Source organism: Punica granatum, chromosome 5, assembly GCF_007655135.1.
Source record: "Punica granatum isolate Tunisia-2019 chromosome 5, ASM765513v2, whole genome shotgun sequence".
Taxonomy (NCBI): domain Eukaryota; kingdom Viridiplantae; phylum Streptophyta; class Magnoliopsida; order Myrtales; family Lythraceae; genus Punica; species Punica granatum.
In genome coordinates this window covers 152,300-271,840 of record NC_045131.1, presented here as the reverse complement: position 1 = coordinate 271,840, position 119,541 = coordinate 152,300, and the positions used below count along the sequence as shown (strand labels likewise).

At 38.8% G+C, this 119,541-nt stretch overlaps 12 protein-coding genes and 2 pseudogenes across 31 annotated transcripts; 6 read left to right on the top strand and 8 right to left on the bottom strand.

Moving 5' to 3' along the window:
* Positions 1-10,858: 10,858 nt before the first annotated feature.
* LOC116209543 (15.7 kDa heat shock protein, peroxisomal) lies at positions 10,859-12,153 on the bottom strand. The gene is made up of 2 exons (XM_031543201.1): positions 11,678-12,153; positions 10,859-11,522 (listed from the first exon to the last, which is right to left on the bottom strand). Exons 1-2 carry the CDS (start codon positions 11,823-11,825, stop codon positions 11,203-11,205), a joined length of 468 nt encoding a protein of 155 aa, XP_031399061.1. The 5' UTR covers positions 11,826-12,153; the 3' UTR covers positions 10,859-11,202.
* Positions 12,154-12,806: 653 nt separating this feature from the next.
* Positions 12,807-15,175, bottom strand: LOC116209542 (plasmodesmata-located protein 7). The gene is made up of 3 exons (XM_031543200.1): positions 13,952-15,175; positions 13,590-13,703; positions 12,807-13,215 (listed from the first exon to the last, which is right to left on the bottom strand). The coding sequence occupies exons 1-3, from the start codon at positions 14,673-14,675 to the stop codon at positions 13,208-13,210; spliced, it is 846 nt and encodes a 281-aa protein (XP_031399060.1). The 5' UTR covers positions 14,676-15,175; the 3' UTR covers positions 12,807-13,207.
* A 969-nt stretch (positions 15,176-16,144) lies between these two features.
* On the bottom strand, positions 16,145-17,293 carry LOC116207771 (nudix hydrolase 18, mitochondrial-like). The gene is made up of 4 exons (XM_031540863.1): positions 17,278-17,293; positions 17,019-17,092; positions 16,617-16,745; positions 16,145-16,516 (listed from the first exon to the last, which is right to left on the bottom strand). The coding sequence occupies exons 1-4, from the start codon at positions 17,291-17,293 to the stop codon at positions 16,409-16,411; spliced, it is 327 nt and encodes a 108-aa protein (XP_031396723.1). The 3' UTR covers positions 16,145-16,408.
* An 8,664-nt stretch (positions 17,294-25,957) lies between these two features.
* On the bottom strand, positions 25,958-32,386 carry LOC116209364 (condensin complex subunit 3). Of its 3 annotated transcripts, none has more exons than XM_031542978.1 (12): positions 31,868-32,386; positions 31,233-31,436; positions 30,678-30,823; positions 30,308-30,579; positions 29,808-29,908; positions 29,500-29,647; positions 28,987-29,426; positions 28,262-28,767; positions 28,097-28,157; positions 27,663-27,941; positions 26,946-27,207; positions 25,958-26,766 (listed from the first exon to the last, which is right to left on the bottom strand). In XM_031542978.1, the coding sequence occupies exons 1-12, from the start codon at positions 32,252-32,254 to the stop codon at positions 26,450-26,452; spliced, it is 3,123 nt and encodes a 1,040-aa protein (XP_031398838.1). In that variant the 5' UTR covers positions 32,255-32,386; the 3' UTR covers positions 25,958-26,449. The 3 variants fall into 3 exon arrangements, with proteins under 3 accessions (XP_031398838.1, XP_031398839.1, XP_031398841.1); XM_031542979.1 differs by having other exon boundaries at positions 29,808-29,899; XM_031542981.1 differs by lacking the exons at positions 25,958-26,766; positions 26,946-27,207 and adding an exon at positions 27,216-27,380.
* A 5,157-nt stretch (positions 32,387-37,543) lies between these two features.
* On the top strand, positions 37,544-44,839 carry LOC116207909. 11 transcript variants are annotated; one of them, XR_004156984.1, is made up of 19 exons: positions 37,544-37,956; positions 38,394-38,486; positions 38,894-39,090; positions 39,187-39,291; positions 39,657-39,757; positions 40,342-40,420; positions 40,530-40,541; positions 40,682-40,747; positions 40,848-40,916; positions 41,008-41,064; positions 41,398-41,475; positions 41,892-41,989; positions 42,068-42,113; positions 42,433-42,560; positions 43,110-43,215; positions 43,403-43,465; positions 43,661-43,785; positions 43,870-44,158; positions 44,389-44,833. XR_004156984.1 is itself a non-coding variant. In XM_031541024.1 (18 exons), exons 1-18 carry the CDS (start codon positions 37,797-37,799, stop codon positions 44,590-44,592), a joined length of 1,707 nt encoding a protein of 568 aa, XP_031396884.1. In that variant the 5' UTR covers positions 37,549-37,796; the 3' UTR covers positions 44,593-44,839. The 11 variants fall into 11 exon arrangements, 7 of the variants coding, with proteins under 7 accessions (XP_031396886.1, XP_031396884.1, XP_031396883.1 ...); XR_004156982.1 differs by lacking the exon at positions 43,661-43,785; XR_004156981.1 differs by having other exon boundaries at positions 43,403-43,785.
* Positions 44,840-46,051: 1,212 nt separating this feature from the next.
* On the top strand, positions 46,052-46,750 carry LOC116207767. Its single transcript, XM_031540856.1, has one exon. The coding sequence runs from the start codon at positions 46,052-46,054 to the stop codon at positions 46,748-46,750; it is 699 nt and encodes a 232-aa protein (XP_031396716.1).
* Positions 46,751-47,865: 1,115 nt separating this feature from the next.
* Positions 47,866-51,086, top strand: LOC116209513 (putative pentatricopeptide repeat-containing protein At1g09680). The gene has a single exon (XM_031543167.1). The coding sequence runs from the start codon at positions 48,004-48,006 to the stop codon at positions 49,894-49,896; it is 1,893 nt and encodes a 630-aa protein (XP_031399027.1). The 5' UTR covers positions 47,866-48,003; the 3' UTR covers positions 49,897-51,086.
* Positions 51,087-52,573: 1,487 nt separating this feature from the next.
* On the top strand, positions 52,574-53,945 carry LOC116206743 (centromere protein V). Of its 2 annotated transcripts, none has more exons than XM_031539547.1 (2): positions 52,574-52,842; positions 53,051-53,945. In XM_031539547.1, exon 2 carries the CDS (start codon positions 53,131-53,133, stop codon positions 53,557-53,559), a length of 429 nt encoding a protein of 142 aa, XP_031395407.1. In that variant the 5' UTR covers positions 52,574-52,842; positions 53,051-53,130; the 3' UTR covers positions 53,560-53,945. The 2 variants fall into 2 exon arrangements, with proteins under 2 accessions (XP_031395407.1, XP_031395408.1); XM_031539548.1 differs by having other exon boundaries at positions 52,576-52,834.
* Positions 53,946-54,659: 714 nt separating this feature from the next.
* On the bottom strand, positions 54,660-60,449 carry LOC116208360 (nicastrin). 2 transcript variants are annotated; one of them, XM_031541740.1, is made up of 16 exons: positions 60,057-60,449; positions 59,626-59,742; positions 59,346-59,460; positions 58,992-59,074; positions 58,807-58,883; positions 58,530-58,607; positions 58,263-58,334; positions 58,078-58,151; positions 57,664-57,796; positions 57,492-57,563; positions 57,002-57,121; positions 56,602-56,673; positions 56,375-56,515; positions 55,891-55,975; positions 55,357-55,798; positions 54,660-55,244 (listed from the first exon to the last, which is right to left on the bottom strand). In XM_031541740.1, exons 1-16 carry the CDS (start codon positions 60,127-60,129, stop codon positions 54,980-54,982), a joined length of 2,019 nt encoding a protein of 672 aa, XP_031397600.1. In that variant the 5' UTR covers positions 60,130-60,449; the 3' UTR covers positions 54,660-54,979. The 2 variants fall into 2 exon arrangements, with proteins under 2 accessions (XP_031397600.1, XP_031397601.1); XM_031541741.1 differs by lacking the exon at positions 59,346-59,460.
* A 2,514-nt stretch (positions 60,450-62,963) lies between these two features.
* On the bottom strand, positions 62,964-68,857 carry LOC116207417 (tRNA threonylcarbamoyladenosine dehydratase). Its single transcript, XM_031540341.1, has 11 exons — positions 68,438-68,857; positions 68,228-68,280; positions 67,944-68,058; positions 67,572-67,719; positions 67,161-67,373; positions 66,919-67,053; positions 66,387-66,521; positions 64,541-64,756; positions 63,884-64,008; positions 63,577-63,634; positions 62,964-63,417 (listed from the first exon to the last, which is right to left on the bottom strand). Exons 1-11 carry the CDS (start codon positions 68,536-68,538, stop codon positions 63,304-63,306), a joined length of 1,413 nt encoding a protein of 470 aa, XP_031396201.1. The 5' UTR covers positions 68,539-68,857; the 3' UTR covers positions 62,964-63,303.
* A 312-nt stretch (positions 68,858-69,169) lies between these two features.
* On the top strand, positions 69,170-72,669 carry LOC116207418 (zinc finger protein 830). Of its 3 annotated transcripts, none has more exons than XM_031540343.1 (8): positions 69,170-69,492; positions 69,889-69,988; positions 70,116-70,335; positions 70,988-71,231; positions 71,416-71,491; positions 71,614-71,660; positions 71,759-71,942; positions 72,351-72,669. In XM_031540343.1, the coding sequence occupies exons 1-7, from the start codon at positions 69,401-69,403 to the stop codon at positions 71,937-71,939; spliced, it is 960 nt and encodes a 319-aa protein (XP_031396203.1). In that variant the 5' UTR covers positions 69,170-69,400; the 3' UTR covers positions 71,940-71,942; positions 72,351-72,669. The 3 variants fall into 3 exon arrangements, with proteins under 3 accessions (XP_031396203.1, XP_031396202.1, XP_031396204.1); XM_031540342.1 differs by having other exon boundaries at positions 71,759-71,946; XM_031540344.1 differs by having other exon boundaries at positions 71,759-71,946; positions 72,326-72,669.
* Positions 72,670-89,155: 16,486 nt separating this feature from the next.
* Positions 89,156-98,603, top strand: LOC116207755 (potassium channel SKOR). Of its 4 annotated transcripts, none has more exons than XM_031540843.1 (15): positions 89,156-89,281; positions 89,447-89,557; positions 90,032-90,451; positions 93,595-93,819; positions 94,089-94,152; positions 94,656-94,995; positions 95,238-95,533; positions 95,627-95,707; positions 95,827-95,925; positions 96,289-96,510; positions 96,660-96,848; positions 96,967-97,042; positions 97,132-97,426; positions 97,808-97,929; positions 98,091-98,603. In XM_031540843.1, the coding sequence occupies exons 3-15, from the start codon at positions 90,117-90,119 to the stop codon at positions 98,339-98,341; spliced, it is 2,595 nt and encodes an 864-aa protein (XP_031396703.1). In that variant the 5' UTR covers positions 89,156-89,281; positions 89,447-89,557; positions 90,032-90,116; the 3' UTR covers positions 98,342-98,603. The 4 variants fall into 4 exon arrangements, with proteins under 4 accessions (XP_031396703.1, XP_031396704.1, XP_031396702.1 ...); XM_031540844.1 differs by having other exon boundaries at positions 89,190-89,305; XM_031540842.1 differs by having other exon boundaries at positions 89,190-89,364.
* A 2-nt stretch (positions 98,604-98,605) lies between these two features.
* Positions 98,606-104,717, bottom strand: LOC116207757 (annotated as a pseudogene).
* Positions 104,718-105,020: 303 nt separating this feature from the next.
* On the bottom strand, positions 105,021-106,215 carry LOC116207758 (annotated as a pseudogene).
* Between the last annotated feature and the right edge of the window lie 13,326 nt (positions 106,216-119,541).

The following is a 119,541-nucleotide window of genomic DNA, read 5'->3' as shown; positions in this document are numbered from 1 at the left end:
TTTTTTCGACGTCCGATCAAGAAGATGGAATTTTCAATTTATACGCGCGTCAAAAAAAAAAAAAAAAGGGTCAAACGGTCAAAGTCTGACAACTTTGACCGTTAACCAGGCCCCCCTCCCCCCATTTTCCTGTTCTTCTTCTTCATCGTTTCTTCTTCTTCCTGTCTTCTTCTTCTTTTCTTTTTCTTTTCTTTTCTTCTTCTTCTTCCTCCTGGCAGGGACGGACCGGTCTCGGGACCTCTGCTGCCGCTGCGCCCGAGCCTGCCTGCCGCACGCCAACCCCTATGCGCACGCGACTCCTCGAACACGCAAACGCACTCTCTCTCTCTCTCTCTCTCTCTCTCTCTTTTTCTTTTCGGACAAAAACCCGCAGCTCGTCCGGGGGAATGGGGGGGGGGAGCTCACAGACAAAAAAGATCCCGGAGCTCACAGACAAAGAAGACCCGGAAACCTCCAGCTCGCCTACGACCGAGAAATCCACAGCTCGACGATTTTTCGAAAAATCTCTCAGCCCCTCAGCCCAGAAACCAGGCCAAACAAGGCCAAACCAATCCCGTTTTCCGGCGACCGCCACCCAACCCGATCCAAACTTGACCAAACTTCATATCCCACATGCATTCGACCTCCTGAGTCCATTTCCGATGTTAGTTTTGTGATTTGAAGCTTCCAGCTTGCCAAAATCGCCCTGTCCAGAGGACATATTCACGGTTTTCCCGGGCTTCCTCGACATTTCCACCACCTCACGACTATGGCAAGTCGTGCCATCATTTCCTAAGGGTTCCTCATGACCCTCACTCTCCCCCGTGACGAGGTGGTCACGTGCCGAGAGCCGCTCAACCGCGCACCACCGCCATTTCTCTCTTTTCTCCTTTTACAGATTTTTCCAGTTTTTACCGGTTTTCTTTGCATCTCTCAGGCAAATAGACATGTCTAATCTTCATGAAACCACTGCAGGCACGATCCTCAGTCAGTTAGGATTCCAATGCCGCCGACCTTGCCTCAAAATTCCATCGGGAGCCTCCGTGGCGACGTCCGACCCGACTTGTGCCAGTCGGGCCTGTTCCTCTGGTCGTCTTTTCTGATCCGAACTTTGAAGGGACGCACGGGTCAGTTCGGGTTGAATCTCGCTACGAGCCACCTATCACTGTGCTCCTCAGTCAGTTAGGATTCCAATGCCGCCGACCTTGCCTCAAAATTCCATCGGGAGCCTCCGTGACGACGTCCGACCCGACTTGTGCCAGTCGGGCCTGTTCCTCTGGTCGTCTTTTCTGATCCGAACTTTGAAGGGACGCACAGGTCAGCTCGGGTTGAATCTCGCTACGGGCCATCTATCACTGTGCTCCTCAGTCAGTTAGGAGTCCAATGCCGCCGACTTTGCCTCAAAATTCCATCGGGAGCCTCCGTGGCGACGTCCGACCCGACTTGTGCCAGTCGGGCCTGTCCACCCTTCCAGTCGGGTCTGCTGCTACCATTCGGGTCTGTGCAAGCCAAAACAGCCCAAACCCGACTCGGCAACGGTCCAGCCCGACTCTTGAAGGCCCTATCCCGCATCTCGGGACTAGCCCATTATTTCTCTGTTGCAGGTCCGGCCCAGTCCGCCAACTTCGGCCCATCCATCCTTCCGAAGCCCAATCTTCCATTCGGCCCAGTCCATTCCATCGGAGTTCGGCCCAATCCAGCTCAGACCGGCCCGATACTGTTCAGACCGGCCCGGTCAAACTCGCCCAGCATATCTTTGACTTTTTTTTATTTACAGAATCACCCCTCAACTTTCCGAACTAGGTAAATTCTCAACTTAGTGGCATTGATTAGGGCTCATTCCCTGAATATTATTGCTTTCTTGATGGATATAATGTGCAGTGTATGTTTTTGAGTCGCGTGGGTGATCGTTTTGTCTCCGAACTCGATTTTACAAACTTTCTGTTTTGTCACATTTCAGTCCAGAAGAAGTATTTTTATTTTCTTAAGATTTGCCCCGAATTTCAAAATCATTTTCAATCAAGCCCCGGTCACTTTATCATTTTTCAATCAGTCCTTGAATTTTCCAGAATTGTTCTAGCATTCCAAGAAACTTTCCGAGTTGTTTCAGTTTAGTCCTCGGGCCTCTTTTTTTATCTTTCAGATCAGTCCTGATTTTCAATTTCATTTCAAATAAGTCCTACGACATTTTCAGTAAATTTTTGCACAGTCCCAATTTTTAGAATTTTCAAATCAGTCCTCATCTTTTAGAATTTGCAAATCAGTCCCTGAACTCTTCTGAATTTATAAACCAGTCCCTGTACTTTTCTGAATCTTCAAACCAATCCCTGAACTTTTCGAATTTTCAAATCCGTCCCTGTTCTTTAAAATTATCCAAATTCGTCTGCGGACATTTTTCCAAAGATATCCAATCGCTTTTCCTACTTGGATTCCCCACCGATAACGCATACGCCTCATTTAAATAATTTTGTTTATATAATTATATGTATGCAACATGATAATACGTGCTCTTTGCAACATGTACTTTTCTGTTATTTGCTGTATACATCGCGGTTCAAGCCTGAACTCATAGGAAACGATATCACGGGGTCCAACGCCCATGCACATTAAGAGCGCGCAACCCGAGTGCGGCATCGGGTCTTGCCTCGACTCAACGTCCCAATCTTAGTGATGTCTAAATGGAAAGACAACTCGGATAGGATGAATGAGTCGTGGTCAGGACATGACCCGGGAGCTCGACCTGTCCCACGGCTGTCTCAAGAGTCAAACGATTCTTCAGTTATTCGTCGGTCCGGTCGAACCCGACCACCGGCTCCATGAGCCCGCGTTGCATTATTTTTTATTTCGGTCCTTCAAGACTCACGGCATGCACGAGAGGAATATTTGGCTTGATGCAAATCATCCGGGTCCAAAACACAGTACAAGCGTATGTATCTTCATTTATGCAAGCATACCTGTATTTTCATTCGGTCAATGTAAGGATCCCGGTTGATAAGCAGAAAAGGCCTGAGAGTGCTTACGAATTTACGGTGTCAAAACGGGCGAGTCAAGTGCAACCTTAAATCACACGGTAAATAAACAAAACGGCAAGCCTAGCAAGCTAGAGTACCGAAAGGGCGTGCGGGATGTAGGCCCGCACGTAATAGAACCCCCGAATTCGGAATTTTCGGTTCCGCATGATCATTGCCTTAGCATTTAGGTGTACCCCGTACCCCTAGACCCGGGCGACTCAACGGCCCTCGACCTACGGGTCGTAAACAGTAAGTGGCGACTCCTTCTCACGTGCGTTCGTCGCGCGTCCCCGGGAAGGTGGACACTCCCAAGCCGCGTTGCAATGAGGCTTCGCGCATTGCGTGCCCCGACGAGACGAAATTCGGGTGCGCACAGTAAAAATGTTATCACAAATAATGATAACTGAGTTCAATTACTGATAACTTGTTAAAAATAACAATTATCACAAGCAGTGATAACTAATTGCTACATGAGATAACTTAACAAGTTATCTTTAAATATGCTAAGATTATCCCTCTCGATGATAATTAATTATGACAAAATGTAGACATTATCGCAAATCAAGATAACTAAGTTCAATTAGTGATAACTTGCTAAAAAATGGCAATATTAAAGTTATCAGAATGGGTGATAACTGATGAATAATTTATGACAATTTAACAAGTTATCACTAAATACACTGGAGTTATCACAATTGATTATAACTAGTTATCACAGAATGTATAGAGGTTATCACTTGATAAGTAAGTTTAACTAGTGATAAATTGCTAAAAAAGACAATTAACACATAACGTATCTAGGTTATTGCAAGGGGTGATAATTGAAGAGTAATTTTTGATAACTCAACAAGTTATCACTAAATACACTAAAGTTATCACAAAATGTATAGAGACTATCACTTGTCGCAATAACTAAGTTCAATTAGTGATAATTTGCTAAAAATGGCAGCTATCATAGAAAGTATTAAGGTTATTCCAATGAGTGATAACTGTGGAGTAATTTGTAATAATTTAACAAGTTATCAGTAAATACATTGAAGTTATCACAGTCGGTGATAACTACTTATCACAAAATGTATAGAGGTTATCACTTGTCATGTTAACCAAGTTCAATCAATGATAATGTGATAAGTTATCACTATATACACCAAAGTTATCACAACTAATAATAACTAATTATCACAAAATGTATGATGTTATCACTAGGAGTGATAACTAGGTTCGATTAGTGATAACTTGCTAGACAATTAATATAAAAAAATATTAAGGCTATCACAAGCAGTGATAATAGAGGAGTAATTTATGATAAGTGAGTTTAATTAGCGATAATTGGTCAAATTAGGAGTTAACAAAAAAATATATGAGGTGATCATTAGTGATAATTAATTATTAAAAATATATAAATTTATCAGAAGTCGAATTTCTAATTGTTCAAAATAAAGTCACCACAAATTATGTCGAGTTTAACACAATTTATGATAATTGAAAGGTAACTTGTCATAAATGAACAAGTTATTACTAAATATATTAAGGTTATCACACTTACTGATAACTAGTTATCAAAAAATGCATAGAGGTTATCGCAAATTCCGATGACTAAATTCAATTAGAGATAATTTATTGAGTTATCAGAAAATGTATTGAACTTATCACCACTAATGATAACTGAGAAATGATTTGTGATAATTTGACCAGTTAACACTAAATATATTAAGGTCATCACACTTAGTGATAACTGATTATCACAAAATATATATAAATGTTATCATAAGTTCTAAAAACACTAAGTTTTAGTCAGTCATATTATGTTAATATTTTTTCTTAATTACTTTTAATAATTGTGATATTATTTTTTGTAAATTAATTAAAAATAAATTAATATTAGTTAAGTTATTGAGTTAAGTAATATTGAAATTATCAATATATTTTCTATCAAGTTATTTTTTTTATATAAATTAAAATGAAATTATTTATACAATTAATATCATTAATGAATCCTCATTTTTAATTTATTTTCATAAAAAAATATTCATTTTTTTTTAAAAGAGAAGATTCGGACAAAGGGTCGGGAGGTCCACCTCTAAGGCAATATGTATGTTATTTTGATTCAATGAAAAGCAAGTTGATACATATTACAGTCAATTGCATATATTAATATAGTCTTTGTTTCAATTGATGATATATGGTTAATTTGTTTTAGCGAAGTCAGCTGATCCAAATCACAATAACTGCATATGTAACAATAGTTGTTTTAGCAAAAGTGAACTAATCCAAATTACATTCAGCTGCATATATGAATACGTCAACTGTTCCTAACTATTGCAAATAGAACCAATTATAATTAATTGTACAATCAGTTGCTTCATAAATTTTACAATTACTACGACAAATTACAATCAACTATACGATCAACTATACAATCAACTGTTCCTAATTATTGAAAATACAACTGAATTCTGAAGTTCATGAGATTGTCATATGTTGCTATTACAGAGGCCTTTCCAAAATATTTACTAGGTGTTCAAGATTGAATTGACACCTTCAACTAAATTGGAGCCATAACCTGAAAACTAAGAGTGCGTTTGGATTTAGAGTTGAGTTAAATTGAATTTTGGTTTTAATTGATTTGTAATGATTGTATTGTTGAATTATGAGAAAAAGTGTGAAAAAGTAATAAACAATTGAGAGAAAGTAATGATTAAGTAATGATTGTGTTGTTGAATTGTGAAAATGTAATGAATAGTTGAAATAATTTAATATTAAAAATTGAATTAAATGGTTAAAAAAAATTTTAAAAAAAATAATGATTGTGTGTTTAATCTAAGATAAGTAGAGTTGAGTTGAGTTAAAAAATTTTCAAAAAACAAACACACCCAGTAAGATAAATAAATATTTTGACCAACAATAATACCAAACAAATTGAACAATATATCAATTCTGCAAAATTTTCAAAACTATATATCAAACTCTTCATTTGCATGAATCTGCAAGGTCACTCCCACAAAATTTCAACGACACTTTCTTGTTCATTCCGCTTTCTTCCTTCTTTCTCTGTCTTCTTTATCTATTTTCAATGGTAAGAAAATTTAAAATGTAAAGTAGGACTTCAAACATACAGTGGAGGAAAAAAGATGAAAAATTGTTATCTAACGGTAATTTATAATTTTGCGAACTATAAAAAAAGAGCACAATCAACTCTATTAGTTGTCTAAAACAATATTAATTAGCAAATCATGTAGAAGAATCATTTTAAATTAAATGTGGGTGGATAAGAACAACATCTACGCTCAATTGCAAACCGAGTTTTTCACTTTCTAATAATTTAATGCTTCATTTGATTTCGCAGTTAAAATCACAAAAATTTTACTTTAACTTTAACTCAACACACTACACAATCATTTGTCCTTTTCCACAATCAAAATCAAAGTTACTTTTAACTTTGAAACCAAACGCACCATAAATATCTCAGACATTCTTCACTTCTTTGGCATAAGGATATTTGACCGTGACATATATTTAACTGAACTAACTCTGCTTAGGTATGAGTTACACCTAATATGCACCCTTGTTATCCTAGGACAAATCAGAGACCCAAACTAACAAATTATTTGGACATATATCACTCTATAGAAAATTTTATTTTTTACTAGACCCCTCTTCTAGTCATCAAATCCACTAATATAGAAAACAATCTAGCCTAACTTTTCCTTCGATTTGCTGCCCAAAAAAAAAAAACTAAAAACTAAAAACAACAACTAATCTCATCAAAAAATACAAGCATTACAAAACAAAAAAGTTAGAACGAAAATCTTTTCCTGCATCAATAATAAACATAACACAAAAGAATCCAAACCATATTACACCAATGAACAAATTAGTCACAACATCGGTTGATCAATCAACTAAATAATAATCACATAGTAAGGGTCAGTGAGCTCCATGAGCAGGCAAGCTCGTTCAAGGAAGAACCACGAATCACAAATATTAGCAGCAACTCGAGGGGAGGGAGCGTAAAACAACAATAACATGAGCTCGGTGAGAAGAAGGAAAAACCAAATAGCACGAAGGATCGACAATTCGAGTCCAGCGACGGCCCGTGGGGAGAAAGGGGCCACATAGCAGTTTTGCCTGCATGGTATGGGTGCAGAGTAGTTGCGACAATCCGCCAAGTGTCGGGGTGGCACTAGGGCTAGGGAATTGCACCAGCTCGTATTAGCCGTGTCGAGAAGACGATTCTTATCAGGACTCGTTGCCGACGGTGAAGGTCGGGCAATGACACTGGTGAGGTCACTTAGGGTTTTCGAACTGCAAAGTGGAGAAGAGGAAGCGACCGTGTCGAGAGGAGATTGTTGTAAAAACTCGTTGCTGATGGTGAAGGTCGGGCGATGACGCCTGTGAAGTCACCTAGGGTTTTCGAAGAAGAGAAGCAGGTGGAGAAGAGGAAGAGGTCAGCGACATTGTTCTTTTGGGGTGAAAGAGATCAACCTTTCTCAACAAAAAAAAAAAAGAGCAAATATTTTATTTTTATTTTTAAAGAAAAAAGAAAGAAAGAAAGAAAAGAGGGCAACTGATGAAATCAGATATTTCTTTGGATGGCTCAGATTAGAGGGCTTTATCTGACAGTGGAGTTAGCACCCGGGACGGTCTGCCCCTTGTCTAGAGAATTTTCCTTCACTGAGTAGTTAGTTTAGTACCTTCAGCCAAAACCATTAAAAAAAAAAAAACCCCAACAGCAAGTGGGTAAGTAGATATCTTCAACGAACACTTCTAATATATATGAATGAAAATGAAAATGACACCAAAGTGTTAGCGAGGAGTGATACTTCGAGAAGCAAGTAATATGGGGGCGAGGGGAGACAAACAAAATGCTGTAATACAGATTTGCAAAAATGGTGCCTAGACTAGACTTGCTCTAAAAACCACCATGCAATGCAATACAAGCAAGCAACAATGAGGAGTTGGATCCGCTGGTAAGCTGACAACAAACAGTATATCAAGTCATAGAATTCTATTCTCTCGGGGATCGATATCTGGAGTTTAATTGACGGGTTTCAGGCCGTACAATACACCGTCTGGTAGACTAGTCGATTGATACGGCGCCGGACACCATCGACAGCAAAAAAAAAAAAAAAAACTCAAAATATTATTGGATTTATATTCCATTCAGTAGGGTCGAATTTGGGCCCAATTCAGGCCCAGCTTCGTGACTACCCATGCAAAAGCTTATAGCATAGCTAAGGGCTCCCCGTCCCATCCATAACAAAACAGTCCCTATTCTTCAAGAAATGTTGCGACAGAGTCCGGGATCAGGCTACGTTGGCCGGGACGGGATCGATCCTTCCAGAAGGAACAAACGCTCACGTGTACACAATTTTCTCCTTAAACTCCACGATAAAATAGGAAGATCAAAACATAGAACTTTTAGATTGCAATACTTACCTATTTTTTTTAAAAAAAACTTATTTACTTAAGAGATTGCATTTTTTTTTTTGCCATAAGAAAATGAGAGAGAATTGCATGTTGAAATTCATTGTCGAAGAGCTATCCATAGATTTTGCGAGGTTATGGAGCCAAGTAAGTATGTAAATAAATAGGAAAGAAACTATATGTCATATAGATAAACTAGAGACGAGAGTGACTTTTGAAGAATGTAAGGAAATTGAAAGATACTTAATTATCTTATTAAATTAAATCATCGAATAATCTCTAATCAAGCATTGTTATAACATATTTTGTAACTCCGCCATTGTTTTTATTTGATGTAGTAGTATAGACAGTTTAATTGTAGACAAGTTCGTGATTTTATCTGATCATAACTCGATGTGATATATCAATGTAGATCCTTACGTACGAGAGTAAAGTAATTTTACCCCAAGTATCAGAAATTTCTCATTATGTTTTCTCTTATTTCAAAACAAGTAACTGATAATAATAGTCATTAGTTGTTGGGTCGATGGAATAAACAATATACGTTTGATTATTATTTTTGTTCAGAAAATAAGTCATTTTCATCCCATTGGAAATGCTAATATGCTTATATTTTATATTTTGTTCCATTGACAGTGAACTTGGGTGGATAGCAAGCAAACAATGAAAACTCATGCCTGATAAACCCATGCCTGGCAGCCTCAGCTCTGTAACTCGGTCCTTTAGCATATTACACCACTCCATGAACAAGGCGAGGCCGTGAGATTCCAAAGAAGGGGCCCGTCCATGTAAAGTTGAATGCAGTTTTATAAGAGCTGTCCTGTCTGAATTCAGATCAGCATTTCCTGATACCATGTAGACAATGTTCCGGAATAGGATCAATCCCAGGAAGATTGTCAGCTGCTGTTGGTTCATATCCAGAGTCTGATTGATTGCTGTTTGAAAAACGGCTGCTGCTGGGCAGAGTATCTGGGCGTTACCAACAGAAGAGCTTGAAGAAGCCTTGGGATTTCAGGGCGTGGTAAGGGTGTTGTATGCATTGACAGATAGGTAACTGAGTTGATGGCTTTCCATTCGCAGTTGAAACTATGTCAATGGAAACATGGGCAAGTTCCCCTGACATGAATGTGGTCAATCATGCAGTTGTGGAACTGCTTTGGATGTTCTGTTAAGGTTCACCGTTTGGTGAACTGTTTTGGAATTATTATTTTTTTCCTTATTTTTCTAATGGATTCGGTACTGTGGCTTTGAAACTTTCTTGTGTAGGAAACATGCAAATTTTTCTTTACAGCTAGAGGACAGTGGGGTTAATAATGATTTGATAAATCTAAACGTGGGAATTAAGCATTAATTATACGAGTCGTTGCTTGGTGTTTATATATGTATGTAATTGTTATTCTACTCTGGGCAAGGAGGGAGTGTTTTCATGATAATGTGTGTTAAAGGTGCCAATTATGAAGCAATTGACAGTACCAACGAGTTCCAGATCTAATTTTCATCCTGCTTCAACAGAAAATTGATAGAAATTTGTACATGGAAATGCAGAAAAGATAAAAAAAAAATAGCACAGTAAAACTCGGCCAAATATGCATTGGGAGTAGGGGCGTGACATCGATTGATCAGGAATAAAGGGATATGCCCTTTTGAAGATCACCAAAACAATCATAGCTGCCGCGCTTCAGACACCAATTACATACGACCATCACAGAACAACCGGCAGGAAAAAAGCAACCCAATAAAGTTGACTTGCACTGAATTATTACTATTATATATAACGAGATTCCTGAGAGGACTAAACTGAAACATCGAAATGGCAGAACCGGTGATGTATTACGGCCCAGGATCTTAGAATGGACTCATGCTGGCATGGACTCTCAACTATTCCATAAACATCAAAATGCCTCCAGGATTGGAGATCTATTAGGTTAGGTCTCACAGAAACATTGAAAGGAATATTTGCTTGAGACCATGATCACATCTTAGAATTGATATTCGATTGAGCAGCCCGAAACATTTCTAATAATCAGTTAATATGATTATATACATAAATGACATTTGCTGAGAGTTTTTTTTCTTTTTTCTTTTTCCCCCCCCACCAGTGGAAGGTCGGAGTATTCAATCAGATCCCAACTCAGCTAGGAGCCCCGCCCAAAGCAGGAGCAGGGCTTGATGGGCGACGCCCAGAACGATGAATGAAACAGTCTCTGGGACTGCCACTGGCAAGGCCTGGGCTACTGAAGCTTATTATCTGAATTAGATGAGAAGGGATCAGACCCTCCGCTGACTGATCAGACGTAAGCCAACTGGCTCCCTCCCCATAGATGTCTCTGTATCATTTAGAAATTCTTAAATCTTCTTCAACAATGCCAATGGAAGAATTATACCCATCTTCATTCACCTGCAATCGTAAGTTTTGAATACACAAACAGAGTCGTACGAGATGAAGGAAGGATTCTTATTGATTACTCCATAATACCAATACATATATAGTCTTTATATTATAGGTACATTATTTTTTGGATAAACATCGTTCTTCATTAATCAAGCAAATGTTCAGAGTAAATACAACACTCACACAGAGACTATGCAACAATAGGCACATTATTAGTATGGTTATTTGCAAACATATGATGATATGCTGGTCCCAGAAGACACGACACGACACCACACCACACCACACCACACTCCACCCATCAAGAGCCAACTACATCAAACACCATCTGAACTGAACTGGAACTGGAACTGATCAAAAGAGACTCATATGATATGATATGAAGAGCCTAGACTAGAGCTTGCTAGTGACGTTGATGCTGCGCACCCTAGAAGGCTTGGGGGAAGCATCCTTGGGGACAACAATGGTCAGGACCCCATTCTCCACCTGGGCCTTGATCTGGTCCACCTTCACGTTGTCCGGCAACTCAACCGCCCGAGAGAAGTCTCCCCTTCCTGTTCCTGTTCCTGTTCCTGGAGATCCTCTCTCGGCTACGTGCCAAATGGTGTCCTTGGCTGCTTCCCCATATTCTTCCTTGCTGCTGCTGCCTTCTCCTCGAATGTGCAGTATGTTCCCACCTTCAACCTGCACCTTTATTTGCTCTCTGCTAAGGCCTACAAAAATTTTATTTATTCCACACACACACATAATTAAAACTGCTCGCTGAATGAATGAATGAATGAAATCATTCTGGAAACTCAACAAATTAAAGGAACTATTTAACTTTTTAGCAAAACAAAGCTAAGCTAAGGTAAGGTAGCCTAGCTACCTGGGACGTTGACCTTGAAAATGTGGGTATTGGGGGATTCGAGCCAATCCATAAGAGCTGTTGCTGATCCTCCAGACCAGTCCCGGAACACCAACGGGGGGCTCCATAACAGCCGCCTGAATGGGCTCCCAAACATGCCTTCCGCCATATCCCCTTATGATCTCAATTCTATCACTGTCTGTCCACTTCACTAATTATCTTGATGGAATTGGATTCTTGGAAACGAGTGCTGGCTGGGAGATGTGTTACGGTTTGTGTATATATATTATATATGTATATATAGATATACAGAAGAGATGGGCTTAGGTGCTCCGCCAGCGGCTGGAATTTGGATGAGGAAGGGAGTTTTCTGCAGAGCTCTTGGAACGGTCTCGTCTTGTCTTGGTCTGACGGAGTTTGTTCTATTCTAGGACTTATAAAAAACTAGGATGGATCGACAAGACTCCAGAAGGTTCTCTCTACCTCTCTGTGTCTGTCTCCTGTAAACTAGTAAACTTTGTTATTGGGCTACCTCCTCCTCCTCCTCCTCATCATCATCATCATTATCAACTATCATACCAGGGAAGGGAAGGGAAGACACGGACAATAACAACATGGACCCCCACGCCCCGGTCCCGCACTCTATCATTCACTTCCAGAGCCCAGGCTAGAGAGAAAGAAGCATATATGCATGGTGTCGGCCCAGCCCGATTCTAATAAACCCTATGTACGTACTTATTAATTTTATTATTTCAGTTACAATTCTTTTATTATTATTATTATTATTATTTTACTTTTATGGAAAAATAAGAAAAATAAAAAAGGAAGGTAAAAAAACTCACTCTAAATTAACTGTTTAATAAATAATCATAATACCATATACACAAAATCATACACTTCAAAATGTTTCTGCTCTATATTAGTAATGTGATATGCTTCGCATATACGCCTTGCTATGCACATGTTAGTCTCTAGTATATTGTAAGAAAATATTAATTTGTGAGATGCGATGAGCTCTCAAATCCATTGAGATTTTCAGCGGTTTTTGCAGTGCAGCAGCCGACCCAGCCTCATTGCATGATAACAACCACATATAAATGGGAGGATGGCTAAGTTTCTACCGAAAGTACCATGTTAGATGGAGATTGGATGCAGTTCAATAATCTTCTTCAGAAGAAGAAGCAAAGCACTCTTATGTTTAGTACTTAGTACTGTAGGTGCAGGGGGATGAACATTCAAAGTTCAAAATAACAGTACAAACAATTGGCAAAAATCACAGGCCTTTAGAGGAACAAGGGGAAAAGACCACAAAAAAAAAAAAAAAAGAATGAATCTCTCTCTCTCTCTGTTTTTTTTTTTTTTTTTTTTGTACATGGACTGCATATGTGCAACTTTTTCTCTTTCCTTTCCTTTCCTTCTCATTTGGGAGGAGTGAGGGTTGTTTTGTTTATGGGTTGTGGGGTGGAGGGTGTTAAAAGTACGACATGAAGGATAATGGACTGAACTGCTGAAACCATCGGCATCTCAGTCCGCCGCCGGGAGACACTTTCTTCATTTCCCTGCAACATGAAAATTACCATCAGATTGGATGAGCAGACAAAGTGTCATTAATCAATCAAATTTAATACCTGTCAGCATAGCATAGCATAGCGGCATTTTGATCGGAAATTTAATTAAATGACTGAAAATGCTGTTGAATTCCACGCAACAATTAATTCTTTTCTAGTATATTTGCAGCAAAAAAACTAAGCGAACTTCATGCACCAAGCCAAATACTTGACAAATTCTACCAATTTTTAGGAGTTAATTATCTGTTAAGATTATGAAAACTAAATGTCGTAATTATTAATTAATTGATATATACCACAATAAACCAGATATAAAAATTAGAGCAAGCTAGTAGCAAGGTGAGTGAAGGGGACTATATATTTACCGCCTCCGCCGATGATTTTCCTTATGAAGATGAGGAAAATAATGAGCAGAGCAACTGCCCCGAGCAACCCCACAATGATTGCGAATGTCTTCACACCCTTATCGTTGGGTTTTCCTGAAACATCCAAACTCAAATATCAAGTTCCTTTAACAGATGAAATTAAAACATCAGGTAAAAAAACTCCCAGCCGCTGCCTGCAGCTTCGCCATGGCAGATTTCAATAACAATATTGTACTGATTCTGCAGAAGCACTAGCTGGATATACCCCTCTTTATATTTACAACAATATGATTGCGCTATTCAGAAGCTATAGTCCCCGTTCTATTGATCAGTTCAAGTTCCCAAGGGTCGGGTTGGCTTACCGCTGCTGCTGCTGCTAGAGTACGCCTGGGCCCCTATGGTTGTGTACCTCGCGTAGCATTTTGCCAGGAACATATCACCATAAACCGCCGTTCCACAGTCGCTCTTCAGCCTTCTAATCGCCTCGGACACACAGTCCTGGCACTGGCCCATGCTCAAATCCCCAACACACTGAGTGATGCCCTGAACTTTCCCAGACCCACCCACCCGGTAAGGCCCACCACCACTAGCCAGGCTCCCCAACACTGCATCCCTCAGTCCCATGGACTCGGTATCATACCCGACCGAAGGCCCACACTTCTTCAGCACCACTGTCTTGTCCTCAACTCCAAGAAAGCTAGCATTGTCATACTTCACGAAACAACCTTGTAGCTGCAATGAGCCGCCACATGTTTGGGAGCACAATGTGCCCAACTGCGTTACAGCACGTGCAACACACTGAGCACAGTCGGGCATGGATAGGTCTCCTTGACACTGGTACAGGCCATAGACTACGTACTGGGGGCTTGAGCCCATGACGGTGTACCTATTGTAGGACGAGTAGGTGGCTGAATTGACCAGGGAGGTGAGGAGGGAGTCGACATTCGACTCATAGGGCGAGTTGGGAGTGTATTTTTGCTGAGTGCAACCACCAAACACGAACGAGTCTGGGGAGCAATGTGAAGAAATGAAGGAACAGAGAAAGGATAGGATCAGGAATGAGAGATTTCTGCATCTTCTAGCCATTTCTTTTTTTTTCTCTTCCAGTGACACTGCTGGGCTGGGGAGAGCTTTGTGTGCAGGGCAAATGTTTGAGAGTGAGTTCTTCAGTCTGCTAGAGAACCAAATGCAGAGCCCAAACTGTCTATCATCACATTACCGGGAGACATATATATACACAATTATACACTTCTTGTGCCAAGTAACTGCTTTGAATTAAGGTAAATTAGGCCTTTCCGGGCTCCCCCCACTTTTCCTTGTGCCTTTTTTTTTTTTTTTTTGTTGAAAAAGTAGGTATCTGAGAAAGATGCATAATTGGATCCTTCTTTTTCCGCTACCTGCCTCGTATCAATTAAAGGGATAGCATTTTCTTTTACTTAATCACAAAGGAAGTTAGTTGTTAAAATGCTCTTATTTCTTTCGTGGAATGGGGGCAGAGGCTACAAACAAGAGGCCGGCCGGGATGATGAATTGTGGTAGACAAAGACCCTCCTCCCACTCAGCCCATTCCCAAGCCGCAAAGCCAAGCGGTTTGTTTGTCGGTCTTGGGATGCAAAAAAAATTGTCTTGTGATTGATCAATCATCAGTGCTCCAGCTGAAAGCTGCTTCATTTTCAGTGTTATTTCGATTTTGATTGGGAAACAAAGGGTCTTTTGTTCACATGTACAAAACCAAATCAGACTTAGAGTTGCAAAAGCAAGTTCATTCCAGAGCAATCTTAATAAGATGGATGTTTTACTGGGGAAACTTTTTTTTCCCATAAACATATATATAATGCACCTTCTTTATGGAGTGAAGACACACAATCCACTGTATCCATCGCACTACAGCAACATGGAGCTTCCTTTTCTGCCCCCTTTTTTTTTTAGTGCAGATCAGATTGGTATTATTTGATTTTATTATTCTCTCTCTCTTTTCAGTTGTAAAGCAGTCCTTGAATCATCCAGAGATGGCATGTCTCTACTATATTTTTCCCATTCTTACTGTTTTCTCCTAATAACACCGTTGTGGCTATTCCTATTGAATTAAGATAAGACGTGCAATGCTTCATTTTTTAATATCAAAAAGCATAACTATCCAGAAGGGTCCAACTCATACGATGACATACGGACACTCAAGACAAACAGACCGACGAACAAGCCAATACCAGAAATTAATGCTGGTACGTACCTCTCAAACTAGTAATCCCCCTGCCGCAGGAAATGCTGCTACAGGTGCTTAAAAAGGTGGAAGATCTCTTTAGCAAATGAAACGAAGCCTTTTCCCCCAGATAGATGAATTAGTGTTGCAATTCCCTTGATCATTTCTGCGTAACTCTGATAAAATCTTTCCTCCTTTTCTTTTCTCCCTACTATATATACATATATACATACATACATACATATATATATATATATTAGTCGACGAAACTTACGTCAGCTCATAGCTCAATCCAGCAGTGTGTAGAATTGGTCTTATTTTTTCAGATGTATTCTGGCTAGATTTCAACCAACATTAACTACTAACTAATGTTCGTACCAAGGATCATCGATATGTCACCGCTAATCAATAATGATTTCCAGGCATGAATGGAGACAGTATCTAGGAAACAATAACTTATAGAATGGAAAGCAACCAAGTTTTCTCTTCGTCATTTCTTTATCAGAAATCCCCGGATTGTACAATTATATATTTTCAACAAGTCGGTCTCCATCTGAATCTATAATTACTAAGTAGGCACCAACCAGCATTTAATTAGCAAGATCAAATTATTTACTGCTTATTCCTGGTTATTGTGCTTCTCGCATGTGAGGCGGCTCACTAATATGTCCAGGGCTTCTTTCATCCACCAGTACTGACACACTTCTCTAGCTTCCTCTGGAGTCATCTGCCCAAAATGTTAGCATTAGTAATAATAATAATAATGAAGAAGAAGAAGAAGGAGAAGCAGAAGGAGAAGGAGAAGGAGAAGGACAAAGCTGGCATACCCAAACTCTTTGGCGCAGGTTCTTCTCTGGCCATGTATCTAACTGCTCACTGACGAGCAATGGGAACATGTACCTTTCGTAGATTGCATCTTGGCTATTGCTTCTGAAACACCAATTGCCTAATTGCCTCTGCAAAGTTTCATATAGCTAGGTTGATCACTTATTTAATTTGTCAAATGAAAAGGAATCAATTACAGCTACGTACTACTCGAGCATAGGCATAGCACTGTACAAATTAAATGCTGATCAGAGACAGAAATAGAATCAAATTAGAATGGTTTACCCATCTGCTTGAAGCTTGAATTAATGCTTCTTGTTGTTGAACTAGCTAGTACACGCACTTTTATCTTCAGATACAAAGCTTTAATTTTAGAAGAAGAATATATTATACATGAAACCAACCTCAATGGTTCCTAAAACACCAGCTTCCCCGACTGTCTCCTGCTGAGCTGCCTGTTTGATTATTCCCAACCTCCCTAAGAATTTAAACACAACCGAAACTAAGCATACTAGACCATATACTATATATATATTTATATAAACAGACAGCCAAGAATAAGACGTGGGTATATATATATATATATATAAAATACCTTGGTAAACAACACCCTTTGCCTCAAGGCTAGATAAACCTCATGTAAAACTCCTTAAGCCTAGATACCTCCATCATCAACCATTCATGCATCACATTCCTAGTAGTCGTGCATCTTATTTTTGGCGAGGTCTTTGCATGGTTAAAGACATAATTCAGAAAGGGGCTTGTTGTCGTGTGGCGAACAGAGCCTCCATTGACATGTGGACTGATCCTTGGGTTTCTAATGGTGGCAACTTCAAGCCAACTCCTAAATCAGGAGCTGATACAAACTCATTTAGATGGGTGTGGGAGCTGTTAGACGAGGACACCCACTGGTGGAATATTCCAAGACTCTATGCCCTCTTTGATGACCAGACAGTGAGCCATATCCTGAGCATCCGGATAGCCAATAATTAGACCTTTGATCAGCTATATTGGGCTGTCCATGCTAATGGGGAATTCACCACCAAATCGGCATACTTGGTGGACCATAAAGGACGCGAGGATAGCTGCCCCTACTCTCCCTCAGATTGGAAACGACTTTGGAGAGCCTAGATACATGACTGTCATAAACTTCTCTTATGGAAGCTAGTGTGGAACTCTTTGCCCACTTCATTTGTTCTCAGCTCTCGTTTCAGTTGCAAGAAACCCTGTATTTCTTCTGTCAAGACAAAGAAGAATCTTTGGCTCACTTACTTTTGCATTGCCCTTTCTCATCTTTAGTTTGGGCAAACCTCGGATGGCCAATTTGAACTCATGGCATGTCGGATATCTTGATCTCGAATTGGGTTAAACTCATTCTTGGTATTGATCCTCTTTAAATACTCCACCAGATGTCCATCAGAGTTTCTTATTGCAGGCTGTCATTTGTATGGACTTCCTTTGGGAACTTCGTAACAAAACTTGACTTGCTCCTACGACTCTCGATCCCCTCCTGGCAGCTCAAACGATCAACAACAGGCTTCAAGCATATGAAAAGGCCTGGTATTCGACGCTGTCACACTCACAGGCTGCTTGCAAGCTTGAATGCTCCTCGGATCAGCTTCATTTCTATTTTGATGTTGCCATCAAATCCTGAAGCTCTTGGGCCGGTATTGCTGTAATCAACACTAAGGGCTCTCTTGTTCATGCTTGGGCCTTCAAAGGCTCTGCACGAGACTCCTTTCAAGGCGAAATTTTTGCTGCAAGAAAAGTCATTGAGAGTGCGCTAAGTCTCCACGTCTCCAACCTTAGCCTTTTTGGAGACGCAAAGGATCTGGTGGATGAACTAAACTCGGGTGTCGGGGTTGCCACTACTACCTCTTTACCGGTTACTCTACATGCTTTGGATCTTTTGTCTCTTTTTGATTCTTGGCATATTAGGTTCACTCCTAGAGCGAACAATTTTATTGCTCATAACATTGTTCATTGGGCTGCCTGTATGGAAATCACCGGGACTTTAAACATCTCCAAGCTCCCACAATCCCTTCTTTTATTTCCAACTTCAGTAATTGATGTCTTTATTCAGCAAAAGAAGGGGGAAAAAAAAATTCCCTTTGCCTTTCTAAGAAGTGATGACTAGCACTTCTAGTTTTAGCTCTTCCTCCTCCATCAACTGCGACTTACTTTTAAATCTGTAGGGTATACACCTGAGCATAAATAATAAACCATTAAAACAATTAAAAAAAATAAAAGAAACAGAGAGAAGGATTGTGATCATTCATTCACCTTAATTAGACAAATGGATCAAAAGATAAAAATTACAGCTAAAACTGGCAGCAAAAATTAAATATATGCAAAGCAGAAAGTTTGGGTTAAAAATTCGGACAACTCCCATAAAACTTGTCAGCACACTATCATGGAAACTTTTTACCTTCCAGTAAACTTACTTACTGTCCACACACACACACACACACACATACATATATCAGTTAAATATTTTGCGGAACATGAAGCTCCAATGTTTTTCCACTTATCTCCGAGAGAAAAGGCAAACAACTAATTAATTCCTCTCTCTCAGAGTCTGATCAGACGGGCAATAGAAGGGAAAGGAAGAAATGACAACTACCTAGCAAGAACAGCGAGTGATCAATTATTGACGTCTCTCTTATATAATTAATATTGGGGTTGCATGTATATTGTACTTATAGACTAGTCTGCGTTCCGGGGATTTTTTTTTTTTTATGTAGCATTGTACTTCCTCATCTATAATGTCAAAATATAATATGAGTTCTATATTTGTTAATTCATTCAATATTCTGACATGGTCATTAAGTTTATGTACAAAATATTGAAATATATCATTCTAATAAAATTGAAAGTCCAATACAATTTTATTCGTAACCTTTATCTTTCTATATTATATGCTGTCTTCTTAAAATTTTAAATTTTCACAACTTTAGTGGTCCATTTTTCACTTTTGATTAGAAGGATATTTCAATTTCCAGTTGGATTTATGTAGCATTGTACTTATTCATCTATGTCAAAATATAATATTAGTTTTATATTTGTTAATACATTTAATATTCTAACATGATCATTAAGTTTATGTATAAAATGAAATATATTATTTTAATTTGAAAGTCCAATACAGTTTTATTCATAAACTGTATTTTCTCTATATTACATTCTATCATCCTAAAATTTTAAATTATTCATAATTCTAGCAGTCGAATTTTTTGCCTTTTGATTAAAAGGATATTCCATTTTCCAATTCCTACTTCACATTTTCAATTTATATTATCTTTCATCATTTTGCACATTTATACTCTTGGAAGTCAATTTTATCATATATTTAAATATAGATCAATAATTTCTAATAATTTTAAATTATAAATTGCATTAATTAATTAATAATAAAATATATATTAAAATTATCATAGTTGCATTTATTTAAGACATTTATTGCAAAATGTAGTTAGTTTTACTTTACTATATATATACATAGATATTTATTGCAAAATGTATTTCAGTTCATCCGCATCGTACTCTAATCTTTTTCCCTTATATGACGCCTAGAGCCTTGTATACAACGTCTCGTCATATTTCAGTTTATCCGCGTCGTACTCATGCCTTTTTCCCTTGTACGATGCCCATAGTATCGTGTACGACATCTCGTCGTATTTCAGTTCATCAGCATTGTACTCTCATCTTTTCCCTTGTACGATGCTCCAAGTCTTCATGTACGACGCCTCGTTGTATTTCAGTTTATCAGCGTCATACTCTTATCTTATTTCTATGTACAAAGATCCAAGTCTCGTGTACGACGCCTCGTCGTATTCAATTCATCTGCATCGTACTCTTGTCTTTTTTTCAATATACGGTGCCTCGAGTCTTGTGTATGGCGCTTCGTCATATTTTAGTTCATCCGCGTCGTACTTTTGTCTTTTTCCCTTGTACGACGCCCCGAGTACGCCTCGTCGTATTTTAATTCATCAGTTTCTATGTACAATGACTCGAGTCTCGTGTATGATGCATCGTCATATTTTAGTTTATTCCCGTCGTACTCTGATTCAAAAATTTTTTGGCAGGCTTTTTTATTGGGGTGGGACCCACAACTTTGCATTTTTTTTTTCCTTCAATGGGACGTACCTTTTGTGAGAAGAGTGGGCTCCACCTACTTCATTTATAAAAAAAAAGTGAAAGGTTACTGGCCAAACCCAAAGCAGTAGGTAACCTAATAGTATAAAAGTTGATTGAAATTTCAATCACTAATCCTAAGAATCACCGAATATTACAAATCAAAAGAAACTACTTAAATTGGTGACAAATTATTATTTTTTTGTCAAAGTGGGTTGATTTTAGGTGAGCGGTGCTCATTATCTTTCTGACAAGCATTATGACTCTTGCAATTGAAAAGAATTTACAATTGGAGATATTTATCACTTAGTGTGTCAATCTCGCTCGAATCTAAATTAATTGGACCTAGTGGACTTTCGGTCATCAATTGCTACACATTGAAAAATCACAAATAAAAAGAAACTACTTAAATTGGATGAACTAAAATAAGTTATAGTCAACATGAGTTAGTTTTACGTGAGCTGACGCTTTATTATCTTTAAGTAAGATATCATATGCGAATTTTCTGATTGGAAAAAATTCATGATCGGAAGAGGAACATCCCTTAATTGGTCAACCTTATTTGAGCCGAGATCAGTAAAATTTAGTGAACTTCCAATATTAAGTTGTACAAACAAGAAAAAGAAAATATTTAAATCCAATAAAAATTAAGAACGTTAAATATTTCTTTTTAAAAAAAATAAAGGGGGATGGGTGGTGAGAGTGGGAAAACCTACCCTACTCTCCACCACCATATACCCCAAATAAGAGTTTTAATTTATTTGTATGATCTTCTTAATAAAAAATAATAAAAAATAATATCAGCCTTTCCCATCTCATATTCTCAATCCAAATGGCTCTTGCGATTGCTCGGGGATCGATTTCATTGCCTGGCCATGCATTTGCATGCGTCTCCATTAAAAAAAGAGAGTAGAAAATCGATGTAATAATAATAATAATAATAATTATTATTATTATTATTATTATTATTATTAAAGATGGTGCTATTAAGATATTTTAGGTTTGATATTCATGGTAGGATTATATGTGCATTTTATTAGCTATTAAGATTTGTATTTCATTATAAATGTAGTAGTAGTAATAATAATAATAATAATAATAATAATAATAATAATAATAATAATAATATATTTTCTTTACTTCATCATTAGAAAGAGAAAAAGTTGCACTTGAACCTTATGCAGTTGTATTCAATTTACAATGGATAAGCAAATTTTGTTTGTCTAAAGTAATTGTAAAATTTGATCCAAGGTTATTATAAGCAATTATGCTCACTCATTTCCAATCCAAAAACTCGAATTTATAGATAGTGGTACCAATCTCTTATAAAGTCACGGATTTTGTTTATTTTTTTAATGTAGGATTGGCAACTCTCAACAATAATGGTTTAGATAACTAGGCACACAAATGATATCTACATATATATATAAATATATATATATATATTAGGTTTTTTGGCCCATGTGGTTGCACAAAATTTTTTCTACAAATATAATTGTATTTATCTAATTCACACTTAATTATTTTTAGTGAAATTTGAAATTTTTCTTAAAGAAATTATCTTTTTTGTATAGTATATGATATCTAATAATTATATCCAAATATCTTAAGGAATTATGATTAATTCATATATTATTACTAAATTTTAGAAGGAAAATGCTGGTATAGCTTTTTCAAAATTATCATTCATCCAATTAAGTAAAAAATTAGTAATAGTAACTTAAAAATATTTTTGTAATTATATATCTCCATATTTCTTTTGCTCTATTTTTATATTCCATAACTTCTCCCTCACTCTACTTTCTCTTCCACTTTCATTCGTCCACTCCATCCCTTTCTTATTCTAATTTTATTTTCGTTTATTTAACAATTTTCATTTCAGCATTAAACTTTGTAAATTATCGTATAAAATAAACAATGAATTTCACACATAACTATTACCGTGTAAATTAATTTTCATTAATATTTAAGTATTTATTTATTTATTTATTTATTTGGTGAATATTTTACCTTTAACTCTATTTTGGACAATAGTATAATTGAAACTAATCATAAAATTACTTACTTATGTGTAAAATTTATTTGTTCTTGATTGATAATAAGTAGTTCAATTTTTTCTTCCTGTTAATCTTAATTTTAATTTTTAATATGTCTAATTAAAAAATCGTGATCGAAATATAATATATCTTAAGTGACCCTCTAATTTTCAGCGATGAATATAGGGGCTTGATGTAAAAAATCTCGTAGTCACAACCAAATCAATATCTAAGTGAACACTGTCTTAGCAAACATATTGGTTAAATTATTGGAGGAAAATTAGAAAACAAATAAAATGAGACTACTTAAATTGGTTAAATTAAAATGAGAAAAATGTTCCCAATGCCGGTTGGCTTTAGGTGATTTGGCATCCCTAAAGCAAGGTCTCATGTGAAAGTCTCATGGAAAAAATCTATGATCGGAGGAGTTTTATTTCTCAGTGGGTTGACATCAATTGAACCTAAATTAATCATATCATTGAATTTCCGAATACCAAATCATGCTCAATGGACTTAGTGGTCCGATTGCATTTGAACCTAGATTAACTAGATTGAACTTTCCAAATACGAAGTGATGCTCACCGGAAAAAAAGAGACTTAATATGGTTAAGTTATTGGAGGAAAATTAGAAAACAAATAGAAGGGTGAGCCCCCGACAAGGAGACCTACCAAATATTAAAAGGGTGGATGAGTTTTCCAAAACTATTTTACAAATATAAGTAGTTCAATCGTAATAATGGATCATGAGTGATGATTTTATTGTAGAAACATGTTTAATATAAAATTTTAAGCTGGTAGATGTGAAATGCATTTTTCGTAGAGGGAAAACTAATTTATGAAAAAAGTCGTTCGATCGTAATGACAAGATCATTTCGCCGGACATGTTGGCTGAATTACTTAAAATCTTATTTGTGTTGAATATCAAAATAGTGTTGACTGAATTAAAATCTTATTGGATTCAAATATAAATATACTTAAAAAAGGAGGGGAGTTTTGTAAAAAAAAAATAGAAAATTTTAAAAAAATTGGCGAGCGGGGAAAATCATCCTACTGGCCTGGTGGTGGCTATGGACGAGGATTAAGTTATTTATGAATTTATGAATTTGGTGGCTAAAAATTTATTTTTACAGAGTAAACAAATACTTAATTTATTTAAAATTCTTCATGTTACTATTAGATAGTATTCATTGATTATATTTACTTTCTACGTATGTGAAGATATTTACGTTCTCCAAGATATATCATATGAGTTCTTTTAAATCATATAATGATCATATGAATTATATTATAGGAGAAAAAATAATTAACTCTAAAAATGTACATTTTCTCGTATTTACTTATTTTCTAATTATAATAACAATAAATGTGTAGAATTATATAAAGGGAAAAAGTTGCATTACATTTCGAAAATATAAATATTAATTATTAAACTAACAAACATAGAATTTATATATATATCTAGATAAATATACGACCACTTGTTTACCGAATGTAAAATAATTAACAAAGTATATATATATATATATATATATATATATATATATTTTCTAGAACATATATATGTATATAAATGTGTATATATATATATATTGTATTTTATTAATGTGCATTAACATAAATATTTATTCTGCCACCGAAAAAACATGTATATATTTCTAGAATATATTTATTTATTTGATAATTTTTTTGCCAATATGAACTAATTGTATATATATTTATAATTATGCCTCCATTTAATGCACTTGTATTCAACTTTATATATATATATATGAAAGCATGAATATGGTGGACCTGACTAGATTGTTTGAGAAAGCACATGCTCAGGAATTGAATTTTCTCAATTTTTTAGTTTCTTTAATTTTATAAAAAAATTACTAAAAGGATTATTTTAAAAAAATCAAAGAGATTTTATGATGATGTCCGAATAAAATGGAATAATATTTAATCAATCACAAATTTTGAATTTTTAAAATTCAAAAATGATTTTTATTTTTTCTAATTTTTTATATTGAATTTAAAAAAATACCATGTTTGAATTTTTTGTATTTTTCTAATATTGATAACTAAATGGAATTTTCGTATTTTTTGAGTTTTCAAAATTTTACAATAACTTTTAGTATAAACTATTTTTAAATTTTAGAATATATTTAATGATAAAATCAATTAACACGGAATATTTTTGTAATTCAATATCAGTCATATATTAATTTATTGCATCATATTTTTGTTGATTGCAAATTATGATTTGTAACAATTTAAAATATGCATATCATATATAATAAAATTGCTAAAAAGGAGAAACATGTCATATTTAACTTTGTGTAATGTACGAGTTCCCCAACTAGTATAGAAATATTTTTGAAATTCGCAACCACTAGTTTTGAACTACTTAGGGCACGCGGAAATGTACATATGTATGTGTGTGTGTATATATATATATATATATATTATAGTCCGAAAACCGACCGGCCTTCGCATGTTATTCTAAAACTGCGGCTACCAAGAATCGGACATATTATATATTGTGAAAATTATTAATATTGAATTATTGGGGACGGGAGTCATTTCCCGGACCAACTCATCATGCCTTCGCTTATCTGACTACATGCATTCATGCTTGCTGTCCAATGAGAGACGTGTGGTAATTTGGCTTTCAAAAGTTACATTTACAGACACACACACATATATATATATATTGACTAATAAACAGCCACGCGAATTTTATCTGCCTCACTCTCGTCTCGTCTCCTCCCGTCTCAGTTCATAATCATGTCATCACATCTCATATACACGACTCGATAACAAACACATAGCAACCCCAACTGATATGGACTGGGCATGAATAACAAGAAGATCAATAAAAATAAGCCCAATGAGCCGGCAGAAGTGCAATGATGCCCATGCTTATTTTGCGCGCGCGCGCACACACATACATTAAATTTATATGCATATACATGGCGGCTTAAGGAAAGGGTAATTAATCCTCCACCTCGGCTTCAGCTCCGGTCTCCCTCTCAGATCAGTAATCCTCTGACAACTCAATCTGAAGTATGAAGTCTGAACCCTCCTTTTCCTTCCCCCTCACGGTCACCTCACCGGACGGAAATCACAAAACCACCATCTCCGCCGCCACACTTTGAGCCTCAGCCTCACCAGTCACCACCATCCATCCATTTTAATACAATACCATATAATGATAGGATAGAGTAGAACACAATAGAATAATATTAACTCCCATATCATCTTTGTTTTTTTGCTTAACTCGAGTATGGCTAGCTAGGCTCACCTCACCATTTTAACACACTACAATTACTAATAATAATAGCATATACAAATAAACGGATACCTACTACTATGACACGCCGTCGTTTTATATGCTTCGGGGACCACGACAACTCAAAAGACTGCTACTCGATGTGAGTTATATGATTCACTGACACAATCTGTCTTGCCCCTCCCCCATCTCAGGATAATAGCACATGCATGCATGCATGCCGATGCTCAAACATCCGAACCCACCCCGCCCTACAAATTCTATTCTATTCTATTCTTAAACATACATACATACTTCTGCGCAGCTACCTTAAATTCCCAACCCTGATGCCATCAATAACCCTCCCACAACTAACAACAAGACAACCCCACCTTGCGCACGTCGCCTGAAATTATTCAGATCCATCTGACTCCTCCTCAGAAGTCACATCGGAAACTTCACTCTCGTCCTCTTCATCAATGTTGGTCTCTCTCTTGGCCATCCTCGTAAGTGCTGCGGTCTTGCTTGCTCTCTGTGAGCGGGCACTCGCTGTGGCAGGGACACCAGTGGCTACAGAGGTGGGCGAGGCTGCCAGTTCCTCGTCAGAAGACCACTCTTCACGCCTCGCTTGTCTCCGCTTGCGGGTGGGCCTGGCCGATCCTGGAACTGGTGTTTGTGGCACAGCCATCGGACCCCCTGCATCCAATTCGAAGCTGATCTCTAACCTCCCTGCATACAAGAAATTTGCAAGGCTGCTGAGTTGTCAAAATCAATTAAAAGAAATTCATTCGGCCAAAACTCGCACTCTCCTAGTTAACATGATACACAGACCACAAAACCAAAACCATACCAATAAATAAAATTACTAAAACGTGAAATCAATGGATTGCTTCATTCATCCAACTCACTTAAGATTTGATTTGCTTCTTCTTGCGAGAATTCTTGATCATGATGTTCATCCAGTGCCTTGAGATGCTCCGCCAAGCGGTTTAACTCCTTCGAGAGATCTTTCTCTGATGACACGGCCTCATTTACATAGAACAAGAGCCTCCTCATTAGCTTTACTGCGTGCTGTTCTGTTGGTCGGAATTTAATCAGGACAAGGATTCTGGAAAGGGCTGAGATATATGACCTCTCAGCTGGAGTCTTCTTTGCCGGGAAACCAACCACCTTGAGAAACAAGGAATCTAGATGAGCTTCAGATGTTAAAAATAGGCTACACGAGGGGATTATCTTCAGCAAGTCCAATATTTCTGTTACAGGTTATTTGCCTTCACACGCCTGTTAATCAGTTAGGATCTGGCACCACCACATTGGCAATTCCTCAAGACATCCTACAGAAACTGGTGCATCACTACTGTCAACTTGCAGAAATTGAAGTACGATAAGTTCCATGAATTGGGGCACACTGATCTACCCACAGCACTATTGAAATCCACGATAAAATGTCCTTTTCACAGTTTTGCCACACTAACAGGAAAATTTATACCTTGTATCAATGGAGTGGATTCCACCTCCACCGACCACGAGACGATTTGCTTGACAACCTAAGCAACTTTTTCTTTTTTCTTTTTCATCTCATAGGAGTAGGATCTAATATACAGACACGTCTTTTAAAAAGTTACCTCTGTCGCTATGCGGATTCCGAGCCCTTCCTCCCCCCACTCAACTGAAGATTCATCAGAATTATCATAAGTTTCAGCAGAATCTCTAGTATTGTAGCCATTCCCTGCCTTGGTCTCCTTTGCATACAGAGGAGCCTGCATCATCTGCAGCATAAAACGTGACGCTTGGACAGCACGTTTCCGCTTAATAGACACCGTGTGTGCCGAACCTCCTGCATTGCCATTGATTCCAGGCCATATTGATTTCACAGCTGGAATAAATGCCTTTGATACAACCTCCTGCAATTATGAAATAAAATATTTTTTTCAAATGGTTGGAAGGTCCTCCACATTTATGCAACTATGTGCAGAACAAAACAAGGAGAGAGTTGGGGAGGGAGGGGGAGAGAGAGAGAGAGAGATGAGAGAGAAGAATAGGAGAGTATATGACCTGCCTTATGTTTGGGTGAAAGAGACGGATAATGCTCGAAAAACACTGACAGACATTGTCTTAGCCTGTTTAATACTATAGGTGAGTATACCAGTATGAAGGATTCAGAAATTTACAGAAAGCAGGAGGAAGGTGTAAAGATGATCACAATAGGAGCCAATAGGTGTACCTCTGCAGCTCCTTCGTGTGATCACTAAAATACAGGCAGATAAGTTTGACCATAACTAACTGATGCGTAGAAGCTGAAATGCTTGGATATTTGTTGCTTAAGAGAAGAATCTTTGCAAAGCCTTCCCCAAGAACAGCGTGAATCGATTCGCTCTCATCACTTGGCACAGATATAATCCAGTCATCTCTGTCAAATCCAGCATATAAAAGATGAAGTAATTCGACACTTGATGTTTCATCCACGTCGGAGAAATTCACAGATGTCTGGTTATCTTGCAGCTGCATATCAGGATTCTTTCCTGAAGCTCTTTCAATCTCCCATGGTCCATGCCACAGCAGTAGATCAATCAACGCTGTAGAAGCCATTCTGCTAGTCGGGGGAGGGCCATCAACAAAGGATTGCCTCAACTGATCAATTAGCTCTTTACTCAGCTTCCTGTCCAACAAGCCCAATAGACCAAGACATCTAATAGCAACTCGTTGCACATCCAAGTGTACATGTTTTGCCTGTATTCAAGTTATATTAACAAAGTCAGAAGTTCATTAATAGCTTTAGGAAAGGAAATATAGTTCGTGAATAGATGGAGCCATTAAGAAACAAATGTGGAATTTTATAGCAAGTCCCTAATCTGGTTATCGAGCATCTAAGCCAAAACTGACCAAATAAAAAAGAGCATCCAAGCAAATTATAATGATCAAGATTGTAGATTGTGGTTGCAAATATACCCCAGGAAGCAACAAGAATTGAAGAAGATCATCAAGTTTGATAGCCTTGCTTCGAACTGAACCGAATGACTTGGCACTTTCTAGAAGGAGGCCAGTCACAGAAAGGCAATGCATCCACTGGATAGAGTCGGCAGTTCTTTCCCTGCATGGCTGTGCGAGCTCCTCTACAACCTCAAGAACAGCTTCCTCAAACTCACCAGAAGCTGAATGAACTTTCCTCGCAAGGGCAGATACTGCATCAGCCCATTCTCTGTCTCCCCCAAGGTTTATGCAATCACCTAAGGCAACTTTGTTCCCTTCATCATCAATCTCATGCTCAAGAGGTTTCAGCAATAACTCCCGCACAAAAGCACTGGCCATCTTCCTATTTGTGGCATCAGAAAAATCAAGCATTGCACCAAGCAGCAGCAACTGGCGAGAAGCGAATCGATAGTTCGGTCCTGCAGATAGCATAAAATTTAAATAGAAACTGCAAAATTTCAACCCTTCTTGAAAAGATTGAGCTTTGCCTACCAGCATTAATATGAGCTCTGACCAAGTCTATGTAGTCAGAGATTGTCACGGGAAGAATTCTCTCTAGCAAATCATTGCTGTCTGAAGCTTCTGCTGCATATAATGCCGCTTCAGTGCCCACTGCATTTGCAGCATCAGAGCCTTTTTCCTGACGTGCACATCTAATATTTTCAGTTATTGGCTCAGCAGAAGTTTAAAAAAAGATGAGTTGGAATCTGTCAGGATATGAGTTATAACCATAGCCTCCTAAAGAAATAGATGTTACGAGACAATGAGGTTATATGCGTTAAAAGATACACAAAGCTTACTTGTGCTTCCATCAGCAAGTGCCTGCAAATGACCCTCCAATAAAGAGCAACTTCTGCGCCGACAAGCTGGATATTATGTTGGGCAAACTCACCTGATTCCTCTAGCAAGATACGAAAACTGTGAGGAAATTATCTCATCAGGGGTCGGAGTGAGACATAATGTCTAGCAATCTTGAAAAAAGTATGTCAGAGGCAGGTGCAAAATACAAAAAGATGAAGTTATGGGGATCTGTCCTATGCACATGCTTTACTTCTTGTGCTATGTTTTCAAGTCTGCAATCTTTACAGTTCGAAATAAACTTCCTGCTAGACAGAACTCTACATTGTTGATTCTTCATGATCCTAATAAATAATATGCAAAATGTTACGATAAAAAATACAGTTTCCCTAGCAGCGAATCATAAAATTGGCAAATATTAAACTCGAGAATTGATTGAATTCATAAGTAGGTATAGCAACATAGACTGAAGAAGATCGCGAGAAAAAATATCTGAGCTCACCAACTCCAGCATTGTCACTGCTTGAAAACGTGTACTTCTGAATGCCATCAACATCATGCAATCTCACAACTCCAGCTTTCAACAGGGCTAGCATCACAGACTCCCCCACCAACTCATAAGTTTCAACATCAAGATACTTGAGAAGCTCCACAGTGTCTCCCTTGCAGCAATTGACAAGCCACTCATCCTTCAATAACTTGAGGCATTCCTTTACTACAGCATCGGAGCGGTCAGCGAGGCCCCTCTGGAGAATTAATGTTCTAAGCTTGATGCTGCAAGGATTTATTATATAACAGGAATGGGCATATTAGCACATCACACCTGTGATGCTAAGGTGGTGCTTAAGGGTTTCAAATAGGGGAATGGTTACCTGAGGCTCTGTAGAGGAAATTTATTAGCTAGGACACAGTAGGTTGCTTTGCGTACTGACTCGCTCTCATCCAAAGTGCAATCAATTATGACTCGTGAAGTTGCACTTGACGGAGGCAAAGATAACAGAAGTGTCTTACGAACCTCCTGCATATTGACCATGAAAGCTTGTTCAGAGATTGATGGACAAAGCGATGAGAATGGGCAAAACTATGTGCCAGATAATATCAAGCACCAAGGCAAGACATATGCCTATTGAAAACTGTCAACCATGCAACATTATGGGTATGTATTATATATGATTGACAATTCGACAAGCATTGAAGCGAGGTTGTACAACGCCCTTCTTTTGAAAATAAGTATCTATGAAGTCTTTACTGCATTTGGCAGTCATTCCATTGCTCTTCTGATTGAGAGGAAGCAATTACTTAGTCAGAGTATTTCAAACCCTAAGAATTGCCGAAGTTTTTAATATGTTGCCACCTACCACTGACATGATAAAGAAGATCAGGTTGGAAATCTAGAATTCCACAATAAAATAAGAATGCACCCTCACCACATTTTGCTCCAGAGAAAGTGCTTCAAGGAATAGATCGAGGATGTCACTGTTTTCAGATCCATTTACAAAGCGTGAAAGAGCCCTGATTGCATATATCCTTATTACAGGGACCTTGTCCTTCACTCTATGCATCAGAGTCTCTATGACTTCGTCCCACTGCTCATTACCAACGTCGGCATCATCTGGCAGCCTCAGTATGATCTGCAAAAAGTCAGAACAGTACAGATGATGTCGACAATCCATGTGTAAAGTTCTGTAGTTGGATGATGATTCAGAGCTAAAAGACCCCTGATCAATTCGGTGATTCGTTAAGCCATATATATGCTATGGGCCTTTGAAAATATATTCTGATAGCAGAATGAATTGGAAAAAATTTAAACTATAAGCTTTCAACACATCCCCTCTTACAGCTGATATATATCAACGTTGATCTGAATAGTAGCTCGCCGTATTCCACTTGGGTGACAAATTCCAAAGAAACCACCGCCCAATCCAAAAGCAAAATCAATAAAAAAGAGAAAATAACTGAAAATAAGACGGGCGGCCATGCCAGAGGATAAATTGGGGAGAGATAGGGGAAATGAGCTCAAGCTCACTGGATCTATATTGTAGAGTAGGATGTAGGGCGGTACCTCAGATATGATCTGACAGGCGCGGAACCTGGCAGTCTTGCTAGCAGCTGCAGCGGCAGCAAGAAGGAAGTGGAGGAAGTTAATTAAGAAGGAAGTGCCATGAGAGGGAGCTCCGGAGGCGCAGGAGCGGCAGAAGGCGGCAAGGAAGTGGACCACGCGCTCGGAAGCAGGGGCACGGCGCTGGAAGTCGAAGAGAGGAGCCAGGGTTTTGGTGAAGGCGGAAAAGAAATGGGGTTGAGACTGAGAGAGGAGGGAGGAGAGGTCCTTGAGTTTGCGGTTGTGGGTGGCAGAGGAGGTTCGAGTCTCGTCGAGGATCTTGCCGATTTTCTGGGCCAATTGGTTATGCTTCCGAGCTTCTCTGTCGTCCATGCTTCTTCTTCCTGCCATACTTCGGGATGGATGGATGGACGGACGCCGGATTTGATTCTGGTGGGCGGCCGGCCGGGGAGTGGAAGGGAAGGGAATAGCAAGCAGCAGCCACGGGCGAGGCGAGCGGAGCGGAGAGTCTGGCTATGGCTATCCAATAATAATAAGGGACGATATATAAGAATTACTTCTTCTTTTTAAATTTTAATAATTAATAATAATTTTTTTTATTCGTAATATTTCGTTTGCTTTTGCTTCGCTAAAATGAAATGCTTTGAAATTGAATTCGGGCGGGAAGAAGTTGAACCAAGGCCAACGGATGTGAATGGGCCTGGAGCCTTGAGCGTTGGGCTTGTCAATTATTGAAGAAGTCGGCCCACCCTCACGCTGTCGTCTTCGCGCTCAGTGCTACAGTTTGTTGTTTTTCGTTTTTCACTTTTCAATTTTTTTTCTCTGGTGGGTTCTTTCCCCGGCCCACTGGAGTCCTTCATGGATGCCGTACTTTAACTGGAGTTAAAAGTAAACCGTACTATGATATAACAAACAGCCACAGGCAGCGGGAAGAAAATAAGCATTTATTTATTTATAGCTAAACCTAAAAGGGTGGAAGTGGAATGAGAATGCAACTTAAGATTAACCCCCGCTGGGGCGTATCCGAAATGAGAGACAATTCCCCCCCCCTCCCCCAATCATTTTATGGAAGAGTCAAGGAAAATGAGCCGTTACCTTTTTTTATTTTTTATTTAATATGTATGTGAGTCCATGAAGAGATTAAAAAATAGAGACAGTGATTGAAATGATGAGTTTCTCCTTTTATTGTGAGTCTTTCTAAATGGTGTGGTGATTATATGATAGTGACGGATTCACTTTAGAAACTCAAATAGTGACCGTGGCTGGAGATAGCGTGGAGTTCATGTCATAGTGCACTGCATGCTCCAATCAATGTAATAGCATCCGCATCGGTTGCAGCCCAAAGAAGGAAAGGAAAAACAAAACTCATCATTAATAATAGAATAGAAAAGGAGAAAGAGTTGGCCACTGTTTTACAAAGCTGGGCAAGCAAAACAAAGCTGTCGTCATTGCACACATATATATATATATATATATATATATTCGCTAAATAAAATAATGTATTAAGAAAGATTTGAGAGTTTAGTTTTGGAGAGTTATATATGGTGTTTGGTAATGGAGTTTAGATTTGAGAGTTATAATGAGAGTTTCACTCCATTACCATTCCAAATATATATATATATATATATTTGTTTATTTATTTAAGTGTGGTTATAATGATGGTGATGAAAAAGTATGCGTAAAAATTTATTATTAAATAAGAGATGAGAAAAAAAATGACTGTTGAATTGATGGAGAATGGAATGAAGTAGAGAAATTTATGATTTTTTTTTGTAATTATGGTTAGTAATAGTGGAAGGAAAGAAGCGAGCCAAAGCATTGCTCAGCTCGCTTGCTTTCTTGCTTCATTCACAGTTCTTTGCGGCACTGTTGCCTGCCATCTAGACCCAGGTTGCGCTTCGCTTCGGTAAATAAATAAAAAAACAAACAGAGAAAGAGAGAGAGACAAATGATTAGGAAAAGAAATAAGATAACAAAGGAGAAGGATGAGAAAAATAGAGAGTGGAAGGTGGAGTTACGGGAAAATGAACTTAAAAATTGTTTAAAATATAATAATATATATATCTACATATAATATATAAAAGCGGATAAGTAGAGTCTATAGAGTAGTGTATATTTGGTTTTAGAGTTAAGTAGAGTTGAGTTTTGATTTTAATTGGATTGTAATGATTATGTTATTGAATTATGATAAAAATGTAAAAAAATAATGAATAGTTGAGAGAATTTAGTATTAAAAATTGAATTGAATAATTAAAAAAATTAAAGAAAATGGGAAAGAGTAATAATTGTGGTGTTGTTGTGTAATGAGTATGGTTAAAGTTATAGTTAAAATTTTAAAAACCGACCGTAAAACCAAACATGAAGCTTTCGTTTGGTTTTACAATTAATTTTTAAGTCAATTCCACTTAACTCCAATTCAACAACATAATTATTATTTTTTTCATTTTCTTTTCAATTTTTTTAACTATTTAATTTAATTTTTAATATTAAATTATCTCGACTACTCATCACTGTTTCTACAATTCAACAATACAATCATTACAAATTAATTAAAATTAAAATTCAACTCTACTTAACTCTAAAATCAAACACACATATTACTCTATATAAAATTTTGGAAATTCTCAGCTTGTGGTAAAACAATTTATAGCTGATCTCGTCATTAACCCACGGTCATACGGACTTCTCATTTTCTTCTATGGATCTATCCCAAAAGATAAATACTCTCTCTTACAATTTCCAGGACGAAGAAAAAGGAAGAATCGGGACTTCTCTCAGTCTCAAATCCAATAGAAACCCATCACATTCCGTTCCTCTTTCGAATATAATACATACATTAACATGTCAGACTCTCTGTCTTCTTCCTCTCCGCTCCATCTTCTTCACACCTTCCTTTCTTTCTACGCCCGCGTCGCCGTCCCCCCCAGCGGTGCCGCCGCTCCTCGGCCTCCAGGAACACGCCTGCTCCCTCTCTCTCTGGCCATGAGACCCTGGTCCTCGACAATCTCCATTTTCAGAGACAACTCCGTTGGCTTGGATCGCTTCGAGATCCTAGATGTTCGCTCGCTTGGGCTGAGCAAGGATTCAGGAGCGTCCAGAGACCTCGCTCATTCCCATAAGCTCCAGGTGGCATGCTTGAGTTGCCGCCATTGACGTCGGTCTGCTCCCCGCCTACGTTTCCCTTTTACTCTGTCCTAGACTCTGTTATATGGAGAACCTGATATAGGAGGGGAATAGGAAAAGGTTGGGATTGATCTTAGGACTGTGTTGAGGAGGTCAATTACGACGACTTGAATTTAAACCACGTGCCTGAGCTCGAACTTCGTGTCTGTCTGTGCTCAATTAACATTAAGATGAGTTTTTCGAGATTGATCGGTTGATTGCTGTTGGGTTTGTGTGTCCTTTAGAAGCATGAGTTCCAGCACGAGAGTGTATGCTCTATTGCTTTGTAGAAATGTATCTCTTCTATATGCTTTGCCGCACCTATAGTTGGTTGTAATGACTGATTATTGAACATGTGCGGTTTCCTTCTGCAGTCGAAAACAGGTCTTTTGCATTGCCAGGTAGTCCTTATAGTCGGTAATTTGGAACAAATATTTCAAAGGGAATGAATGTATCACGGACTCTCTCCCCCCCACTATAATATATGCTTGACTTTACTCCCTAACTGGAGGAGGGTGGGGTGAGTCCATCTCTCCTTATTACGTCTTTCTTATGCATTTGGCGCCTCAATCACGAGCATTGTGCTATTATTGCTCCTGGACTATCGAGACAGGTTATTTAGACAAGTCCAATAGAAACCACAGTGTACGTTTGATTTATTCTTTCTTGATTGAACTGTGATCTCCTTATCACGAGGTACTCCCATGGTGTCCATCCATCACATTATCCTCCAATTGGCAATGATAAAGACGTTTGCTGTGGTGAACAAAATAGCATCACTTCGTGGTTTGATCGTCATGGGTCCCCCTTTGGCTTTTAAGAACAAGATTATCTATGAGGATGGTTCCGTTCAGGAAATTCGTGAGCCTGGAGGCAAAGCGGATATTAGTAGAGCGAGTTGAGATCGTGATAGCGTCGAGATTTTCTCCTGCAAGGCGCTCCCTCCCCGTGGCTTGTAGACTTCATAGACGTGGCCTTTTGTATTTTTATTTTTATTTTGTCTGTTTTGATTCTTCTTTGGTTTTTCCTTTTCTTGATAAGTAAGTATTCCGAAAGATATATAGAAAGCATTTCCCTTAATTAATGATACATTGCATATATTGTTAGGTACATAATTACCATAAAACAAAAAAAAAATAAATTTGTTATTGTTATTGTGTTGTCCGAGGAATTTTATTTTTTCGGTGAATTCTCCGAGGAATTTTACTCGATGAAGATAGTGACATTAACAATTTTCATGGGTAATTACCCCATTTTTATCTTTGAACTAAGATCTGTAAAAATTACTTTTTAAAATATCTTTGTGTGTTTTTCCATCAAATGAGGAATTTCTTTTTGGTGAAGATACTAACCAAATACAATAAAACATTTCGAATGAAAAATAAGAACACGTAATATTTTTGGAAAAATTGAAATAAGAAAATATTTAAAAAATACTGACTACAACTACAATACGTAAACTCCCGCGCAAAGCTAATTGTAACTAATTAGAGAGAATGTATCATGGACATTTTGAAAAATAAAAAAAAAGTGACACGAAAGGGGCTTTATATAATATTATAGATACAAGCAGCTGGCTTGGTTAGCTACTATTTGTATTTTCCTCACCTCGTCGCATCATAAAATGGTTTAGCCAGATTGGAATGGTACGATCGATCAGCATGTCTCTCTCTATGTCCCCCGAGTACATTTCTATTCAATTCATTGACTGCTGCTCGCCCGCTCGCAAATTGTAGGGGACCAGGGTAGTGGGTCAAGTTGCAATGCATCCCTCCGAAAACTTTCTGCTCCGTTTAGTTTCGCAGTTAAAATCACAAAAATTTTGACTTTAATTTTAATTCAACACACTATACAATCATTTGTCATTTTTCACAATCAAAATCAAAGTTACTTTAACTCTGAAACCAAACGCATAATTCATGTTTGTAGTTGTAAAATCAAAGTGAACATGTCTTCTGGAGAAGTTTTTCATTTCTTGGACAACCAGTCACATAACAGGTGTTATGAAACATCCAAAGTTCACGTTATTAATCAACTGACAAATCCGGGGACGAGAAAAAAAAAGAGAAACAGAGGGGGGATGGGATTGTTGAATGGTATATTGTGTTTGATTTTAGAGTTGAGTTGAGTTGAGTTTTGGTTTTAATTGGTTTGTAATGATTGTATCGTTGAATTATGAGAAAAAATGTGAAAAAATAATAAATAGTTGAGAGAAAATAATAACTATGTCGTTGAATTGTGAGAAAAATAATAAATAATTGAGAGAATTTAATATTAAAAATTAAATGAATGGTTAAAAAAATAGAAAAAAGTAATAATTGTGTCGTTGAATTGAAAATAAGTGAAATTAAATGGAGTGGAGTAAAAAAAAATTATAAAACTAAACGGCATACAATGTGACTTATAAGAGAACAGAAGAGAAAAGAAGGGGCCCAAAATCAAGATGGTATTGGATTGGATTGGGCTACAATGTGAAAATTGGTCCGGGCCCAAAGGAAAGGAAGTCACATCACATCAGATCAGATCGGAGACGGCGGGAGTGAGTGGGAAACGAACGACGACCGATCACAATTCACAGAACGGACCGACGAACTCAGCCCACGCGTAGAGGCAGAGGCAGCGCCGCCGTGCTCCGATTGAGCGACGGAGTGAGCTTGACCTTGACCTTGACCCTGAGCTTAGCTCACTCCTCTAGCCACTTGCCACGAGCGCGCGCGCGCGCGCACACACGCAGCTGAGCTGCTCTTCACCGCCCCCGATTGGCCCGGAAATGTATCTGCGGGCATCCGTTTCTGATGTTCTTCGAAGAAGAATTCGTTTTCCTCCTGGAACTGCAACTGGAACCATCACTGCCACTGCCACTGCCACCTCGTCCTCGGTCACGGCAGCAGCATCCACCAACTTGGCGCCTCTCCCTCCTCCCCTTCCCCGTATGTTATGTACCATTCTTTTCCCTACTACTAGTACTATTGTATGTACTCCTAGCAGACAGCAGCTAAATAATGGTACTCTGAAAGCAAAGCAAAGCATGTGGATCCTTCTCTGACTCAGTATTCCAATCTTTTTTACTGATGCTGCCTCGTGCGGCTTTGGGCTTTATTCAGTGTGTTAAGCAATTGGTGTGGATGGATACATCTGCTCATTGATAAAATTGCCAACTTCATATTCCACTCTTTTGATGATTCTTCACAACACCGTGGAAGGAACTACCCAGCTGGCTGCTTCTTCCGTACATATTATTGATCTGTATGAGATTGAGAGAGAACAAATATATATATTACACAGCCGGTGCTCTGTTTCCTTTTGATATCTGCTCTCACTGTTTACTGTCCTCATCAGCCCTTCTGTGACATCACATTCCTTGCAGCCAATGTGAGGAACTCATGTAGCGGTCGAGGTTTCACTTGGAGAAAGAGTAGTGGCGATGTCTCTCTCTGGTTCATGTTGTACGCACAGGCTGGTAAAGTCTCCTCTCGTTTCCTCTGATGGCTGCTTCTCTAATTCCACCGTCCGATCCTTTTCTGTTCCCCATGGCGGGAGTTTCAGATTACTCTTGCTAGTCGGTCTCTCTGGGCCCATTTACTTCCCAGGATTCCTATATCACGGATATTGCATGCTCTACAGATTTTTGGGTGTATTAATTGGGAAGTCACAAGTAATAGGCATGTAATTCAGTAATGGCGCCTACTGCTCCTGAGTTACCCATCCGTGGATCATCAACTGAATGTAGGTATTGCCTATCCTCCGATGTAGGCATCATCAGGCATTTTCACAGGGGATTTGTTAGATGCGCAGTTACTTGGCAGCATTTTAACGGCTCATTTCTTTGTCTATGTAACTTGAAATTGACACGGGGAAAATTCACAGTGGCAGCAATGTTACTAGGGACGTGTTCAGACCCGGTCTTTGCGGAAGGAAATTCCGTAGAGTCGAGTTCTTTGACTGATCCAGAAGATGCTGAGGTTGCCGGACTACGCAGGGTTGATGATGATGCGGTCATATCAAATGAACACACAATGAAGTGGAGGATATTCACGGATAATGGGAGAGATTCATTTCAAAAGGCAAGCTCCATTTTTTCCTTTTAATAAACTCTCTCTGCTCATTCTCTTAATTTTCCAGTCTGTGATTTAGATTATTTCTCATTCTTCTTCTTTTAGGGAAAGCTTTCAGATGCTGAAAAATTCTTCCTCTCTGCATTACGAGAAGCTAAAGAAGGTTTTGGAGAAAGAGATGCGCATGTTGCATCAGCATGCAACAATCTCGTGGGTCCACCAATCATTCCTATTAAATCATGACCTTTTTTGCGTCTTCATCTCCATATGCTGTGAAGTTGTAGAATAAAGCTTCCTGGAATGCTGCTTCAATATCATCCATTTTACACCATTGATGTTTCCTTTTGTGTGTGTAGATAACGAAAATTCCATAAGCGTGGGCACCTAATTTCATTTGTTTTTCGAGGTTTATCCATGATAAATAGTTCCAGAGTCTTATTTGCCTTTGTGTCTTTTTTTTTTTGGGGGAAGATTTAGTGAAAGGTCTAACTTACTTTTGAATCTATCTTGTCTGTAGTTTCCTGTGTGGGAATTCTGAGGTGCAGTTCTTTGTGTTTCAAATGTTCTTTTGTCAGGCTGAGCTGTACAGAGTTATGAAAGCATTTGACAAAGCAGAACCACTTCAATTGGAGGCTATTAACATATTAGAGGATTCATTTGGTCCCGAGGATATACGGTATTCACTTGATGCATATTTTTCTCTTTTCATTCTCTCACTGGTTAGGTGCACACAGTTATATCTAGGAGTGAGCTAAACTCTAAATCTTGATTTATATGTAAGTGAAAGATGAGAATAGTGAATTGTCTCAGCCCTTAGTTTTTGATTAAGGGCTAGAGCAGGTACTTTGCATAATTAAGATCACATGAGCTGGCAGAAGAATTTGAGAATATACATGCAATGAGAATGATAAGCTGTAGATTTTACTTGTAAAAGATTCTTATTTCCTATTCTATGACTTATTAGATATCTAAGTGGTTGGTGAAGTATATTAGAATTTCCTACTTGGACCCTTCTTTTTTTAAGGATAGGTGGAGCCTGTGACCCTGCCAAATTTTTCACGTTGACCGTTATTATACCAAATGAGTGTAAGCTACGGATAGGTCCATTAAAAATGACCGGGCATTGGAGGAGGATGATCCTATAATGAAAGCCTTATTTTCTTATAGACTTATGGCTTCCGCTTCCCCTTCTCATCCATCAGCTATCGAGATTGTACAGTTTCTGAGTGAACTAATTTTCTAACTTTGGGTCTTTTTCAGAGTTGGAGTTGCCTTCCACAATCTCGGTCAGCTTTATCTTGTGCAAAGGAAATTGGAAGATGCTTGTTCCTGCTATCAGGTATACTTCTCTCACTCCTCAGGTTTTATCTATGGTATGCTTCTAATCTACTAATTCTTACATTCTTGTAATTTTTCTTTTCTTGTTTTCTGGGGGGATTTGCCGGCAGCGAGCTTTAAAGGTACATATTTGTCTCTAATCCCTAAGCTGAATATCCTCCACCAAAAATTTTGTACCCTCTCAGTTGTCAATACTCTTTACTCAGTATACACATTGTATGCCTCGCGAATCTTAACTCATAATTGCCTTTCTGTTGTTCAGATAAAAGGGCGTGTTTTGGGACATAGTCATCCAGACTATGCGGATACCATGTACCATCTTGGCAAGGTAGAGTTTAAATTTGCTTGAATGCTTTGCATATACACTGAGATCAGTCATACGGGTGTTGTGTGCTGAATGACATATATGAGCCATCTCATCGTAGCAGGTACTACATCTACAAGGCAAAGAAAAGGAGTCTGAAGCACTTATTGTTGATTCTATCAGGATATTAGAGGTAAGAGATGTATGCTATTAAGGAGTAAGGACTGTCTGCTGTTTTGGATTTTGATGCTCTGACTCTCCTTATCTGGGTTAATGCAATGAAGGAAGGTGGTCATGGACAATCTAATTTATATATGAGGAGATTGCGCCATCTTGCTCAGGTGCCACTTCTGATTTAACCTGCCCAGTTTTCTGGTTTGCGTGTGGATCTTAGGATCCTATTTATGATGACTTCATATCTTGTATAGATTGACAAGATTTTAACATTCCAGTTATGAACATTAATCAAAATTTCAAATATCTGGTTAAAAGACATTACTCCGGAATTTTTAGTTTATGATCAGAAAGATCTCTACTTTGATATTTCTTTGAGCTGCCTCAGCTCAGCAGTACTGTGATGATCAAGTTTTTTTAATCCGTGTGATTTCTGCTGTGGTTGGTCAGCTCAAAGTCTTGCTTTGTTAAATCTCATGCTTTTGTTCTGTGTCTTTTAGTTGTATCTGAAGTCCAGCCGTCCAGTAGATGCTGAGAATGTCCAGAGAAAGATTCTTCATGCATTGGAATTAGTAAAGGTTTGATCCCATCTCTCTGGTCTTTCAATTGCTGCTCTGCCAAAGTGTCACCTTAATTTTGTTGTCCAATCTTACGTGGAACCTGGATCTTGGACATTTCACCTTATCAAGGATTGTTAAAAATATGCTGAAACTTACTCATGCACCTACAGGTAATTATAGTGGTACATTTGAATGCCAATTCGTGTGCATGATTGTATTATCAAGTTTCTTAATGAGCTGACATTGTAGGAATCTAGTGGCGCGGCTCTTACGCACTATTTCATATTTACGAGGAAAATAATGCTTTCTCACTCTTCTAGCATTATTCGCATCTCTTGGAAGCTGCTCAAAATACTGTCTTTGTAAGGCGTATTTGATTCATCTTTACCTTACCTCATCATGGACTACTTACTTTGTATATCTTTTCAAGACAGGGATGGGACTCATTGGACACGGTAATGGCTGCTGAAGGGCTCGCACTGACTTTACAGTCAGCTGGGAAGTTAAGAGAAGCACACGAACTTCTTGAGAGGTGAATCAACAGTTGATTCGTGACCAGTAATACTGATTCTGGTTGTTCTTAACATCTTTATTTAGAATTTTCTGGCAGATGCCTCGATGCACGGAAAAAATTGCTGCCAGAATACCATATACAGGTTCATGCTAACCTCATCTTTAAGATATTGTTGCACTTGAAAATGGTCTTATTTATTTTCTTATTCATGCTACCCTCATTTGGAAATCTTTTTCTTGTATGGTTCCAAGTGTAAATAGTCTATAATCGGACCAGTGGTTTTTAAGTTCTACGGTTCCATCGAAAATCTTTGTAGCGGCTGCTCTTGTTTTGGAATTGTGAAGCACCTGTATTGATAAATAAAGACTAAAAACAACAGAGAAACAGTGTTAACTCAAAAGAGGAAGAACAAAAGACGTCATGCTATTATAATAAGGCTAACTCTTCTTCTATTTGGACAGACTGGGGCAAACATGCTTCATCTTGCTAGAGTGGCAATGTTATACTCCAACCAGCTAAGGAGCAGAAGTGCATCAGATGCTACCATTCAGCTTGAAAAGGCAAAAGATTTCTTGGAGAATTGTATAAGGTTCTTAAGGCCTATCCTTGGTTTCTATTTCTACTTGTTGCCAGGCAGTAGGATGTTATTTTCTAATTCAGTGTTTGGTCACTGAAAAGCGATTTTTTGAGTGTCTGTGTTTCTCAAGTTTATTAAAATTCACATCGGAGAAAGCATAAAACAAGTCCTCCATCTCAGCTTGTATAATGGTTTCTCAATTGAGGCTGACTGTATTGAGCCCGTTGGCTGAAAGCTGCTATAACATCTTATATATAAGGAGTGAAAAACCAGAGAAATTTTTTGAAGGCGATAACAGCTGAGAAAGGTTCCATCAGAACAGGAGTCTGTTGGATATGTGTAAGTAATAACAAAATTAAGATGTCCTTGTTGCTTTTGTTTTTTAAGTGCATGTTCTTTTTACAAAAAATTGAGTTGTGTGTAATTGTTATTGATTATCTCCCACCAAAGTGGAATACCTATTTTGAGAAAACAAAAAAAGAAACATGATCAATGTTTTGGAATTTTAAGGGCTCAAGGAATTTATATTTTGTAGTCACCCACTGTTTATTACCCTTCCAGGATCTCGCAGCAAGTCCTGATAAAATTGATGAAACAGAAAACCTTATTCAGAAAGGAAGATTCTGCAGAGAGTAGAAGGAATGCGCGCATAGCAATGATCATTCTGGTTTGTTTCTTCATTGTATACCTCGTCTTTTTTATAAGCTTATTATTATTATTATTATCAAGTGGTGTCCGCCTTTAAACTGTTATTTACCTAATTTCTGGGCATTTTGTGCTTTCAAGCTTGGTGACCGCAGCATTTAATATGTGTGTCATGTGAGAGTTTCAATCTTGTAAGATGTTTTCTGCAGATGCAAGCGCTTGATGCATTAGGGCTGTTGGAGATTAATAGAATGGAATTGCAAGATTCAAGGGTCAGTGTTTATGCCCTCCTCCTGGAGAAATATGTCTTAATGATTCTTGTCTGTGAATGCTGTTTATGGAGTTGTTCATTTACGATGTGGATCTGTCTGTCGATTTTAGTGATTTGTGCTGATATTCATCGTGTATCTGTACTCAGCATGGGGTTGCTCTGATTATTATAATTATTTTCCCTTTTCTGGGATCAGTTTACAGCATAGGAAGGACTGAAATCATGCAGATAAGGAAGTTCTGCATCGCACTTTTGTTCTTTTCTTGAGATGCAATGTTAGGAGCATATGGATACACAGCATGTATCTGTACTCAGCATGGGGTCGGGGCTCTACTCTGATTACTATAATTATTTTCCTTTTTTCTGGGATCAGTTTACAGCTTAGGAAGAATTTAAATCATGCAGATAAAGGAAGTTCTGCATCGCACTCTCCCCCTCCCCTCCCCTTGAGATGCAATGTTAGGAGCATATGAATACACAACGACACTGCCCACGGTTGGAATGTCTGATTATTCCGGCTGCTGGTGCTGCTGTTTCGGTTGTTTAAGATATCGTATTACAATTGGTAAAGAGTGTACTTTTCTGCTGCTACTCGAGAGGACGGTTATTTTTTGTTTTTTGATCTAATCAGGACAGTTCAGGTGCTGCTGGAGCTGAAAATGCACTTTTGAGATGCATTGATGCTTACAAAGAGGTAGACATTAGTTTGTTGACTATTTGTTTACAATTTGTTGATGTTGTCTTCCCATGAGCCTGTGTGCCACCAGGCTGGGTGTTATTTTCCTTAAAACTCTCCCATTTTTAAGTTCGCTTTCATCTGTGCCCTACTGGGCCTGACGAAGTCCTCTGAATTGTCAAAGTTAAAACACGATTTAAGTACAACCTAAATGAGTCTTCATTGATTATCTGGTGTTGTGCATGCAGTTTGAACGTGAGAGTTCAATTTCAGATTCTGTTGAAGTGAGGACCGAGTATCTGAAATGTCTGAAGCATCTGCTGAGCTTGTTAACTGATGGTGCCCAAGGTAGGAGGCATTCTCGGAAAGTCACAGTGAAAGAGCTGAAAGATGAGATCAATCATGTCGAAAGTGAAGTTTCTGCAAGTCGGGGTCACGGAAAAAAAGCGTGATCATCTCTGCCTGCTCTTTTGTTGCTAGTAAGATGCTTAAATTTAGATGTTACTTCCTAGTTAGGTTTGGATTCGACATGGTGATTCTGGAATGAGGAATATCTACTGCACTGCAGCACCATGCTTTCATAGAGAGCCTTCTCTGCTGCCTTTGCTGAACGTGTCATGGCATTATGGAATTTTAATGATGAGAGACTGAATAAGAATCTTATTGGGAAGTGTAGTTTTGTCCTCCTGTTGAGTGAGAGTTATTTGGAAGGCTTGACATGAGATTGTCGTCCCCAGATAGAGTAATTGGGCGCTGCGCCTGCTATTAGAGTGGGGCTTCCTTGGTAAGTTTATGATTGCAGTCAGTTGCTCTGGTTATGGTTAAAGACGGAATCCCATTAACTTGATCCCGAAGCCGCAAAAACTCCCGAAGGAAGACGTTGAATTTGGATCTTTTTTTTTTTTTTCCCCTCCCCTTAGTGAGGGGTGGGGGTTAATCTTTTATCCAAAGCAAACAAACTACTTGGTTTTACCGCACTCTGGTAATCGATTAGTTGATTAGATTGAGTAAATATATGGTCGGGTGTGCCAGTGGAAATGGATAGGTGGGGTGAGTGGTGAGCAGCGGATTTTGGCTTGAGATGGAGAGATGGTGTGGGAGAATATCGTTCACAGGCAGAAAGCCCATCTAAGCCGAAATAAAAGGTAAACTATGACAGTGACAAAAAGAAAGATGCATAATAACAAGACTGAAAAGAGGAGAGGAATTCCTTAATTCCATTTGTTGGCTTCCCCCCGTTTTTTGCAATGTTATAGTAGACAAGTTAGCAGAAGAACCAACACACACTTGTGTGGTGCTGCGTTTGGCAAAGTATGTATATGATATATAATACTTGCATGATAAAGTGGTCCCCCATAGCCAAAGCCAAAGAAAGACCATGTAATTTCCACCTAACATTAAAATCCATCCTGTAAACATATATGGGGCCAATCCCATGCTAATTGAATGACCGACCCTATTCAATGACGACAACGCCTCCCACAAGTCACAAAGTTCCAACCTTTCCTTTCCCTTTTTTTTTTTTTGTGTCTTTCCCCGGTAGGGTACGAGGCAAGTGCCCAGAAAATTCCTTTCCCTTTTTTAATTGAAAGGGAAAAAAAAAAAAAGGAGAGAGAAACGAACCACCGGAAAGAAGATAGGGTAGGGAGGGTTGTTTCAGTTCAGCCGAGGCTGCTGCTGCTGTTGTTAATAATGTTATTTGCTTGGTAGCTAGCAATAGCAATAGCAATAACAATAGCAATAGCATAGCAACGGGTACCAACTTTGTTATTTTCAAGTTTGTTGTGCGTGCAGTGCAACTCTAGTTCGTTCGTACATTTGTGTATATAATCTACTCCCAAGTATCCCAAAATTCCCCGAGCCAACACCTTAATTAGTTATTATTGCCTCTCTTTTTTGTTCTATCTGCTCATGCCTTCTACTTCTTCTTCTTTCTTCTCTTCTCCGTTCTTCCCTCTCAATTCCATATTTACTGGAAGAAGAAGAGCCAGAGGGAGCGCCCCCGATGAGGTAGCTTTGATCAGAGCTGCTGCTTGGGCTTGGTACCAACAAGGGTCAGGATCTCAAGGGATCAATAAGCCGCCAACCAGAGAGTATGACATCACGAGGACTCGCAGAGTGTACCAGCCTTCTCGTTACAGGATCGAAGCTATCAGAAGAATGGCCATGGCCAAGGAAGAACACCAACACCAACACCAACACCAACATGCAGTCGTTGTTCCTGATCCTGAGATTACGATGTCAAACTCTGGGCCGCAGTTATTGGCGCCGAGTGATCCAGTCCACGCAGCTAATTCTTTACTCGATTCATATCGAGTGCAAACGACGGCCAGTGACACCACCTCCGATTATTTCCAGAGCAGTTTCGTCGTCGACGTGGGAGGTCACCATCATCGGCAGAGAAACAACTGTTCGTTGCCGTCGTCATCATCATTATCATCCCCAGAAAGCATCACGAGCAGCAATAATAATAGCATGAGCATCAAGCGGGAGGAGAAGAGATCAATCGGTCTTTGGTTGTGGAGAAGACGGGCAGTGATTTGTGGAAGGAGTGAAGATGTCGTCGTGGATAATTCGACAGTTTTCAGGAGGAGTGCCCACGGCCTATAAATTATAATAAATATAAATAAGAAAATATTTTGTTTAAACAAAAAAAAAAAAAAAATGACAGGAGAGGGCAGGTAGGTAGCTCCTCCACCCTAGCACAGTACTGTAATTTCATGCAACTGTGACTGTGAGTGACGGACAGGACGCACTAAAATCTCTGGTGCAGATGAGTTGAGTTGAATTGCGATCGTCAAACTGCTACAGTTTTGAAGACTGTATGTATGTCAATAGCTTTAATCTGATTACTTATTATTATTGCAACCTTATCGTCCAATTATTCCTATCAAACTCCTACAATTTCAATTCTAGTTTTAATCCATTTCAAGCACATGGACACAACTTTAATTTGCCACAATAATTCTTCCTCAGATGTTATGACAACTTGTGTAATAATGACAGAATTGTTAGACTAACTACTTACGGTGCGAAACATTTTGTACTAACAAATTATAGTAATTAAAATATTTCGTACCACCTTTAAAATTTTCTGTACCAAAAAGTTACATTATATGTCAATAGCTTTAATCTGATTAATTATTGTTATTGCAACCTTATTGCCTAATTGTCCCTCGAACTCCTATAGTTTCAATTCCAATTTTAATCCATTTGAAGCACATGGACACAACTTTAATTTGCCATAATAATTCTTCCTCAAACTCTATGTGAACCCCGTAACAATGACACAATTTCTCACAAGGCATTGCACTAACTAGTTATAATGAGAAATATTTTGTACTAACAAGTTGCACTATGCAAAACATTTCGTATTAATAAGTTACACTATGTACTAACAAGTTACAGTATGCAAAATATTTTGAACTAACAAGTTACGTCTCTAAAACCCTTACACTGCCACGTCATGATTTTTTCCGCCACTCGTCATTCATGTACAATTTGGTCCATTTCATCTGCCATGTCAGATGACACATGACACATCATCTGCCACGCAAACAAAACTTTGAAGGAATGTACTTGATTATTATGTTTTTCAAACATTTTATACCTCTAAAAAAAAATCATATCAATTGTGTAGCTTTTCAAAACATTTTTTTTTTTGTACGATTGCAATTTTCCCTACTTACATACATAGCGGATGTTTCCTTCTGCCGCCGGCATTATAATAAGCCAATTAGATACCTCAACATCATCAACCCTCTCTTTCTCTTTCTGTCTCCCTATCTCCCTCACTTCCCGTTCGACTCAATACTCAATCCCCGGCAGCACAGGCACAGCTCCCCCCGTCCAAATCCAATCCAATGTCGTCGCCCATGGCGTCAAGAGCTAGTGCTAGCTTAGGTGCTGGTGCTCTCTCCCATAATAACTTTAAGAGCTGGTGCTCCACTAACTTCGTCTTCTACACCACCTGGTACGGCCCGCCGTCTCCCGCCCATCAACATCAAGAAGAAGACCCGGCCACACTCTCTGCGCTCTCAGAGGCCATCAAGACTTCCTTCTCTGTGGCTGAGGCTGACCCCCTCCTGGCCCTGCCCTCCCCCTCCTACTCCCACTCCCACTCCCTGCTGAAGCTTCTCCCTTCCCTCACCCCTCACCACATCATCGATCTCATCAACCTCAATCCTCACAACCTCCCGCCCTTCTCTCTTCTCTCCTTCCTCAACTACCTCTCCTCATCCTCTCACCCCACTGTTCGCCTCTCCCCTCTCACTTACTGCACCATGGCCCATTCCCTCTCCTCTCACCTGATGTTCCCTCATGCCCAGTCCCTCCTCAACTTCCTCGTCTCCCGCAAGGGCAACAACTCCGCTTCCTCACTCTTTCACTCCCTTCTCCGCTCCAGACCCCGATCCCCCTCCAGTCCTCCTCGCTCCGCTTTCGTATTCGAAGCGTTGATCGTCGCCTACACGGATTTCGGTCTCCTGCCCGATGCGATTCAGTCCTTCAGGCTGTCGAAAAAGCACAACCTCCCGATCCCGTTTCGGGCTTGCAGGCACTTGCTCGATCGGATGTTGAAGACTAGCTCCCCTGAAGCAGCGTCCGAGTTTCATAAGGAGATCCTGGACTCTGGGTATCCACCCAGTGTCTACTCTTTCAATCTTCTGATGCATAGATTCTGCAAAGTGGGTAAGACCAAGAACGCCCAGATTCTGTTTGATGGAATGGCGGAGTGGGGTCTGGCTCCTACTGCCGTTAGTTTCAACACTTTGATCAGCGGATATTGTAGAGCTGGAGATCTCGAGGAGGCTCTCAGATTAAAGGGAGTTATGGAGGAGAGGGGAGTGTGCCCCGATGTGTTCACCTTCACTGGCTTGATCAGTGGTATGTGCAAGGAGAGCAGGCTGGACGACGCAAACCAGCTGTTCCAAGAAATGCGCGACAGAGATTTAGCCCCAAGTGACGTTACGTTCACTGCTCTGATTGATGGGCACTGCAAGAATGGTCGGATCCCCTTTGCTCTCGACATTTATCAGCAAATGCTGAGGGCTGGTCTGGGTCCTGATCTAGTTACTTACAATACGCTCATCAATGGCCATTGCAGGGCGGGAGACCTAAAATCGGCAAGGAAGCTTGTCGGCGAAATGATTGTAATGGGATTGAAGCCCGACAAGATCACATACACCACTCTTATTGATGGTTGCTGCAGAGAGGGAGACATAGAATCTGCCTTGAAGTATGGGCAGCAAATGGTCGGGGAAGGGATTGAATTCGATCACGTGGCATTTACAGCCCTTATATCTGGGCTCTGTAGAGAAGGCCAAATTGTGGATGCTGAAAGAACGCTTAGAGAGATGCTAAAGGCCGGGATAGAGCCTGACAATGCAACGTACACTATGGTGATTGACGGGTTCTGCAAGAAGGGTGACAGTAGGATGGGCATGAAGATACTCAAGGAGATGCAGCGTGACGGGCATAAACCGGGAGTCGTGACATATAATGCGCTCATGAATGGATTTTGCAAGCAGGGTCAGATGAAGAATGCCGGTATGCTCTTGGATGCTATGCTGAATGTAGGGGTGGTCCCTGATGACATTACGTACAACATTTTATTAGAAGGGCAGCGCAAGCATGGAAACTCGATCAATTTTGATAAACTAATAAGGAATGAGAAGGGGGTCGTTCAAGACTATGCTTCTTACACTGCATTGGTAAATGAGCTGAGGAAAAGTTCGAGATCGCACAGGACTCGATGACCGTTGATATCTCATCTCAGAGAAGTAGTTTTTGCCTTAAATGGATGAACAGAGTGGTAATCACCGAGTTCAGATAAGAGTTGGTTGGAGAAACTCAAGGAATACGGCGTGGCGTCTCCTGTCAGCAGCATTCTGATGTGCTGTAATTCATTCAGGGTCAGATGGGAAGTTGCGACGGCACATGCCCTGCTTGATGGGAGATTTTCCTTGACGAATGGTGCATGGGTGACATTGAAGGCTGAGTGGTTCCAATTCCAAACTCTTTCCTGGATCTGGGAAGCAAAACTAAACACATACGTGAAGGAAAGACAGCGCGGAATGGCGAGTTAACGGAATTAGAATTCTTCAACCCCCATCCAGAAGTGAATAGTGGGTGCATCAGTTGCAGTTGCAAAATGGAGCATGATCTAATATTCATGTTACACAAAGCTGCAGCGCACGAGCTCTTGTCAGTTTGTCAGAAAGACTATAGATAGTGACCGAGCTAGAGCATGGCATATATTAAATTATATAATTTATTAAAAATAAATACAATAACAGAGTAGTCCATGTCATCTAAATAATAACAGAGTAGGACACGACCTGGATCGCGTCAGTTTGGATTCGGCCCAATTAGGCCTGGTGGGATCCGAACTGATTGTGGATGATAGAGGGGGCTGCACTCGAAACATCTCGGCCTCTCCCTCTTTTGTTCTCTTGTTGCAGGTGCCTTCCCTGGCATGCCGAATTGGTCGGCTCCTGGTATGCTACTAGCTAGATTGATTGGCTCCTTGGCGCCTTTCTTGGCTTCGCTGGATTGGTTGGTGCCGCTTGTCTTCCTCGGCCTGGATTATTGGTCTAATTTGGTGGCCCGACTTCGTGATTGGTTCACAGAGCACGAGGATCTTTTCCTTGTTTACCGGGGTCCATGCGTAACGGCAGAGGATTTTGATCGGAATTTCGGATAGCTACTATTTTATTTTTCACCTCTATTCCTCTGTGTAGTATGGGAGATCCAATTATTTATGATCTAATATTCATTTTCTTATGCATTTTACCTTGTACTCTTGTCGTATAATTTTTTTTTTTGAGAGAGAGAGAGGGAGGGAGGGACCCCTACTACTACGCCCCTACAAAATGTTTTCCTACTAGGAAAATAATTACGAAACATTGTTCTTTGAATCAGTCAATAGCATGTATATTTCAGTTGATTGCATGTTCATTTTAGTCGACCGCATATACATTTCAGTCGACTGTATGTGTGTTCAGTCAACTAGGCACGAAATATTTTCGTACTTGAAGAACAATGTTTTATTTGTACAGAAATAAAATCTCAACATGTGCAATAAAAATCGCTATATTGTTTATGCAATTGACTTACGAAACATTGTTCTATGAGTATGAAAACATTTCTATACGGGCAACGAGCAGTCGTCTTAAAATCATTGTTATCAGAACCGGACCGGACCGGCCGGTTCCACCGGTTGGACCGGGAACCGGCACCAAGTCCGGTCCGGTTCGCCTAAAACCGAAATGGCAGCTTTGAATCGGCCGGTTTTAAGCAAAATTTCATTAAACCGGCCGGTTCTATGGGTTTTTATGGGTTTCCTATTTAATGTAAAAATTGGTTGGTTGTGTAAGGATTTGAACTCATGACCTCTTGCTTTTCATATTAACATACTACCAACCAAGCCACCACCACTTTTTTATTCTTTTAACTCTACTTTTAAGTATTTATTAAAATAAAATATTTATTTAAAGTAAGAAATATTAAATATAGATACTTTCTTATACTATTGTTATATTTCTTTAAAATCATCATACTTTTATCTTAATTATCATAATTTTTTTAATAATATGAATATTTATTTTATTTTAAATAAACGAGCGGTCCGACCCATCGAACCCCCGGTTGGACCCATAAACCCATGATCCCGTACCCCTTCCGGTTCATCATCCGATCCGGTTCTGATAACACTGCTTAAAATAAACACATCTTTGAAGGGACGTTTTGAATGGAAAAAATAAAAAATAAAAAAGAGTAATGAGAATGATGGAGGTTATTTATTGACATGAGGATGAGGGAAGAGAAAGCGAGAGGAGAGAATCGGGGAAGTAGTGGAAAGTTATTTGTGGTTTTTTTCCCCCTTATTTTCCTGATAATTTCTGTGTTTTTTTATTAATATAATAACAAATCAAAGTGGATCGAATATGGGTAATTTTGGAGAGTAAAAATTATATTGGAGAGGTCTTCTCGTTTTATAATAACTAGACGTTATACCCATGCTAGGCATGAGATCATAAATACTTTCGAAATACTTATTAACTCCGTAGTTAAAATAACTGCCATGAAAAGTTATAATGTATAAGATTATATAATGACATAATATAAAAAAGAAAAAAAAAAGGGACTGTTTTCAAAGGTGGTACTTTATAATATATAGAATTGCACATATTTAATCTTTTATAAAGTAAATAAGGTAATTTTAATCTGCCGAAACAAAAGTACAAGGTAGATTTTAAAGGAAGAATTTTGTTGGGGCAAGCACTTATTTTATATAGGCTTTCATTTGACCTTGTTGGAATTGCAATTGAAATCTCTAATTTATGGAAGCTGATCCCATCCCATGAACTCTCTAACGGAGAGACTTTCTAAGAGGTCCGGCCCCCAATAGAGATTATTGGATGCGTCTTATCTCGATTCTCGACCGCCTGACCGCCCGCCCCTGCTGCTGTCCTGCTGTCTGATCTGACTCAGTGTGCGTGTCACTGTCAGTATGTTTTCTTTTTCCTTTTTTTTTTCTTAATAATTATTGGACAGATGCAAATGAAAGAGCAGAGAGAGAGAGAGAAACAAAGGATGGGAACGGAGTAGGCGGCGGTCAAGAAAAAAAAAAAAAAGAGTGAATGAGGCAGGGGAAGGGAGTGTTGACTTGCTTTCGCCGGCAGCTTCCAGCAGGTAGGCAGGTACCGACTGCATGATCTTCTTTTCACCTATCTGCCCTGCCCCTGCCTGCTGCTTCTTTCTTTATATTATATATGGTCCTGTTTGTTTTGTGTCTCAGATCTTAAATCCCCAGTCTCTCTAGAACAGACGAGATTTGGGGGGGGGGTGGAAGAAAAACGATGAATGAACACTAATTTTTTTGTTCTTGTTTTTGATATTTGATTGCAGGGGGTGGAGGAGGAATTGAACAGAGTCGGCAAATTGAACTATCCCACTACCAGTAGTACCCCATCAATCACAGAGCAGGAATGGGATCTGAGGGTTCTGAGAGAGCGGTGCATAGGGGAGGATGCCACTGCCGCAGTGTGAGATGGGAAGTGGAAGCCCCGACCAGCGTCGTTGCCTGGCGGTGCAACTGCTCCGACTGCTCCGTGAGGGGCAACACTCACTTCATCGTCCCTTCCCGCGATTTTAAGCTCTCCCCTGATTCCCAGCAATTCCTCACTACCTACACCTTCGGCACCCACACCGCCAAGCACACCTTCTGCAAAATCTGCGGCATCACCTCCTTCTACACCCCGAGATCCAACCCCGATGGAGTCGCCATCACCTTCCGCTGTGTTGATCCCGGAACTCTGGTCCACGTAGAGATCAGGCCCTACGACGGGATCGACTGGGAGAGCTCTCACAGCTCCACAGGCATTGCTTCCTGTTCCCAAACCCAAAACATGAATTGAAGGAAAGAGGGAGCGGCCACTCGCCAAGCTGCTCTCTGCTGCTTGCTTTCAGTCATGTGTTGCTCTGCCCTTCCTTGGCTTCCAGATGATGATGATGCATTGCATTTGCCGGCTGCAATTTCCCAATTTGATCTTCTAATTAATGATATCTCAATGATCAATAATGTATCTTGTAATTAGAGGCTCTTCTTTCTCTTCCACTGAAGAAAGAATCCTCGTTTTTTGAAGTCGAAGAGTTGAGATAAGCTAAAAGAAAAGGGGGAAAAAAAATAAAAAAAAGTCTTGCTGGAATGCTTGAAAGCGGCTTGGCTCACTGAACCGACCCTTTGTCCCCTTGCTTCCTTGGCTCACTGCTTTCTTGGGTGATTTTTCCTTCTATTTCTACTCCTCTCCGCCTCGTCCCGTACCATCACCAAAGTCTTTTTTTTATCTGACATTAATTTGGGACCACGTGCGTCTAAATCACCTTTTACTAAGATCAATATAGTTGTACGTAAAACTCAGAGGAATCGCATGATGAACCAACAAGTATCCAGGACCTATTGTTAAGAATAGTGTGAATTACTATTCTCATTAACAGCATTTAACCAACCAGGCAATTATATGCTTCGACCAGCATTAAATGCTAGGCTATTCATCGAATTATGGTCCTGTTTGGTATACGAGAGAATCGAATGGAATATAATGAAATATTCATTTCTTCATTCCACTTCATTTTCTTATTATGTAAATTGAAAATGACATTCCCTCATTATCATCTTTTTTTCCCTTCATTTTGATGAAATGAACATTACCTCGAGATTTCCCTCCTTTCATACTATATGTTGTGAACATATGTTCTTTTAATTAATATATCTAAGAATGTATATATATGATATTTTAGTAAATAAATCTAATATTATAATTATATTATGTTATTTTATAATGATCATCAAATAAAATCACATTTTTTTTCGCTCAACACCGTTACATTTCCTCATACAAAATTCATTCATTTCCATTCCATTTTCGCATACCAAATGGGACATAGTAAGTGCTTGCGCATTTCCATTTTTTAGTACCGTGTTCCGCACTGAGACACATAGCAAACCACCATCTCATTACATTGCAATTGGCGTGCTTGCCTCCTATATTCAACAAAAATTCCATCCTCACACGGGCCGTAGTATTGATGACCAAGAATCCGATAAAGTCAACTTTACACGGTACCAATAACACAAAAAGACCTCCTTTTACTCTGACTCTAATTTTAACCCCCACATATAAGCATGTAAATTCTCCATCAGTTTTAATGAGACAAATAAAAGTACTAGAATGTCGCTCGAGATCTTGCAACATCCTCGTCACGTGTGGCCCTACACCAATTCGATGAGCAATTTTCCAGCATTCTTTTGTTTGTACTTTTTAATCGATTGAAGGGTCAGTCCTGCTTCATAGCTTTCGTGATTATCGTTCTAGCAGTTAATATAACCAGGTAAGCAAAAACTGTGATGGCAGTGCCTCCCAATAGGACAAGCCGGTCATAAGAAGCATCCTGCACTCTGTACACTCTGAGACCAATTGCATCCCAATTGCTCTCTGTCCAAATTGGATCCAGCACGTCCATAGGATCAGAAGCATTTGCTGACAGCACAATCCAAGTCCCTGATTCGTACTTCAGACGAGTGGAATATGCTGGAACATACCTGAAATTCAGAAACACTCTTATTAAAGGACAAGATTTTGCTTAACAGCAGGGAAAACAAATGCTTGTGGTCAACCTGCAAGCAGATCGGTAGCTAGCACCGAGTAGACTACCTGGTCGTAGAGATCACACAGACCCCCTTCTGATCAGTTTCCGCCCTAATGCACACTCCCCCTCTGTCAGAGCAACCCTCTGAACATGTTGAGTTAAGATTAACCATGGGAACTGAAGTTTTGTCAGCTAGGAAGTTCCACAGAAACCGGGAAATATCAGCCACGGCGCCGGAATAGGGTGTGGAGGAAGGTTCTCCAAGAATAACACCGACGTAATTGCTTGGACATGCAGTTGTTGCAGATATATAACTGTGCACCAGCTCACAGGACATACCCGGATCACAGCTCAATAAACAACCCACAAGTTGTTCAACCAGAGAAATGTTCACTTTGATGGTACTAAGAGATGTAGTGCTTAGATTCTTCTCATCACTCGCTAGAATGTAGAGGGTGCGGGCAACAAGGGAAGCAGTTGTTGCTATAGCAGAAGAGTTTATATTTGCTACATTGAGCGGGAAGAAAGAAGAGATCAGGGAAGCTTGGTTATTAGTAAATCCACAAGAGGAATTATATGAGGGTTTTGGTTCAACTCACATGAATCGTCAAGATGGCTATGGTAGAACTTGTTGACGAAGGCAGTATCAAAATCTTCTAATACCACCCCGGATATCTCAGTGTTCTGTTAAGAAAAGGAAAGTCAGAGCAACAGTCAAATAAACTGACACCTACCACAAAATCTTATATTAAGATACCAGATTTCTAAGGAAGACAATATGACTAGGTACCATTCATGTTATTGATTAACGAAAAGAAAAAAGTAAAAAGAAATTATGTGGTCATGATTCTTCTCTGATGAACCAAAAGCTTTCCAGGAAAATCTGGTAGTGGGATAGTATATTCATGTTATTGACACAAAGGATTTATGGGAAATTTATGTTCTTTATAGTCACAACAGACTTTTGAGGAAGAGGCTTCATACTTAGAAGAGTGAAGCTTGAGGATAAACCGACTAAAATTCAAAATATCATGCATACTCAGGTGTCTGAGGAAGAGCTTTCATGCTAATGAAGTTCCTAACCTTTTTGATGAATGCCATCAAGGACGAAGGAGGTATCCCAGGATTCGCAGAACTTGCAGAGGTGATTTTGACTTGATCGGATCCCAGAGAATCTTGAGCACGTTTCAAGCCATCCAGAGTTTTGTTGGTGACAGATGAAGCCTAGATTCATACATACCAATTTGTTAAGACTCCTAAGGATGCTAATCACTATATGAAATGTGAAGAGAAAAGGGATCAGCCCTCACTCCTGCTGTATGCGCGTAATATTTCTTGGCACCTGGACCACCACTCTTGCCAACAGATCCAATTTCCACAATCTATGCGAAACCATTTGAGAAAGGAACTAGTGAGCTTTCCAAATATGCAAGCAGCTGAAACTTTTGAAGCTAAACTAGCTTCCCTTAGGCAATGAAATCCTATACAGGCTTATAGTCTATTCCAAAAGACTTGACACCATATTTATAACTCCAATTACTTGCAATTTGCTTTCCTTTAACATATTAAATTAATTGAGTTAAACAAAAAGTTTCAAAGTAGCACACTTATTGAGATCAACCGCTTGGCTATAGCTATGTGATGCCACATATCCTAAATCTCTTCCACAATATATTACATCAGGTAACTTCACTAGGGGCAGAGAAATACCATCTCAATTAATGTTCCATTAAGACCCAAGACAGCATCTGACTGCAAATCAAGCTCTAGCAAGAATCTCCTGCTGCCGAGGTAGCCCCAGGCTTCTCCAGTGAAAACAAGAAATACAAGCTGTATACCAATAAAAAGTTAGTTTAGGAGGAGGGTGCGAAAGCATAGTCAGATTATTTTTACTAGTATGAACCGATTGAGCAGTCCTCTTGAATTGCAGCCAATATCCAAAAGGTTGCTTGAGAGATCAATAAGTTATCTCAAAAGGCATACATAACTGCATTAGTCGAAAACAGGCTAATATTCTACAAATGAACATGAATGCAATTGATAAGTATCTTGCAACATGAGAACTCATGAATGACAGAAATTTAGCAAGCCATGCTTTCCCTATAATATGCCAAAAACAGGAGAGGAGGAACTACTAAAGAGCATTGGAAAAGGCTTACTAGATCATGAAATACTGAAGTAATTTCCATCAAACACCCACCTGCCTAGAAGAATCATCCAAACCATCAAGATGGGAAAGCGCATCCACAGCAGCAAGTAGTGCAATCAGTCCCTGCAATTATTGTAAGGCAACATCATTATAGCAAGGAAGATAATGATTTCAAGATATGTGATATGTTCACTAGAATGAGAGAAATGAAATTCAAACTCACAGATATAGGTGATTCTGCTCCCAGACTTTTGTCACGAAAAAATGAAGCGGAGTCCATTGATGCCGTGACTAGTATAACAGGCTTTGACTGATTTCCAAGCGATACATTAATTGGTGGAAGTGCTGACCAAACACTGCCCTTGAGAATAGAACATACAATTACAATCAGCAATCAATAAAAAGAAAAAATAGAAACAGAAGAGCAATCTAAGCTACTCCTGATCAGTCCTAAGTGAAATTTGGACTGCGCTTCACCAGACTCTGAAAAAGCCACTCCAATCAGCAAATGTCCAAGCAATTAATAATGCAAAAGACGCGCATTAGATGAAAATGCTGCTCAAACAGCAAGTAAGCTAACAGGGCAAAAGTTGCCACAAGTTGATAGTGCAGAGGATGACATACAAAAGTATCTCACCTATATCCACCTAATGGGAGGCAAGTCTCCTCTTTCAAACAAGATTCTGAATCATGAGTCCCAGATTTTGTTGTCTAATCCAAGCAGAGATTAATGAAAAGAAAATCAATTGATAATCCAAATATAGAAAGGAATGAATGATTAACTGTTAGCATTATTCAATAACTTGGCAAAAGGTCGCCGACCTGCATGACGAGATCAAACTCTGCCATAGATGAGGTATAACCATCCTTTCTCTTCTCATTCTTGGAAGCGAGCTGCATGAATGATCAACCAGATAAACAGCTAGAAATACCAGTCCCGATAGCATCCATTGGGGCATTGCACTCAAAACCTTTCTACGCAATCCCGAAGTAACTAAGATAATTAATCCCCAGACCACCAACTGCAATGAGCTATAAAACTAAAATATAAGATGGAACTTATCAGAATTTAAGAGTAAACAAGTATACCTCCTGAAGGATCAATGAGCTACTGTCAGAGAGCAAGAACACTGGAAAATTATATGCATTCTTCAATATGCCAGACCCCTGCAAGTCGACCATGTTGATGCATCAGCTATTCAAGCCATAAACCAGAACATTCATGCTGCCAAAAGACTTCTCTTCTCCCTCACAATTAAAGGCAGTATAGATTATTTGATGACAATCTCACAAAGCGTTGATTAAAATAAACAGAGGCAAGTAGAAAGCATGTAATTGAAACATCGGGCTAGAGATTTGCACATGCCAGAGGGTTCCATTCATAGCTAATATTAGAGTAGGGTGCAAATTCAGCCTCTGGGAACTTCTGAGCGGGAGAGAACCCTAGCAAGAAGGAAAAGCACTAGCATTAGTAGCAGTTGCAAAATGTCCTTCGGTCCTTGTGCCTTCCGTGAGTAACAATAGAAATGGAGTACGATTGAATTTCTCTACCCTTGATATTGTTCTGGGAGACAGATCCTGATTCAACTAAAGCGCCACCAATGTATCCGGCAAAACCTGAATCCTTTGACACTCTGCAGAGTGAAAGTTTCGATGATATTACTAATGGAATTGGGGCCCTATTATCCTGGGCAGCAAGCATCATGCTCAAAATAGCATCAAGTTATGATATCACTAACTACTTTACCGTTCTATTGCCAGCCAAGAATTTAACATGTGTACATATATATATATATATATGCAGGAGGAGGGCATGTGCGTGAAAGCAATGACAAGAAGCTCAAGGGAAGTAGTTTGTCATCAGAAACAAAAGTTGAAATTAGGCAGGGAGATATATGCACATGCCTATTGAAGAAATCTTGGATCTTGTCCAGTGGCACTAAAACGGCGGAAGGTTGGGTCAACGTGATACCATCCCCAAATCTAACAATTGGAGCCACAACCTTGTCTCGTCCAGGATCTGGATGTCAAATTATGCAATAGGGAATTGTAGGCACCGCATATGTAATGAAAACAAAGAAGGAATTGTAGGCATATGCAATGATAACAAAGAAGAAAAGAAAGATAGCATAGTCCCAATCAATGATAAGTGAGCAAGGGAAGAGAAAGAAAAAAAGGAACAGACTTGCACAGCCAATTTCTCCGGAGAGATTGAGCAGTCTGACGCATGGATATCCGTCAACAACCGTGTACATTAGCTTTTGAAGATCGGGAACTGATTCCATGGATTTAATTTCCCCCACTGCATCGAGACGCACGCCGAAAGAAAACGTTATACTTTGTCACAGCACAACCCTTCTTCTTTCATAATAGGTATATATGTAAGTATGTATGTATTATGGGATCTCAGCACAAGTGAAAACAATTCCGAAGGAACTGTAGCTTCATCGGACATGACATGAAATGATATGATCAAATGGGTCAAAGATAGAGTTGAGCCAGAAAATGTAATTATCCTGCAATGCCGGTGAACTGCTGAAGAACAAGGAGCAGAGCTGGGGCATAATATATATTTAATAAAAGAAAAAAAGAAAAAGGAAATTAGGGGGGGCTCACCGGTGAGACATGGATGAAGCACGAAAAGGGATATGAAGAGGAGGAGGAGAGAATAGAGGAGCGTGCAAGCCATGGCGTCAAGCTTAGCAAAACTTCCCTCGTCCTAAGCAATACGCGCCTCTGCAGAACTCTGGAAGTCGAAGCTCAACTTCCCTTCGCCCGATTGACCGAATTTTGATCGGCCATTTCAGAGTTCACCCATACACACAGCACTGGCAGATGCAACGCGCTGCAAGTGCTGAGACTTTTCCTTTTTGCTGCGCTGCGTTGCTTTGCGCGTGTTTGTTTCTTCTTCTTCTAGAGTAGTTTCTTTGTCCAGAGTCCAGACCAGGGCAGACTAGAGCAGACCCAACCCAGGCAGATGCCACGCCATTGCCAGATGAAGGATTGAGGTTGGAGGTTGAAGGTGAAGGTGAAGTTGAAGTCTGGACCGACCGACGGACGGGCATTAGCTCAAGCTCCAGCCCATATGGATTTGGGCCGGAGTTGTTGGTTTGGACTTGGCCTGCAGTGAACTAATCCCATCCCAACTTCAGCGAGTTACTCTTCTCTTATCGGTCGGACTTGAGGATGGACTCGCTTCGCTTGTTGTTCTAGCTATGGCGACTTCCTACTCTATATATATCTATATCTATATCTTCTATCTTATATATTTATTTATGTATATAAATCGGAAGTATTTTGAAAGTTCTTGCGGAGAGCACGTTCGTTTTTCATACTCTCGAGTTTCACTTTTATTTTTCAAAAAAATGCGAATAAATTAATATAAATATAGACGTTACTCATTCATAAGTAGTAGTAATAATAATGATTATGTGGAATAATATCACAAAATAATAATATAATATAATATAATTGTTCTTAATTCAATCTTACAGGTCGATTTATAAAATATTTAATTAGGGATCGTTACTTATAGAACTTGAATAAGCCAACAATATTATGGATCAGATGCATCAATATAATGGCATAATAAGAGTCGATCGAAATGTACATAATGTATTTTTAATAACGATATTGAATTGTCAAAATTTTTGGATACTTTATAATGATTGTATTAAATTGAAGTAGAATTTAACTATAAAGTAAGTAATATATATTTTTCATTTTATATATACTGTGCATTATTTTAATTATTAGTTTTCACGTGCATTACATACGCAACCTTACTAGTATATCCGATGTGCATGCGATAAGATGCGACCCAGCAAACTAGAAACACGAACAAGTGTCCGATCGAAAAAATATATATATATATATATATATATGCGTGCGTGAAATAAATAAATAAATAAATATATATATATATTATAAGATCCGCTAAGCCTTATTTAGCCACGCTAGGAGCAATTGTTCGTGCCCATTATGGAGAAATCCTTTACAAAGGAGATATTATACGTAATGTGACTATTCCACCAAAAAGTTTTTTATATGATATCTTTGATTCCTCTCAATTTGTAATCCAATACACAAATTACTTGGTTCCATTAGGCTAGCTATATGATTTGTGTTATCGATGATTTCCGCAGAAGGTGGTAAGATTATGTCTTGAGCGGTTACACATCCAGGACCATTGAAATTTCATGTACCGATTCTTGCATACAAATTATGGTACCAAGTTCCATACTGGGGTACCACCAGCATGGTGGTCTAGTGGTTAAGCATCAAGCGCTCCACTTGAACATCATGAGATTGAATCTAACCGAGAACGTAAAGCTCACCGCTATGTGGGTGTATTAAGGGATGGCGGTGGCCGGCCTATAATGCTCGATTTAGTGGGCCTTGGATTTAATTTACTAGTATTTTGGTAGGGTCGCAGTTACCAAGTTGGGCTAAAGTCTCGGCGAGCTATGACAAAATGAACATTCCGTGGCGATTGGGTTTTTTTAGTTTGGACAGATACAGTGGGCTAATAACCCGACCGAGCCTTTAATTCAAAAAAAAAAAAAAGTTCCATACTGGGGTTGTAGTATGTCTTGAGCGTTGCAAGTTCCATACAAATTACTTCTCAATATAATTTCTTTCAAATTCATTAAAATTTCATGTACTGATTCTTGCATACCTACTATGGTACAATATTCATGTCTAGCCGTAATCAGAATGCTTGGTTAATAAATAACTCACTTCTTGGTCTTCGACCCCTTCAGTCACTACGAACACCCCACGATCAAACGACGGCCCAACCCTTGGAACATACTACAACCCCAAGTGGCGAAGAGCCGACATCAAGGTGCCAAACCTTCCCGTCGATTTGACCTATTAGGGAAGATCAACCTGTTATCCCTAAAGTAACTTTTATTCGATGAGCGACGGCCCTTCCACTCAGCACCGTCAAATCATTGAGGCCGAATTTTGCCCCTGCTCGACCAGGGAGGTCTTGCAATCAAGCTCCCTTTTGCCTTTGCACTCGAGGGCCAATCCCCTCCCAACCCAAGGAGACATTGCTTTTGCTAATTCGAATTGAAGGGTTATATAAAATCAGTCTATTTCGAGCATCATATCCATAGGTAGCCCATTCATCATAGTTAGAAGCTCCAGCTCCGTATCGATAATATCGTCACTATCCTCAATACCATCACTATCATCAATAAGGAAACCTTTAGGCTTATTATCCAGGACATATCAAATCCCAATGCACCGAAAGCTCCATAAACCTTTTTATCTTCTTTAAATCTGGCCGATTCATAAATTCCTGATATGATTGATAAACATTTCAATCTTTCAAATCTGCTTATCCAAAATTCTGAATATGAATATGATGTCATGAATAAATGATCAAGTTCAATAAACTTAACAGTTCTTCAAATCCAGCTGATTTGAATATCTAGACAAGATTCAAAAGCATCCCCAAACCTCTCCTCCCCTCCCCTCCCCATGGCATGGCACGGCCCGGCCCAGCCCGGCAGATGGTAAGAAAATAGATACCAGTCCCACTTTGCATGAATATCACATCACATACACAAGAAGGCCCCTAACTGTGAGGCAATGAGTAGTCAAATATTTTGCTCTTAAGAGAAAAAGCGAGACGAATCTGACATGACTACTGATTGTCCCAACATTTCCCCAACCAGGGGGACAAACAAAAGGGAGTAAGTAAAAATTCATGAACAACATATGCTGGTCTTAACAACTGGGTGTTCATTTTAGTGGTTACTGTGAGAAGAAGCTGCAGGCTGTGAAGGCACCTGCTTCGACTTAAGTAGGTCAGGATCCTAATGAGAGTGGCGAATTGAATTGAGGATGAGACCTACAAGAACCCAAAGTCTGCCTTAGCCTGCTGCAGGGTAGACATAACTCTCTCAAAGAAGTCCGGTTCTTCTTCTCTTATATGATCCAGGGTTCTCGCCTCGTGTTCATCAGCCTGCGAGAATGAGACAAATGATGCCATGTTATTAGACGTATACAGCAACAACAGAAATATCTTCTCAAGTAACATATGTTGCACGAAATATCTCCCCCTAATTAGTGGCCACACATTTCCAAGCCTTTATAGGTCTTCAAAGGTTAATCTGCTTATTACCTCTTTAAACTTTAGAAGAATCAAATTTGTTACTGATGCCGGTTTTGTCTGATCCCACCTGGACAAGAAAAAAAAAGTGCGGAAAAAGAGGTGAAGAAAAGTAATAAAGAAAGCCAGAACAAGAGAAGCATAGGCTGAACACATCATTGACATATGAAGACGTGATTCGACATGTGAAGATGCATTGGGCAAAGACTGACATCAGGGAATGGAACTCCTTCTTCCAGAGGATGCTGTACAGAAAGCTGCTCTACAGGTCCCATTAATGTCATAAAAGCAAGGCTGATCTGTAAAGTAATCTCCATACCTCACGAGCATTAGCTCATTAACAGCTCGCCACATTCCACGCCCTACATCTTTTGCAACCTGTTCCCTCGCACTGCGTCCATGCCACAGCTCCTTTGCAACATACCTGACTTCCTCCAGATCCACCTATAAGAAATTTGTGACTTGACTCTTACTGAGAAAACAAATATTGACGAGCAACAAAGAGACTAATAACGAGGACTTCAAAAACTAATAGCCTCACACACTCGTGAACAAATTAAGAGCAACAGCTTCAGTTAAATGCAAACTTAAAAGAGATTAAAAACAGCTTGCAGTCAGCTTCACAATCACCATAACTCATGCATGGTCTCGAGTTTCTGTTCAGCTCTTACCCAATAAGGAAATGGAAGGTAAGGAAATGGTGGAAAGATCTAAAGATGGAAATGCTTTTCTTGAGCAAATCGTAGACTGATAGAAGCCCCTAAAAGAGATGGCGAGGAACTTCAACAGGGGGGGACATAAACTAAGAGTAAAGAAAATGGAAGTTTGCATATATCCTAACAGATCATGAACCCTGGATTAACATCCGCAAGAGCATGCTTATACCACTGACATCCCAATGCAAAGATATGTAAGAAATAATGACCTTTACAGACATGAAGGAACACTCAACCACGGTAGCCTGAGATGTAAGTACCTGAACATCCATGGCTGTTCCGTAAAGCGATTCCTCGTGCTCAATAAGCCGCTGATGAAGCATCTGATAATGGTCCACATCCAAATTAACCACAGGCTCTGTCTGAACTTGGAATCCTGCCAGTTGTGTCACCACATAGGAAGCCATAACCTGCCCAAAAATTGCAGGAATGGTTCCCAGCACGGGTATTATTCGGACCCTAAAACCTGGGACAATCTGACATAGGATGAGAGATCGAAAGTTAAAATGTAATCACGATAAGATTGAAGACCGAGTATGCAAGAATTACTACTCCGAGAGGCAAATCAAACCTAAAAAATTCTATTATACACGCGCACACACACACACACAATAGTGAAACTCCCCATCTTCGCGTAGAAGATAATTTATTTTTATTATATACAATATCAACTCCTCAATAATGACCAAAAAAAGTTAGGCAATGAAATATAAATATCATTTAGTATGTTACCCAACAATTAAATCTAAAACGATAGTTAACAAATTTATAGAGAAATTAATATAATTTGAAATATCATGTTATTTAGAAAATGTTGTTTGAATTACTGATCCACATATCTTAATTTAGAAATTGGCAAAAAAAAAATCCTAATTTAGATAGATACATATATATATATATATATATACACACTAACAAAAAAAGGTTATTACCTTAGATTCCTTAACATTTTTTCAGTGAATTCCTTAGTTTTTTTTTTTAAGTGATTGAATCTCTAAAAAATTTAAGCATAACTATATTTATTGTTCAATATGCAATTCTCCTTATTGACATTTAAATGAGGGTCCTATACTTAAAAAAATAACTTATTTGAAAATAAAACTAATTTGAAAAACTTAAACAAATAGGTCTTAAATTAGAAACTTATTGCCATTTTGAAATATTAAATTATTAAAACCCCACCACCTAATCTTTATTTTTTAATATATACAAGAGATTTCTTTTTTCAAATAAATTAAAACAATATATTTCTTTCATCCTATGAATGATTCATAGTGGAGATTTAAGAGAGCTCCTTTGTAACTCTCCTTTAGCCTAATATATAGATATAGATTAGTAATAGACCCCCTCTTTGCTGCGGACTATATCATTTTTTTAGAGCAAAATTTTCACTTAATATATATTATATATTATGCTACATACTACATATTTAAGAAGCAAGATAGTATTTCTGAACAATCATATATACCTTACTATAAAATTACAAATCATTGTTATGTCATGCCATGCATTAATTTGTTAGCAAGTATATATTTTCCAACTAATTAAAAAGTGGTGCTGTTTTGTTTTGTAACTTTATATAAATAATTAATGTTAATTATACAACATTTAAAATTTTTTCCATACGTTAATTTCCTCAATTTAGGTTATTCATAGAAACTTTATAAAGTTTAGATGGATATAGAAGTAAATAAATTTGTTGGAAATTTGAATCTCAAGAAAGAATAAAGAAATAAAAAATAATTTCCTCTTCAATATTTTACTCATTAACTATGAAGAAAGAGGAGATGAAAATATTATAATATTTTATTATGGCGTCCCTTTGATTTACACTTGGCTAAAGGAGAGTTACCCCTTGTAACTCTCCTTTAGATCCTCTTTCTTCATAGTTAATGAGTAAAATATTGAAAGCTTAAGTATATAGATACAGATATAGATATATAGATTTAGATATATAGATATAGATGTAGATATATGGATATATATAAAGGTCTCATTTAGATGTCAACAACTATCAATTTTATCCTAAACAGTTCTTTAGCTTATTTAAGTTTTAATGGCAAAAACATACAATATTTCAGTATTAAAAGAAAGATGTCTTCTCACTTGATAATCTGACGGGTTTTCTTCTTCGCCGCTTGGCCCCTGGAATGGAAGCAGCTTCACTTTAGGTTTCTCCAAAGAAAATACAACAGGAATACCACCCTCAATGCCGTAATCCTTCCTTAAACGATGCCTTACCTGGAAACCAACCCTCAGAAATCAATTTTGGCAAAGATAAGAACAGCTGGATGCATACATCCCAAAAAGTGGTATTATGGAGGCAGGTCAAATATGAAATCATAATTGTATATCTTCTCAAGACTTAGCAATGGACCCTTAACAAACAAAGGTTGCCCACAATGTTATGTGATTTTCTGGAATGTAATATCCGTCGGTTGTTAATTCAGATAAAAAATTACAAGCAAGAGAAGTGAACAAAAATGATTCCTAATAAGACTGAAAAATGCCTTCAAGCAAATTATAATATCTGCAGAGAGAATGTTACTAGAAGCACAAGCAAAAAAGGGGGGGAAAACGAAAAGCAGAAGGCGAAGCATTCAAAGGATTACTAGTGATATAGAGGTGGAAGAACTACCGCCCGAGACAAAGGATCATTTGTTGACTCTCTTAAGTCGGCAAGACGGATTCTTGTTGGGTCTGCTCTAGCACCAGCTCCAGTGGCTGACAAAACCTTCAGACCTCGGCGAACACATGCGGCAAGAAGGGCAACCTACTACACATGTGGACTAAAGCATATAAAGCCAAAACAACTACAAAAGTCACAAATGAAGTGATGTAACCAGTAAGCGGATTCAAAACCCGTACGCAAAACAATACCTTGGTGTCAATGTTATCAATGCAGTCCAAAACAAAATCTGGATTTCCAGAAAGTATTTCTTCTTCGGATGATGCATCATATAAAAGCACCTTTGCGTCTACATGGCACTCAGGGAAGATTAATGAGAAATGTTTCTTGAGGCAGTGGGCTTTTGGAATGCCGACATCATCTCTAGTTGCAACGGCGTGCCGATTTAGGGATGAAACTGATACCTTCTCATATAATCAATAAATGAGTAGGGGAAGCTATTGGAGGGGAATATAAAAATTCTCGCGCACGTAATAATAAGCTGAGAGGAAAACATGGCTTCTAGAGCGCTGTGGTTTCATTCCACAGCACAGGGGGCTACATCCACTGAGAGTATGAACGTGCCTAATTGAAACAGTGGAGATGGCCGAAGAAGAGGACACCTGATCAAAATCCACGAGGAGAAGCTTGCCAACTCCCGACCTCAAAAGCATGGATGCAGCATGACTTCCAACCCCTCCCAGGCCGATGACCACAACATAGGACGATGTCACTTTCTGTTGAGACTCAAAGCCAAAGAATTGAATGTTCCTAGAGGCATAAATGCAGCGAAAAGAATTGAACTGAATGGTGATAGATTACAGGAAAATAATCCCTCATAGAATATTAAAAAGAAGAAAAAAATTGGGGGGGGGGGGGGGGGGTGGGGTTAAATTAAATTACAATGATTTGATTCGATTAATTAGCAACTCACAATCTGAAGGGCTGACCAATCACTGCGGAAGAGAAACTAGAATTGCTGGGAGATTACCTACCTGGTCAATTGTTCAGAGACAATTTCATCCGCAAGCAGGTCGAGATGGGCTCTCTGGCCATTTTCGTTTGGAGCAGGTGTGAAGGCTTTGCCAATACCACTAGGGAAGACCGAACCTGTTGAGAGTAGACACAAGGAAGATGAAGATTAAAAAAGAAAGAAGAAGAAGAAGCAGCAGGCTACTTTCAAACTACTAGTTTCGATGAAGATGAAGGTAGGCAGTATCACAAGCTTAATAGTGAAGCCCCGATTTTTATGCGTGATAGACAGAGGAGAGTTGCGTACCAGATGTCGTCTTCACATCGGTTTGACTTTGAGCGCACTTCCGACTAAAATCCCTACAGAGAGCTGAGGATCAGTAGCTAGTAGATTCTAAAAGAACAATAAATTATTAGTTAAATAGAAGAGGAAGAGTGAGAGAGAGAGAGAGAGAGAGAGAAGCTCAAGCAAAGGACTAAGGAGAGAGGGAGGAGGAGGAGGAGAGACTTTTTTCACCTGGGGCTGGGGAGAAGCTTTAGCAGGAAGAGAGTAGAAACAGAGCCAAGAAGAGCTCCCCCTCCCACTAATAACAAACATTTGACGACTTTCTCTTCCATTTTCCCACCTCCAGGACCAGACCCGACTGGACTGGGAGAGGAGAGCTCTCTCAACGTTGCTCTCCTCCTCTATTCGGATTCGGATTCAGATTCCAATTCCAAATATTTTATTTAATTATTATTAGCAGTAGTTACACAGTCATAGACAGACTACAGAAGAAGAAAGAACGAAAAGAGTGGGAGCAGACAGTTCCTTCCCGATCTCTGCGAGCCTGTATAGTATTCGTCTCGGCGGGCCACGCCGGAACTGCAGCACGGGCACGCACTGCTACCTACTGCTGGATTTGGGACTCGAGACTCGGGAGGTAGGGATTGACGAGAAGAGAGGAGAAGACGAATGAAGAGAAGAGAAGAGAAGAGAAGTGAAGAGGAGAGAGAGAGGGAGACGAGACGAGAGACGAGGTGGGCCCAAATACTTGGAATTGAAGCCCAAATTGGCCCATTACAGACGCTGTAATGTAATTTCGTATCGCTGTGTGCTCTTTTAGTTCTGCTCTGTTTGCTGGATGGATGTCTCCCTCTCTCCCCTCCCTTGCGTGCTTGAAGCCAGGCCCATCAGCGGCCCACTCGGAGTAGCTTAACGGAGACGGAGGGCAATGGCAATAATGCCCTTGCCCTTGCTCCGCCCTCTGTCGTCTGTCCTATGCGGCTCCGCTCCAAAGAGGATATATATATATATATATATATATAGAGAGAGAGAGAGAGAGAGAGAGAGAGAGAGAGAGGAGCCGTGGAAGGGAGCGGAGGAATCGGAAAGAAAGCTGTAGCTGCGTGAAATTGGACTAGCTAGCGAGAGATCCTTTTGATTTGATCACCTCTTTCTTTCTTTCTTTCTTTCTTTCTTTGTGGCGTGGTGAGGGTTATGGACGCCCAATCGCGAAACAAGGCGTTGTTTCGAGCCAAACTGATTGCACTGAAGAAGGAGAAGCAGCGTATTGAATCTCCTCTCGTAAGGTATGAGCTTCGACCCTCCTCCCTCCTCTCCTACACTACAATGAATATACTACCGCTTCTTCGTCTTACTCTTTATTTTGTGATTGAATTGATTTAGCTGAAAAAGAATAAATTGTAAATCTTATCTCTGCACATTGAGAAAGTGCCAATCAGCTGGGGCTAGGGCTAAGGCTAGGGATAGGAGAGAGCTACTCAAGCTTTTGTTTCTTTTTCTTGTCTGGTTGGTTATGTTTAAAAATTAAGTGTGTTGTATGTATGTATGCATGCATTATCTATTGCTTCAAACAAAATAAAAATAAAAAAAATGAAGATGAAGATGTGGACGGACTCATCCATCTCATTCTCAATCACGCCCGCCCTCTATCTCTTATCTGTATCTTCATATCTCTTCTCCAGGTATAACGAATCCGATCAGCCAGTATGCAGAGTGTGTGAGGTTGTCCTCAAGTCTAACTCCCATTGGGATGCCCACCAAGCCTCCCGTAAACATCATGAGGTGAGAACAAATATTTTCTGTTCGCGCACTGCTCCACTCCACTCTCTTTCAATTCTCCAAAAACAGAAGAAGCTTCTTTTTTCTTTTTTCTTTTTTAAATTGTTTCTGCTGCTTATCTATTGAACAGGCAATCTCGGCCCTCAAGGCCAACGCTGCTGGGTTGTCTCGGTCCACCAATAAAAGCAATGAATCCCATTATGAGCTGCCTAGACCAAGACCTGAACCTCCAAAGGAGCTGCCGCAGCAGACTGCTCCCCAACCGTCAACTGAATCTCCCAAGATCAAGGCCTCATCTGGACTCCCCCCGGATTTTTTTGATAATGATGATACTAAGAGGCCTAAACCCGGTACGTCCTCTTTAGTCCTTTCTGTGTCTGCCAGTGCTTCCTGAAGTCTGCCTTTTTTAACAATAAATAAATAAATATGAATATTTGCTGTTAATGTGATGGCAACTGTTAAAAAAAAAAAAAACATGGTTGCAGTCTTATTACTCATTGTTCATCTGTATGAACGTCCATCCCTCCCTGGTGTAGACTATGGACAGTGTTATTGATTTCAGGAAATAAACAAAGCTTTAATTGTGATGACTTCTTTTATTATGAAATTCTGGACCCCTTGTTTTTTTTTTGACAAATCTAATTTATACCTTGTCAGACCAGAGAAGTACGCTATATCATAATGGTGAATCTGTTTCGCCCTTACTGCTTGGTATATGCATATTAGTTGTTAAACTTAGGGGTCAATTATTGTTAGACCTACTGCGCTTCCCAAGGTAGAGAGGTTATCCTCACGCTAGTGCATTTTCTTTGCTATAGAATTGGGAGTGTCTTTATCATATTGATTTTCGATATGCCTTGGTCTTTGGCTCTGATTGAAAGTGCGATGCCAGGGGTAGGCTTGACATGGCTAGGAAACAATTTAAAAGAATGTGCCTGAAAACTTTTTACGGGTGAATTTTGCATACCACATTACCTGATCATGATTCATATGCAAGGCCAGGGGGTCTGGCCCACGCTCAGGCTGGTGACTCAATTAGAGCAGAAGATGATGCTACTGGTGTACGACTTGATAATGTCTCGATGCCTAGCAGTAGCCAGTCACTTGGGCAGATCAGCAAGGTGTCAAAGCAGAACGTGCCTCTAGAGGGCAAGCGGGGAAAAGGAGCGCTTCCTGAAGGTTTTTTTGATAACAAGGATGCTGATTTACGTGCTCGTGGTGTTAATCCTGTGAAGATAGATGTTAGGTAAGTTTTATTTGCCCAGGAATTTTGGAATTTCCATCTTACTTCACTTCGAGGAGAGAATACATTCCGTTTCTATCTGTACTTGATGCCCTTCATCCCTGTTATCTTATTACTATACATGCTATGCACTAATTGCAATTGGCCTCAACTCTTTATGTTTTACTTTGCGCTAAACCTGATTCAGGGACGAGTACAAAGAGTTTGAGAAGCTAATCCAGGAGGATCTGCAGGAGGTTGATGATCGCCTGGAAGAAGAGGAGGTCAGAAATTTTTTTCCCAAAGCTGGAAGTCATATGCTTCATTTGCAATATTCCAAGTATGGAACTTTAGCCATTTCCCTCTTTTCTTCTCTTTTATTTATTTTTTATTTTTTAAAGTGCAGATTGATGCAGCTGAAATGATAGAGGAGGCTGAATCTGTGGAGCAAAAGTAAGTTGGGCGTTCCAATGTTAATATTCCAATGTTAATATATATGCCGAATTGATCTGGTTTTAGAGGGCGCAACTGAAATATCTCTTTTGCTGCAGAACTTACCGAGAGAGAGTGGAGGTTCTGCAGAAGAAGAAGATAGAATTGAAGGCTGCTAGATCTGCTAAACGGAGAAGGCATCCGGAAAAGGTCAGTGAGGAGGCTAGCCCGGACGAATCGTCAAGTGATGAAGATACAGTTGAGAATTTTGCAGTTGATTGGAGGGCTCAGCATCTGTAAGCAGTAGGTACCTCTCTAACTTTCCTGGTGACGCTCCTCAGAGACACGGGTGCACACACACTCATTCACAAGCACTTGTGTTGGTTCCCCATATTTGGGTGACAGTTAGAGGAACTTAATGCTGCGTTTGGTTTCAAAGTAGGTTTTTAAAATCAGATTTTGATTTTGAAAAAGAGTGATATAAATGGAACCCACCCTTTGACTTTGTATGAGTTATTTTGTTTTGTTGTGGAAAAAGATTGATATAAATAGGGTCCACCCTTTGACTTTGTATAAATTATTTTGTTTTTTTGTTAGTAGAATTAAGTTAAAGTAAGATTTTGAAATTCTACTTTGAAACCAAACGAGTTATAAATTTGTTTGGATTACATTTGGAGGTGCATTAGCTGCATATCTCGATCCTTGCTGCAGGTGAACGAATCAACTGTTCAACTTACCTTTATGGAGCAACCATAATATTGGAGACTCGAGAGGGTAAATTAGAGTGCGCACAAGGCGTATTTTGGGGTCAGAGCTGAGTTAGTTTTGGTTAATGGTCGTGCTGACCTCCGGTAAAGAAAGGAAATGCTGGCTAGCTAACCTACCTACCTACCATCTGTCAGTAGCGGGTGTTCTTCATTGTGCCCCACTTAGACGTCAACTTCTTCTCTCTCTCTTTTTTATATCTTGATTGAGATGATAATTGATTATCATCAAAATTGCTTTCTAATGCTATTTAACACGTTGTCAACCTGAGCTCCATAAACATACATGTCAACCTGAGCTTGATATACTTACATATCGTTAATAATGGGGAATTGAATATAAGGTAAATATCAATAGCACGTACGTGCTTGCATCACATTAATCAGGATGCGTAAAGAAGATTTTGCTTTTAAATGCCACTCTCAAAGCTTCCTACCTAAGCAGAAAACCCCAAAAGCCCTCTGTTCTGCCGCTGCCGCCAGCACGTTCGGCTCTGGTTAGACGCATCTGGTGGTGATCCCTCTTCCCATGCCCCCAAGACCTTATCCTCTTGTCCTTTTTTGTGGCCGTCATCCCCTCGATCTAATCCCCCAAAACAATAATGTAAAACTACGCAACAAACACCATGGGGACTACTTATATACTCAACCACTCCACACGCAATCTGTGATAAAATTCTTGTAGAAATCAATAGATAATATAATATAAAATAAAATGTGGTCATACTACAAGTAATATGCATTCTCTTTTATTTTCCTATATCTAAATATGTGTCATATCTAAATATACATCTAAATATGTATTTTTTTTTCAAGTGATGCGAGGAGAGAGAAAAAAAATTGTGAGAAATAATAAGTATAATGATCTTACAATGTTATTTCTGCATTTTTCTTTTGCAGAATTTTGTTCTTAGATTTTGTATATTATTTGTCCTCTTTCAATATAATTAGGTATAGGCCTGCGCATTGCGCTAGTGATGTATTTATGAACAAATTGTTTAACTAAACGATTTTATTTTTTTAATTTTTTTCTGCAAATAGAGAATTCTTTAAAGAAAGCTTAAAATATTCAGTCACGATTTTGATATAATAATTAACATAGTTTTGGTAAATGAAATAATTAAGAAATTGACATAATTTAGAAATTTGCGGGTTATCAAAATAAAGATCCCAATACTAACATTATTAGAGATATATAAATATATATAAGGTGTCAAATGGATAAAACTGCCCTTCAATTTTTCTCTTTATTTTAGATTATATATTATATTTAAACTAAAAATAAAAGGGTATTTTTTACTTTTCAACCCCTATAGAAAAAGGAGATAATTAGAAAATGGAACTCTAGCTTAAATAATAGTACAAGAAGTATAAGATAAGATTATATTTAAATCAGCTAATTAATTAATTAATATTACAAATAAATATCTAGATTAAAAAATTTAACATATTAACAAAAACATAAAAAGTTAACATTGAAGATAATAAATCACATTACATCATACGTCACATATATTAATAATAATGATTACACAAATATATTTATTATATATGCATATATACACACATGCAATCATTTGCACATTGACAAAGAGGTACAGCTGAAATTGAGGCCAGAAAGATGACAGAAATTTTAGATGGAAAAATGTGGTAAAAATACTTTGAGTTTACATAATTATTATGAAGAATAGCTTTACATATAGGATTTAGAATGCGAAATAATTAATTAACTTCTATGAAAAGATTTATCCAGATATGTCATTTACATTTATCAAATAATCTTTTCAACTTTTAAGAAAGAAATATTTAAAAGTAATTATTATGTATTGACGAACTAAAAATGAGAGAGAAATCATTAAATTTTAATTCAAAATGAAAAATATAGTGAAATCCGTTTAATCTAAAAAAGATAGAACTCGTAAAGAGACTTCACATGAAGATAAATGTGGAAGATAAATGGTATCTAATTTAGTTTAGATAACGAATCTGCGTTGCGCTTTCCAGTTTTCATATATAATAAATAATTTGATTATAATTAGTAAGGGTAATTTTATAAAATCGCAACAAAAGTAACTATTTGATAATGCTAAATCATCCCCTTCGATATAATGGTTTAGGCAGATATACAGACAGACATTAAATAATTTCAGCCCCCGTCAATAGACTTACATCTCCTGTCATTTTCTTGTAAAAGGTTCAATAGTTTTTCTTTCCTAAAAATGATAAAAGAACAGTAATTCTGATCCGGTTTCGTGGCCAAGAGAAAAGGAAAAGAAAGAGATATATGAAGTATGCGTGTGCTGTATCAACTATCAAGTGGTGTTTTACAAATATATATATATATATATATATATATGCATATAATGACCTGAAATTGACGGTGCGATTTTTTTTGGCTTTGTCCGACTAATTCAGGGAACTCCATCCTCGACGACTCACGGAGAGGGTAATCACGTCAAAAGTGCTCCGATAACTCCAAGGGATTTCAAATTCATAATCGGGTAAATAAATGAACTCCTCCTTAACTACTAGGTCAAATTCCTTAAAATTAAATTGACAGTACGTTAATTGTGAAGAGAAATCATCAACATCAAATATTATGAATCTAATTAACAGCTAGGGTGGCAATGAGGCATTTTCTGCAATTTGGATCCAGCAAAGCCAAGTATGCAGCTCAATACTCCATCCCCAGCTTTCGCTGCACGTTAATTAACAACTGATATATATAATACCAATATATACATATATACATGTATCGTATGATTAATTAAGTATACTAAAAGATAATTTACTAATTAATTATAACTGCGTACTTAGGGCGGCATGCTCTGCCCTATCTCTTATTTAATAAAACAATAAGAATATATTAATTTAGGGGGACTTTAAGAGTTGAGTTGAGTTGAGTTTTGGTTTTAATTGGTTTGTAATGATTGTAATGTTGAATTATGAGAAAAAATATGAAAAAGTAATAAATAATTGAGAGAAAATAATGATTAAGTAATAATTGTGTTGTTAAATTGTGAAAAAGTAATAAATAATTGAGAGAATTTAATATTAAAAAATTGAATTGAATGGTTAAAAAAATTTAAAAAATGAAAAAAAGTAAATAATTATGATGTTGAATTGAATATAAGTAGAGTTAAGTTGAGTTGAGTTAAAAAATTTTTAATAAACAAACACACCCTAAATTGTGGCTGGAACATCAGCATTGAGCTGCATCGTATTTATACTTGTTAATAATGTATATGTGTCTATACATAAATTTCTGCTTAAATTTATATAAATTATATCTATACTACTTACTACCTGGAATGGGAGAACTTGGTGTCCCGGCAGTTATAAAGTGTAAAAAAAAAAATCAAAATACCCCTCAATTTTAGTTAAATAAAAATGTATTAAAGAGTCATTGAAGTCAAAAATGTCAATTTAATGATTTTTTTCTCTCTCTCTCTTCATTTGAGGACACCTGTCCACGTCCACCATTTTTGTTTCCCCCTGTTATCTCGACTTCCGCGAGCCACGTTCTCTGTTTTTCATTTTTAACCCTTTCTTTTTTTCTTTTTTTTTTTCTTATTCTTATTATCCCTCTCCCCAACTCCTTTTATTTTCCTCACCCATAAACTTCTATTTCTTTCTACAAATTGGTCCTTTCTAAATAATAGAAAGAATATATAATTGACGTGCAAATGGGGACGTATGGATCATATCCTAAGTAGACGAATAGTATATGTATAAATATCCCATGTATCATATGTTAATCCCGATGTTCATTTATCAAATATTAATCACAATTTCAAAAAATTAAAATCATATTTAATTTCGCTCCCACGCGGAGCATGGGTCAATGCTCTAGTCTTGTTATTATAATTAGAGGGAGCAGTGGAGCCGCCTCAAAAGGAGATTTATAGATTATATTTAAAATAAATAAATAAAATGAGTTCGAAATAAGACAATGGAGAACACCGAAACATAACTATCAGTGGTTTCTGACACCGACGCCCTAGAATAGATTCTCATCCACAAATTGCGACGAAGTGCAGCTTCTTCATCTGCTGTGTGCTCTGCTTGTTTTAATATTGGTTGCTTACGTACGTCGATTAGTGCTCCACTACATTACTCATAAAGCCAGCCAGCTTCTTAATTATAATCCATACACATACACATACATATATATTATAGGAGAGAAGGGCAGCAGAAATCCTATAAGTTTAAATTTTTTTGGATTTCAATTCTATAAATTTCAATTTGAATTTTCAGTCTTGCATGTGCTCTGTAGAGTGTTTTTAGTCATATCCATTAATAACCCTTAGGGATCTGCTGATGTAGACTTCACAGTGTCAAATCTGTCATAGATGACTATTAATTGTTCGCGTGATAATTTTTTATTGACTAAAAATTAAAATGTTAGAAAAAAGGGAATTCAAAAATTACCCTAAGAAGTCCAAATGGCAATTTTATATTTGTTGAAAACTTTTTAAAAAAATTAAAATATAATTCATTATTATTTTAACAATAAAAATACTTTAGAAAATAAAAAAAGAAATCGAAAAGGGGAGGACGCTGACGACCCCAGTCAGGGATGGTGATCAGAATTGAGGCTCTCACCGTTGGCTTTTGCCACTTTTGATTTTCTTTAATTATAAAAAAATTATTTTATAAAATATTTTTATTATTAAAAAATAATAGTTAATTAAAATTTTAATTTTTAAAATATTTTTAGCAAATAGGAAATTATCAAACGGACTTCTTATGTTAATTTCTAAAATTCTTTTTTTAATTTTCAGCCAATAGAAAATTATCACATGGACAATTAATAGTCACCTATGACAGAAGTCCACGTCAGCAGATCCCTATCGGTTATTAATGAATAGAACTAAAAGCACGCTACGGAGCAAACATATAGAACTGAAAAATTCAAATTGAAACTTATAAGGCCGAACCTTCAAAACGATCAAACTTATAGGACGTCTGCTGTACTTCTTTCTATATTATAAAATGTAATTATGACTTATCGTACACCAAATAGTGAGTCTCTAGTTATTACAAATATCAGTAATGGGTCAGTACGTTATTGTCGATTGGCAAGGTTACTCATATCATATTAACTGGATGAGGAGGCTCCAATACTGAACATACATACATATATATATATATATGTATATATATATATATAAAATATTTGGTACCTAAACTCCTCCACCACTCCTCACACGGTTATAAACACCAGGAAACTAACACATAATCATACGAAATGTTTTAATTTCAACAAAAACATAAGATGACCCCCTTATCCGTAATATTATATGTTATATTAGTATATCCGGTTGCAATTATATATTGTATGGATATGGAGAAGTGTGTTGACAGCAATGGACAATATCTTTTCATCACTCATACGTGGTCCTATATATAACCTAACATATATAATCGTCAGTCGTCATATGTGTATATATAATTAACCTTGTAAATATATAATAATATAACTATTTTATTGCTTCCGCTCAATATCAATTTTAAATACTCTTTATGGCCAATGGAAAAACATTATGATCGAATTTGGACCCATTAATTAATATATATTAGTGATTAGTGATTAGTGATAGGGTTTTTATTTCCGCCTCCTTTTTCTTTCTCCAACCAAAAGAGCATTTTTCCTTTCCTCTCCAGCCACAAAAATTGGATACTGCCCCGACTAATATATATGGCTTATATAAAAATGATGAGAAATATTGTTATCGTAATTTCGAAAGATTAAGCATTAAAAGTTACTCATTTTCCTTCAAAAAGTGTATCTTTCTTCTTTATCCAACGACAATATGGTCATAATATAATGCATACGGGCTTTTGACCATACCAATAAGAAGCAAAGCGATACATGTGTTTTTGATTCTGTAAAAATGCCCTTGGAGCTGATAAGCAATTGGATACAATGTTCAATTCAAAAGCTCGAGTTACTAGGACGTTGGACCCGAAAATAATAAACTCAATCCATTTTATATACCGAAGATTTTCTCTTTTTACTTTTTCAATATAGGATAATAACTCTTAACAAATTCTAAAAAATATAAAGCTAGGTCCTTTTGGTTTGATCTCTCAGAGTGGTGTGTCCTGATCAATTGTGGTGTGTGTGTAAACTCGCTCCAGCTTATATATAGTTCTTATTTTCAAGTTCTACTGTAGCTGAATATATGTGTCAATATATCTTGCACCTATTAAATTTCATTGGACTTATAGTTCTCTAATCCATGTAGGATTAATTCATTTTTACTTCTCAATACACACTCTCACGGGATAATGTGTGGTCTCTTTCACTTACCTACATCTGCATGTGTACATGCCCTTAGACATCGGCTCTCAACAATTGACCATGGGGCGAGCTTCTTCGTCCATGCTCAGGTGAGGGGGACAAACATGAGCCACGTTTGGCTGCTCTCGATGTTGGATAGGTGTGGTGTGAGCACACATGAATGTGCTTAAGTATAACATGCTTTGGTATCATATAAAATTTCATTATCTATACGGGTTTAGACCGATTTTCACTAAAAATTCAAGCTATTAGGTCGTGAAATCTAGATCTCATATAACCCAATTATCTTTCTTTCTCTAATCAACGTGGTATTAATTTATTTTTACTTCTCAACGCCATACATGCGTATAATTAGTAGGATTACATCTCACATGTGCATGTTGGGGGTAATATACGTACATATAGGCGCAAGAATAAAAAAATGGAGATGGTACGTACCCAAACATGAAGAAGGAAAAAAGATTGACTTTTGTTTTGATGAACAAAAGAAAACTTCACACCATATATATGTACACAAACATACATATAATATTAGGAAAAATGCAATTTTGATCTTATAATACAATTTTGGTCATTCTGTGGCCGAACGGTAACGGGTGCTGACATGAACGCTAACACCGTTAAATAATTTTCACCAGTATATAAAAATTCAAAAAAATAAAGAAACAGAAAATTAAAAAATTAAAAATAGGAAAACAACCTAACCCTTTTCGGGCTGGGTGGTTGCCCTGGATTAGGTCGCCGACATTTTCAGAGTTCGTCAGCGACCTTACTTGAGAAGATGGGCACCGTCGGTAGGGCCCCTAGCCCCCCAAATCGAAAGATTTGTATTTCATTTCTATTTATTTATTTATTTTAGCCTCGCCCCCTTGGATGGGTCACCAGCCCTTGGACGGGTGGGGGCCCTTGGTGACACCCACACCAGCCCCCTCAAGGGGCTGGGCCCTTGGTCCCTTTTTTTTTTTAAATTTCTGTTTTAAATTATATTTTATTAATTTTTAGTTATTTTTATTTTTATTTTATATTTTGTATTTTCAATAAAAAAAATTGCCATGTGGCCAAATTAACAGCATTATTATCCACGACAGTATACGTTATCGCCTAGTCACAGATTGGACCAAAAACATTTTACGGAGCAAATATAGGACTGATTTGATACTTTTAAAACTTATATGATCAAATTTGATGTAGACTGAATTTATAGGATCACAAATATCTTTTTTTCCTATAATATTATATTAGCATCCAGCTATATCCACCGCGTATAAGCTAGAGTAAGACCAGGGCTGCCATCTTGCCCAGCTTTGTCATGTTATTAAACCACGTACTGTACCTGCTAACATCAATTTCAATTATATATACTAAACGAAAATTCAATTCAAATCTCAGTCAAATTTTATAGTATATAATGGATCGTATAGATATACAAAGTCACGCTTAAAAAAGTACTTTTTTTTTTTGCATGATATTTGTTTTGCATTTGAGAGGGCTATTCTAAGTGGTGATCGGTGTTAGTTATACTAAGTGTGATAAAAGAGTCGATTAATTATTAAATTTTAAATTAGTAAATAATTTAAGAAATTATAAACGAGTATATTACATGATATAACATGCTTTACATGATTTAGTAATAAAAACCAATTCTTATATTATCATGAATATTGAAAACTTATCTCATTTGATTTTCTAAATTTTTTAATAATATTTTAATGTTTATTGCGATATTCAACAACATCCTACCATATAAATAAATTATAGCATGCGCAATGCGTAGGTCTTCAGCTAGTAAATAAAAAACGAGTCAACAAAGAGAGAGAGAAGGGGAATGGCGTCCATGGTATTCTATCTTTTCTTCTTCAACCTTAAAATGCCCATCCACGTTGCTTATTTGATGAGATGCTAACTCAGCAAACCAAACGTTTATATGCATATATAATTATGTACTGAACGTCGGCCCACAGCTGGATCGATGTATATATATATATATATATATACACACCACGCGTAATTAGCCACACTTGTATCTCTTCTCTTCTCTTAGTTCTCTTCTTATAAAACTCGAAGAGGACCTTTCTCACTTCAATTTTAGTATTCCCAAAATGTACGTACTATATAGTTTGATGTTTCAATTTACAAAAAAGTCATCGGATGGATATGATTATAAATCCACCACAGAAACTACCAACTTCCCTATTTTTTCTCTCTCTCCATTTTTTTCTTTATTTTCCCTCCCCAAATCCAGTTACATGATATTTTATAAATCATAAATCTTTTAATTTTTAAAAAATGAATGAATATTTTAAATACGATATAGATATAATAGAACATTATTGAAACCTTTTAAGAAAACTTTACTATCGATTTAATATTTAATAATCTTATTTTTTAGAGAACATTAAAATTAATATCTAATCACATAAATATTAATATTAAAATAAACAATATATTAATATATATGATATATATATATATAAACATATACATATTTCTTCTTATTATTTATGATTGTGCAGACTTTTAATATAGTTTTTACTTACTTATTGGTTAAATTCAATTACTATTAGTCATATATATAATAATATATTTTTATTAATTGTAAATTATGATTTATAATAGTTTAAAACACGTTTATAATATTTAATGATAAGAAAGAAAAATGGTTCACAATGTGAACTTCACATTCTATCATATGCAATGCACAGGTTCCACGACTAGCGTGTGTGTATATATATATATATAATAATAATAAAAAAGAACTATGGTGGGCCTAATCAAATTACCTCAGAATGCCTAGATTGTCGAATGAAAATTTTTAAATTTTTAGTTTTTCCAAAAGTTTTACGATGTTTTTAGTTTTTGAAATTTTTATAATAATTTTTTTACTTTTAAAAGATACTTTATGATAAGATCTAAATAAAACAAAATATTATTCTAATTTTTTGATAAGATACTGTTAGTTACATAGTATTTAATAAATCACAAACCATTGAATTTTTAAAATTGAATGTTTTGAGAAGATATCGATATAATATAATATTTTTAAAATATTTTTTTTGAAGATTTTAGTATCTACTAGAAACTTACAAGTGCATAACACGACCTAACCCGCACATATCATACTCCAGATGTAATGATCTTTTCCCAATACACTTATGAATGGATTAATTTGCAATAGGAAAATAAAGATTAAGGGCAAGAAAATAAGAATTAAGGATTGGAAATAGAATTTGAAAAATAAACAAAAGTGATGTAATAAAAAGTGAAATTGGAAGGTTGAGAAGAGAGTAAAATAAGAAGAGGTTGGCACATGGAAGGTAGGAGAGAATGATATTAAGTGGATAATTTTGTCATTTAATTCTTCTCTTTTATTTAAAATTGTTTCGTATTCAAACTAATAGTTATTGATATTTCTCACTTTTTGACCGGATCTTATAAATAAAGTGATCCTTATAAAATTGAACTTTTCATTTAAATAACAATATAAGATATTATATTTGACTATCTTTCAATTTTTTTGAAAGATGAATTTATATGTACTTATATTATCTAAATATTGATACTAAAAATCAAAGAGTGTGGAGTGCAGTAGCATATGCTCTCCCCTGATAACCAAAATGGTCGATGTTTGATAATCAGTGGGATTACATGTGCCTCTATATTAGATATTAGAATTTTTATTTCATTGAATTAAGTCAATGTGCCTCTTTTGTAATAGGAAGAAAATATTAATACTAAAATAAATATAAATATATTAAACAAAGTGTTATCTAATCGGTAGTAACTCCCACCCTCGTAGGGAGGTGAAGCAAGTTCAAATCCCGAGAAACATACTTGTTGAGAGGGAGAATAATCTTTAATAATACTCGATCCAGAATTGCAAGAGCAATGTCCGTTACAATTTACTAATAAAGTGTTGATTGAGTAGAAAGCAGCTCTATTCCCGTAAAGAGGAAGGTGCAAGTTCGAGTTCTAGGAAGTACACTTATTGAGAGAGAGAATAACCATTAATATTCGATCTCCGGTAATTACGAGAGTAATGTCTCCTACAATTCTACTAACAAAGTTATCAGCACCCAATTTTGGTCCACCGGTTTCAGAGGGGCAGAATCGTCGTTTTTTTGCCACCCGTGAGGGAAGTATTTTCAATTATTTACCCGAGTATTCACGACTTTTCGGAGATAGCACATTTTCCTAAATCTCGTACCAATTTTATGATTTTTCAATATAATACTATTTGTGACGTTTTCGAATTTCGCGTACATCGACGTCAATTTTCAAAATTCGTGACAAAATTCAAGATTGAAAATAATTTGGTCGCATAATATCGATCATCGAATTTTTCTAAGCGTGATGGCAGTCTCGAATTATCTTTCCGACGTCCGATTGAGAAGACGGAATTTTCAATTTGTACGCACGTCAATTTCAAAAAAAAAAAAAAATTCAAAAACCGGTCAGAAGTCAGACTGCTGACTTCTGACCATGGCTTTCCCTTCTTCCTCCCTGTTTCCCCCTAGCCTTCGTCCTTCTTCTTCTTCTTTTGACTCCTTTGTTTTTTTCTTTTTTTTCCCTTTCCGTTCCAGCTGCTCCTCGACCCGAGCCTCCTGAGCCGCTGCACCCGAGCCTGCCACACGCCAACTCCTCTGCACACGCCAACGTCTTCCTCTGCACACGCGAACGGATTTCGTGCACACGATCTCTCTCTCTCTCTCGATTCCGGAACAAAAGCCCGCAGCTCACAGAGTTCGGGTGGGGCTCTCGCGAAAAATCTCCAGCTGATTCGGACGGAAAACTCCCAGCTCGGACGCCATTCTTTTGACCGGCAGCTCCGATATTTTCTCTCAAAAAAATCACGACCCTTAGCTCGAGTTTTAAGACGGCCGGAGCCCGATTTATTTCGGATCTCTCTCTCTCTCGGCCTCTCGATTTAAAAAAAAAAAACGGAAAACTCGTAGCTCGAACGCCCTCCCTCGGAACCGGCAGCTCGTTTGGCACCGAGACCCCAGAGCTCGGACAGTCCCTCGACTCGCCCTCGGCTCCCACGCCGACTTCGCCCTCAGCTCGGCTTCCCCGGCCCAACTCCCAGTCGAGCTCGTAGCTCCCACCGCTCGACTCCCCGGCTCTCTCTTCTTCCCCTCGCACGCGACTCGTCCCCGACGCCGACATCATCGCCCGATCCCTCTCCTTCTTCTCCATTTTTATTTTTATTTATTTATTTATTTTGTAATCGGGTCCAGATCCCCATTGAACAGATACGCCCAGCCCAGCAGACCAACGCGGTCCGGTCCAGACCCTGCGGCCCAACAGCCACCCCAGCGGCGGCCCATTCTAGCGGTAGTGGCCCGGTCCACCAGCGTCCAGCCCAACTCGGTCCGTTCGGCCCATTCGGCCCAGTCCACCCCACCGGATTTCGGCCCGTCACAGCCCGGCCCAACTCGTCCAGCATTTTGTCTTTTATTATTATTTTTATTTACAGAATCACCCCTCAACTTCTCGAACTAGGTAAATTCTCGACTTAGCAGCATCTTTAGGGCTCCATTTCTGAATATTAATGTTTGATTGGATGGATGTGACGTGAAATGAACGTTCTTGGGTTGCGTGGTTGATCGGATTTGTCCCGAACTCGATTTTACAAACTTTCTGCTTTGTCTCATTTCAGTCCCGAGGATGCATTTTTTTTTTCAGATCTGCCCCGAATTTTAAAATTCATTTCAGCCAAGGCCCAGCCATTTTTATCATTTTCCAATCAGTTCTTGAATTTTTCAGAATTGTTCAAACATCCTAAGGAACTTTTCGAGTTGTTTCATTTTAGTCCCGGGATCATTTTTCGCCCTTTCAGATCTGCCCCAAAATTGTAAAATTCGTTTCAGCCGAGTCTCAGCCATTTATAGCATTTTCCAATCGGTCCTTGAATTTTCCTGAATTTTCCAACCAGCCCAAAGAACTCTTCGAGTCGTTTCAGTTTAGTCCCTGGGCATTTTCACTTCCAGATCAGCCCGAATTTTCAAATTCGCTTCAAACAAGTCCTGGGATATTTTCAGTAACTTCTTCACAGTCCCCAATTTTTCAGGATTTTTAAATCAGTCCCTTGAAACTTTATCCGAATTTTCAAACCAGTCCCTGTTCTTTTAAAATTATTCAAATCAGTCCCTGGACATTTTTTAAGATATCCAACCCTTACCTACTTGGATCCCCGATCGACAACGTATGTGCCCCCTTTAAATATTTGTTCCTGTAATTATTTGTATACAACGTGATGATGCGTGCTCTTTGCATGATTTTTGCTCGCATGAATCGGTGCTGTTTTATCAATTTTATCAACATTATGTTTGCGTATGCTTGTATGTGTTTATCATGATCATAGCGGCACCGATTGTGTAAATTTGTATGTTTGTTGTGCTTGATGTGATAATGCGCTCCTGATCCGTGTTTAAATGCTTTATTTTCTCGTTTTTAATCGAAACCTCACATGAATCGACTTAATCATGCAAACTCGACCTAAAACTAACTTTTAAATCCCAAGGCGGTCGGGAATTAGGATTCCCATCGGACGGTCTATCAATGATCGGCTCGACGGTCTGAAACTCGCATATTTAGAGCATTTGGCAAAACATTAATTAATTTAACCAATAATTCCACTAACGGGGTAATTGGGATGTTCATGCGATTAATTAATTCACTCGGCCCTGATAATTTTGCACGAATTGATAATAAATCGGTAACACGCGTCGATAGATTGCAAACATGCGTTGGTGCCCTTTTCAAAACTTGCAAATTTTATAAAACTCGAGACACGTGGTTCGATGTGACATGGATGTCTAGGAAGGACTTGCGCGTCTCGACTCGAGGCCTCACCTGATTTCAGGAAACTCAGGTCGGGACGTGGAAGTTTTTCTTAAATCACTTCCGGATAGATTAACCGATCTTTTGGCTCTTTTAGGGTTCTTGACAACCCTGGAAGGTCTAGGGAATCGGTTAGCGCCGGTCACAGGCCGAGGTGGCCCGCACCGCGTAATCTCACTTTCCCGAAAATAATTTTTACCTCAAGGGCAAAATCGTCTATTTGCAACTTAGCGACACCCCTAGGGTTAGAATAAGAGAAACATTATGGTATCAGGGTAGGGATGGGCTACCTATCTAGGCGCAGGTTCATCTGCATAGCCCGCTCTATCCGACCGATGAGTTTTTCGTTATTCTAGCGTAGTCTCGGGTAGTTAGTTCGGTGGATGGGCTCAAAATACAAATACCGGACTAATTGTGTACTTGGTTAAGACGAAAGCGGGCAATAGCGGGATAGGCACTAGGTTCTAGGATTTACGGGTGGAATCAATGTTCGGTAATAACTTGTAATAACCGTAGTGTCACAACATAGAACAATTCTAAAAGCAACCCACCAACACAAGACTTGACAACAGACGTCACGTACGTCAAGTCCTCGGAAAATAATGCCAAATGCGAAATATCTTCCCGATGCGATCCTTGATCGATTCGCACCTTGTACCCACTTTGTTTGTTTTAGGGTAGGATTTGTATGCCAAGATACCCCGGTTAATAATTGGTTAATTTACGTAAATTCGACAATAACAAAACCCCATTGTTTGTTTTATTTATATCCGCTTGTTAACATTCTTGCACTTGTTTGTTAAGCGGATCGAGCCCGATCCTTTAGGGCACGATTCATAGGGGGTCCAACGCCCCAATCGTAGATCACGGGGTCCAATTCCCCTAACACTGAGCGCGCATCTTAATTTCAATTTCGGTCTTTTCAAACCACACGGTGAGTACGAGTGGAATAATAACCGAACGCGATTCGACCGGGATTCAGTTGTCGTAATTTGTATTTTACTTATTTGAGAGGACAATGTAAGGATTTATGTTGTACATTTATTCATGTAAGAATCCCGGTTGGAGAGTGGACGGTCGGAATGTTCCTTCGAATTTACGATGTCAAAACGCGTAAGATTGAGCGGAACTTAATTAAGCGGTAATTAAATTAAAATGGCAAGCCTAGACAAGCTAGAGTACCGATAGGGCATGCGAGATATAGGCTCGCATGTAACAGAACCCCCGAATTCGGAACCTCAGGTTTCGCAGACCATATGCCTTAGCAATTAGGTGTACCCCGTACCCCTAGACCCGGGTAACTTGCCGGCCCTCGACCTTCGGGTCGTAAAATGGCAAGTGGCGACTCCTTCTCACGTGCGTCCGTCGCGCGTCCCCGGGAAGGTGGACACTCCCAAGCCGCGTTGCATAGGCGCGCGCACGCGTGCCCCGACGAGATGAAATTCGGGTGCGCACAAAAGTATTGATTGAGTGATGACAACTCTAACCGTCGTAAATAGGTGAACACAACTCATAATATAACACTACATGAATATGTCGTCAATATGACCAGATAATTTCATCTCGCGGTGCTTGGAAGTTTTCTTTTAAATTATTTATTAATCTTGTCGTGGATCAATATGAATTTGACTTTTAACTTTTATTTAAGTTTTTTTCTATTTTATAATTTTTAAGTATGTTTATGACTTATTCTTTTTGTCTCGTGATAAGGGAGGCCCCTTGGCCTAGTGTAAAGGTATGAACTAGAGCAAAATAAAGGGACGTACATAAGTCTCACTTGTGAGTATCGAACTCAGAACTTTTTTTTATTATGGATTGGCACCATGTGCCACTGATCCATTCCTCATACCTATCATGTTTTATTTTATATATTTTTTATTTTTTTATTATTTTATTTTAGCCTCAGAATGCTCCAATCATTGAATGAGATTTTATCAATTTGTTGAGTTTTTAAAAATTTATAATAAAAATTTAGGCTTTATTTGAGACTGGAGTGGATAACTATAAATAATTATATTTATTTAGAGTTGTAATGATTGTATTGTTGAATTATGGGAAAAAGTGGAAAAAAAGTAATGAATAGTTGAAAGAAAGTAATAATTGTGATGTTGAATTATGGAAAAAGTAATGAATAGCTGAAAGAATTTAGTATTAAAAATATAATTAAATGGTTAAAAAAAATTAAAGAAAAAATAATAATTGTGTTGTTAAATTGAAGATAAGTAGAGTTAAAAAAACTCTAAAACCAAACATGTCCTTAATTTTTAAAAGATATATTACAATATGATCAGAATAAAAGTAGATTTTTTTTGTTTTATAATTTTCTAATGAGATATTGTTCGTTACATAATACTTAATAAATCATAAATTTTTGAATTTTTAAAGTTGAATGAATCTTTTTTAATAAGATATCGATACAACAAAATATTATTGAAACTTTTTGAAAAAAATTTACTATCTACGTAATATTCAATAATCTTGAACTTTTTATTTAAGATTAAAATTAACAGGTAATCACTTCAATATTAATAACAAAATAAATATATAAAATGCACTCATATCCCTTGATGTTTGAAGAAATAACACTTAACTCCATTTGTTGAGAAATATGCACTCAACTCCATTTGACTTATTTGACCAAATCTTTATTTTTAGGAAAAAATATCAATTTAGGTCATAATTTTTGCTCTTTTTTTTTCTTCAAGACCATACATTTATTTTTTACTAACTAAGGCCCACATTACATAAAAATTTTATTTCAAAAATATTTTCTTTATTTTGAAAAATAAAAAATACAAAATACAAAAAAGAAAGAAGCTAAAAACTACGAACAGATGGAGAAGTAAAGAGAGAAAGGGGTGATTGAAATGTCACCAACCATTGTCACCCTAGACGATTTCACTAGGGGATGTTGGAGACCTCGTCTTACATAGTGGTGGCTAGATGTAAGCCACCGGGGATGCATATGGTTAAAAAAAAAAAGTATCCATAGACAAGCACAATACGGTTTGAACCATATAATTACATTAAACAGTTATGGGATGAGGTGAATGTCATACCCGAAGTAACATTGTTGGAGATCTCTCTCTCCTCTTTGCCCATCTTTTTTTTTTTTTACTTTGTTCAATTTCCTCTTTTTTTAAAAAAAATTAAGAACACATATTTAAAAAGTAAGAAAGGACTTACATGAACATTTTACATAGATGGTGGCCTTCTTAGGTAAAATAGTAAATATATGGTCTTAGGAAAAAACGTTTCAAAAGTTATGGCCCAAATATGTATTTTCCTTAAAAAATAAAGACCGATTATTTCTCCAAATCTCAAGGAAGGTGAGTGGATTTTACCCTAAATATATATTAGTATATAAAATATAATAGTATTAAACAAAATATATCCTTTTGATAATATATGGTTGGGAGGGATAGGCTCATGGATCTCTTTTGTAGAAAAAAAAAAGGTTGGGAGGGCGATTTTTAAAATAGTCTTTTACTTACTTTATTGATGAAATTCAGTTACCATCATCATATACATCTAATACTGCAGTTTTTTTTATCTTAATTTATATGTATATATACACATCGAGAGATGGAAGAATATGACTGACCGAACTAGTGGCTGTTTCCTCCGTTTCGCGTCTCTGCTTATCCTTCTTCTCTCCCTCTCTCTCTATATATATAACCTACACGGTTGCCGTCAATAGTTAGGAATTTCATCCCGATTCTTCTGCGGGGGTCTGTGTACCATGCGTGATATATGTATCTATATGATCCATCCTGCAGACATCCATATATATATATATATATATATATTACATGTGAAGTCTCCATTGCCATGGTATCAACTTTGTCTTTGGAAGATCGACACAGCCTAATCTAACATCTTCTTATCTTTTCTAGAAGTTCTGCCTGCGCACCATTCATGAGCTAGCAATATACAGCATCTATCCCCATCAGGACAGGAGAACAAAGGACGGGAGCCGTCCCACACACACACACACATATGTATAGGTACATGTTTCCCTCATTCTTGTGAGTCAGTCATGGCTCACGCTTGCTCGCTCATTCGCTCAGCAGCACACTCGTGCTTTTTGGCATTGTTATTAATTATTGTTCATATATGTAGTGAGTCTATGTCTACGTTAATTAATTCTCGGCAGGAAAACGCACCCACATGTATATCTGAAAGGACTGACCACAGATCATGCGTCGCAGAGAGAGAGAGAGAGAGAGAGAGAGAGAGAGAGAGAGAGAGAGAGAGAGTAGAATAGTAGTAAATGTAAAACTGACGGACTACTCATCAATTGGCATTGCCGCAGGGCAAATTAATTAGGCACAAATTGAAGGTAGTGCAACAACGTCTACCACCAGATCGATCGATCACCATATGAACCCTTGTCTTGCTATATAGTAATAGCATAGTTGCAGCTCCTTGCTTCGATCGGCCTGACCTTTGGTTCTCCATATACATATATACACTCGCAGACATCCGGCCAGATTACAAAGAAGGGTTAGGGAGAGAGATTGGAGAAGTTATAATTAAGGGCTGTTTTGTTTGCGAGCGCTGCTGATGATGAAGAAGTTGATGAAGAAGTCACTGACTGCCCCTCCCAGTGCTCAGATAATAAGGGCAGATCAGGACCATCGTGGCCTGCAGGGCGAGGGGAGAGCGAGGCCAGAAGAATCGTCGTCGTCGTTGTCGTCATCGGATGATCAGCAGCGAACAGAAGACTACATGTTTGAGGAACCGAGAGAGCGGATCAAATCATCCAGGGGGAGCCAATTCAACCTCATTACCAATGAGTTGAGACTCGAATCAGCCGCCCACCGCAAGTTCACCCGCGAGTCCCTAATCAGCGGCGTCAAAGACCTGTCAAGAGGCCTCGCCATTCATCCCAACAACAGGTGAGTAACTAACTTACTTATTAATTCATTCATAATCCAATCCGATATTCGCTCGATCTTCTGCCCACCATTTCCGGTAACTCCCTCTGGGTGGCGGTTTCCTCGATCTCTTCCTCCCACCAAATCACTGAAACTGATGATCCGAGCCGAACGAACGTTCGTTCATCGATTAATCTCTCTCTCTCTCTCTCTCTCTCTCTTGTGATTGTGAAGTGCATGTGGCTCCTTTTTCCATAAACAGCGGAGATTCAGCCATTGGTTGCTCCTTAGTATTGGATTCAAAGCCCGAGAACTAGATAGAGAGAGAGAGAGAGAGAGAGAGAGAGAGAGAAAAGAGAGACCGGTACAGTTGCTATCTAAACTAATTTGCAAAGAAAAAAAGGAAAAATAAAAAATAAAAAAGGAAAAATCTTTTAGAATTAGAAAAAGAAATATAAATAAATAAATAAATTGGTGGGGCGGGACTTGGGAGGGGCCGGCCCGGCCGGGGTGTGATTGCATTGCAGACTGTCGTTCGCGTCACTGAGCCACACGTGGCTGGCTTTCGGCCGGATGGTGCGCCCACCAAGTTTGGTTTGTTTTGACTGTTGACTTTTTCTTTTTTTTTTTCCTCCTTTTCTCTCTCTCTTTTGCTTCCTTCCTCGGACAACCAACCAATCAATCAATCAATCATCAATGAGTACCCCCACCGGACGGAACGGACGCCTGGATAATGAATGACAAAATCAATGGCAATCAGCTGCTATATCATATCTCACTCTATGGTTATCCTCAAATCCATCTGTCTATGCCAAAGCCAACATGTGAAATTATTTATCTGGAATTAATGAACATAAAATTTTAGAGTACTTATAAGTTATATCTTCAAAAAGTTTAACTTACAGATTAAAAAGGAGTTTTAGTATCCACCTCTATTATATGTTTGAAATTCTTGGAATCAAAAGAGTATTTTTAGCGTGATTATCAATTCCGTGCTTCGCACAGAGCTCCCGAGATTAATTGAACGAAATTCATATATTCAGATAATATATAAATATCTATAATAAAACATTTCTAGATTTTCTTTTTTGCTGAATAATTTTTAAATTTTCTGATTAAATAATATCTCCCTTATCTATCATTTTGTATTACGTGCAACTAGAACAAGCACAGCTGTCAGCTGACCATATAATTAATAATTTTTTTGATAAGTATCCATATAAATTTGGCGGTTCCAACTCCATGTAATTAGTCGTAATAACTTGATTGATTGACATGTGCATATAATATATAATTTGACGATTCCAAATCCAAATCGTTACTTGAAATCCTTTTCGGTGATTATTAAATGACGTCTATATTAATGGCTATATGCAAAAACTTTCTATACAATGTTCTCTGCGAGTAAGTTAGCTATAAGCTTGTATCTGAATTGCATATGTGACTTATATATATTAATACGGAAATTAAAAACATAATATTTCACCTCCTCTTTTTTTTTTTGGTTGAATTCATATTTCATAGTTAAGTTTTAAGACGTATTGTTTGATACTATCATGTGCTACATGAATATATTATAGCTGCGAGATATCTCCTCGATTGAGATTGATCGTACATACATTTGTTATTCTTTTTTGTGGAAGTACGAGATCCTTCCACTTTTCTTTTCAATGGAGTCAATCAAGAATTAACATTGTTTATATATATTTATATACCTATACTATTATAGTTTTCATCTAACTTTTACTTTCCGAATATGTCCTTTCTGCAATTTCATTAAAAATTATAATTGTTGAATTAAAAAGTAATATAGTAAATGAATTACCTTACTACAATTTACTACTCCATATTTTTTTATATCTTTTCCTCATTTCACTCCTCTCTCCCTCCCACTTCTTTCTCCGTAACGGTATCCGTTCAACATTTATCTACATCCACATGGTAAAAAAGCAAAAGCTCCAATTCCTTTTATCTATTAATTTCATTGCACAATATATATTTTTATTAGAATATTACATTATTCAATAAATTATATCTTAAAAGGACAGTTATAATATAAAAACTTACTTAAAAACTGCGTGTAGTACGGGTTCGATCTATTGTGTGTATATATGCATGGCTAGCAGGGAAAAGGAGGCAGCTTATTTTTTTTTCCTGCATTTGGAGCGCTGGCTTGCTGGCTTTTTATTATTATGATATATAATAAATATATAGGAGAACTGCAGCATGAGTCCTATAAGTTTGGAATTTTTTGGACTTCAGTAGTATAAGTTTTAATTTGAATTTTTCAGTCCTATATGTTTGCTACGTAGTACACTTTTAGTCATATCCGTAATAACTATTAGGGATCTACTGACATGAATTTCACAATGTCAAATCTGTCATAAGTGGCTGTTAATTATTCACGTGATAATTTTCTATTGGTTGAAAATTAAAATGTTAAGAAATGAAAAAAAAAGAAATTCAGAAATTAGCATAAGAAGTCCACATGGCAATTTTTATTTGCTGAAAACTTTTTAAAAAATTAAAATATAATTAATTATTATTTTTAACAATAAAAATATTTTAGAAAATAAAAAAAAAAAGCAATCGAAAGGGGGGAGGGGGCTGGCGACCCTAATCATGAGTGGTGAGCGGAAGCAAGATCCCCATTGTCGGCTTTCGCCCCCCTTCCGATTTTTATTTTTATTTTTTAAAAAAATTTTATTTTCTAAAAAAATTATTATTAAAAATAATAATTAATGAAAATTTAATTTTTAAGATACTTTCAACGAATAGAAAATCGCCACGGGACTTCTTATGTTTATTCCTAAAATTCCTTTTTTGATTTTCAGTCAATAGAAAACTGCCACGTGGACAATTAATGGCCATATAGGAAAGATTTGACGGTGTGAAATCCATGTTAGCATATCCCTAACGGTTATTAACTGATAGGACTAAAAGCGCATTACTGAGCAAACATATAGGACTGAAAAATTCAAATTAAATTTATAGGAATGAACTCCAAAAAAGTCTAAACTTATAGGACTTCTGTTGCACTTCTCCCATAAATATATACATGTAGGAGGATGATATGAGAAAGGATGTATAAAATTTGGCATGCATGCATTCGGTTTCAAGAACGTCAGTATATAGAAGAAGAAATGCAACTATTAATATTGCAGGTGTTATCGGGCATGGAAGAAATTCATACTGATATGGGCGATCTACTCATCTTTCTTCACGCCAATGGAGTTCGGTTTCTTCCGCGGACTCCCGGAGAACCTCTTTATACTTGACATTGCCGGACAGGTTGCCTTCCTAGTGGACATTATCCTGCTATTTTTTCTAGCTTACAGAGACAGCCAAACGTATCGAATGGTCAACAATCGCACCTCCATTTCTCTCCGGTCAGTTTTATATATCTAGTCTCTTCTTCTACTAGTCTAGTCCTGCCATGCCACAGAAAGTTGTTTTTCTCATGAATGCAACTCTCAATCAGCCACCCACAAGTTTTTGCTTTTAACATGGCATATCACATCATGTTCCTCTTCCTCTTCCTCCTTTTTTTTTTTCGGGTCTCTTTGTGTTATTTATTATTGTAATCAATTAGTACCATGGTATTTATGACTATATCTCCTGATGTATATTTTGTTCTCTCTCCTGCAATGCAATGCAGGTACTTGAAATCCAGTTTTTTCCTTGACTTTCTCGGTTGCATGCCTTGGGATATTATTTACAAGGTGTGACCCGGACCTTTATATATTCAGCTTGAAATTATATATTTGCTTTGAGGAAACTGCGTACTGGTCTCACTTTCAGCATCTTCTCTTAAATTTCCTGTTTTCCCGTGATGCGAGATGGGGTAATTGGATTTGATTTGGTGAGATATTCCCAGTCCACAGGGTATAATACTGACCGGATGGGCATTGCTCCAGGGCTGAATGGCATGCAGTCAAGTTTGGTTTTTCATTTTGGAAATTCACTTCCCAATTATCATAATTGTAGAAAGTGTGGCTGAGGTTGATTCTTTTCTCTAATGGAGCTGTGAAGCAAACAGCCATATGAAATTGTTCCTGAGGTTTGTCTTGATTCAGTTTAGGAGCCAAACAAAAGCTTTTAGAAACAGAGGAGGGAGAGGATCTGTTTTAAAAAATCACCACGTCAATGAGTAGTGTAGATCCGCAATCACAGTCATATTTTTTTAAATTAATATTCTGAACTGTGAGATGAACCTTCATTACAGGCCTGTGGCAGGAGAGAAGAATTGCGTTATCTCTTATGGATAAGGTTGAGCCGGGTCCGCAAGGTCACGGAGTTCTTTCAGGCAATGGAGAAGGATATAAGGATCAACTATCTGTTTACCAGGATTGTGAAGCTCATCGTTGTCGAACTCTACTGCACTCACACAGCTGCCTGCATCTTTTACTATTTAGCCACTACTCTGCCTCCTTCTAAAGAAGGTTACACTTGGATTGGAAGTCTAAAGTTGGGGGATTTCAGTTATTCCAACTTCAGAGAAATTGACCTCTGGAAGCGGTACATGACTTCGTTATATTTTGCCATTGTTACTATGGCGACTGTGGGTAAGTTCAACGGATGAATTTTGTGGCTCAGTTATCATTCATCTGGACAAAATTATAATGGAAAAAGATGAAAACAGCTCCATTTGAAGTTGAAAGCGTTTTAAATACATTATTACTATTATTGCTGCTGCTAGTATTATTGCTGTTGTTGTCGTTCTTGCTGTTATTATTACTAATAGAACAAAGAATCAGGAATCCAGGATGTCCAATGACTTATGTATGAGGTTGTGACACCGCTGCAGGTTATGGAGACATACATGCCGTCAATTTGAGAGAAATGATATTCATAATGATATATGCCTCATTCGACATGATCCTTGGTGCTTACTTGATTGGTAACATGACGGCTTTGATCGTGAAAGGATCAAAGACAGAGAAGTTCCGGGATAAGATGACAGATCTCATCAAATATATGAATAGGAACAGACTTGGGAAGGACATAAGGGATCAGATCAAAGGCCACTTAAGGTTACAGTATGAGAGTAGCTACACCGATGCTGCTGTTATCCAAGATATCCCCATATCTATCCGTGCAAAAGTAATTGAAAGAAAACATAAATAGAATTTTTCTTTTACTCTGGTTCATATTTTTGGATTTCTGTTTAACATAGGAGCCAAAATTTGTCTGCAGATCTCTCAGACACTATACATGCCGTACATCGAGAATGTTGCTCTTTTCAGGGGATGCTCTTCAGAGTTCATTAATCAAGTTGTAAGTAGAAATACAATTATGAAATGATCAAGGGAAAGAAGCATCTTTTGCTTTTGGGTTATTTAGACCTGTTCTACATGCACGAGATGATGAAGGACCGCTACTTCTTTGCACTGTAGGTCATTAGACTCCATGAAGAATTCTTCCTCCCTGGAGAAGTAATAATGGAACAGGGAAATGTGGTGGATCAACTTTATTTTGTCTGTCATGGTCTCCTGGTAGATTTCCTTAATCCTCGTGCTGCTTTCATTTGTTCATGATTAAAGTTACTGTCACTAACTATCAAAGAAGGTCTAGCACAGCGGATCACGTCCTTGCCTGGTAACCAAGAGGTTGTAGATTCAATACTCGTGGTGGGACTACCGTGCCCCTTTATTAGTTATTAGGATTTCTATTTCATTAATTTCCTAGGCTCACAGGTCTCCCTTGCAATCTAAAAAGAAAAAATACACACTGTCACTGCTTTCTATATGTTGCTGCAGTAGGTTCCAAATATAACCTTTAGATTCTCCATGCCTGTCGGGAAGAACGTAAGATGATCAGCAGCGAGAAAGTTTATACTTGTAAATATTTACTTGCAGGAGGAGGTTGGCATAGGAGAGGATAGGTCAGAAGAGACTGTTTCACTTGTACAGCCCAACAGCTCATTTGGAGAAATTTCAATCCTTTGCAACATTCCTCAACCTTACACAGTCCGTGTCTGTGAATTAAGTCGGCTTCTGCGTCTTGATAAACAGTCACTGACAAATATTCTCGAGATATACTTTTATGATGGACGGAGGGTAATGGACAATCTTCTGGAGGTAAGCAATGAATATATTACTTAGCTGAGATCTGCACAAAAAAGATATATCTAATCTTTTGAAAGCTTCTCGCAATAGCAGCAACAGAGAGAGTTTATGATATGTTTTCCATCTGTTGTCTACTGAATATAAGTCTTCCAATATTGCAGGGAAAGGAATCCAATCTTCGAGTCAAACAACTGGAGTCAGATATCACATTTCATATTGGGAAGCAAGAGGCTGAACTTGCACTGAGGGTAAACAGTGCAGCGTATCATGGAGATCTGCATCAGCTAAAAAGCTTGATACGGGCAGGAGCAGACCCCAACAAGACAGATTATGATGGAAGGTCGCCTTTGGTAAGGGTTTTTGCTTCAGCTTAGCTCGTCCGTTTTATCGAGTTTAAGCATCGATATGTCATCTCCAAATTTACTGCATTAATATCAGCATAAACATAAGCAACCTTGTCTTTGACAGCATCTTGCAGCAGCAAGAGGATTTGAGGATATAATTCTTTTCCTGATTCATCAGGGAGTGGACATTAACAAGAAAGGTAATAGAAGCACAGGGAAGTCTTCTAATTCTACCTGATATCTATTAATTTCTTGTAGGAATATATGACCGGTTTTGTTGTACCAACAGATAATTTTGGGAATACGGCCTTGCTAGAAGCTATCAAGAGTGGACATGACCGAGTAGCTTCACTGCTTGTCAGGGAAGGGGCCTCTCTGGAAGTAGATGATGCTGGTAGCTTTCTTTGCAGTGCTGTTGCAAAGGGGGATGCAGACTTTCTCAAAAGACTTCTGTCCAGTGGGATTGACCCAAACTCGAAAGATTATGATCACCGCACCCCACTTCATGTAGCTGCCTCAGAAGGACTGTTTCTGATGGCAAAGCTGCTTGTCGAAGCTGGGGCCAGCGTCTTCTCAAAGGACAGGTAGAATGTGCTATATGCTTCGTCCTCTAGAGATGATATTTGCAATCTGATATGCATCTCATTTTCACCTACAAAAAAATTGATTGGGCTATTTTAACCTCAACTATGGTGGGAGACGTTCCACCTTCTGGTTCATTCGGCAGAGGAGTCTTTACTTATTACACAGTTGATTCCATTCCCTGGATCTGGCGGAATACATTTTTAAAACCATCCTTTGGTATAGGCGGATATTTTATATTTCCCTCTTAGTGTTCATCTGCTCCCATTTGACTTAAATTCGGCCCGGTGAATTGAGCAACAAAAGACAATTTTAAACCCCTGTTTGAAATTATGAAGTTAATGGAGGTGTATAACTTTCCCGTGGTTTTTTATATTCTACAGAAGGGGAACTACTCCATTAGATGAGGGACGAATTTGTGGAAACAAGAATTTGATCAGATTGCTCGAGGCTGCAAGATCTGCTCAGCTGTCGGAATTTTCAGAACGCTCTCATGAGATTGCAGGTATGTAACAACTGAATGATGTCCTAATTTCCTTTTTCTTTCACCGCACACCTTCAAGGGCACAAATTTTATCCTTCCACATTATCAGCAGCCACTGGTTATATATGCTATCGGCTCATCCCTTCCGTAAGTATAAAGATGTTTCTGTGGAATTGTGGCAGATAAAGTGCCCTTGAAAAAGAAGTGCACGATGTTCCCTTTCCATCCATGGGAATCCCTAGACCGTAGAAGACATGGGGTTGTGTTATGGGTCCCCGGCACTGTTGAAGAGCTCATCAGAACCGCAGCAGAACAGCTACAGTGTCCAACTGCACCTTGTATACTATCTGAAGATGCAGGGAAAATTACTGATGTGGACATGATTAGTGATGGTCAGAAGCTGTACTTGATAAGCCAAACAGAGAAGATGTAGACGTCGACTGCATGTGTTGTATTTTTCGCGCGTACCTCACTGGAAGTTTCCTCAAAGCTTGTGGCAGAAATAAAACAATCGGTTGGCAGGGAAACTACATACTTCACGAGAAGCATGCTTGCTATCTTTTATTCATCTGAATCTGGAACTTTTGAGTTGGCTGATGGTTCCATGTATTTGCGTCCGAATCCCAGAACTGCTTATGTGGATTAAGTCAGCACTTGTAAAAATGCAATACCAAAGACTTGCACAATCGAACCCACATGGAATGCTGCAAAAAACTCTAAAGTAAATGGGCTCACTTTTTTTCTTGCCCTCAACAGTGTCAACCGGATAATCAATAACATACAACGGCTCCTACGATGATTGAGCAGGATTGGTAACCTTACTATTGAAGAGCATGACATGATGTGCGGCAAATACCTATACATATATATATATGGATATAGTTTATATCTAGAGATTCTCGGTGAAGCTGCCTCCTCCTTCATTTACTTGTGAATCCATCACCGCAAACATTCCAACAGAGGATCAAGACGAATGGAGATCATTGTGGAGTAACCATGACAAAATATCTTGGTTGCAAACCTCTTTGATCTTAGCTTCCACATAATTAGGTGAAACTGAAAATCCTAATTAACACAGTAAGAGGGACCTGTCAACCTTCCAAATTCCTAGTTGAATACGATTACATCCTGACTTGACCAAGACCAACAAGTTATTTATATTTACACAAGTAGCATTAGACTAGGTTTATACAGGGCACCGACTCTGCATATGCTTTCAATGTAAGATCAGGATACAAGTAGAACAAAGAAGACCATTATGAATATACCCACCAGAGAATAATATATATAAAAATATTGCCAGCTGCTAATAGGAACGAATATGCTGGATTTGCCGGAAATGCTTTTGGGCGGAGGCATTACTTGGACATGGAATATCACCAGTTCCATCAGCAGTACTAGAAGGCCGCTTGTGACTTGAAGAAGCAAATATGCTGGAAAGAGTCAGCATCACGCAGCCCAGAAGAGGGAGGGCAGCAAACACAACCGCAGCAGTTTGCCTGAAATTCATGGCGCTGATCATTAACTAAGGAGAACGCCAATTAAAGAGAGAAAACAGGCTGATCTGTTGGCAGATGAATGAAGCTGTAGTGGAGGGAACAGGCTGATCTTTCAATTCTTTGATTTGATCTGATTAATGGAAAGGGATGGAATTATGTGTTATGTATATGTATATGATGAGAGAACCTGCTCTGTCCATTGCGTGGTTTTCAAGCCAGGGATGTGGAAATATCTGTCTCTCAGGTCTCTGTTAAAGACTAACAACAGTATGTCAAGTTAAGGCCACTCAAATTGACTTTTCTGCCAAGCCAGAAATTCTTTTTTGATCCTGCTGATGATGTGCTACTATGCTATCCTTTATATGTCCTCAAATGTCATAGGGATGAATATTCATCAAATGAAACTGGAATTTACACTGATTCACTCACTTTTTCTGAGATTGATATATTTGGATGCCTCTCTTGGCGCAGTATAATCTGCTGTGCATAACTATATGTGAGCCTGATCAAGGGCAGAGGAGGAAGAGGAATACTAGAAGTTGATAGCGAGATTCTTTTTACAAGTATAATCAATCATAGCCAACTATTCAGATCCAGATACTATTTAGCATGCATCTTCAAAGTTGCCAGTGACCTAAACATACACTGTCGGTACGGTTTGCAAACTTTAACAAGGGGCGGAATAAACAAGTTGCTGATTCAGAAATCACACTGAACTAATGATCCCTAGGGGCATAAACAAGAAGAGACTGGCTCCAACTGCAAAAGGGAGGAGAGTGAGAGAGAAGCCAAGCCAATGACAGTGGCCGAAAGTGAGGCTTCTTCAGAAGAAGGGGGCTCGGCAAGGCTTCCCTTTCCTTCCACGGCATTGTTTCTGAGACTTTGAACTGCTCCCTTCTCCTTTTCCCCGGGTTGGTGCTGGAGCTCCAAGACTCAGGAAAGGAGGCGCCAATTCATCAGATTTCAACAAAAATGCAAATGCCTGCAAAATATTGACAATTATTGATGATTGCTTGAGCAAAAAAAATTGCAAGTGAATGAATAAACAGCAATTGATTCATCAGCAATGAGCGGTGTACCACCTTGCAGGATATAGAGCAGTATTTGTACAGTTGAGGTTCTGTGATTCTCCTCGAACAGTATTCACATGCCTTGCCTTCTACTATGGCACCGGAATGGGGAAGGGGGACTAGAGGTATCACTGACTTGTTGTTGGACTTGTACCTCTGAGAACCTCAAAAGTCCAATTCCATGAGCTCCTTTGGGAGGTAATATACAACTATGAGCTTGAGCAGGAGCCCAAACTTCTGGAGAAATCAATCTTGTACCTGAATTCCGGAGCAGTCAATGTAGTTTTTGATGACATCACTGCAGACAGCATCAGTGTAGACATGCCTATAGAGCTTGAGGATTTTGTGGTGCCGGTGAGTGCCTGAAGAAATGCAATACTGGCAGCCAACCATCTTGCAATCGATGCAATACCTCTTCATCTCATTTCCACGGATTGGATGCTCTTTACATGGTGACCCAAAGAAACTTGTATGCAGAAAATGTCCAAGCCACTCTGGCTCTAGTGTTGCATAGCTCTTGCAATCCCCAGTCTGTCAAAAACGGTACACATAAATAAATAAAAAAGAGAGAGAGAGAAAAAAAGGAGCTCTTATGGAAAACTGAGTTGAACGGACCTTTTTCGGTTACTAATCCCTATTCCCTACATCTGTCTGTCTGTCTCTCTTTTCTATGCACACACAATTAATAGAAGGGACAGAAAATAGAGACCGAATGATGACACGCATAAGAAAAATCCAAGTCAGCTGGTACATCACATACTTCTATATTCAGCGGAAATCAGGCAGAGAATTTATGAGAAAAACGTCATTTTTGGGAGAGCCAAAAGGAAGTTTAGTTTCCATTCCCCAATTGTTAACTGGTATAACAGCAAATATGTTGTTCAATGTGCTGCTACGCCTGAATAGAAACCATGCATCAACTCTCCTTCTACCCTGTAACACTATCCATATTCGGTGGTTTAAATAGTTTCTTTGCTTTCACGGCGCGGGCTGAGAGACAAGTTATTTTTTCCCTTTCATTCCCCTAGCCACTTCTATGGTCCTATGTTAATTGATTTGTTCATGGAGCGCTGGATTCTTGCTGACTGACATTAGAACAATTTACCTCTTCTGCATGAAAGATCTTCCTTTGATTCTTTGAAACAACTCTATATGATGAGCTAACTAAGATTGGATCCGAAAAGGTATATATTGACAAGCTAGCAGACTTTTTAGTTTTCTACCAAGAAAAAGGATCCGACAAAAGAAATTCAAACAGCAGTCCCCTATATGCCTATTGACCATTGACTAAAAGGAAGTGATCACCCTCCACCGGACCAGCAAAAAGAGGGCGGGTAGAAAAGCATCTCAGGCTACCGCTTTCTTGCTGTGGAGGATCAAGAATAATATTAAATCTGGCATTGCCGAGTTCACCAAACAGAAGATTTGTCATTAAAACTCTATGTGCTGCCGCTAATGGATTGGAAAATCTACCCAATCAACCAAAAACACAATCAGATCGAAAAAGAATATGCCATACAAACCATCATCCATGTGGGGAAAAAATTGAAAGATTGTGCTTGTTTTGGTAATGACATAATCGTGAAACAAAAAGAAAAAGTAATGACCACAATGAATTTGACTGAAGACCAGATGACGCTATAAATTAGTGACTACTTTGGAGAAGAATGAAGGACTTGCCATTTTCTTGCAGCAAATCTGAGGAAAAGGTTGATCGTTTATCGCAAATATGGAAGTTCAGTGATGAATCAAAGGATCAACCTGGAGATTAGACTAGACTAGACGAAGAATGTCTGTACATCTAGCTCATGATTTTCTGGATTATCTATCTGCAGGTCTAGAGTAGAAATTGGGAGCTCATTGCTGTCTGAAAATTGAAAGAGATAACATACGTCTTTGTGTCTGGTGCCTCCTCGATTTGATCGAGGTAAATGTAGCCATTACGATGTTGACTTGGCCAAAGAACAATGGAGACATCTGTTCACGTTGGGATTGGCTAAGCCAGTCTTCCTTTCGTGACAAGTATGCAGCATAAATGACACCAACTTGTTTCCATGTAAAACTTTGGGCCTGCTACTGCTAGGAAATTAAACTTAAATGTCTTTCCATATATGACAAGAAAAGGGCTGGGGTGAAATCCCCAGGCGTTTCTGGTTTCTGCTAAGTTTCCTGTAACAGATGGACGGGCATCTCCCTCTTAATGAACTTTATCATCATATCACACCAAAAGCACAGCCCTGGAAACTTCACGCCCCCAACCTTCCCCCCCTACAAACGAACAAACAAAAGCTTCAATCGCAAGGAACAAAGTCGAAAACTGCCATCTAACATGCCTCTATACATCAAACCTATGTCCCAGATGTTGCAAACACCAGTTTGAAGGATTCTTTGAAAGGACTCTCTTTCTCTTTCTTTTTCTTTTTTTTCCAAAATAGAGCATGAGTATCTTCAAACCGCAATACCAGAGCTTGTCCTAGTAAAAGCTCGGATTATTATTATTATAATTATTGTTGTTGTTGTTGTTGTTATTGTTATAATTATAATTATAATAATTATTATTATTCACGTAAGTTCATTTCTCCGACAGGTTCAAACATTTAAAGTTGAAGCTAGCTGGTGGAAGACTTTTGAAAGAAGAAAGATCTTTCAGTCCTCTGCCACATCCCCTCTTCAGGACTCAAAAGGAAAATTCAACATACCGCACATTTGAGGTGTTATTACCGTCCAAACTTCGGAGAGAAGTGGAAGTAAAAAATTGCCAGTATATCTACCGATGATTACTTGGATTAGAAGCATTCTTTTTTAGTGTTATTGCTATCTCAAATTGGGGCCTATAGACTAAAGGACTCCAGCACTGGAGTATCTAAACCACATGATTAGAAGAGAGGAAACTAGTAATTGATGCAAAACAAGATATATCACCGAGAATTCTTCAGCGGCTTCTCCAACAAAGCAGAAAGATACACCTCTCGGAGCTCCGGCCCGCAGTGGATCTTCCATCCCACCACCTACTTCAACTTGGCGAACCCAGTGCTCTCTATGAGAGGGGCATAAACCTGCTCCAACTGATCCCCCGAGCAGAAGAAATGGTCGAGCCAAAACAGCCCACCAGGGCTCAGCACCCTATACATGTCAAACATGAAGAAGTGGAGCAGAGTGGTCGGGATCCAATTGCTAAGTACGTGCATCGACTGGACTATGTCTAGTGTGCTGTCAAGGAACGAGAGCCTCTGGGAGATGCTGATGTACAGAGGAATGACCCCTCTCGAGGCTATGAAGCTGTTGAAGGGGCCGTTCAAGTTCATGGAAGTGGTCACGATTGTGATGTTCCTCTGCATCATCCTCACTGCAAACGTTGTGACCCCGCCTCCAATGTCGAGTCCAATCCGGGTACCTGGTTTTTTAGTTGCCAGAACTTCATCGGTGGTGAAGTTGAGACCATCGTGACTCTCCAAGGCGGTCCACTGTGTCTTCTCACAACCTGCAAGATCAAAACAGTCCTTGCAGTCATCGAATCCTTTTTGGGTGCGCTTCCTGTTCACAGTTCTTGCAAGTATATGCGGTCCACATGACAGATGAGTCAGAGGGCATGGTCCACAGACTTATGGGAAGAAGGTAAGGTTTGACAAACTCTTGGGGAGCAGCAGGGCGGCAACGGCATCTGGGAAGAGGCCTGCAGCCCCTGAGGAGGAGCTTCTGGGCATGGAGTTCATCATCAGGGCAAGATCCTTTAATGTTGTAGGTCATGTAATGTTGGCGCTCGTCAGGGAAATGAGTGCACGTGCTGGCCCCTGGAGGGTAAATGGTGCTGGAGCTGAAGTTAGAGTTGAAGCCAAGTGGGAGTAGTTGCCCTGATGTGAAGGAAACGAATTCAGGTGGGAGGTCCACTATGGGCTTGGCACTCGCAGTTGAAGGAGTGAGGATAGGAGATGTTAGGGAGCAAGAGGAGTAGAAGGTGATGGAGATGAAGAAGGTGAGGAGGTTGGTTGATAAGAGGAGGAACAGGAAGAGCAAGTTGGTGCGGATGGAGGTCCTTGCTGGTTCTTGAGGGGAATCCAATGATTCTTTCCCCATACCATGAGGCCAATCACGACACATCACTGCACTATTTGAGGAAGCTGACAGCGAGCTGTTTGTGCTGGAAACTTAATGAGAGCTTGAGAACATGAAAATTTTATATTAATTATATTATGTGTGTTGTGTTGGTATGCTATGTATATATGTATGTTTACCAACAATCTCAGTAGCAACCGCATTAAACATATTAGTTTACTGCAGTGGCGTAAAAGGTGAAAACTATTCATGGAAACTCGATAAAGCACTACTCCTTACAATTTTTTTTTTTTGGCTTACAACCCTACTCCATAGTCCATACTATGATGTTTCGCATTCAATGCTCTTAAGCTTATCACAGAATTATTATATTTCAGTCATGTGCTTTTCTTTCTATATCAGCTTCTCCTCTTCCCTGATCCCCTTGCCTTTCCTTGGGATCTGAAACAGATCCAAATTAACCGGGTATCTGATTAGGAAATGCACAATCTATTTGAAGGACTCGATCCCGAAAGTACAACCAGTGCCTAGCTGGAACCAATCTACAACATAATATGTTACCGAGCTAGATGTTCATCACAAGACTGGTAGGACATAAATTATAAGAATAAAACCTTTCGAGTGACGGCATCAGAAGTAAAAGAATCTGTGTCTGTGTTTGGGTGTGCGTTTCTGTACGTACAAATTAACCTCTTGCTTAGGAACTAAAAGGAAAAAGGGGAACTATTCCTGGACCAAACCAAACCATTCAGTATGATGAGATGATCTTTTGAATTTGAGATACAGATAGATACTTGAGATTGACTGAAGAATCAAAACAGCGGCCCAGCTTGCCTCTGTGCAAGTCCGTCAACTTCAACAGTTGCTTGACCTGGTGCTTTGTGCTTTCCCCGCAACCCACCTGCAGCAGCGACAAAAGCTTCTCAGAGGCGCCCACTTCTACTGCCTCCCCCAAACGGGAAGGGCTTCTCTCGGACTCGAAGCAGTCCCCCTCCTGCTCCCCTTCCCGTATAAGCGTCCACGTGATAGAGATGCAGTGTTCTGTGCCCAAGTTCGACACCCGTAGGATCTTGTTGACCAGAAGAGGCATCGCCAAAACATTACTAGAGGTCTGCACTCTCTCTCGTTCACTGTCACAGAGGGAGTCCAGGATGCAGAGAGCCTTCTCGGACACAACTTGTTGGCATCGACTAGGAGTTCAGTCAATAATAGAGGGACCAAGCCCAGCTCTAGGAATCTCAATGCAGAGGTCGTCCTCGTCCCTGACAGTGAGATCATCCACAGTATGGCCATGAGGGAAGCACTGGTAGCAGAGGGAGAAATATTGGGCTCCACAATTATCCTGATCAGAGCTTCCGGGATGCCTTCAACTAGCCAAATAGCAGCTCCACCTGAAGAACGCCCCTGATCATCTGACTCAGACTCTGAGCAAAGGAAGGAGCTCTTTCAGCACAATAACTGCATTCTGCCTAGCCACCAGATCTCCTCCGCAGTTCAAGAACCAAAGCAAGACACGCAGGGACGCTGCTGATCCTATTAGCCTGCAATTGCATTGGCCTGATTCCAAAAAGCTTATCGTCCCACTCCCGGGACTCATCCATGCCAGTGCTGATAGGATTTCTTCCAACAACCCCCTGCATACTTGTCCAATGAGATGCTCCCGAAAGACTTGAAAGTTGCTGACAGGACAGCAGGATGCATCTCTTGCTCCGCTCGCTTTCCTTGGCCCATGAGTTGACTCTTAAATTAGAAAATAGAGAAAGAGATGGACAAATAATTGAATGGAGAAAAGTTATTATTTATTCTTCCTTGCTCTACTGGTACATCCTGATCATATATACATATATATACATCTCATGGTGTACAAAGGGAAGGTCATACAAGAGGAAAGAAGAAGAGAAAATCATGGTGCAAGATAATAATTGAATGAAAACATATCGGGCAAATGAGATATTCCCTAATCCGTCAAAGACTTCCTTGAAGTATCGAAATCTCCAATACTCCCCCTCAAATTGGAGTATGGATGTTAGTAATGCCCAACTTGCCTCGTAAACGATGAAAGTGATCTTTGCCAAGTGCTTTTGTGAAAATATCGGCAGGTTGCAAATTGGTTGAAATGTGACGTGTAACGATTGACCCTGCTTGAATATGCTCCCGAATGAAGTGGCAATCGATCTCGATGTGTTTTGTTCGTTCATGGAAGACAGGGTTGGCAGCAATGTGTAAGGCAGCTGTATTATCACAGTAGAGTGTCATGGTTAAGGAGATAGACATACCAAGAGAAGATAATAGACTCCGCAACCACAATAATTCAGCTGTAGTGGAGGCCATTGATCAGTATTCGGCCTCTGCGGAAGATCGGGCCACGGTGCTTTGCTTTTTGGTCTTCCACGAGATAGGACAACCGCCGAGTAAGATAAAGTATCCTGTAAGAGACCGGCGCGTCATAGGGCAAGCAGCCCAATCGGAGTCACAGTAAGCAGTGATGAATAGAGAAGAAGGCCGATGTAACAATAGGCCACTTCCTGGACTTTGCTTAAGATATCGAAGGACACGAAGTGCTGCATCCCAGTGGAGTTGTTTAGGCCGATGCATAAACTGTGATAAAATGTGGATAGAATAACTCAACTCAGGGCGAGTGATCGTAAGATAAATAAGTCTTCCAATGAGTCGATGGTAGCAAGATGGATCAGGAAGATCATCACCCGAATCAGAGCTAAGTCGAAGGTGCTGCTCCATCGGAAAAGTTGCCGGCCTTGCACCTAACATCCCACATTCCTGCAAGATATCGAGTATATATTTCCTTTGGCAAAGGAAGAGGCTATCAGATTGGCGAGCGACCTCGATGCCCAGAAAGTACCGCAATTTTCCTAAGTCCTTGATGCTGAAACAATTATCCAAATATTGCTTGAATTTGTCACAGTGAGCAGCATTGTTGCCCGTCAATATCAAATCATCGACATATACAAGTACAACTAGCGTAATACCATTCTTTTTGTAAGTGAACAGAGAGTAATCGGCTGAAGATTGAAGAAATCCATAGGCCTTGAGGGCAACAGAGAACTTAGCAAACTAGTTACGAGATGCTTGTCTAAGTTCGTAGAGAGACTTTTGAAGTCTGCAGACTTTGTTCAATCCTGCATATGAAAAACCAGGTGGTAATTTCATATACACCTTCTCTTCAAGGTCCCCGTGCAGGAATGCATTATTAACATCAAGCTGATATAACTCCCAATTTCGATAAAGAGCCACGGTAAGAAGGACCCAAACACTTACTAACTTCGCAACCGGTGCAAAAGTTTCATCAAAGTCTAGGTCTTCAATTTGTGTATAGCCCTTGGCGACCAATTGAGCTTTATATCGTTCAATCGATCCATCAGCTCGAAGTTTCACTTTATATATCCACTTGCATCCAATTTCTTGTTTCCCAGCAGGTAAGTCTGCAATTGTCCATGTCCCATTACATTCAAGGGCTGAAATTTCTACTGCCATAGCTTCACGCCAGTGTCGATGTTTCACGGCTTCTGTGTATGTCCTGGGCTCAAAGTCTTGATCAATTTCAGTAAGAAAGCAATGATAGTTATCCGATAAACGGGAATAATCAATCTAACACTCTATGGCATGGAACGAACCTGAGGAGAGAGTGGATTCGGGTGAAGGTCGTACGGAAGAGGGTGTGGCTTTGACGAGGTGACACTCATAATCCTTATGCCAAAACGGTGGTCTGTGATTCCTCTTCACCTTAGGGGAAGAAACTGCAGCTTTCTCTGTTTCAGGGCTACTGTCTTCAGAAGATGATTGATTTAATTCTCCCCCTGAGGCCAAATCTGCTACTGCAGTCTGTTCCATTGCTTCTTCTTGATGGGTCGAGAACTCCATGCCATGTGACCGACTGGACAAAGAACCAGAAGTGTCTGATTCATTAGAAATGGTCCGCTCATATGTACTAAGTCCACCCAACGGATCGCCCCAGCTTATCGGAACTCTTGGTGTCGGATCACTGGCATTTGTACGTAACTGATTCACTCGAAACGGAAACACTTCTTCATGAAACACAACATCTCGTGATACAATTATTTCTCCCGACTCAAGATCATAAAGTTTCCACCCTTTCTTTCCATATGGATAACTCACGAAGACACATTGTCGTGCTCGGCTTTCAAATTTATCATTTGGTTTAGGCCTTTTGGATGCATAACATAAACAACCGAAAACTCGAAGATGATCAAGCTGTAGTGGCTTTTGAAATATAATTTATACCGGTGCCTTACCCAACAACACTGGTGAGGGAGTGTAATTAATTAGAAATGCAGAAGCAAGAACACATTCTCCCCATAAACTAATCGGCAGGTTCGCATCAAACCGCAAAGATCGTGCCATCTCCAATATATGTCTATGCTTTCTCTCAACACGGCCATTTTGTTGTGGCGTGTCAATGCAGGAAGTTTGATGAATTATCCCGTTAGCATGGTAAAAGTCACACATGACCTTGGAAGTGAACTCCTTGCCATTATTTGACCGAAAAATCTTGAGAGGTTTGCCAAATTGAGTCTTAATCATGTTATAGAAGCCAACTACAAACTTGTGGGTTTCAGATTTATCATTCATCAAATAAACCCATACGCAACGACTATGATCATCCACCAAAGTAAGAAAATACCGTGCACCAGATGAAGAGGTTACACGATATGGTCCCCAAACATCTCCATGTATTAAATCGAAACATGCTTCAGCTTTATTGGAACTTATAGGAAAAGGGCTTCGTGAATGTTTAGCATGAGCACATGCATCACACACAATCTTATTATTCGAGTTCACTAGAACACCAGGAATATAATGTAGCACTTTACTAGATGGATGGCCCAAACGTTTATGCCATAGGACAACGCTGTTCGTGCGACTGATCACATGGGCAGCTGATGCCGATTGTCGCTTGAGCCAATACACCCCCTTCCATAACTCACATGATCCAATCATTATCCCCGTGGCCCGGTCCTGCAAGTCACAAGAGCGAGAATTGAACGTCAACATACAATCTTGATCTGATGATAATTTGCTCACCGAAATGAGATTGCAATTAAACCCAGGCACATATAACACGTTCTTCAAAATAAAATCGGGACTTATACGAATGATGCCACTTTTTGTGGCAAAAACAGATTTCCCATCCGGAATACCAATTGAGACAACACAAGATAACTCTCCAATTTCTAAGAAAAACCCGATGTTTCTCGTCATGTGCATAGAGGCACCGGTATCCAACACCCATTCTATAAGATGGTCAGGTAAAAAAGCATTACCAGCAAGTTGTTGCTCATTAGTTACAGCCCGATCACCAAACATTGCAACTAGGTGACTCAGTTGATCTTCTGAAATGCCCGACACACGGGCTGTGACGTTTCCTCCATGGACCGTGTGTAGAGCCGCCTCTGTGGAAGCAGGAATGGCTGTTTCCCTTAGCATCTATTCTGTTTCTACCTGCACATGTAGAGCTTTTTGATTTCAGTGTCCATACAAATCCTTTGATGAGCTACCTTGAGGTGTCCAACCTCCTTTTGCGCCTTTACCGCTTCCCTTATGATTATTCCAATCACCGAAAGAGTTCGAGCCTTTTCCTTTAAAATCTCGATCTGCTGAATATCCATGTAGCTTCCAGCATTCTGATTTGAAGTGACCTCGCTTCCCACAATAATCACACTGGCGTGGACCTCCCTTGCCCGAAGCCCTTGTTTCTACAAAGTGAGCTGAGGTCTCCAAATGTTAATCTCGTCCTCCTCGAGTCATTGAACAACGAATTTCTTCATCTGCAACTTGGGAGAAAGCTTGGTTTAACGAGGGCAAGGGGTCCATATTTAGAATTTGGGACCGTACCGTCGTATAATCCAAGTCGAGCCCCATCAGGAATTGGTGGAGTTTCTCAACTTCCTTGTTTCGTGCCATCTGCCTTGCTGCTCCACACGTACAGACACTGCATTTGCATTCAGCGGTTTCAAGGTAGCCTTCCAACTCATCCCAAAATGACTTGAGCTTCGAATAGTAATCCATCACGGAGCGGCCTGCCTGCCTGAAATTACAAATATTAGTCCTGATTTGTTGGACTCTAGGAGCGTTACCTCGTGCAAATTGCTGCTTCAGCTTGTCCCACATGGTCTTGGCATCATTGGCATAGACAACCGCTCCTTGAAGACTCCGGTCAAGGGAATTGATATCCACGATGTAATCATGGAATTATTGATCCTCCACAATGGATAGTTAGGGCTTGATGGATCTGGTTGTTTGAGCGTCCCGTCTATGAAGCCAATCTTGTTCTTTGCTTCAAGCGCCCTAAGCATTGCCTTCGACCACATCTGGTAATTTTCACCATTGAGCACGATAGTGACAAGGGCCGTCCCCGGATTATCCGAGGTGCTGAGGAAGTATGGCGATGTCACATCGATTGATTTGGAGTTACTCATGATCTCTCTCACTTTATGGATCTTAAAGCTCTGATACTATCTTAAATTAGAAAATAGAGAAAGAGATGGACAAATAATTGAATGGAGAAAAGTTATTATTTATTCTTCCTTGCTCTACTGGTACATCCTGATCATATATATATACATCTCATGGCGTACAAAGGGAAGGTCATAGAAGAGGAAAGAAGAAGAGAAAATCATGGTGCAAGATAATAATTGAATGAAAACATATCGGGCAAATGAGATATTCCCTAATCCATCAAAGACTTCCCTAAAGTATCAAAATCTCCAATATTGACCTTAGCCACTAGGTCGTGGCACCTCCTTCCATCCCTGCCTTGGGACGCTGCCAAAATCTTCTCGCAGGTCTCCGATACTTGAGAGGGAGTCACTGGAACCCTTGGAGTCGGTATCCTGTTGATCCCGGAAGAAGGGTTGTCGACGCACCAGGCTTGAATATCTTTCTATAACCCGTCACAAACTGCAATCTAAACAAGATTTAAGAGAAAAAGAGAGGAGAATTTATTTAGTTTTTTTTAATCAATGAGGAATTTCATTCTAAAATGTAGGAACTAGGGAGGGAGGAAGGAAGGTGGCGTAACGTTAAGTCCTGGATCAATGAGTAATTTGTTCTTTGCAATTGTACATAGTAAGTAGCCACAACAACCGAGTAGCATAATATTGTCATCACTATTATTCACTATTTTATTCCAAAAAAAAATAATCAGCGAAGCATAGATATTGGAATGTTGACCATTGAATTGAATGGGTCTAAAATTGCTGCCGAGGCAGAGATTGCGGACAGCTAGCTTCTTGAGTTTTGTTTAATAACATTAAATCATTATAAATAAATTAATTAATTAACAAATATTTTCCAATAGAAGATGGCTCATAGATTATTATTATGGGTGAATTGGCAAGGCATGTCACATCACGATGAACATCATATCACATGTTTGACCGGCCGACTACTTACTGACTTACAGGGCCGAGAAGGAAGAATGTCGAAATGGGCCAGCAAGGTTTTCTTTTTGGGCCTTGGGCCAGCAAGTTGAAGTTAAGAAAGTTGAAAGATCAGACCAAGTGATCTATCTTCTTCTATCTTTCTTTTCTGGTTGGTTGGTTGGTTGGTTGGTTCATCACATAATTATTAATTAATAGAGTAAACGGGCAATTTCATCCCTGACTTTGTTTTTACATCAATTTTGTTCCCGACTTTGCACTTTTGCATTAATTTCGTCCACAACTTTTCGATTACATAAAATTGGTTCTCGACTTTGCACGGTTATATCAATTTAGTCCATGACTTTCGCATCATAAGTTCTTGAGTTTTGACGTTACATCAGATTGATCCCCGGTTACATCAATCTAGTCCGAGTGGCTAAGGGGTAGACGGCGTCAATGTTCTGTTAATTTGTTTAGGACTGAATTGATGTAACGACTGGGCAAAATAATAAAAATCCCAAAATTAAATGATATTCGTTACATTAGTTACATCCTAAATGTTGATTATGTCATCCTTTCCCCTCCCCTTTTCCGCCCGTTTGAAGACGTTTCATCTTCTTCCTCTGCTGTCTCTATCTGTCTCTCTCTCTGTGCATTCTCTTTCTTCACGTGCGAAGTGCATCCTCTCCAAGTTCCAGTGGGCGATCATCAAGAGAAGCCTCAAACAAGTACTATGAAAGACGATAAGCAAAAGTTTATCTGCATAGTCAGGTAACTTTCATTGTCTCTGTCTCTGTGTTTCGGTGAAATGTGGGTTTTAAAATGATTAGATTTTTTATGGGTTTTGATCATCAGCGCACATGTTTCCTAAAGTGTTGTTGGTTTGTCAGGATTTAGGTTCATGTTTTGACATTGTTGGGTATATGCAGTTGATAAAGATGATATTTTAGTGGGTCGATCATGATGTAATGTGATTAAATTTTCATGTCCTGGTGTATGTGATAGTTATACATGTTAAAAATGATTTCTTTTCATAATGACTTTCTGAAAACATAAAAAAAATCTTTGCTTTTTAGGGTTTACAAATTTGAATTTGTTTTCTACAATTTGCACATGTGGAAGACAGTCGATATTTATCTGCATCATGGAGGGAAATTTGTTAGGGAACCCAGGGTAGGTTATGAGGGTGGTGATGTATACATCATAAGAAGTGTAAATGTAGATACAATCACAGCTGTTGGGATTTGTGATTTGTTGCCTGATGTCTATAGAATTTGCACTCACTAGCTGCCATTACAAGGATTCTACATTTAAGACATTTGATTTGGCCATAAATAATTTCGAATATGACCTTGATGTTAGATACTTGATCAGTGTCTTGCAAGATCAGACTGAACTTCACTTGTACTATGAGCATTGTCAAGTAGATGATCATTTATAACTCAACGAGGAGGAAATTAGGGAGTTGGAGAAGGTTGAGGAGGAGAGAAGGGAGCAGGAAACTGAACTGAAGAGAAATAAGAGATTGAAAGGATGGAACAAGAAGCTGCAGAAAAGATAAAACATGAAGAGATTGAAAGGTTGGAACAAGAAGCTGCAGAGAAGATGAGACAAGAAGTGGAGATGGAAATGATGGGGCCTGAAGTAAGGGGACTGGGATGAGGAGATGCAATATGTCAATGCCAATGTAGAAGCAAGCCAAGCAAAAACTAGGAAGAAGTCTATTACTGTGAAGAAGATAAAACAGAAGGAGAAGGGTAAGGAGAAAGTCTAACAGGTCTCAAAACACACGAGGCCAAGTTATAAAAGCAATTATAGGTTTAAGATGACAACACAAACTGATGTTGCAGGTGATCATGATGATGCAATACATGCATCTCCTGCAAGTCCACCAACAAATGTAGGTGATGATGTTGAGAAGATACTAGCAATGGATGACAGGCTATCTGATGGCTATAAAAAAAGAAGAACTAGAGTAATTGGCTGGGGATTCAGATGAGGAAAATGATAAGTTTCTAATGTACAAGGCTGAAGACAATCGAACTTTGGAAATTACTATTGGAATGAAGTTCAAGAATCTTGAGGTCTTCAAAATGGCTGTGAGAAACACCAACATTGTAATGGGGAGGGAAGTTCAATTTATGAAAAATGATAAAGCTAGAGTGATGATATACTGTGTTGAGAAGAGGGGGGACCATGGCTGCTAATGAAAAATATACTGTGTTTTGAATAAGAAGACAAACACCTATCAAGTGGTAACATATGATCCTGAGCACACTTGTATAAGAAGAATCGAGAACAAGCTGGCAACAAGGGAGTGAGTTACAGAGAAGTATATTCCCAAGTTGATGACCCAGTCAGACATGTCTGCATAGCAGGTTTTTGAGTTCTTCATTCACAGTTACCGAGTAAAGTTGCATGATGCAATGGTTTTCAAGGCCGCCAAGCTGGCCAAGCAAAAGTGTGAAGGAGAAGAAAATGAGCAGTACGCAATGCTGAGAGCTATGCCTATGAGATATTAAGATCCAACCCTGGTTCGACTATATTATTGCAAGTCCAACTAGAGACACATGAGTTTGAGAGGCTATACATTTGCTTAAAAGCATGTAAGAAGGGTTTCCTCGAAGGCTGTAGACCCATCATTGAGTTAGATGGATGCTTCCTAAAGGGTTATTATGGTGGGCAACTTCTTTTAGCAGTAAGCCAGGATAGAAACAATTTCTTTTTTGTCATTGCATATGCTGTAGTTGAAGTGTAGCGCATAGAAAGCTGGAAATGGTTTCTTCAAAATCTCATTTTTGATATGGTAGATCCAATAGAGAAGAAATGTATTTTCATCTATGACATGCAAAAAGTGAGTTAAATGATTGTATATTGCATTGTTGCATCACTTAGATCCTTTAAATTATTGATGAAATAAGTGTTTTTGAACATTGCAGGGGTTGGATGTTGTCATGTAAGAAGTATGTGATGGTGCACCCTACAGATTTTACAGCAGGCATATCTGGGCAAACCTGACCAAGCATGCTAAGTGCAATGGTGGTGAACTGCGGAGAGCATTTTAGAATTGTGCCAAAGCAACAACCCCACAAAGGTTCATGCTGTGCATGAATGTTCTTTGAAGAATCAACTTAACAGTTGCAGAGTATCTAGGGAAAATGGATCCAAATAGATGGTCAATGTCAGCTTTTGATACTGTCTGTAAGAATGATGCACTAATCAACAATATATGTGAACAATTCAACAAAGAACTGTTGAAAGTGAGAAGTAAACCCATACTGAGCTTGGTTGAAGGGGTGAGAGAGTACATCACAAGGAAGAAGATAAGATGCTAGACTATATTGGCCAGATACAATAGATTTCTCTACCCAAAAGTTCAGGTAAGGTTGGAGGAACACAAGAAGAACTGTAATGGCTGGGTTCCATTTGCTAGTTCCACGGGGCGCAACGGAAGCGAAAAGGAACAGAAATTCAAAATTTCATACCCGTGAAACTAATTCCAAGACCTACTAGAAGAGTAAGAGTAAATAAAAGCGTACCTGGAATATTTAAAGTTGTCGACCGAGCGTCCCACGCGTGACGCCTCTACTGGTATCCACACCGACTTTGTCGACGAGTTTTCGAGATCGGCGGTGCTAGCGACCAACACTCGAAAGAAACACCCCGATGCGACACCCGAAATTTATTAGACTAGTAGGATTAATTCAAATTGAACAATTCAACTTGAATTTCCTTACACTTATACACGTACACCCATATACATGTATATATATCTCTTATATCTAAACATGCATGCTGCCCCTTTTATAAGCAATATGGGGAAGACAAATTCAAAGCCCCACCGATGTGGGATTAAGAAGAATCAAGGCTCCAAGTGACATGTGTAAGTCTAGGTGACATCATTTAATTAGTCCATGTGTATAGCTAAGTGTTATCATACAATTGGCCCATGTTTCTTTCTATAATTGGCTCCAAGTGGTTCCATAAAAATAACCACTTAGCACACCATTAAATCTAATAAATCGGGTCTAATTAATCGGCAAATTTAATCTCATTAAATATCCGATTAATCGGTCGCACCATAAATCATCTAATCTTTATTAGACAATTTTGTTGTTTCAAAATATCTCGTCAAGTTAGTCGTAGTGTGTGACCCTGTAGGTTCCCAATTACGTTGATAGTAATATCGAAATCTCTATTTTAATATTACAAACAGTGAGCGGCATCTAGCAATGCATCACTGTTACTCAAGTAATCGGAAAGTCAATTTCTCGACGAACCTCGTGACCTATATTACCGTGTAATATAATCCATTGTCCCCTATATCTCTATTGAGCCCAAGGCATGGTCGATGACATCTTTGTATGGCTCAATATTTCTCTTTCTTGGTTTACCGGTTAAGTCTATCAGAACAAATGAGCTCGATATCGTTATATCGACTCATTTGGGTATGCATACACTTTTAGACTTAACCACCAAGTGGCCGTGAGATATCGCTCCCGTTTTGTAGGAGGGACAAATCCTATCTTGGTCACTCACATTCTTTTCCATGTTTTGTGGCATACCCAATAACTATCTTTATAACCAGCCAGTTACGGTGGCGTTTGACAGTATCAAAATATACGACATTACACGTAGGAATCCATGGTGACCTCAAGTCAAAGGACCATTACACTATAGTCACTTTGAGATATACTAATGACAGTCACGTAACAACCCATGTAGCAATCTCATGGCGGGTCAGTCCAATACACATTACTCTTAATGTATACATGTGGTGTGATTTGATATCTCCATATCCATGACCTATGAGATTTGGTCATCAATCAACACTCACACTAGTCTAACCGTATTACCGTTGTCCTAATTAACGATAATACTTTGACTATGGACATTTAGGAATAATGTTCAGTAATTATAGGATCTCACAATCAAGTCACACTTGATGCCTATTGAACCTACTATTCCAAGGACATTATTGTGTAAAATCATATTTAGCGCAATCTACACAATAACAGATATGCCTCGTAATATAATGAAATAGATATCATATTACAGAACTGATTATAGATTGCCTCTAGGGCATACACCAATTCCCAACAATCTCCCACTTGCACTAGAGCCAATCTGGCATCTGTCTAATGCCAATAGATCTAGTGTGAGCCTCGTGCTTGCGCTGCACAAGAGGCTTCGTAAGTGGATCTGCGAGATTCTCATCTGTTGGTATTCTGCATATCTTCACATCTCCTCTGTCGATGATCTCGCGAATGAGATGGAAGCGTCTGAGTATATGTTTGGATCGCTGGTGAGACCTGGGTTCCTTAGCTTGCGCAATGGCTCCATTGTTGTCACAATAGAGATCCACTGGGTCTACGATGCTAGGAACCACAGCAAGTTCTGTCACGAACTTCTTGATCCAAACGGCCTCTTTTGCAGCGTTAGAGGCAGCAATATACTCGGCCTCTGTGGTAGAATCGGCTACTGTCTCCTGTTTGGAACTCTTCCAACTCACAGCACCTCCATTCAGGCAGAACACATACCCTGACTGCGATCTACTGTCGTCCTTATCGGTCTGGAAACTAGCATCGGTGTAACCTCTTACAACGAGCTCTTCTTCGCCTCCATATACCAAAAACATCTCCTTAGTCCTTCGTAAGTACTTAAGGATGTTCTTTACTGCAATCCAGTGTCTTTCACCTGGATCTGATTGGTATCGACTCGCCATACTCAAAGCATACGAGACATCTGATCGAGTGCATAACATAGCATACATGATGGATCCAATAGCTGACGCATATGGAATCCTATTCATGCGGTCCCTCTCCTCTCGAGTAGAAGGACACTGAGCCTTCGAAAGGCTTATGCCATGTAACATAGGCAGCGACCCTTTCTTAGAATCCTGCATGCTAAATCGCCGAAGCACTTTATCTATGTATGCACTCTGACTTAGGCCAAGCAGTCTCTTAGATCTATCTCTATAGATCCTAATACCTAGCACGTAGGTAGCTTCGCCTAAGTCCTTCATAGAGAAACACCTTCCCAACCAAGTCTTCACAGACTGTAAGGAAGGAATGTCATTTCCAATCAGAAGTATGTCGTCTACATACAACACCAGGAAGATTACTACGCTCCCACTAACCTTCTTGTAAACACAGGGTTCATCTTCATTCTTGATGAAACCAAACTCTTTGATTGCATCATCAAAACGAAGATTCCAGCTCCTAGAAGCTTGCTTCAGTCCATAAATAGACCGTTGTAGCTTACAAACCTTTCCGGCACAATGTGGATCGACAAAACCCTCAGGTTGTGTCATAAACACATCCTCGAGGAGCTTCCCGTTCAGGAAAGCAGTTTTGACATCCATTTGCCAAATCTCATAATCATAATAAGCTGCAATTGCAAGCAAGATCCTGATGGATTTAAGCATAGCTACCGGGGAAAAGGTTTCGTCATAGTCAACACCATGAACTTGTCTGAAACCTTTTGCCACAAGTCGGCCCTTAAAGGTAATCACATTACCGTCCATGTCAATCTTCTTCTTGAAGACCCACTTACACCCAATGGGTTTTGCCCCTTCAGGTGGATCAACCAAAGTCCATACTTGGTTAGTGTACATGGACTCCATCTCAGATCTCATGGCCACCAGCCATTTCTCAGAGTCAGAGCCTATTACGGCTTCCGCATAGGTTGTAGGCTCATCATTATCTATGAGCAATACGTCATTATCTTGAGTCACGAGAAATCCATATCTCTCGGGCTCATGACGTATCCTACCAGACCTACGAGGCTCCTATGTCACTTGTGCAGAAGATTGTGCCACAACAACTTGTGGTACTTGTTCTGCAACATCGCCCGTCGATTGGTCAATGTCATTTTGTGGTAGAACTTCCCCAAGTTCTAATTTCCTCCCACTAGTTCCTTTGAAGAGAAACTCTTTCTCAAGGAATACCGCAGTTCGAGCGACAAACACTTTGCCCTCGATGGGATTATAGAAATAGTATCCTCGAGTTTCCTTAGGATACCCCACAAAGTAACATTTGTCCGATTTAGGGCCAAGCTTATCCGAAGACAATCTCTTCACATAAGCTTCGCAACCCCATATTTTTAGAAAAGACATCTTGGGACGCTTCCCATACCACATCTCATATGGTGTCCTTTCAACTGATTTCGACGGAGCATTGTTTAATATGAGAGCAGCTGTCTGTAGAGCATATCCCCAGAAGGAGTCAGGTAAGTTTGCATGACTCATCAAAGATCGAACCATATCTAATAAAGTTCGATTCCTCCTCTCAGCTACACCATTCCATTGTGGTGTTCCAGGTGGAGTCAGTTGAGATAAAATCCCACACTGTTTAAGATAGTCAGCGAACTCATAGCTCAAATATTCACCTCCTCGATCTGATCGAAGAACTTTAATGCTCTTACCCAACTGATTCTCCACTTCATTCTTAAATTCTTTGAACTTTTCAAAGGATTCAGATTTGTGTTTCATCAAAAACACATATCCAAATCTACTGAAATCATCAGTAAATGTAATAAAGTAGAGATACCCACCTCTAGCAAGCTTGTTCACTGGTCCACATACATCGGTATGTATGAGAGCCAAAAGAT

Excerpts from the sequence above, each read along its gene's own strand:
- LOC116209543 (XM_031543201.1), bottom strand. The coding sequence starts at position 11,825 with ATGGCGGAAGGCATGTTTGGGAGCCCATTCAGGCGGCTGTTATGGAGC. Across the intron at positions 11,523-11,677 it reads TTTCAAGGTCAACGTCCCAG|GCCTTAGCAGAGAGCAAATA; the intron begins GTAGCTAGGCTA and ends AAATTTTTGTAG.
- LOC116209542 (XM_031543200.1), bottom strand. The coding sequence starts at position 14,675 with ATGGCTAGAAGATGCAGAAATCTCTCATTCCTGATCCTATCCTTTCTC. Across the intron at positions 13,704-13,951 it reads CTCTAGCAGCAGCAGCAGCG|GAAAACCCAACGATAAGGGT; the intron begins GTAAGCCAACCC and ends TGGATGTTTCAG.
- LOC116207771 (XM_031540863.1), bottom strand. Across the intron at positions 16,746-17,018 it reads GTGTTTTAGGAACCATTGAG|AGGCAATTAGGCAATTGGTG; the intron begins GTTGGTTTCATG and ends GAAACTTTGCAG. Across the intron at positions 16,517-16,616 it reads ACCTGCGCCAAAGAGTTTGG|ATGACTCCAGAGGAAGCTAG; the intron begins GTATGCCAGCTT and ends CATTTTGGGCAG.
- LOC116209364 (XM_031542978.1), bottom strand. The coding sequence starts at position 32,254 with ATGGCAGGAAGAAGAAGCATGGACGACAGAGAAGCTCGGAAGCATAAC. Across the intron at positions 29,427-29,499 it reads CAGAGCTCATATTAATGCTG|GACCGAACTATCGATTCGCT; the intron begins GTAGGCAAAGCT and ends TGCTATCTGCAG. Across the intron at positions 26,767-26,945 it reads AGAAGCAAATCAAATCTTAA|GGAGGTTAGAGATCAGCTTC; the intron begins GTGAGTTGGATG and ends TCTTGTATGCAG.
- LOC116207909 (XM_031541023.1), top strand. The coding sequence starts at position 37,797 with ATGTATCTGCGGGCATCCGTTTCTGATGTTCTTCGAAGAAGAATTCGT. Across the intron at positions 41,065-41,397 it reads GATTGCGCCATCTTGCTCAG|TTGTATCTGAAGTCCAGCCG; the intron begins GTGCCACTTCTG and ends TGTGTCTTTTAG. Across the intron at positions 42,561-43,109 it reads TTCTTGGAGAATTGTATAAG|GATCTCGCAGCAAGTCCTGA; the intron begins GTTCTTAAGGCC and ends TTACCCTTCCAG.
- LOC116207767 (XM_031540856.1), top strand. The coding sequence starts at position 46,052 with ATGCCTTCTACTTCTTCTTCTTTCTTCTCTTCTCCGTTCTTCCCTCTC.
- LOC116209513 (XM_031543167.1), top strand. The coding sequence starts at position 48,004 with ATGTCGTCGCCCATGGCGTCAAGAGCTAGTGCTAGCTTAGGTGCTGGT.
- LOC116206743 (XM_031539547.1), top strand. The coding sequence starts at position 53,131 with ATGGGATCTGAGGGTTCTGAGAGAGCGGTGCATAGGGGAGGATGCCAC.
- LOC116208360 (XM_031541740.1), bottom strand. The coding sequence starts at position 60,129 with ATGGCTTGCACGCTCCTCTATTCTCTCCTCCTCCTCTTCATATCCCTT. Across the intron at positions 59,075-59,345 it reads ATCCAAGATTTCTTCAATAG|AGTGTCAAAGGATTCAGGTT; the intron begins GCATGTGCATAT and ends TTCACTCTGCAG. Across the intron at positions 57,797-58,077 it reads CTCCCATTAGGTGGATATAG|TGTTTGGTCAGCACTTCCAC; the intron begins GTGAGATACTTT and ends TCTCAAGGGCAG.
- LOC116207417 (XM_031540341.1), bottom strand. The coding sequence starts at position 68,538 with ATGGAAGAGAAAGTCGTCAAATGTTTGTTATTAGTGGGAGGGGGAGCT. Across the intron at positions 68,281-68,437 it reads AAGCTTCTCCCCAGCCCCAG|GGATTTTAGTCGGAAGTGCG; the intron begins GTGAAAAAAGTC and ends AGCTCTCTGTAG. Across the intron at positions 64,009-64,540 it reads GAACAGCCATGGATGTTCAG|GTGGATCTGGAGGAAGTCAG; the intron begins GTACTTACATCT and ends AATTTCTTATAG.
- LOC116207418 (XM_031540343.1), top strand. The coding sequence starts at position 69,401 with ATGGACGCCCAATCGCGAAACAAGGCGTTGTTTCGAGCCAAACTGATT. Across the intron at positions 69,989-70,115 it reads CCTCCCGTAAACATCATGAG|GCAATCTCGGCCCTCAAGGC; the intron begins GTGAGAACAAAT and ends TCTATTGAACAG. Across the intron at positions 71,661-71,758 it reads GCTGAATCTGTGGAGCAAAA|AACTTACCGAGAGAGAGTGG; the intron begins GTAAGTTGGGCG and ends CTTTTGCTGCAG.
- LOC116207755 (XM_031540843.1), top strand. The coding sequence starts at position 90,117 with ATGATGAAGAAGTTGATGAAGAAGTCACTGACTGCCCCTCCCAGTGCT. Across the intron at positions 94,996-95,237 it reads TGTTACTATGGCGACTGTGG|GTTATGGAGACATACATGCC; the intron begins GTAAGTTCAACG and ends ACACCGCTGCAG. Across the intron at positions 97,043-97,131 it reads AGTGGACATTAACAAGAAAG|ATAATTTTGGGAATACGGCC; the intron begins GTAATAGAAGCA and ends TTGTACCAACAG.